Genomic DNA, 144,179 nt, shown 5'->3' on the forward strand with positions numbered 1-144,179 from the left:
CAAATTGAAAAGTTTTTGTACAAACAAAACTAATGCAGACAAGATTAGAAGGGAAGCAATAAACTGAGAAAAAATTTTTACAGTTAAAGGTTCTGATTTCCAAAATATATAGATAATTGACTCTAATTTATAAGAAATCAAGCCATTCTCCAATTGATAAATAAATGATCAAAGGATATGAACAGACAATTCGCAAAGAAATTGAAACTATTTCTAGCCATATGAAAAGATGCTCCAAGTCATTATTAATCAGAGAAATGCAAATTAAGACAACTCTGAGATAACATTACACACCTGTCAGACTGGCTACAATGACAGGGAAAGATAATGCAGAATGTTGGAGGGGATGTGGGAAAACAGGATACATTGTTGGTGGAATTGTGAACACATCCAGCCGTTCTGGAGAGCAATTTGGAACTGTGCTCAAAAAGTTATCAAACTGTGCATATCCTTTGATCTAGCAGTGTTACTACTGGGCTTATACCCCAAAGAGATACTAAAGAAGGGAAAGGGACCTGTATGTGCCAAAATGTTTGTGGCAGCCCTGTTTGTAGTGGCTAGAAGCTGGAAACTAAATGGATGCCTATCAATTGGAGAATGGTTGGGTAAATTGTGGTATATGAATGTTATGGAATATTATTATTCTGTAAGAAATGACCAGCAGAATGAATACAGAAAGGTTTGGAGAGACTTACATGAACTGATGCTAAGTGAAATGAGCAGAACCAAGAGATCATTATATACTTCAACAACGATACTATATGAGGATGTATTCTGACAAAAGTGGATTTCTCCAACAAAAAGATCTAACTCAGTTTCAATTGATCAATGATGGACAGAAGCAGCTACACCCAAAGAAACAACATTGGGAAATGAATGTAAACTGTTTACATTTTGTTTTTTCTTCCCGGATTATTTTTACCTTCTAAATCCAATTCTTCCTGTGCAACAAGAGAACTGTTTGGTTCTGCACACATATATTGTATCTAGGATATACTGTGACATATTTAACATGTATAGGACTGCTTGCCATCTGGGGCAAGGGGTGGAGGGAGAGAGAGGAAAAGTCGGAACAGAAGTAAGTACAAAGGATAATGTTTGTAAAAAATTATCCAGGCATTAGTTCTGTCAATAAAAAGTTATAATTATGAAAAAAAAAAGAATTTAATTCAGAGTCAGAAGGCCTGAATTTGAATCCACTTTGCAACTTGGGACAAGTTATTTGAGGCCTCCATTTTCTCATCTGTAATTTGAAGGGTCTGAATTAGATGATCTCTTTCTAAGATCTAGTTCCTGTGATTCTTCCTGAACACAGTTGTGGCATTGTCCTTAAGTTTCTCTTCTCCAGGATAAAGATCTAATCAATCAGTTAATCAATAAACATTTATCAATCACCTACTCTATGCCTGACATTGTGCTAAATACAGGGGATACAAAAAGAGGAAAAAAATGGTCTCTACTCTTAAGATCCCATATTATTCTGGCCATCCTTTTCTGGACATGTTCAGTCACTTTTGGACAATATGCCTCTTTTACTTGGGGCAGCTAGTGGCACAATGGATAGAGAAAAGCTTCTTAAACTATGGGTCATATCTCCACATGGCGTCAAGTAGCTGAATGAGGGTAACAAAAATTTAGCAACAATAACATGTATCAAATATTCTGATTTAATTATTTATGAAAAATAAACAAGCACATCCATTTCATTAGTATGCAAATTTGCTTTCATCTTTAATAAGTGGTAAAATTATATGTATACCAAATAATTGTTCTAAAATAAATTTCTTTATGACTTATCAGTAAATATTTCTTTTGTATACCAATTTTACATAACTATGTATCTGGGTTGTGTTAAAATTTCTAGGGTGAAAAGGGATCACAAGTGGAAAAAGTTTAATAAGCCTTGGGATAGAGCACTGACCCTTGATAACTACCTAGCTGTGTGACTATATGATTATGGGTTAGTCATCAATCATTGTCTGCTTCAGTTTTCTATTCTGCAAAATGGAGATCATAATAGCACCTATGTTCTAACATTGTTGTGAGGATGAGATAAGACAGTATTTGCAAAGCATTTTGCTAATCTTCATAATCTATATAAATGTTATAGCACTTTCATTAATGGAAGATAAAACTGCATTAAATTCCTAGGTGATATAGTGGATAAAGCACTGCACTTGGAAATAGGAAGACTCCTTTTCCTGAGTTCTCATCTGGCCTTAGTTATGTGCTAGCTGTGAGCCTGAGCAATTCACTTAATCCTATTTGCCTCAGTTGTCTTGATTGTCAAATGAGTGGGAAAAGGAAATAGCAAAAAAAAAAAAAAAAAAATTCCTGTATCTTAGCCAAGAAAATCTCAAATGGGATCACAGAAAATCAGACATAACTGAACAACAACAAAAAAATTATATTATCTTGTTTGCTGTGTCATACTGTTGAGCTTAGGGTCCTTAAGAACAAGGTTTCTTAAACTTTTTCCATCTGTGATCCCTTTTCACCCTAGAAATTTTTAAGCAACCCCAGGAATATAGGTATATAAAATAGGTATACAAATAAAACATTTATTGATAATAAACCATAATTTTGTGACCCCCCCACATTCAGTTGGGTTGTGATCCATAGTTTAAGAAAGTTTTGCTTACCCATACTTGATTTTTTTTTTCCACATGAACTATATTGCCAATCCTTGCCTCTATTATCCTGTCCTTGTGGATTCTGCTAAAGTGTTGAACTTTAAACAAGGAAACTTGAGTTCAAATCCTGCCTCATTTTTTATTAGTTATATAATTTCAGGCAAGCTACTTGATTTCTCTCAGTCTTAATTTTCTCCTCTGTAAAATGACAATGGCAATAGCACTCAACTAATTCCAGGATTAATAACATATATAAAGCCCTTGGAAAATTGTAAAGCATTCTGTAAATGATGGTTATTATTTCTGGGGGATCTTTATGAACTTTTACTTTATCATACAGCCTATGATTCTAGATTGTCATCAATCTTTCTGAATCCTACTTCCATTGTCTAATATATTAGCTATCCCTCTCAGCTTTGCATCATCTACCTAATTTTATCCATGGCATTGATAAGATATTCAAGAATCCATGGCCAACGGCACAACCCTAGTTACTTGTACAATTTTTGTCTGGAAGGGATAATAGAGGTCAGCTAGGCCAACTTCCTCATTTTATAGTTGAGGAACTGAGGAGGCTTGCCAAAAGCCGTGAGCTGTACTGAAGTACTGAGCCAGAATTCAAAAACTGTCTTTTCCTTTTACTACTCTGCTTCTCCTTCCCCCCCCCCCCTCCCCCGCAACCTCCAAGCAGTCTTGACTACAGACTTTTTGGTAATGTACTTCAATCCCTAGTTGAATCCCCTAACAATATGATCATCTCTCCAACTTTTCTTCAAATATATAATGAGAAGTTTAACCTTGTATGACCTGTTGACCAATAATGTAATAAATTAACATTTATTAAGCATCTCCTATATGCTAAGTACTACACAGGGAACTGGGCTACAAATGCAAAAAGTTCCTGTCTCCAAGAAATTTACATTCTACTGAGATTACAACACACTCACAGATAAGTAAATAAAACATTTATATCAAATGAAAACCAAGTATTTTCTGCAAAAGATAGGATAATTTCTGACAATTGGAATAATCAAGAAAGACTTCCTGAAGAAGGGAACACTTATTTTGATGCTAACAGAGTTCCAAAAGACATGGCTAAAGAGGGAGAACATTCTAGCCATGGGGGACAAACAGCTTGGACAAAGGCATGGTGATGAAAGATGAAATGTATCATGGGAAACTGTATGTGGGCCAGTTTGGCTAGAGTGTGTAATGAGAAGGAACAATCTTCTTCTGGAAGAAGACAGGTCAAAGCAAAATTGTAAAGGACTTTGAAGGCCAAACAAAAGAGTTGGTATTTTATCTTATAGGCAAGGGAAGGACACTGAAGCTTCTTGAGGAAAGTCATATGATGAGTGATTTGATGAAGTCATATTAGTTCTTAATGACTACTTTCCTTTCTAAATGCTCTAAAGTAAGGTAGGTGTCCCTAAATGGTCAGTCTTGAATCTAGTGTCCAAGCACTTCACTACTGACATGTGTTCTTTGCCATTATTCATTAGAAGATACAGTTAGAAGGCCAACCTCCCTAATAATTCACTCCCCCTTTATGGTGCCCAGGAAACTTGTACTTTCATTACAAAGACACATATACCACAGACATGATGAAATCAAGAAATACATTTTGGATTGATAGGTTTTTCTGATTCCAAGACCCTTTCTGAAAGGGCAGCATAAAACAAAGAGGACTACTTATAATCTGAACCAACAAATGGGAAATTATAATAATATAATCAATATAATAACATATGCTAACCTCTAATGTAACTAGAATATTCACTATCCCACTAATAGGAAGGAACAAATTATCTCTGAAAAGAATTAATTTTAGACATGGTGGGAATGTAAATTTTTGCACTTTGATCTTTTTCCTGTTTTATGGGATCCCAGAGTAGAATATAGTTAGAAATAATTATTTTGGAAGTCAAATGATATAGCAGAAAAGGCCCTGGATTTATGGTCAAAAGATCTGTATTTGAATCATGGTTTTGTCAGCAATTAAACCATCTCTTCTTTAAGGCTGAGTTGATTTTGTAAAACAAGTTTGTTAGAATGGGCATTCACCCATCAATTGGGGAATGGCTGAACTAGGTGTAGTATATGATTGTAATGGAATATTATTGTGTTATTAGAAATGACAAGCAGAATGATTTCAGAAAAATCTAGAAAAATTTAATAAACTAATATAAAGTGAAACAGAACTAAAAGAACACTGTGCACAATAACAGCAATACTGTATGATGAAAAATTGTAAATGACTTAGCCACTCAGCATTACAATGATTCAAGACAATCCCAAAAGATTTACAATGAAAAACACTATCCACTTCCACAAAAAGAATTGATGTTATTTGAATAAACTAAAAAATATTCTTTTTCTTTCCTTTCTTCTCCTTTTTATCTCTTCATTTTCCTTCCTTTCTTTTTGCACAAAATGACTAAGATGGAAATGTTGTACAAGACTGCACATATATATAACCCATACCAGATTGCTTACCATCTCAGGGAAGGAAGGAGAAATAGAATTTGGAAATCAAAATTAAAAAAAAAGCAAAACACAACTAACTTTATAGCCACAAGGACTTTTCCCTTTTCCCCTATAGTTAAATCAAACTAGACTGATCACCAAACATACCTTGGATTTTCCTGACTCTGTTATGGATTAGATTGTGAAGAAATTGAGTTTGGATGTAATTTGGTAGTAATGCATAGCTAGAGAGGCAGAGTGGAAGATTGGGTATAAAGTTCAGAATTCCTCTCCCCAAAAAACAGGGGTTCTGTCCCAACCAATGGACAAACTAATTGTAAGGTCGGAATTCCCCAATCAAGGGAACTCTTGAGTCTCCTCCCCAACCAAGGACAAGCTTCATACCAAAGAAAAAGGCTGGGAGCTCCATGTTGATTAGAAAAGTCTTTTCTGGGGCTCTCTGGGGTGGCAGCCAGATGTTTTAATGGGTTTGTATCCGTGCCATTGTTAGGTCCAGAACTCTCCATACAAGGGAAGTCTAAGCTACCCACAAACAAGAGGCAAATTTGCATTCTGAGGCAATGACCACACTATTCAGTGGATCCTGCAAAGACCCTGAAAAGAATCTCACAATATTATAGAAATCAGACAAAGGAAGGATGGACTTATAAAGCATCATGCCTACATTAATATAGTTCAGCTAATGTTTTGATTTACTACTTGGGAACTGGGCTTGATTCCCAGGACCTGGGCATCTGGCCAGTACTGGTAGTTATATGTCCAGACACTCAAGGCCATGTACTGATCAGTTTGAATATGTTCCTAAACACCCACAAGGTTAGAGCTGGACGTTGTCTTTGTAATGGCTTTCACTCCCTTGCTATAGTTTTCACCAATTGGTTTCCCACACACCCCAACAGAGACTGATCCATATTCCATCCCTGAAGCCCTGAAGCTAAATGGAGTCAGGAAGACTGGGGTCAAATCCAGCCTCTGGCATATTCTGACTACCAAGTGTTCTGGGCAACTCTTTATAAATTAAAGAAGTATTTCGAATCTGCTTTGTTTCTTCACCTTGTTGCAATTATAGATTTAAAAAATATGAAGTCACCAAAAGGTTTGAAGAGAGGAGGGAACATAATTAGAGCTATATTGAAGGAAGCCTAATTTGGTGGTATCCTATAGAATGAAAGTAGAGAACTAGTGGATTAAGGAATAAAAGGAGATATATTTGTAATGTACTATATAAATGCTAAATATCATTATTAAATCCCTAAGGTGTGGGATGGGTGGGGTGCAAGATCCCCTTCCCAATCCAATTAACTAATCAGAGATATCATCAGGTACAAAGAGAAAACATTTATTTAATTCCTGCAGAGAGAGGCCCAGACACACACCTGAGAGCTATCCCCTGCTCCCACCATGTGCTCCTGAACCTGACCTGCTTCTGGCTTGTCTAGGGTTTAAAAGGCAAAGGACTTGAGCCTTCTCACTGGAGAGACTAAAAGGACATAACATTACATCCTTGACCAATGATCACTAATGCTAGCTGCCTCCCATAGGTCATGTCACTTCCTGTATCTCAGGTTCAAAGTTCATTCCTCCAGAGAGTAAATGACTTCTCCAAGTCATTCCAGTTCCCTGGAAACAGGGAACATGTGACTCAACACTGAGAAACACTTCATCCAATTAGTCCCATTCACTAAGCTATTAGAATTGGGAGGGACTGAACAGAGTGGTACTTGTAGATTAGAAATGAGGAGATAGATATGAAACATTTTAAAGCCCTTATAACTATAGCAATCTTTTTTTTTTTAATAGGTTGAGCCAGATATTAAGAAAAGAGAGTTTTTGTATTGTTGATGACAAATGTGGATAGTGGATAGTTAGCCTGGCAACCAGGAACATTTGTCTTCAAGTCCTGCCTTTGACATGTGCTGGCTGTATGATCTTGGGTATCTTGTGACTTGGATATCTGAGTACCTACTCAGCTGTTGTCCCTGATAAATCTTTAAGCCTGTTAGACTGAAAAACATTCAGGACAAAGAATTTTCCCAGCAGCAGGGCTTAATATAGCACCTGGAACACAGTAGGTGCTTAATAAATGCTTGTCAAAAAATTAGAAGACCAAAGTGGAAAATGATAGATCCAATGCAAAAAACCAAATATGATTGTTGCTCTTACACAAACTCCCTCTCTTCCAACTCTGGGCATTTTCCCTGACTGTTCCCCCATATTAGAACCTTCTCCCTCTTCATTTGTCTCCTAGCTTTCAAGTCATGTCTAAAATACCACTTTCTACCAGTTGTCTTTCCCAGTCCTAATCTTAGTGATTTCCCTCTAAAAAGACTCCAAATTGATAGGTCTAACTTGCTTATATAGAATTGTTTTCTCCACTTGAGAGCGGCTTCTTTGAGACTCAAGGACTGTCTCCCCCAGCTTTCTCTGTATTCCCAGGGCTAAGATTCCTGCCTAAACACAGAAGGTGCTTAATGTTGTCTTCCCCCATTAGATTGTGAGTTTCACGTGAGCTGGGATTTTTTTTTTCCTTTGGCTTTTCTCAATATCCCCAGCGCTTGGCACACAATAGCAGGTTAATTAATGTGCATGCTCTCTCATTAGAGTGAGGTCCTGGAGAACGGGCCTTCTTTGTCCTTTGTCTTTCTCGGGATCCCCCGACGCTGGGCACAGGGTAAGCGCTTGAAGACGCTAGGAGACCAGCCAGATCTCTTCCCTTCTTCCCTCCCTCTCCTCCTCCCCGCTACATTTCCAAGAAAGAGCCACACAAACACGTGCTTACGTGAGCCCGGTTGCTCGTGAGCAGCTCTTCCGGGGCGGGGCAGATCCCTAGGCAGGTAGCCGAGGGCGGCCAGGGGTTCGCTGAGAAAGGGAGGGGATACACGCAAGCCTGATATGGGCGGGGCCTATAAGAGCTCGGACTCCTCCTCTTTCCCTGCTTCTACCCCATGGGCCGAGCTCCTCCTCTTTCGCTGTCCCTTTCCTACCTCTTCCGTCTCGGGCTCCGTCCCTCCCCGCCCCTTGCCGGTTTTTTTTCTTTCCCTCCCTAATCAGCTCGCCTGAAGCTGCGGCTCGAGCTCCGCCCAGCCCCTCCCTGCTGAGCTCCTCCTTCTTCCCCCACCTCCTTCTACATTCTCCGGTCAGACTGAGGCTCCGGCTCCGCCCCGCCCCCCGCCGGGCTCCTCCTCCGGTTCGACAGAGGCTCCAGCTCTGGCTCCGCCCCACCCCACCCCGCCCCCCGCCGACCCCTCCTCCTCCCTCCTCGAGCTCGGTAGAGGCTCGGCTCCGCGGCGGCCGCGGCGGCAGCGCGGAGCTCGTGTAGCCCTAGTGGCAGCAGCATGGCGGCCGTGGAAAGCCGGGTGTGCGAGACGGCGGGCTGCAGCAGCGAGGCTAAGCTGCAGTGCCCCACCTGTATCAAGCTGGGCATCCAGGGCTCCTACTTCTGTTCTCAGGTCAGCTCCGCGCGCGCCGGCCCCGGCCTCGCAGCCCCGCGCGCGAGCTCCCGGATTCCGGCCCCAGAGAAGGCGGGAGGGCGGCCCAGGACCCTGGCCCGAGGCGAGGACAGGGAAGAGAGGGGCGTGTGGTAGGGAGCGCGCGCGTGTCCCGGACGAGGGGGGCGTGCGCGCGCCGCAGCCGCAGACCATGTGGAATGGGGCCCTCTTTCCCCCAACTCCTCTGGGAAGGGGTTCGCGGAGCCGGGTCCCTCTGGCGCCCCCGCCCCCGCTTCGGGTCACGTGGCTGCCGGCTCCAGGGCAGGCAGGGGGCTGGAGCTTGGGCGGACGGGCCTGCTTGGGGTTGCTGGAGGGAGGGAAGGAGAGAAGGAAGAAGAAAGGGAAGCGAAGCGAAGCAATTCTTCGCTATGGCAGCTGGGCTAACCTGACTTTTGGGCCGAACGGGCGGGGGCAGGGTGGCCCTCGGTCCCTGCTCCGGTTAAAGTTAGCGGCGGGCCGCAGGCCGGGCTGCCGGGAAGTGCGAATAGAAATTCTTGCCCAACCTTTTTCGTCCAAGGCGAGAGCTCCAGACTCACCTTTCCCCCCCTTCCCCGACCCTCCGCACAGAGCCACATACGATCGCTCGTACATATATACACATACACATTTTACTGAGTCGGCCAGGGGTGGCAGATCCTGCCCCTGACTAAAAACCCAGCACTCTTTTCTTTTAAGTCTTTGAACCTGGATCAACTTTTTAAAAAATGGGGGTAGGGGGGCACGGTGTGTAGCCTTGTCTTTAATGCAAAAGCTGTGAATTTCAATGTAAGAAAGATGTGATTGAGTCATCTTGCTTTGTCATAAGAGTTTCCTGTAGCTTCTCCGACCGAGGATGGGCTGGTCAGGGGTTATATAATGGGTACCGGTATATTTTAGTAAGTTGTGCCTCTGTGGAGATTCCAACACCCAGTGGTGTCATTCTGCCCGACTCCTTGCACTTGTGCGCCTGTTTTTTTTTGTCTAAGAATTCTACACCTAATGATAACACTTTTTTTAATTGGTTGAGTGATTTCTCGAGCTCAGGGAATTCCTTGTGAGGAAATACCTTTTCCCTAATGCAGATAGAATACTGTTCAAGCTGGGAGGCTCATGGTTAAATGTCCTTTGTTATACAATTAATGTCAGAGGAAAGACTGGAACCTAGGTCTTTTTGACTTCGAGGTTGGTTCTCAGCTACCACACTATTTTTTAATTCTTGCTTGAGACCCAAAATATTGATAAAATTTCTAACTTCCAATTTTGATTACAATTGAGGTTTAGCCAGGAGATAAACTCCTGTCCTTAACTATTGACTTAGGGTTACCCAAGATAGACAGGCATAGCAGAAAGTTCTGACAAAAAGTGATCCACTGGAGAAGAAAATGGCAAACCAAATACAGTATATGTGCCAGGAAAATCCCAGATAGTCTCATCATGGAGGACAGAAGGGCCTGATATGCTATGCTCCATGGGGTCACAAGGAGTCAGACAACTGAGCAACCAGGAAGTTCTAAAGGATTGGATTTGAAGCCTGGCAAATCTCTGTTTAATGCCAGGGCTGATACTTGGCAGCTATGACCCTCATTCAGCTCCTTTGGGATTTCTTTTTCATATTTGTGAAATTAGAGGATTTCATGATCCTTTTCAACTCTGAACCTATAAGACTCATCACACACAAACACAACCTGGCACACTTTAAAAACATAGACCCCCTAAAAGCTCTCTCGTATTCAAGATAGGTTCTTATAAGTTCCTTTTTAGCTTTAATCTATGGTATTGTGATCATTTTATATATACATGTGTGTATATATATATATTACGCAAACACATGAATGTGGTATACATTTGTGAATAATAATAGTATCATGCAGATACTATGCGTGTTGCCTGACACTCCTCAGAGCAGAACTGCCAAGGTGTATTTTCTAAGGTTCTTTCTAGCAGGATTTCTTAAACTTTTTCTACTCATGCCCTCTTTTTTGCCTGAGGAATTTTTATGTGGCCTTGGGTTTGCAGGTGTATAACATATATACAACATATATATATGTATATATATATATTATATATACATACATACATATATGTGTGTGTATGTATATATATATATATCAAACATTTACTGATAATAAGTCATAATTTTTTGATTCCCCACATTGAGTTATGACACCCCCATGTAGATCATAAACCACAGTTTAGGAAGCTGGGCTTCCAGATCTATTGGTGATTCTATGATATAAATAAGCAGTTAATAATTGAGAACTATGGAAATATATTTAAAATGTTTGGAAAAAGTTTTTTTCTAAGATTGATTTGAAATTGAGGGGACTTTCACATTTGATTCTTTTAGTGCTTTTTTGATTCTGGTATTGATACCAACTTCCTAATCATTTAGAATCCACTGGTTTATAAGGGTTTATTGAATTAAATTGTAACTATCCTTGTTTTCATACATTTTTAACACTCTCTGTTTCTGGTTTTTCTTCTCTCTGGTGGTCTGCACACAGCAACCGGTTGAATCATCTTAAAGCTTAGAGATCTAATAAGTATCACTTAAGTCTTTCAGTTCCTCCTCACTGCCAATGGATTAAAAAGTCTAAACATATCTTTTATGCTTTTATTTATTCTCTTCCCTAAAATCCTCTTCCTATCATAAAATCATAACCCATTTATTTAGGTGATATTGTAAGATTATAAGCTCTTGAATTGAAAAGGACGTTAGAGATCATTTAGTGCAGTACTCAAAATATAGTATTGGGATGTTTTCTTTTTGCTTGTTTTATTAAAGCTTTTTATTTTCAAAATATATACATAGATAATTTTCAACATTAATCCTTGCAAAACCTTGTGTTCCAAAATTTTTTTCCCTTCCTTACCCCTCCCCCTTCCCTAGATGGCAAGTGTTCCAATATATATTAAATATATGCACTTCTTCTGTAAATATTTACACAATTATCATGCTGCATATCATATATCAAGAATCAAATCAAATCAAAATCAAATCAAAAAGGGGAAAAAATGAGAAAGAAAACAAAATGCAAGCAAACAATAAAAAAGGTGAAAATACTATGTTGTGATCCACACTTAGTCCTCTCTGGGTGCAAATGACTTTCTCCATCACAAATATATTGGAACTGGCCTGAATTAGTTTGCTATTGAAAAGAGCCTCATCCATCAGAATTGATCATCTTATAATCTTACTGTTGCTATGTATAATGTTCTCCTGATTATACTCATTTCACTAAGCATAAATTTATGTAAATCTCTCCAGGCCTCTCTAAAATCATCCTGCTGAACGTTTCTTATAGAACAATAATATTCCATAACATTCATGTACTATAACTTATTTAGCCGTTCTCCAATTGATGGGCACCCTCTCAACTTCCAGTTCTTTGCCACTACAAAAAAGGGCTGCTACAAACATTTTTGCACACATAGGTCGTTTTCCCTTTTTGATGATCTCTTTGGGATACAGGCCCAATAAAGACACTGCTGGATCACTGTTTGATAGCCCTTTGGGTATAGTTCCAGATTGCTGAACAGAATTATTGGATTAGTTCACAACTCCACCAACAATGTATTCATGTCCCAGTTTTCCCACAACCCCTCCAATATTTGTTATCTTGTCCTGTCATTTTAGCCAGTCTGAGAAGTGAGAACCTCAGAGTTGTCTTAATTTGCATTTCTCAGATGAATAATAATTTAGAGTATTTTCATATGACTAGAAATTGTTTTAATTTTTTCTGAAAATTGTTCTTATCGTTTGACCATTTATCAATTGGAGAATGGCTTGAATTCTTATAAATTTGAGTCAGTTCTCTATGTATTTTAGAAGTGAGGCCTTTATCAGAAATATTGGATATAAAAACATTTTTCCCAGCTTTCTGCTTCCCTCCTAATCTTAGCTGCATTGGTTTTGTTTGTACTAAAGCTTTTTAACTTAATATAATCAAAATTATTCATTTTGCATTCCATAATGTACTTTGACCACAAATTCTTTCCTACAGATCTGAGAGGTAAACTATCCTTTGTTCCAATAATTTGCTTATAGTATCACTTTCTGTGTCCAAATCATGAACCTATATTGATCTTATCTTGGTATAGGGTATTAGATGTGGGTCAATGCCTAGTTTCAGCCATATTAATTTCTAATTTTTCCAACAATTTTTATCAAATAATGAATTTTTATCCCAGAAGCTGGGGTCTTTGGGTTTATCAAACACTAGATTACTATAGCCATTGACTATTTATTGTGTCTTGTGAACCTAACCTATTCCACTGATCAACTACTTTGTTTCCTAGCCAGTACCAAATAGTTTTGATGACCGCTGTTTTATAATACAGTTTTAGGTCTAGTACAGCTAGGCCACTTTAATTTGCATTTTTCTTTTTCATTAATTCCCTTGAAATTCTTAACTTTTTGTTCTTCCAGGTGAATTTTATTATTTTTTTCTAGTTCTATAAAATAATTTCTTGGGAATTTGACATGGCACTGAATAAATGAGTAGATTAATTTAGGTAGTATTGTCATTTTTATTATATTAGCTAGGCTACCCACAAGCACTTGATATTTTTTCAGTTGATTAAATCTGACTTTGTTTTGTAATTTGTGACTCCCAAATACTTTATATTATCTAGGTATGGGAATTTCTAAGATCTAGGTGTTCTTGAGATTAAAGCTTTTCATAATACCCAGATGGTTTTTAATATGGTAACTTGGTAGAACTGATGACTTATCTAAGGTCACATTGAGTAGTAAGGAGCACAGCCAAGATTAGGAGCCGGAATTTGTGAATCCAACCTTTTATCCATTAGAACACTCCGTATACAGAGCTTTCTTTAAAATGCCTATTTTGATAATCCTAGATGATATGCAGTCTTTTCTCACACCTCTCTTCTCCCCCTCTTTTCCCTTCTTCTATAGTACTTAATACAGTATCCCTGTACTTATCTGGAATTCAATTATAGGGTAACCTCACTTATACTGAGTATAAATAAACTAAGTGAAAAATTTCTTTGGATAGCCAGAATAGATATTTTTCCCCTCTCCTTATCCTATCACTAGAGTGAGAATTTGGAGATAGGGGGAGGGAGGCAAATTAAATAGGTAATGGGATGTCTGTGTGTTTTTAGAATGTCTTACAAAGCTAGTCTCTAAATCTGGTGAATTTCTCTTTGGCTGTGAATGAATGGGGATGGAAGTAGTTTATACTGTTAAAATTGTTCTGAAAAAATTTTAACACAAACAGATCTAGGCCAGTTGTTTGAGTTTTTTTTTTTTTTTTTTTTAAACATTTATCATTCTGTTGTACACTTAGATATTTTCATTGCCAGTGGGACAGAGTAACATCTATTTAGCCGAAACACTAGCATATAACTGATAGGAGACTTGAACCCAAGTCTTCCTGATTCAGAGCAGCTCTTATCCATACTGCTTCTCAGTGAGGAATTCTTGATAACAAAAAGCACACTCCTTTATGATTCATTTAAATGCTAATAAGAATGTGTTATTATTCTTTTTTTCTTAAACTTTTAAAAAATTAATTAATTTATTTACAAAGCATATGCATGGGTAATTTTTCTAACATTGACCCTTGCAAAACCTTTTGTTCCAAATTTTCCCCACTTCCCCCCTTCCCCTCCCGTGCTGGTAGATAGTCCAATACATGTTAAATATGTTGAAATACATGTCAAATCTAATATATGTATACATATTTATACAGTTATCTTGCTGCATAAGAAAAATTAGATCAAGAAGGAAAGTAAAGACAAGCAGAGATAAAACAAAATGCAAGCAAATAACAGAAAGAGTGAGAATGCTATATTGTGGTCTATACTCTGTTCCCACTATTCTTTCTCTGGGTGTAGATTTTCTCTTCATTACTGAATAAGTGGAATTGGTTTGAATCCTCTTGTTGTTGAAGAGAGCCACATCCATCAGAATTGGTCTTCATATAGTTTTGTTGTTGCCATGTATAATGATCTCCTGGTTCTGCTCATTTCACTTAGCATCAGTTAATGTAGGCCTCTCCAAGCCTCTCTGAAATCATCCCAGTGGTCTTTTCTTACAGAACAATAATATTCCATAATGTATAAGAATGCATTATTGAGAATTCAGTCAGTTTCAGCTTCATATTCTTACACATGAATAGCATTTATTAATCAGAAAGTTTTATTTTAGAATGGAATGTAAAGCAAACAAAAACAAAAAAAACTCAACTCCTTTCTTATGAATCTTGTCTCTTCTCTCCTCTTTCTGGTTCTCCTGTATAATAAGGAGAAATATTCTTGTTCATCTTAGTAGATAGGGTCCCGGGCTCTACAATTACTAATCTTTTTATTCTCTTCTTTTTTTTTCTATAGAACGTGCCCTGTGTTTAAGCATCATGCTATACTCCACTAAGCTAGACATTTCCCCCTAAGGTATTAATTTGGCAATATCATCTAAACTCTTCTCAGAACAACTTTTATTGAAAAGCTGTTTCCTTGTTATAAGTAATAAATGCATTCATATAGATCTCTCATTCTTGGATGGGGGCAGGAGGAGATTGACAGCATTTAATAAGTACCTACCACAACAGGCATATAGGTACTAGGGATACAGAAAGGTGTGAGAGATAGGGCTTGTTATTAAGTTTAGCAGAATGTATACATAATAACAAGTCAGGGTACACATATAATAGCAATAGTGTATATTTGTATATTTATGGTTTACAAAGTGCTTGCATCTACCTCCTGGTGTACGCGATGCCATTATTTTTGTTGTTATTATTCCCATTTTACAGATGAAGAGATTGAGGTCAAGTTAGCCAGCACAGATGAGTTATCCTTTTTTGAGTTATACCTACTTTTGTGGTAGATTTATACATAAGATTTTGAATTTGCTTTTCAGTCACTTTCGTTGTGTCCAATTCTTTGTGACCCTACTTAGGGTTTTCTTGGCAAAGATACTGAAATGATTTGCCATTTCCTTTTCCAGCTTATTTTACAGATGAGAAAATTGAGGCAAACAGGGTTAAGTGACCTGCCAAAGATCACATAGCTAGTAAGAATCTGAGGCTGGATTTGAACTCAGATGTTCCTGACTCCAGGCCTGGCTCTATCCACTCTGAACCCAGCTGTTCAAGATTTTGAAGATGAGGTTTGTAGGTGGCAGTGTTTGTCCTCATTCTCAAAGGGACTGTGACATCAGGGAGGAAAGGTGCCTTGACATGCAAGTAAATCCGATTTAAGTGAGGGAGGGCTGGGCAAGTTCACCTGCTCTTTCTCCTCCAGAGTCATACAGGTCCAGTGATAAGGTATAGGTGAGGGCAGCTGAAGATGGCTTTTATATATATGTACATATGTACTAATGGAGAGAAGGAAAGAAGATATTTGCCTTGAAAGGATTGATATGTTTAAAGCATGAAGATGTGAAGCAACATGTATGTATTTCATCTGTGTAGGGAGATTCCCCATAGAGCAACAGCTGTTTTGTAGAATAGCAATTCATGTGACTAATAAAACGCCTGGCTTTGATGACAATGAGGCAAAGATCAGTTAAAAAAAAGACAAAAAAAAAAACCAACTGTGCCTGTTAGTGAATAGTTGATATATTTATATTTACTGTAATAGGAAGTGGTAGTGCATACTGTAATTTCTTTAAGGAGAGGACATGGAGGGAAAAGACAGATAACATGGAAGGACTGGAGCAGCAAGAGACTAATTAGAGACAAAAATGGCAAGGTCCTAAAATCAGGCAGGGGCTAGTAAGAGAGATTTCCTTGGAGGACTTTGAAAGTCCAGGAGAGAATTAGAAGCAAGGAGAGAAGTGAATATAAGAGAATTAACAAGGGGAAAAAAAAAGCCTGATATCCTTATCAAAATTTCAGTATAAGAAGAGATGTTAGAGGACATCTAATCCAACCTGCCTCTGAGAGGAAATCCTGGCTCATAATGTTCCTGATTGTGGATGGGACATCCAGCTTGAAGACTTTCCCCCTGTGGCATCCTCTGCCATCTTGGACTAGTTTTCATTATTAAGTAAGTTTTTTCCTTATATCAAAGGCTAAATTTGCCTCTCTGTTATTATGTAGAATCATAACATCTTAGATCTTATAATCCTAGATTGAAAACTAGAAGGGTCATCCATATTGGTATCAAATTCAAATAGAAATGATTCCTGCTAGTTGCATATTGATTAGAACATCACAAATGTAATATAATATGTTAATTTTGTTAAACATTCCGATTATATTTTAGTCTGGTTAGAGTTGGAGACCATTAATTTGAAAACCTCTGATTTAATCCAACTGACAGATCATTTTTCAGATGAGGTAACTCATCTAGTGTGTTAAGATTTTTTTCTTTAGAAAGATGAAGTGCTCTAAAGTCACACAGATAGCAAGGATCAAGAGCAAGCATTCAAACCTGGTCTCCCCTGTCCCAGATCTACCACTTTTCCTGCTAAGTCATGCTGTTCTCTTGAACCAATTAAAAAAATTCTAATGTCTCCTTGCACAGCCTTTTAAGTACTTGAAGGCAGTGATTTCTACCCTAAAACTGTTTCTAAGCCATTTACCTACCTTTGATTTCTGTACCAGATTTTTCCAGAGCATGTCTCATCTCTTTAGTCTTTGTTATCCTTCTTTGAAATGTATGCCCATTCCTTGCTCTATAGATAAAACTCATTCTACAAAAACTTAATAACATAGAATTCTATAATGAATGGGGAAAATAGTGAAGTAACTTGCTGGAAAATGGTGGAACTAGATTTTGCACTGAATAAAGCTCACTTGAGCAAAAAGTTAGTGTTAATTGGTTTTGTTTCTCTTACCTCAAAGATTTGGTGGAAAATTTTCTCTAAAAACCTAATGATGTTATTATGCTGGTCTTATGATATTGGGACACTTCCCCCTTTCCCCAATGCTCATCAGTTTATAAAGAAGCAACTTGGGGGCATAGTGAAGTTAGGGTTGAACTTGGAATCAGGAAAACCTGAATTCAAATTGTGCCCCATCTGTGTGTCCCTAGGCAAGTTATTTAACCTCTATCAGCCTTATTTTTATTATCTACAGAATGGACATGATAATTCCTACTTAACCAAGTTGATGGGAGGACCAAATGAGATGTGTAAAATGCTTTGCAAACTTTAAAGACTATATATATATAGCTATTATAAAAGTATTCCTTTGTCATCAGATATAATAAAATAACACATTCCTTAAAATCAATAAACATAATAAATAAAAATCATAAATATAACTATTTACCAAAAGAAGAAAACAATGATGTGAGTATTGGAAAGGCAGTCTGCTGCCAAAGATGAAGGAAAAAGCAAAAAAGCAGAATGAGTATCTAGATACAGCAAAAAGGCTTTGTCTTTTTAGAGTGTATGCGATAAACTTGTTATCAGCAGACTGAATAGTGGAAATACTTAATAAGTGTTATTTTCTACTACATTGTGCATTGTATCTATTCCTCTATGTATGTATATATCTGTTATATGGAGGAATTTGTCTGTTATGATGAAAATAAGTCCATATAATGAAAAATAGGCAAATGTCAATGTTTATTAAAACGAAAATTCATAACAGTGAGGGATGGATATGCCAATATCCTTCTAGCTTAAGTTTTCTAAACTAATTTTAACTGAATTTCCCAGACCTATTGTGACTAATGATTATTTAGCACCCTATGAGACCAGGACAGAATAGAAATGGGTACACTTAAGATTGAATTATGCTTTTACAAGGAAGAGGTGAATCTTCTTTCCCTTTGAATTGAACCATTAGACAGGGATTTATGACATTCCCATTTAGTCTGGCAGAATTCTGTGAAGTTGAAAATAATGAGAATAAATCATCATTTTGCTGCTTGGATCCTGGAAACCAGAATTCAGTGCTATAGGGTGAAGAAGGAATTTGCCTTTTGGATAAGGTAATGTGATCTGGAGCTCCAACAATGATTCTAGAATATTTGCATACTGCAAAGGACATGAAAAATTATCCAGTCTGTTCAACTGATGGGTCATTGGCATTACTTTAGTTCTGCAAGAACTTTTAGGGGTTTTGATGAACTAATTAAATATAATCAAGCTTTTGATGTTGAGATGTCTTCTAGACTGTTGAAAAGATGGCAGAAGAGAAATAATGAAGGGCATTCAGAACTTATTTTATTCCTATTATTATACTAATAGATATACTATATGTGCATGTGTATATATTCCATTATATATATTTTATAGAAGAATTTTCAAAAAGTGTAAGGTCTTTTAGTGACTTAGAATGATAAAAAACTTTTTTTTTCCTTTGAGTATAGGATAGCCTTTATTTATTTTCAAATCAACAATCATTTATTTAGAGTCTACTGTGTGTTAAGTGCTAGACATACAAAAAAAGGCAAAATACAGACTCTTTTCTCAAGGAGCTCACAGTCTTAATTGGGGAGACAACACAATGATATACAAAAAAAGATATTAATCTTAAACATTTATTAAGGGCCTTATATGTGTTAGATACTGCTGAGGATACCAAAACAAAGGATATTCCCTGTCTTTAGGGACATTACAATCAAATGGGCAAGGAGATCATAGAAGAAGAAGTTGAAAAGGAGGTGAGGAAGCTCATGCAGCTGATGAGAAATGACTATATTGAGCCACCTCTTTAAATGGAGGTTTTTGGAGCCTAGGACTGCTCTCCAATCAGAAAGGTGAGGATGTTGATAAAATGTGGGTACAAAGGATGTTTCAGTCTTAGGATGATGGGATTTTTCAGTGATGAGCATTCTGGAACATGAGGGAGAAGGCCACATTTTTATATCCAGTATAAATTGCAGAGAATCAAAGAGGATAGGCACTGGTATTAAAGGGGATTGGGAAAGCCTTCTTGGTATAATATTTTAGCTGGAACTTGAGAGAAGGTAAGGAGGTGGAGATGAGGAAGGAGAAAATTTCGGGCATGGGGAAGGGGGACAATCAATATGTATAGAATTGTGAGATGGAGTCTTTTCTTCAAAAATGTCATGGAGACTAGTGTCACTATATTGAAGAGTCTATGGAAGGTACTAAGGTACAAGAAGACTTGAAAGGTAGAAGGAAACCAGGTTATGAAGAATTTTTGAAGTCAAACAGATGATTTTGTATAAGAAGCCCATGAAATATTTACTGAGAAAGTGGCATAGTCAAATCTGTGCTTTAGGAAGATCAATAAGATTAATGACATATAAAGCCTGTCACGTTTTCTCAGAATTTGGTTTGCTATATAGGCATCCCTTTGATGGTGAAGTGAATTCCACTTTCTCACAGAGTTGAATGGAATTCCCTAAATTTTAGAAATCTTAACCTTCCTTGAGATTGTCAGCATATTTGGGTAACCCTGAACAATAGTTTTTTCGAACTTCCACTGTCTGAATAACAGTAATGATAGGAGGTAGTAAGGTATAGATAGGACATTTACCCCAACCATGACTTGACCTTCTTCATCTATAGTGGTCAAGTGTTGATCCTCTTTGTTCTTTGATATTTTTTGCTTTTCAATATCCACTTCAAAAAACTTTTCCAGACCAAAAGAACCTAAAATATAATCTCCCCTTTTTGAATTTCTATAGCAAAAACTATTTAAAATTTCTAACCCCATTGTATATATTGTGTACATTGTATAGATGAGAAAATTGATGCTCATAGAACTTAAATGACTTATCCATAGTTATGCCAGTGGAAGATGACAGAGCTAAGATTCAAAGAACACAAATTTTTTGATGACAGATTTTGTATTTTTCACACTGGATCCTTTTGCAAGGCCAAGTGGAACAAGAAATGGGCTTTTTGGGGACCTAAAAAACTTAAGTGTTTTTTTAATCATTATTTTAATGTTAACCAAAAATATAACCAAATCTCCAAATTTAAATAATGATTCTTTTAACCTTTTACAAATATTGTTTGTCTGGAACACATGATATCTATACTGTAGTTTTACACCAATTAACATTTGTTTCTTAGTATTTATTGAAATTTAGGAGGCATCTCATGATTTAGGAACCTGTTTTAACCTTAGAAATTCTCTGTGTGTGCTCACCTTCATATCAATTAAACTTAAATATAAAATTGTTTTCAGTTTTCTGTCCCCACTCCAACATATTCTTTTATAATTCATTCAGAAATCACCTTCTTTGTAAAGATAATTTGCTCTTTTCTCTTGAAGGATTACTTATTGGGGCACTAGATGGTTGTATAAATAGAGCCCTGAACCTGGAGTCAGGAATACCAGAATTCATATTCTATGGTAAACACAAACTAACTGTATGACCTTGGGTTAATCACTTAACTCTGTTTGTCTCAGTTTTCTCATCTGTAAGATAATCTGGAAAAGGAAATGGAAAATCACTTCACTGTCTTTGCCAAGAAAACCTCAAATGGGATCACTAAGAATCAAACATGATTGAACAACAGCAATAATGCACTGAACATGGAACCCTATTTATTTTGTTTTGTTTTTTTTTATTAAAGCTAAAACATATGCACGGATAATTCTTCAACATTAACCCCCCCTACAAAATCTTGTGTTCCAATCCTATCTCTTCTTTCCCCTCCTCCCCCTCCTTTACCCTATCCCCTCCCTTAGATGGCAGGTAATCTATTATATGTTAAACATATGCAAGTCTTCTATACATATTTCCACAAATATGCTGCATAAGAAAGATCAAAAAGGAAAAAATGAGAAAGAAAATAAAATGCAAGCAAACAACAATATATGGAACTATATTTTATAGACATATTAAAAAAAGATTCTTTTTCTTTTAATTAAAGCCAAAAATATATATTCCCCTTGTTGTAGTGACTGAATTATATGAAGGAAAAATTCAAATGCGTATTTGAAAACTAGATTTTTAGGAAATTTTTTTCAAGTCACAAACATTAGTTTCTCTCTCTTTACAGAAAATGTTTTCTTACATCCAGTCTACAAGCATTTATTAAGTGCCAACTGTGTGCTAAGGAAGTTGACTATAAAGTGAATTTATGCATATTAAATTATATTTTTCCCATTGATGTCCATTTAAAAGTTAAAAATGTGTTCCTATAGAAAAAAAGTGTTGATTTTCATGTCATATTTCCCTATTTGTCATGTTGTATTAAAAAAAATTAGACCAAAAAGAAAAAAAATCATCATGAGAAAGAAAAAAGCAAACAAAAAGGTGAGTAGTACTATGCTTCCATCTAAATTGTTTCATAGTTCTCTCTGTGTATGTGATAGGCATTTTTCATCCCAAATCTATTGGAATTGCCTTGAATCACTACATTGTTAAGAGCTAAGTCCATCACAATTGATCATCACATAATCTTTTTTGTTATTGTGTGCAATGTTCTCTTGGTTCTGCAAACTTCACTTGGCATCATCCAGATTTTTCTGAAATCAGCCTGTTTATCATTTCTTACAGAAAAATAATATTCCATTGCATTCATATATAACCTATTCAACCATTCCCCAATTGATGGGCATTTGCTCAGTTTCCAGTTTTTTATCACCACAAAAAGGGCAGCTACAAACATTTTTTGCCTATGTGGGTCCTTTTCCCCTCTTTCATGATCTCTTTCCGATAGTGTCCCAGTAGAGAGACTGCTGGGTCAAAGTGTATGTGCAATTTTATAGCCTTCTCAGCAGAGTTGAACAAACTTTCTTATTTTCATTTAATACCTTCATTGAAGGTACACTCCATTTATGTCCACATTATCATAAAACCATCATACAGATGAGGAAGTAGGCATATATAGATGAGTGATCTTTGGGTCACTTTTTTTGGTAGATTTTTTTTCCCATTATGCCTTTAATATTTTCTTCACTTATACCTTGAGTTTCCCTCAATGCCTTTACAGTTGTGCTATCTGATGCACAGATTTTGTAAATTGTTGGTCTATTCTAGCTATTGTTTTCTTTAGCATCATTAGATTGCCTCTTTAAAAACATCTGAAACTTATATAAAAATGTAAATATGGTATCTCTACCGCCCTTTGATGGTGAAAAAGTTATAGAAATTTTTATAGATCTTTTCTGTCCTTTTTTCTCTTTTTAGTTTTCTTTCAAAGTTAGAAACTTCAGAGCTAATCCTTAAGTATTCTCTAGTGATGACAACTTGTATAGATGTCTTCTCACGCTTTATTTAGATTTGCTTTGCACTTTTTTTTTTTTTTTTTATCTTTTACATTTTATTTTTCTTGCTGAATCAAAAAATATGCCAGGTTTTATAATCCTTTGGGTACAATTCTAAACTGCTCTACAGAATGGTTATATCAGTTCATAACTCCACCAACAATTACTATGCACTTTGTTAAATGCTTTACAAATATTTCATTTGATCCTTACAATAAATCACGTAACTATTTCAGCCACAAGCCATTTCTTTTTATTTTCATAGCTTTGTATTTTGAAATTTAACAAGTTGCTATGTACACCGTATATTAGTATACATTTCTTAAGTAATTGGTCATTTCCTGACCATTAAGATGTCAATTAAGTAATGCATATTTATTATTGCATTTTGTGCCGAACTTTGTGTTGGACATTTTATTCATGACAGAACTGAAACATCACTTGCTTTCCTTAGTGGGGAAAATTACTTGCTCTCCTAAAAGTAGTTAAGAAATGTATGTTACGTAAATATTAAGGCAATTCAGTTATTGTAGTGAGATGATAGTAGTTGGAGGATCAATCAAGTGCTTATATTGTGGATGAACTTAGCTTTAAAAAAAACCTCCAGATTCTTTAAGGCCCAGATGAGGAAAGAGCTACTTCCATGCAAGGAGGAGAAATGTGCAAAACTATAGACGGGTGTGAAAGAACAAATGAAACATTTATTAACTTCTTTTCTATGGGCAAAGCAGTGTGCTAACTAGATAATTGCTGCTCTCACAAAGCTTATATTCTAGTGGGGAAGACAACACATACAAAAAGGTTTGAAGTCAAATGAAAAAGCCCTGTGTGTGTGCCTTCTGCCCCAGGGGCAAAGAAGATGTTAATGCTTCTTATATACCATTTCTATTAATAAAATGATATCAGCTTCTGATATTGAAGCATTTGATAGTGCCAAGGATTTTCAGTAGATGTGGCTATAGCACTTGGCAGGTGTAGTGGCCAGGATTCATCCCCAGTAGAGTTGTTTCCAGGATGATGTCTTGGGCCCTGAGCTGGAAACATTGTTATTTTCCAGGCTCATGGAGATCTTAGGAGAGATGGTGGTCAAGGGAGGTGATAGTAGCTTGACTTGACTGGTATATTCTGTCTTCTGTCTCTTTTTCAAGGTGTACCTAGTTTCTCATCTTACCTGGCTTGTGAAGTAAATTACCATATTTTGAGGAATCCCCCAAAGCATGTCATTTTGGCTCTGCAGTACACTGTGGGAAGGAGAACAATACAATAATCCTGGAAAGTCAGGTTGGCATCACGTTGTGAAGTACATTAAATGCCAGAGAATATTTAATCCCTGAGGGAGCCACTGCAGTTCATTTTACCAGAAGAACGCTTTAGGAAAATTATTTGAGTAGCTGTAAGAGGTCAGGAAGATTGATTAGGAAATATGAAATAATTCATGAAAGAAATAATAAAGTGATAAAGGCCAGAACTAGGATAGTAGTTGTATGGAAAGAAAGAAAACTTTATTCCTATAAATCCAGCCTATATGATAGCTAAATTTTTATTGTGAACATTATACCTCTGAAGATGACAACTATGACAAATCAGGGCTTTAGACTTAACAAGGTAATTGAGATATTAATGCAGATTAAATCTAAAAATGTGTTGATAGTTCTTTGGGCCCCCTCCTCCTCTTCCTTCCCTCCTCCTGACCCAATTGTTAAACATTCATCTTTTACTCTTGGAAGTGATAGTGGTTGTTAGAGTTTGAATAATATAATTTAGTAACTGATTGGGTTTGTGAAGAGTTTAGGATCAACCTAGGAATCTAGGTTGCAAACCTGAGTGATTGGAAGGCTGATGTCTATGGGACTTCCTGCTGAAATATCCAATAGTGAGATTGGACTGAAGCTCAGGAAAGATACTAGTGCTAGGTATATAGATATGAGAATCATCATTTAGAAGTGATAGTCGAATCCATGAGAGTTGATGAGGTCACTGAGAGTATGGAGAGAGAAAAGACCCGGGACAAAATCCTAGGGTATATCTACATATATATGACATTTGTTGCTGCAATAAAATTTATAGATATAGAAAGGAAAAGATGAGGCAGTCCCTGGTCACAAGAAATTTACATCCCATTGGGGAAAGAAAATAGGGATGTAAAAAATGTATTTTATTTCTCTTCTATTTTTCTCTTATTTTGTTTTGGTTTGGTTTGATTTTTTTTGCTGAGGCAATTGGGGTCAAGTGATTTGCCCAGGGTCACACAGCTACGAAGTGTTAAATGTCTGAGGTCTCAGGTCTTCTTGACTTCAGGGCTGGTGCTCTATCCACTGTGCCACCTAGCTAGCTGCCCCTTCTCTTCTATTTTAAAAAATATCTTTTAAAAATACTTTTTAGTTTTTGTAGTAAGCTTTCTGATTTTTTTCTTCTTTTCTTCTCTCCACTCCTCCCAACATATGAACTTCCCCTTGTAATGGAAGAAAAGCAGTTAAGGAAAAACAACCAAAGAGTAAATATGTGCCATTCTGCCTCTAACTTTCTTGCTTTTAGGAGGAGTATGTGCTTCATTATCTCGATTAATATATTTGAGAAACATTCTTTCATGATCCAAAGGATTAATTTTTTGTTTGCTTTTAATTAATTTTTTTTTTCAAATTTTTAGGTAAATTTAAAATATTAAAAAATAAACTGAAGTTTAGAGGAATATTTTTGTCTCTATTAAGACATGGTGTTATAATTGAAAGGATGAAGCATGTTTGACTTTTGTTGGGAACATAATATGAATGTTGTGTTGAAGAGCCATTCATTCTTCAGTTTTTATTTTTTAAGGACTTAAGGACTGACAATGAAAGGAGGTTTGGGATGATGTCTTGTATCATTTTCAAAAACCTCTCCTTCTAGATTTCCAATATGGCTTCGATGGAATTTAGTAGTAAGTCTTTACTACTTTAAAGAAGCTTCATGGTCCTACCACTTAATTTAATCAGACATAATTTTATTAACATTGTAATTATAGTTAAATCAATCATTTCAAAGTATTAGTCATTACATGAAATGATTTAATTTTGAAAATCTTTAATCTCATATCCTTTTTTCATCTGATTTTTCCTGGTTGGTGTCCATTTTCTGACAATTCTATTTAAATCAAATAATGACTAAAGTTATGAAAATACCATGTGGTAATTATGATCTTTAGCAGCAGTTGTTTGGACAATTCAGGATGCAGGTAAATCTCCTAAACTTTTAATCAGATCCAATGAGTCCTTCCCCCATCTTTCAAAGAAGAATCTAATATTAGATATGAATAAGACTGGATATCTAGAGTTCAGAACTTGTAATCTTAAAAGGAGATTTTAAAGTTATTTTTTATGATATTTTGACAGTATTTGACCCTGATTATTATTGTTTTCCCTTCTTTCCCCTTTATCCTACAAAGGGACAATTAATAGAACTGCCTCTCTTTTTCTTTTCTTTTCTTTTTTTTTTGGTAACTGATATTGGATATATTAATATCTAACCCCTCAACTTCTTTGTTTATTAGAGAGTCTTAGAGATTTAGCTGTGGAGTTACAGGTAATATCAGAAGTGCTGTCTGTACCCAGATCCTCAGGAATTCAAGTCATTGTCTTTGGCCTCCATCCTCTGGAATTTGGTCTCTTTCCCCAAGCTCTGAGATCTAATGGGGAACTTTCATCTTTATTTTGGCCTGAAGCAGGCGTATCTTCACTACCAACCATTTACCAGTTGTGGTTTATTAATACCTTCCCTCCCCTTTTTTTTTTAGTTTTTCTTTATGTTTTGTCTTTCCTTATTAGAATGTAAGCTTTTTAAAGGCAAAGACTATCTTGTTAGCTTTTGTTTGTGTCCTTAGACTGTACATAGCACCTGACACACAGAAAGTGTTTAATAAAAATGCTTTTTCTTTAGTTCTTTCATTCGTTCAGGTTTAGGAGACTCTACTGCACTGTTTTGTCCATCAAATATAATGAATGGATATTATAATAATGCTTAGGGAGTCTTTGTAAATCCTTTTCTCTCCTCATACAGACCTGTAATTTCATTACTGCTCAATTGTAGTTTGGGCAATTAAATGGCACAGTGAATGAGCATTGGGCTTAGAATAAGGAAGAATGAGTTCAGATCTAGCCTTAAATACTATCTGTGTGATCTTGGGTAAGTCATTTATTCCTGCTTGTTTCAATTCCTCATCTGTAAATGGACTGGAGGAAAGAAATGGCAAACCAGTCCAGTATCTTTGTCATGAAAACCCCAAGTGGAGTCATGAAGATTTGAATACAACTGAAAAATGACTGAAATCAGTATAGATTGTCAACACTTATAATTTTTGTTTTAGATTATTTCCTGCTATACAACAGTGTGGACTTTTGTCATCAAATGAAATAATTTACTTAAATAATGCTTTGTAAAACCTTTTTTTTTTTTTTTTAATAGTTCTTTCACATAAAGTAAAATAAAAATAAATCCATAGACTAAAGTAAATAAAACAAATCACTACTATGCAATTCAATTAAACAACTTTAAAATTTAATTAAAAAATTAAAAAAGTATCTGCTATGTATAAAGGCTGTGCTGGGTGGTAGTCATACAGAGAGAAAGTAGACAACTGTCTCTGTCCTCAGGGAACTTATATTCCCCCAAGAAATGAGTGTAGAAGTAGCAGATAGGTGTTCAGATAGGTAAATGCAAGATAATGGGAAGGGGGTAGAAGAATAACTGTTGAAGACACCAAGAAAGACTTTTATGAGGAATGGCCTGAGCTGAACTTGAAAGTAAGAAATTTGAAGTGTGTGTGTTATGTGTGTAAAAGCACTAGAGAAAAGGGCACAAGATAGTGACTAGGAAAACCTCTTAGAGTTGGGTTACACACAGAAACACACACACATTCTTGTTACTTGCCACACACATTAGAATGTAAGCTCACTAATAAACTGGGAAAATATTTTTATAATCAAAGGCTCTGATAAAGGCCTGATTTTTAAAATATGTTGAGAAATGACTCAAATTTATAAGAAATCAAGCCATTCTTAAAATGATAAATGGTCCAAGAATATGAACAGGCAATTTTCAGATGAAGAAATTAAAACTATTTCTAGTCATATGAAAAGGTGCTCTAAATTACTGTTGATCAGAGAAATACAAATTAAGACAGTTCTGGGATACCATTACATATCTCTCAGATTGGCTAAGATGACAGGAAAAGATAATGATGAATGTTGTAGGGGATGTGGAAAACCTGGGACACTGATACATTGTTGGTGGAATTGTGAATGGATCCCACCATTCTGGAGAACAATTTGGAACTATGCTCAAAAAGTAATCAAACTGCATACCCTTTGACCCAGCAATGTTTCTACTGTGCTTATATCCCAAAGAGATCTTAAAGGAGAGATAGGGACCCACATGTGCAAAAATGATTGGGCAGCCCTTTTTGTAGTGGCAAGAAATTGGAAACCGAATAGATACCCATCAATTGGAGAATGGCTGAATAAGTTGCAGTGTATGAATGTTATAGAATATTATTGTCCTATAAGAAACAATCAGCAAAATGATTTTAGAGAGGCCTGAGGAGACTTACATGAATTGATGCTAAGTGAAATGAACACTACCAGGAGATCATTATACATGGCAACATGATTATATGATGATCAATTTTGATGGACATGCCTCTCATCAACAATGAGATGATTCAAACCAGTTCCAATTATTCAGTGATGAAGAGAACCATCTACACCCAGAGAGAGAACTATAGGAACTAAGTATGGACCACAACATAGCATTTTCACTCTTTCTGTTGTTCGCTTGCATTTTGTTTTCGTTCTTGGGTTTTTCATTATTCTTTGCTGTAGTTTGACTATCCTGTGGGTAAAGTTTTTTCTTTCTTTCTGTCCTTGTAATCTCAGTGGTGTTTGGGAACCTTTTTCTATTGATGTTATCTGTAACTTGAGAGAACTCCAGAGTTGCAAAGAGGAGAGGGAGGCACTGAGAGAATGAATGGTAATTTATGTGGTCACATAGCTAGCCAGTGTGGGAGGGAGGATTTGAACCTATGCCCAAACCATGCCCTGCCCTCATGGAACAAGATGTTTTAAACAAACAGTATTTGACTATATACTTTCAAAATTAATTCAATTAGAGCTTGATTATCCCTTTAGAATTCTTTAAGTAATATGCTCCCTGCAGACATTAAAAAATAAAATTATGGTGACTAGAAGTTCAAATGACATTTTTCCAGTCAGTATTTGTTTGGTAAAAGAGTATCAGTATAGCTCTATGGTGAAAACCCCTTGTATATTTTGCTTTTAAGGCATGATTTATTTTACTTCTTGAATACCTTATCATAATAGTAAGAATAACTAACATCTTTATTGCTGTGATAGGAGTTAAGAAATTGGCACGTCCCTTTTAGAATAATAGGTTTTTTAAAAGGACAAATCCTGGGGTGCAAAAGGTACCGTGTGTGTGTGTGTGTGTGTGTGTGTGTGTGTGTGTGTGTGTGTAAACATATATATGTATTTTGTGTTTAAAAAAATAAAAAATTATAATGATTATTTTCCAGAAGATTCGTGTTAATTTTAAGTTAATTATTGTTCAACTATATATACATACTACCATATAGTAATATATAATGTTTTCACTGAAGCCCAAGTTCTTTAATGATTGGGTTTCAGAGGGAAAAGCCTCTTTATAGTAATTAGTTTTACATTATTCCAGTTCATTGGAAACCAGAAGATAAGTAGTGTCATTATCCCCATTTACATTTTTTACAGGTGAGGAAGCTGAGACAGACAGGTAGAAAACCTTGTCCAAGGGCACACAACTAATAGGTATATGACTCCAGATTTGTACTTTGGTCTTCTTTGCTCCAGACCCTGTGGACCAAGTTTCTGCCTATTATCAGTGAGTGAATTGTTAATAAAGATTTATCTAGAATCATACTCAGTCACTTCTCTAATGAGAAGTCACAAATCTACAATATAATCCCATATAGCTAATAATAGGTACACAGTTATTTCCAGCCTAAGTCTGATAGAACACCAGCCCCATGGTATTTTAAAGCATACAAAGTAGCAACAGTTTTGGAAATTTGTCTGGACCAAAAAATGTTGCAATAACACAGAGTGAATTAATAACAACATCTGAGAGATGATTGAGTAAAAACCATATTTACAGCATTTAAAAATTAGGTTTATTTATATTCTTGAAATATTCAAAGGTTTCCTTTAAACTATATTGATGTCCAATAATAAATTGTTACAGAAATTATTCCTTGTTTTGAAAATATTATGATTTTGAGGTTTATCTATTCATAATGAATACTTGCTTAGAATTTAAATCTCTTAACTATTGTTAGGATGAACCTTAAAAGGGGCAGCTGGATGGTGGATAGAATACCTATGCTAAAGGCAGGGGAACCTGAGTTGAAATTCGGCTTTAGCCACTTTACATTTTAACATTTACCCACTAACAGTGTAACCCCAGAAAAGTCATTTAACCCCAATTGCCTCACAGAAAAAGAAAAAGAAAGAAATAACTTTATTACTGTAAGTATTGGAATTTTTACAAATTGTTAAGTCATTAGAGTTGATGGAGACACTAATTATCTAATTTAGCATGGGTCAGTATCATTGATCTAATCCTACAAGGAGATGTTTTGAGCCAGAGCCTGAAACAAGGTACTAATTGATACAATGCTTGTGTTCACACCTTTACTCATTGGAGTTCTCACATTTGGGAGATTTCAGGGTTTAGTATGAGATATTCAAATTCACACCTCCCTTGAAGCTCTTGGGGCCAGAGAGCACTATGGGAGAAAACCCATAATCCTTTTCTCTGATACATCAGAAGAAGAAAGCAGAGGCCCAGTTAGGAGAGTTCAGCAAAATTAGATTGGAGAGGAGCACACTGGGACAGATGCAGAGCACTCTGGGAGATTGAGAGCCAGAAGCCCTCTCAGAGGCAAGAGAGATTCATTCCATTTTCCACTTGGCTGGCTGGTGGCTGAAGAAAGCAGAGGCAGAAGCAAAGGACAATCTGCAAGAGCTCTTAGAATCAAGCAGAGAGATAGGCCTCAACTAACAGGGCTATTTTGGAAGGAGAAAATAAACGTTTGCATTTTTACCAGCTGTCTGCATTTTGAGGTCATTATTACTTTCAACTGCAACTAAGGCTGCCTCCAAATAACCTCCCCAAGAAACCTGCTCTCCCCCAGAGAAAACCATTATTATATTTTAAAGAAGAAAAACACCACAAGTAAGGAATAGACTATACTACTGTAGCCTCCTGAAGAACTGTACATAAAATATTGTCTCTAATTCTACCCTGTATATAAAAGCACTGGTTCTGTGCTCTATGAACAAAGCAGAATTGATTTAGTTCAAAGGAAACATGAGATGTGCAGAATTAGAGAAGCTATCCCAAATGTTCATAGGGGCTATTTGTGTCCAACCTGTGGTGATCAGCCACACTATAAGTCAACTCAAATATATTGATGACATTTTGGTTCTCTTCAAATATGAACGACAACCACCAGCTAGTTTGTATTTAAAAGAACACATGACAAGAATCCAAACACCCCAAGAATAAGACAACAGTTTTTCAGTGCAAAATAAAAATTCAAAAAAGCACAGTAAATATGAAACTGAACTGCATTTCTTTTGTTTGTTAGGATTATAATTTTAATTACATCTCCATATACAAAAATGTTCATATAATAAGGGAACAGTTACTAACACCTGGTATATTGGTATAGCATTGGATGAAGGTTATTGTTTATTGAAAACTCCCCTTTCCCTACCCAGAAATGAAGGAAACAGTGAAATAACAGGAACATTAGAGATGATCCCAGATTTTTTGTTGGATTCTTGGTGCCTTCCATGTTTTGACCTGAGCCTTTTTTTCTTTTAGCTTTATTTGTCATTAGTTTACCTTCAACAATCTTTCCCTACTGCCAAACTGTTCAACTACATCTTTTTTCTTTCTTTTGTTATTTTCATGGACAACATTTTGAGACAACTTCACTAAAACACCCAAAATCTGCAACCCCACCCACCCATCCCCACCCCACACACATGCACATTCCCTCCTCATCTTGTTTCTGCCACCTGTTTTGTCCTATTCTCTCCACTCACTTGACACTAATCATAAGTTGCATTGAATCAATACTTGAATTTTTGTATTCTTATTCCACCTTGCATGAATCTGTCTTTTCTTTGTCTAGATTTTAAGCCTTTTGATAAAAACAAGGATTTTGCTTCTCACTTTTTTTTTATATTTTCCTAAACATATAGCCCAATACTAAGCATAGCAGATATTCAGGTATTTGTTAAATATATCTAAATGTAGCTAGTGACTTGGCTCACAACAATATACTATTGTACAATAAGTACATAAGCTTAATTGTATAGATAAAAATACTGGTAGAATAGTTTTTGATAATGGACTAGAACAAGTAGAATGCCAGTGACATAAGGAATCATTTATTCTTTATGACCTAATTAAATTGATTACAGAATGCCTAGCATAATCTAATAGAGCAGATTTTTAGAAATTCTCATTGTTTTTCCCATACCCCCAGATCTAAGACAGTATGGAGTTTTAAGAGCTGGAAAGAGTTTAATTTAATCCCTTCCTTTTTTGAATTGCAAACTTAGGCTCAGGGAGGCTAAATAATTTTTCTTGATTTCTGTAGAAAAGACAACATGGCAGAATGGATCATGCTCTAATCTTAGAGCCAGAAGACAGATTCTTTACTTGCTGGCTGCTATGCTTTCCTTATGAACAAGTCACTTCATCTTATAATGTAAGGCAGAGGCTTACCAAGTGTGGACGGTACAAAGATCATTAAGAGTCCACCAAGTCAAAACTGTTTACATGATCATTTTAAGATGTTTTTCTTTCTCATAATCTACATAAATAAAAGTACTTGGTGGGGAAAGAGTCCTTGTTAATTAAGTGTGTAGAGGATCCCTGAAATCACAGTTTTAGTCATAGTTCTAAGTTGAAGAAAAGATACATTGTTAGAGAGTAGAATTCCTCATTCAGGATTTCCCTTACTCAGATCTTTCTCTGATCTAGAATGGCTCATCTTACTCTCCATATTAAATTCCTACCCATTTTTTTAAAACTCCAGTCCTGCCTTATCTATAAAACCTTCTCTGATTCTACCCAAACTTTAATGCCTATCTCTTTTCTCTAGTCCCAGATACCCTTTTTTTTTTTTTTCCACTTCTCATCCAATGGTTAATTTTGTGTTAAAAGAGTTAATTTAGGGCCATAACATTCCCCCTGGGATCCTTGAATGCACTCCATGTTCTTGATCCCCTTCCCCCTGTTTAGATTGTAAAAGGCATTTGAGCAGTTCTAGTGTTTTAACTTGACTTTATATCTCCATTGAGCACATAGCATATTGCCTCTGTCTACTACAGATAGATAGTAGATAAACTGACATAGCCAGTGTGCATGCATTGCTTACTAATCTGGCTTTCCTACAAGTGAGATACTCTGTTTCTCCACTCCAGGCATTCTCTGTTTGTTACTCATGCTGTCTCTCATGCCTGGAATGCTCTCCCTCCTCCATTTCAACTACTAATTTTCCTGGCATCAATTATAATCCTACTTCCTAAAAAGATTTCTCAAACCCTTCTGTTAGTTCCCTCTGTTAATTATTTCCTATTTATCCTGTATATAACTTGCTTTGTATGTATTTATTTGCATGTTTTCTCCTCTGTGAAAGAAGAGCTCCATGAGAGTGCTGTCTTTTATATCTTTTTGTTCCTAGTGTGCTTAGCACAATGCCTAGCATGAAGTTGTAGGTACTTAATAAATGTTTATTGAATTTAATTATTAAGTACTTAATTGTGTGCTGGAGCACTGTGCTAAACCTGGGGATTCAAGTAATCCAAACAAAGCTAGTAATCCCGGGGTGGAGAGGAGATCTCAGGTGGAAGGGAGATGATCCAAGTATAGATAGTATGGTATGAAGTTATCTGGGAAGAGTTTAATAAGTGTTTAATTTTGATCATTTGTAGGTAGAATAGCTTAAATTAGAAAATCTCAGGGAACTGCTTATGATTTTTGAAAATGCATTTAATTTTCCCCAATAATTTAGTCAGCTCTCCTTTTTCTTTTTAGGTCTGGTCCTAGCTTATTTATTTGCTAATACTTAACTCAGCTACATATGCTAATTCATCCATCTAACTTTCTTTTATAATCTACAAAACCTACCATCCTTTAATTTTCATGTTTTTTTTTTTTTTTTCTGTATTTATTAGCTCATCTCTTTTTGAATGGTTATCTTTTTGAAGAGACTTTGGAATGTTTCAGAGACCCTTCTTTTGCATCACTCCATTTTATCCTTCTGTAGGACATTTTTCCATGTCATTGGGATATATATTTTTCACAAGTCTGGTTGGAGTCTGTATTCTTTGATAATTGTTAATGAAAAGACAGTTGAACAAGGTAATACCCATTGTTGTGTCTTTCAGATAAATTGCATGTTTTTTTGGTACATGGAAGACACTTGGTTGCAGAAAAGCCTTTAAACCTGTATTTTGCTCTGTTGAATCAGGTGCCTTTGGTAGAGGAGAGGGAGGAGTGACTGATAAGCACAATGGAATCTACACATTCATCATTAGTGTGATATGAAGTTGTAGCTTGCTGTAGAAAATTATCTGTGAAAGTGTTTCCTTCATATTTTTAACAAGGTTACCTTTGGGGTGTGTGTGTGTGTGTGTGTGTGTGTGTGTGTGTATTTGTGTGTAGACGACTTTCCTCATAATTTTGTAGAAATGTGAAAATAGGCATATGAAATAGTGTTTTAGTGACAGATTCTCACATTTTTGGTAGGGAGAGGAGAAACTGAGTTACTTCCTCCTTCCAAGGACCTAATTCTACTGAATTTAATTACTGAATTTTAATTCTAATTCTACTGAATAAGAAAAATGTCAGCAGGACCACAAGTTGGGTGAAGCAAGGAATATTGCCACATAAGATGGATGGGCTTCTCCATAATTTGGGCAGGAAGAAATGGTATAAGCCATTATAGTCAATGACCTAAGTGGTATTAAGATAGTCATCTGGTCCTATTGGACAAGTGATTAGTCCAGAGGTACAAAATTTCTTTTCTTTTGTGAGGCAATTGAGGGTAAGTAACTTGCCAAGTGTTTGACAGCTAGGAAATGTTAAATGTCTGAGGCCAGATTTGAACTCAGGTCTTCCTGACTCCAGGGCTTGTGCTCTATCCATTCTACCATTTAGCTGCCCATAAAATATTTTGGGGGGCATTCTGTATAATTGTCACTTCTGCCAAACTGGTCTTGGCCATAATTATAAGGCAAAACAAGGGTAGAAGGCCTTTAGCTAACTTCTTACAGTTAAGCAAGTGAACTTAGAATCTGTACCTCATAGCTTTGGGGCCATATATACAGAACTTTGATATGATTTTATCAAATTGATTAATCTTGATTGAAATAGAGTAGGGGTCCAAAATGAATTATTTCTCTAAATGCTATTCAAGAATTTCACCATTCTTTTGAAATCCTTCTTTTTAAGAAAAGCGATCCCTGACGTTTATGATTTTATTGCTTCCACTGTAGATTTCTTTTTGTCCTACTTTGTTAGGGCCACTGTCAGTCTTAATTTCCCCTTAAAAGCCATTTTCAATTAAGAAGTATGGTATGGAGTTCAAATATAATTGTTACACTGCCATTGATCATGGCTACAAAAAATGCTGGCAAATCATTTCCAACAACAATGAGCAACAACATTTGATAACTTTAATTTTTGCAAACTCTTTCCCTCTCAACTACCATGTAAGTGGGTAGGACATTTTATGGATGATGAAACTGGTTGCTCAAGTTTGACTGCATTGCCTATCTAAAAATACCAAACTCAAATCCAACCCTGAGCCATTGCTCTGTCTCCTGGGTCACATTGCCTGTCTTTGTGACTTTAATCTTCATCCAGTTTCTCCCCCCTATATATTCTAGGCATGACTTGGCTTAGATTTAACAAGAGTCTCTTTGGCACACCTTTTCACACTCCTGATTTTTGCAGGACAAGACTAGGGATAAGACTTGCAGTTTTGTTGATAAGGAGGGAATCTCCTTGGTCAACATGTTAATGGTCAACAAATATGAATCTGCATGTTCTCAATAATTTTTTATATCTGGAGCAATGATTTGGTCAATCACACAGCCTATGTGTATCACAAGTGGGACCTGAATCTAGTTCTACCTAGTAATGAAGCCTAAAATGCCTCTAACAGGGAGCCACAGTAATAAGAAAAACCTAAGTGTTCAGAGCAGCTTTCAGCTCTGAACCGCACATCTTGATGTCTTTTGATCTCTTCAAGAATCATACATATGATACAAAGCCATGTCACTGCTTGTTGCCTCCCTTTGATCCTTTTTACCCCTTCTCTTGGACAGATCTCTATCTTGGATGAAATACGTTCTTTTACTTCACAATCACCCCTTTACAGAATGTATGTTGTTTCTTTAAGCCTGGGAACTGCAAAACTCCCTAGTTTGGCTCTGGGCAACACAGACTGGAGATAATCTTTTGTCAGATCACTTCTGTAAGACCTAATTTTTTTTTTTTTTTTTTTTTAATTTTTTATTGACAGAACCCATGCTAGGGTAATTTTTTACAGCATTATCCCTTGCACTCACTTCTGTTCCGATTTTTTCCCTCCTTCCTTCCACCCCTCCCTCAGATGGCAAGCAGTCCTTTAATGTTGAATAGGTTACAGTATATCCTAGATACAATATATGTGTGCAGAACCTCTTGTTGCACAGGGAGAATTGGATTCAGAAGGTATAAATAAGCCGGGAAGAAAAAGAAAAATGCAAGCAGTTTATATTCATTTCCCAGTGTTCTTTCTTTGGGTGTAGCTGCTTCTATCCATCCTTGATTAGTTGAAACTGAATTAGCTCTCTTTATCGAAGAGATCCACTTCCATCAGAATACATCCTCAAACAGTATCATTGTTGAGGTATATAATGATCTCCTGGTTCTGCTCATTTCACTTAGTATCAGTTCACGTAAGTCTCACCAGGGTAAGACCTAATCTTACAGGCCAAACCAACTTTAGCCAAACTTTAGGTTGGCCCCTTGGGCAGTATAAGACCAGTCCAAGCCAGCTCCTCACTCATCCAGATTCCAATGCTGTCTAATTGGCTTCAAATCTATTCAGAGAGCCAGAACAGATGCCAAGCTTGGCTTTTTTCTGATTTCCTTTGAAACCAAAGAAGATGCAGAGAACAGTTCTCAAAATGACTTTGGAAGTCTAGAACAGAAAAGAGCTCATCCAGCCTTGCCCCAGCCCGTGCACAGGCTCCTCAACAAAGCAATTGAATCTTACATTCTTAGCTAATTCTCTGGATTGCTTCCTATTTCAGTTTCTTCACAACTGCAATTTCTTTTTTTTTTTTTTTCCTCATCTTCCAGTGCCTTAAAGCAATCTCAGAGTCTGACTGACCTTTGATCTGAGGCAAAATTCATGAAATCCCCAAACATTTAATTTGATTTGCCATTTTATGAATTATAACCTCATAAATATGCAGCTGGGGGATGTAGTTAATTGAGCACTTTGTCTTTAGTAAAGAAGACCTGAGTTCAAATGTGTCCTCAAACACTTGCTAGTGTCTTTGAGCAAGTGACGAACTTCTGCTGTGATATAAGGTCTGGCTGCTTCAGTTTCCTCATCTATAAAATAGGGGCCATAATAGCACCCACATCATAGGTTATTAAATAATATTTGTAAAGTGTGTCTCAATATAAACTTGTTAATTTGTTGAGGAACCACACTGCCCTGCAGCCACAGCCATTGCTTTGCACTCAAGAAATTTCCTCTTTGTCTGTTCATTAGAGACTAACCAATAAAATGTAATCTTTAGATCTGTGCTTTTTTCCATTCTGCTTCCCAGTGACAGTGACTGATGACTAAGAGATAATGCTAAGAATCAGTTTTGAGATTATCAATAAATAACTATTGACTGTTCATGAAGTTTAAAATAGTTAAGGACCATTAACATGTTAAAGGACCAGCTCAAGATCCAAAGTGATCTTAACAGGCTAGAACATTGGACAACATAAAATAAGATAAAGATTTAATAGAAGTATAAAGTCTTATATTTGGCTTAAAAATAGAACAGCATAGGCATTAGACGTGATCTGTGTATGCTCAGATTTCAGTTTTCCTATCTGTCTTTTAGTGGACTACTCAATATGAGTTAACTTATATTGTTAGTGTGTTTTAAGAACACTAGAAAAAAGAAGCAAAGCAGTTATAAAGGAAGTTAATAGTCCTGAATTCTGCCTAGATCAAATCCAGTCTAGAGCATAGTCTTCTATTTTGATTGGTCATTTTAGTAAGGATATTTATGTGCTGAAAGAGCATTAGAAAGGGATGGCAAAATGCTTCAAGATTATGTCATATTTATCAGTGCTTTCTGATTTATTTTTCAAGAAATAGCTGAGAAAGTTGTTGACAAATGTATTAAATCAAAATTCCTTTTAAGTACAGTGTGATTTTTGTAGATTTAATCAAGGTAACATATTTTATATAAATAATGTTTTAGGAAAAGTTTAATGTAAATAACAATCACAACTATGGACTATCTATTAAGCTTTTCCTGTTATGCCCTCTGAGGTTTTTCCCAGTTTATCTGTGTATGTTTTCTTTGTATATAGTTGTCTGCAGGTTATCTCCGCCCAGTAGACGGGAGCTCCTGAAGCTCACACTATACAGATCTATATCATATTTTCCTTTTTTGCTATCCTTAGCACTTGGCACAGAACACGGTAGATGTTTAATACATTCTTCTTGATTTGACTATTAGGGCCAAATCTTATGGCATTCCCAGTGGCCTATTATTAGAATATTTAGGAATATTAAAAATATATACAATCTTTTATGTAGGAGCACTCCATTTCTGTTTTGAGTAGTGTACATGGAAGGAGACTTGTAAAATATATTTTGAATCATAAGAAAAGGAATTGGACCTGTGATTGCATTGGCATAAGGAATTCCCAATTCCCTTTACCAAAGCCTTCTCTACAATTTCTAAGACTGTTGCCTGAGGCCCTGAGGTTTGAAAAACTTGCACCATCATAGTCACTGGATGGCATATATTGTGTGTGAATCCATATCTCCTCTTTTCAGGGTCACTATGTAGAAACTGCCTCTGTCTAATTCATAGTAGCAAAATTTGAATTATAAAGTGAAAGAATGCTTGCATCCTTTTTGTCCCCAATTCATTCATTGTAAATTACGAAGTTGAAAAAGCAGGGAAAACTTGATTTTCTTTCAAATTCATGAAGAACTAGAAAAAGGAAGATGAGAACTGAGAACTGCATAACTTTATTTTAACCTGCTTAAAATAGTATTTTCCATTTTTGTTAACAAATCCCTCACTTACAAAATGTTCAAATAGAGATAAAAGAGAAAAGTAGTTGGAAAGAGGGGAAGAAAAAGAGAATTTATTATAAATAAAAAAAATCCAGATTATATAACTTGCTTAAATGCACTGGCTTACGTATGTTGTTTTTGGTTTTGCATGAATGGTTTTTTTAATTACTTTTTATATTTTTATTTCCTGGGAATAGCAATGGATTTGGTCATATTAAAAATCTGCTAGTATTTTTAAAAGTATCTTTATCAAAGTTATAGACTCTTAGAACTGGAAGGGTATCTAGAAGTAAGTCATTGATCTAGCTCAACCTTTCCCCGTATATGGGGTCTCTTGCACAAATATTTCTGAGAATGACCACTTCACCAAAATAGCCAATGTATTTGCCTTTTTCATTTTTTCTTTTCTCGATTTTTGTTAAATTTGAAATTGTGGTGACAATAAAAGCAAATAAGAAATTTGTGCTATAAAAACTCCATGTAGGGAATGGCATTCTTAAGTTTTGTATCTTTATTTGCCCAAGAAATAATATGGCATATTGGACAGAAGTCAGGCCTTGAAGTATAAAGATTTGAATTCAAATTGATACAAACTGACTTTGTGAAGATGGGCTAGCCACTTGACTTCTCAATGCCCCACGCAGCTTTCTTAACACATTAAGTTAAAGTGATATTGCTAATAGCTATTCATAGTAGGAGTTTATTATACATCATTGTTTCATACAGATGAAATCATAGTTGTGAAACTCCAGTGCCCAAAAGAAACTTATTTCCTAGCAGAATGCATTCCATATAGTAGGTATTTAATAAATATTTGTTGAACTGAAATAATATTAAAATAACATGTTATAATTTTTTATAATTATTTTCAAAATATATACATAGATTTATTTTTATTTTTTGTTTAGGCATTTGGGGTTAAGTGACTTTCCCAGGGGCACACAGCTAAGCAGTGTTTAAGTGTCTGAAGCCAGATTTGAACTCAGGTCGTCCTGACTTTAGGACTGGTGCTCTATCCACTACACCAGTTAGCTGTCCCCATAGATAATTTTCGACATTCACCTCTACAAAACCCTAGTGTTCTAGTTTTTTTCCCCTCCCTTCATCTACCCCTTCCCCTAGTCAGGAAATAATCCAATATATGTTGAACATGTGCGATTCCTCTTTATATATTTCCATAAATATCGTGTTGCTCCAGAAAAATCAGATCAAAAAGGGAAACAAAAATGAGAAAAAAAACAAAATGCAAGCAAACAACAAAAAGAGTGAAAAATACTATGTTGTGATCTACATTCAGTTCCCACTGTCTTCTCACTGCAGATAGCTTTCTTCATCACAAGACCATTGGAACTGGTCTGAATCACCTCATTCATGCTATAATTTTCAATTTGGTTTAATTATATCATTTCACATTACATAGTTTGATTCTCGAAATAATACTGTGAGTTCTTAGAGCAAGTGATATCTTAGCTTTACAAATAAGAAAGAAAACTTGAGATCCTGACAAATCAAGGGACTTATCTACCCTCACACAGCTAATTAGTAAAAGAGAAAGCCAGGTCTAGAGTGGAGTTTCCTGTTAATTGCCCTTATGATATTTTGATACAGTTAGGTTGAATGTTAATTAAGTAATGTGATGATCATCTTATAGAGTTCATCTTTCCTGTTTCTCTTGTTTTCTGTTTATTTTCCATGTCTTTATTTATGTCTGCTATAAGCTGTCATTCCTTGAGAGGCCATTTTCATTTTTGACTTGGTATGCCCAGAACTGTGCAGTGTTGCATATATAACAGGCATGTGGCAGATGCTTACTAATGACACATTTGGTGACTGAGTTGCCTTTCCTTTTATCTTTATGTGAAAGCTCTTGCCTTAATACAATGTGAGTTATTTGTTTATTATCTTGAACTCATTGAAGGAAAGTCCATTGAAAAATATAGTGAAATAAACTGTTAACCACTTGTCTTTTCATTTTAAATGCACATTTCACAATTCACCTATTTCTCTTTAGTGTTGCTTAAAATTGTTGTTATAATGAATTGATGCTAAGTGAAATGAGCAGAACCCAGGAAATTATATATCTCAACAACTATACTGTTTGAGGATGTATTCTGATGGAAGTGGATCTCTTCGATAAAGAGAGCTAATTCATTTCAATTGATCAAGGATGGACAGAAGCAGCTACACCCAAAGAAAAAACACTGGGAAATGAAAAAAAAAATTTGTTGTTATAATTTGACAGGTGACCATACTTAAAATAAAGAGAAGTGAAAGGATGAAACTATACTAACAATTATTCGATAAATATGACTTAGAATTCTTTGAACATTGTTATTATTACCAGCAGCTTAAGCTTATTTTAATTGCTTTTTGACGTGAATATTTGAACAGAGATCATGAATTTTTGTTTTTTCCCTAAAATTTTACCAAGAGAAGCCACAAATATTTATAGTCTTTTCGGCCATGTAAGCAATCAGAGTTCTTCTCTTTCCTCAAAATATCAACATATTTCTACTAAGGAAGGCACAACACTAACTTGTATAATATTTGCAATTTTAGGAGTGTTTTAAGGGAAGCTGGGCCACTCACAAGTTACTACACAAGAAAGCAAGTAAGTAAAATCGTATCTCTCTTCTACTATCATAAGTATTCTATTCAAATTTCACTCCCCTAGAGTGTAAGCTCCTTGAGGACAGATGCTTTTTATTTTCATTTTGTCTTTGTATTTCCATTGCCTAGAAGAATGAGTGATGTAGGTGCTTTTGTGGTAGTGTGAATCGGGTTGGATTTTTACTCCGTTGGAAAAAAATCTTTTGCTTTGCTAAAAGAAATATATTTGATATAATTTTCATAATATTTCTGAACTTAAGATTTGTACAATTTTTTGCTCTTTATTTAAATCACTTAATATATACATAGTGCTTTGCAAATCTCATAATTCAGTATCGAGAATTCTTAAAACTTTGTGTTATAGACCTCTTTGGTAGTCCAGGGAATCACTTCAGTGGACCCCAATAGTTGCCCAGCTACATCACACAAATGTCTCTATGGACAAGAAAACTGTGACCAATCACATTACCAGTCTAATGACCTCAGTAATTCCAAAGTGATGAACATAGACAATGTCTTAAGATACCTATATCTGTATCTCTGTAATATAATGTGATGTAAAACAATTTGTGGTTTCTATTGGTGACAAAATCACAGGTCTTTTAATACTATTATGGCTTGTCACCTACATTTATAATTGAAGGACATGTTCTATTTCAGTGATTTTCAATCGTAATTCAGAGATTTTGTGAAAATAAAAGTGTCTTTTTTCCCCCATCCAAGTAGTTGGACATTCTTTATTAAATACTATTTGTGTATACTTATATATACAAATGAAGATGGATTGTTTTTCTCCCCCATTTTTTTCAATCTTGCAGCTCATTTTTAAAAACAAATATCTTTTTCGAATTCTTGTTATTTCAACACAGAAATACAGCTAAACAAAATACTGTTTGCCAGTGTCTGTCTCATTCCTCACCCATAGTCTGCTACTTCTGTGTAAGAGATATGTGTCCCATGTAAGATCAGTCTTGTGAAGTCAAGATTTCAGTGTCTTGGAATTTTTAGGATTGTTCTCCTCATGTTGTGGTGGTCAATGTATACATTGTTTTGCTTCTCTCCTATCCGTCAGTCTATACAAGTTTCCCTAGGTTTCTCTGAATTTTGTATATTTCTTTCTATGGTACAGTTATATTTCTTTTATATGCCATGAAGCAATTTGTTCAAACATTCCTCAAGCAGTGAATACCTACTTTGGATATCCACTCAACTTTGATATGGTGGCCACATTTGTTATTCCTCCCATGGATGGGTATAGCCCATTGGGTAATAGCATAGTAATACTCCACTTTTTTGTACCGTTTTTTTTCTTTTCTACTGAAATAACATGTAGCCAAAGTGTACTAAAAAGCAGATGTCATTAGGCAGCCTTATTACATTTGTTTTTCATCTGAACTTATCCATTGTTAACATTGTTTAACATCCTCACAGGACACTGTGACACCAAGTTACAGAGAAGCTGACTCCACAGCCATCAGTACAGACTGGACTTGCTCTAGCTTTCTGAGGTGCAATGTCAAGTTGTTCCAAGGAGATGTAGTTAAAAAGGAATGGGGGGAAGATTGAGATCGGCTCATGATCACTTTTGGAAAAGCACTTCAATCCATGATGGTATCATAATTCACATAGGGAAGACTGCCATAATTGACAGTTGTGATGGTTGCATTGAGGTCTTCATGTCATCTCTGGCTACATCTTTTCACATCTGTTAGTTAAAATACCATCTGTTCCATGATCACTTTTGAAAAAGTTGGCTGATTCTGACCAAGTTCAGTATGATGCTCACATATAACCTTAACTTCCATTTGTGAATTACAAAGCCCATGACTAACTGAATATAATTAAATATTGATAGATGCATGGTGGTAGACCTGTGTAGGAAGCTAGGTGGTAGATAGAGTAGGTAGAATGCTGGGAATCTAGCCTCAGGCGCTTTCTAGCTGTATGACTGAGCAAATCATTTAACTATTGCTTGCCTCATTTATAATATAGGAATAGTAATAGGACTCACCTGTCTCCCTGGGTGGTTGTGAGGGAAAAATGAGATGGTATTTGTAAAGCATTTGCAAACCAAGAAAGTATTATATGAATAGCAGCTTCATCATCATCATTCATTTCATTCCCTTTGCGGTAGTGTTGTAAGGCAGTATCTCATTTTCAGTCCACTAGAAGTAAAACTCTAAATTTCAAAACCACAGTCTTTTTTTTTTTTTTTAAACAATGCAGTTAAGCCATTGGCATTATTTACTCTTAAAATTCAGAGAGGAAGTACTGGATGAATTTTTAAAAAAACTATTCAAAACTGTCATTAAACATGTAAAACATTTTTTAGTTCTTTAACAATCTTTCTTCTTTACTTCCAACTATTTCTCCCTCTTCACACCATCCTGTATATGGTAGCTCATCTTAACAGTGTCTTTAACATCAGAGGATCCCAGTAAAATCTCATCTCCATCATTTACTATTTATGTGGCTTTGAGCAAGTCATTTAACTGCTAGTCCTCAGTTTCCTTATCTGTAAAATTAAAAGTATTAGACCAGATGATCTTTGCATGCTTTCTAACTCCATAGCTAGAATCTTGTGTTTCCCAACAATAAAAATATTTGATAGGATGAAGTCTTTCCCTGAAGGCTGCTGCTTCATTTTGTTCCATTTTAATGTCGGGAAATGACTTCAAATGTTGTTAAGGAAAATCCAGGCTAACTGGGCTAAATCCATACAGACTTGTTAAAAAGGAAAATCAGAATCTAGATTTTGATGTGATTTGGGCCCTTTTCTTTGCTAAAGACTCATGGATTTAGCCCACTGTTAGTAGCTTCATAAAATCTTTGACTCTTAATTTGGAGAAGGTGTAAGTGTGCACATTTTTTTTAAGACAAGCCATGACACTGGCCCATAACCCCAATATACTTTTGGGATAATACTGCCTGTATCCCAATAATTCGTGGGTAGCTCCATCATTTGGTAACCCTGTACACAGAGAATCTGACTGCGTCTTGTAATCTCAACATAAGAAATGGCCAATTTTTGTGCCTCTCAAGTAAATTTAACCTCAGTGAGGATTCTTATTTAGTATCATATTTGAAAAATACTTCTCAGTTATTTTATAAGCTTTTAAATCTCTTTTTGTCATTTAGTTATTTCATCGTATCCAACTCTTAGTAACCCCATCTGGGGTTTTCTTGGCAGAGATACTGGAATGGTTTGCTGTTTCCTTCTCTAGCACATTTTACAAATGAGGAAACTGAGGTTAAGTGACTTGCCTAGGATCACACAGTTAATGAAAGTCCTCATTAGATCAGATTTGAATTCAGGAAGATAAGTCGTCCTGACAATCGATCCACTGTACCACCTAGCTTCCATTAAGTATCTCCTCTGTATAAAGACACAAATGGTAACTAGCATTCTTATAGATAGTACTTTGTGATTTGCAAAGTACTTGTATGCTCACAACTTGGGAGGTAGCATTACTGCTCTCTTTTTTTTTTTTCTAGAAGAGGAAATTGAGGCAGAGAAAGGTTAAGTAACTTACCTAGATTTACATGGCCAGATGTCTGAAGCATTTTTTTTTTTGTACTAAGTTTTCCTGACTCCAAGGTAAAGGCTTTATTCTCTATGTCTACCTATCTACTTTTTGAACCCACTGATTTCATCTGGTTAATTTGGTTTCTCCCTCCTCTCCCCTCCACCCCACATTCAGTCCATTGAAGGACCTATTTTGGTGGGGTTACTTAAGTCCACTATCTCCAATTTCTGTTTAGATTTATCAGTATAGGCCATTTGTTTTTATTTTTGAGGATACCAAATAAATGAGCTAAAAAATCTGTTTGCTTGTTGTCCTGGAATGCCTTCTTACACACAAACCTTATAACCAAACACATTTGAACCATCAATCTCCAAGTGTGAATAATGATCCAATAAATTGAATAGAATCTGTTATATCTTAGTCTTGCCTTATACAGATTACTTTTGATTACTTCATTTTTTTTCATAAGCATGTTTATAATTCTTTGAAAATGGACTTGAAGGGGAACAGATTGTGGAAAATTCAGGACCAGCTGGAAGCCCAAGAATCTTTTACACTTTTTTTTAAACTCAGTGATATATTAAAAGCAAAAAGTACATATCCTATTGTTGTTCTGTCTTTATTTTCAGTTGAAAAAATTACTTTTGAGGCTCATGTTTTAGAATAGAATTGTTTCTTGCTATTTACAGTTGCAGTAGACATTCAATTTATCTGCATTTTGATCTGTTTTTCCTCTCTATTTTGGCCCTGATGGTAGTAGATATTGTTCAAAGCTCATCTTTGGGGGCGAAATAACAGTTTGTCACTTAATATTTATTGGTACTGTCTTCAATACTTAGAAAGGAAAAAGTTCAGAAATTGAATAGTATAATGCAATTTAATAATGAGCTTTCTGCTTTTAGCTTTATGCTTGGCTTTTATTTAACTGTTCTGAACTCAAAATATAGCCTCTGGAACTTGTCAACCCAAGGTAGACTTTGATAAAGTGAAAATGGCACAGGACTGGTACTTGAGATTTGAATCCCAATCCCAGCTTTGTTACAAGTTAATTGGGTTATGTTGGCAAGTCCTTTTACTTCTAGCCTCAAGATTTTCACATATGAAAATGTATGAGATAATGTTTCAATTCTACAATTCTGCTCTTTATCTTCTATACTAACTTATAGTGTATCAGTTGATAGAAAAAGTGAGCTTTAACAAGTATTTACTTTTTTGTTGCTCTTCAGTTTAAAAGAAAATAAAAGCAAAATCTTTGTAACAAGCATAGTCAAATAAGGTAAATTTCTACATTGCCCATGTTTGAAAAAAATTACATGTCTCATTCTGCATCTTGAATCAGTTCTTAACTTTCTTTTCTTTCTTTTTTTTTTTTAATTATAACTTTTTATTAACAGAACATATGCCTGGGTAATTTTTAAAAACATTATCCTTTGCACTCACTTCTATTCTGACTTTTCCCTTCTCTCCCTCCACCTCCTCCCCTAGATGGCAAGCAGTCTTATACATGTTAAATGTTATAGTATATCCTAAATACAGTAAATTTGGGCAGAACTGAACAGTTCTCTTGTTGCACAGGAAGAATTAGATTCAGAAGTTAAAAATAACCTAGGAAGAAAAACAAAAATGCAAACAGTTTACACTCATTTCCCAGTATTCCTTTTCTGGGAAATGAGTGTAAACTGTTTGCATTTTTGTTTTTCTTCCTAGGTTATTTTTCCTTTTCTGGTTGTAGCTGCTTCTGTTCATCATTGATCAGTTGGAACTGAGTTAGATCTTGTCTTTGTTGAAGATAGCCACTTCCATCAGAATACATCCTCATACAGTATTGTTGTTGAAGTGCATAATGATCTCCTGGTTCTGCTCATTTCATTCGGCATCAGTTCATGTAAGTCTTTCCAAGCCTCTCTGTATTCAACCTGCTGGTCATTTCTTACAGAACAATAACATTCATATTCTATAACATTCATATACCACAATTTACCCAACCATTCTCCAGTTGATGGGCATCCATTCATTTTCCAGTTTCTAGCCACCACAAAAAGGGTTGCCACAAACATTTTGGCACATACAGGTCCTTTTCCCTTCTTTAGTATCTCTTTGGGATATGAGTCCAGTAGAAACACTGCTGGATCAAAGGGTATGCACACATTGATAACTTTGGGGGCATAATTCCAGATTGCTCTCCAGAATGGTTGGATTAGTTCACAACTCCACCAACAATACATCAATGTCCCAGTTTTCCCGCATCCCCTCCAACATTCATCATTATTTTTTCCTGTCATCTTAGCCAATCTGAGAGGTGTGTAGTGGTATCTCAGAGTTGTCTTAATTTGCATTTCTCTGATCAATAGTGATTTGAAACACTTTCATATGAGTGGAAATAGTTTCAATTTCATCATCTGAAAATTGTTTGTTCATATCCTTTGACCATTTATCAATTGGAGAATGGCTTGATTTCTTATGAATTAGAGTCAATTCTCTATATATTTTGGAAATGAGGCCTTTATCAGAACCTTTAACTGTAAAAATGTTTTTCCTGTTTGTTGCTTCCCTTCTAATTTTGTTTGCATTAGTTTTGTTTGTACAAAGGCTTTTTAATTTGTTATAATCAAAATTTTCTATTTTGTGATCAATAATGATCCTCTAGTTCTTCTTTGGTCACAAACTCCTTCCTCCTCCACAAGTCTTAGAGGTAAACTGTCCTATGTTCCTCTAATTTATTTAAGATCTCATTCTTTATGCCTAAATCATGGACCCATTTTGATCTTATCTTATATGGTGTTAAAGTGTAGGTCCATGCCTAATTTCTGCCATACTAATTTCCAGTTTTCCCAGCAGTTTTTATCAAATAATGAATTCTTATCCCAAAAGTTGGGATCTTTGGGTTTATCAAATCCTACATTGCTATAGTTATTGATTATTTTATCCTGTGAACCTAACCTATTCCACTGATCAATTAATCTATTTCTTAGCCAATACCAAATGGTTTTGGTGACTGCTGCTTTATAATATAGTTTTAGATCAGGTACAGCTAGGCCACCTTCATTTGATTTTTTTTTTTTTTTTATTTATTCCCTTGAGATTCACGACCTTTTGTTCTTCCATATGAATTTTGTTGTTATTTTTTCTAGATCATTAAAATAGTTTCTTGGGAGTCTGATTGGTATAGCACTAAATAAATAGATTAGTTTAGGGAGTATTGTCATCTTTATTTTATTCGCCCAGCCTATCCAAGAGCACTTAACATTTTTCCATTTGTGTGGAAAGTATTTTGTAATTTTGCTCATATAATTCCTGACTTTCCTTTGGTAGATAGATTCCCAAATATTTTATGCTATCGACAGTTATTTTGAATGGAATTTCTCTTTGTATCTCTTGCAGTTCTTAACTTTCTAAATATACATTGACCTGAGTAGCTTGAGCAGTCCAGGAATAGAAAGCTGTTTCCCTAATGGGAGAGGAAAGAAGATAGTTCTTTGGTCATTCTGAGGTGGGAGAAGGGATCTTGTGCTATTTTCATAAGCATACTATCCAAATGACTCCCATATTCTCTTTGGTTAGATGATTGATTTTGACACTGCTGTAGACTTTGCTGTAGTTCCAAATATGTACTTCTTGAGAGACTGAGTGTTATGACATATTGGTACGTACTAAATATTTTGAATTAATAGCTAACACCTATAATATTTAACTGTTAGGTGTTTGGGGGTGGGGATGTGGGGAGGAGTATTTTTAGCTGATGCCCCTTGGTTTCAGTCCATATTTCAGTTGTTAAAGTTTCTGTACATTAATTAAATTAATACTAATGGCCCCCAGTTAGGTTCAGGATCAAATATAACATCTTCTGTTTAGATTTTTAAATGTCTTTATAACTTGACCACTTCCCACATTTCCTATATTCCCCACCTTTTTTCCTACCTTCTTTTGTGACATGTTTTCTTTAGATTGTAAATTCCTTGAGAATAGGGACTATCTTTCTTTTTATTAATTGTATCACCAGTACTTAGCACTGTGCTTAACACATAGTAGATGGTTAATAAAAATGTTTCAAATTAGATTGGATTTCCATACCTTTTACTTCCTCCACCTTTTCATATAATCTGTAATCCAGCGAAATGGTCTCTTCACTATCCTCAAGTCACATAAAATCCTACTTCCTTAAAAAATCAATTTTATTTTATCTTCCATTCCATGTTTTCTTCCTTCCTTTCTGTTTCATTTAAGAAAAGAAAAACAAAACCCATTATATATATGTGTATATATATATATGTATATATGGTTGTGCAAAATTAATTTCCACTTTAGTCAAAAAACAGGCAAGAAAAAGAAAGAGAAGAAATACGCTTCCATCTATATGCTGAATACATCAACTTTCTGGAAGTGGTTGGCATGTTTCAACATAAGCTCTTTGCAATGGTGGCAGAACATTGTGTTGATCAGAGTTAATAAGTCTTTCAGAGTTGATTACTTCTGCAAGATTGCTGTTACTTGTATCAGTTCTGATTCTGCTCACTTCAATTTGTATCAGTTCACATAAGGCTTCCCAAGTTTTTCTGAAATCATCCTCTTGGTCATTTTTAAAAACAATAATATTCCATCACATTCATATACCCTAACTTGTGCAGCCATTCCCAATTTGATAGACATTCCTTTAGTTTCCAATTCTTTGCCACTATAAAAAGGGCTGCTATTTTTTGTACACAATTATTCTTGCGTGGTCTCTCTGCCATTAAACCGTGTGCTCCTTGAGGGCAAGGACTCTTTTTTTTGGTTGCATTTAGCAACTGTTTCAAAAATGCTTACTTGTCTGTGTTTTTCTATTTGTTCTATGTGTATGAATTTGAACAGTCTATTCTGAAAGTAAGACCTAATAGTAATAGCTAGATGGTATTTTCAGTATTTCAGGTATACTGAAAGTCATTTGGATAAATCTAGGACAGATTTCCAGTTTTGTTTTTGGAGAAATCTGGCCTTTTAATTAGTCCAGAATTCATGGTAAATCATTGCTACATCTAATGTTTAGAAAAGTTTTGCTTTATAATCTGAATCTTTAAAATAAGCTTGTATGTGTCTTTTATTTGGTACCTTTTGCTTTTACATCGTGTTTATTTTCCACACCTATCCCTGAGGTTGAACTATTCTCACTTACAACATGAAATATCCAATATAAAACTCATATCTATTAGTGAGCGAGTATATCAGTATTCTGCCCTATTGAAACCCTGACCTTTCTTCTGGGATAGAGAGAAGGTATGTTTTGATGTACTTCAAACTTAGTTATACATTTTTCCATTACTCACAGCTCAACTTCATCATTATAAAATGTTGATCTTAGTTTTACTTACTTTGCTTTGCATCCTCACCCATCATTTCTTGGTACCCAATAACATTCTAAAAAAGCTTACTCTAAATTGAGATCAAAGAAGCAAATGTATGTGGTACTCATGCATGACAATAAAATACATGGCCATGATAAGACATTATTGAAAAGTGGTTACATTCAAACCATTGAGGAGAAAATATCATTTTCAGAAGTTTGCTTGAGATTAGAAGCTGTTACACTAGCTCAGGGGAGGAATACTGAAATCTAGCAATGTAGTAGACAGATTTGCTCTGTTTTTCTTGTTTGTGTCTATTAGTACATAGAATATGTGGAATAGAGAGCTAAGGTGTACATAAGAAATAAATAATAAATAAAATAAATAGCATTTCATGTATTTTAAATACACAAAATATAAATGTTTCTTTTTCTTCGAATGTTTTAATTTCTTTAAAAAATCTTTAAATATTTCTTTTTCTAGAAGATGAAAAAGCAAAACATGAAGTTTCTTCTTGGACTGTGGAAGGTGATATTAATACAGATCCTTGGGCAGGTTATCGATATACTGGTAAACTTAGACCACATTATCCATTGGTGAGTAAATAAAGTAACAATTACCTGTTTAAGTGAGAAATTTTAGAGCTATATTTTAAAGATTGAAATCACTTCCTATACTTGTGCTCCACTCCAGATTTTTTTAAGGGAATTTGTCTAATTGTCTTAGCACTTTAAAATATCTTTTTTTTTTTTTTTTTTTTTACATGATTTGATTTTCCCTTTGTATCCTTCTTTCTCTTTCAGAGGGCTTTCCCTTATTAACAAAGTGTTGGTTGTTGTTGTTGTTTTTCCTTAAAAAGTTTGAAAGAAGAGAAACAATAAGTGGTTGACTTCTTATTTTCTTAAAATAACTTACTGATCTTTTTAACTCTTACATTTCTAATTGTGTCTTTCCTGCTCCCTCTCCCTGAAAACCGATCCAATAATTCTAAGTTTTTAAGCATTAAAAATAAAGACAAAAGTTCATGTCATTTTAATAATTTTGTATTATTTTAAAATACTTTTCCCCCTAGATAATAGTTAAATGTGCTAGAGCTTTGAGATCAAATATTAGCATTTCCATTTTTATTCAGTTTTTTTCAAGTGATTCCATTTTCTGTGATAGATCACATGATTATTGAAATAGTTGTTTTAAATGACTTGAGGATTTATCTTTGGTCCTCTCTTGTTTGCAAGCATAGTAGAATAATAAGCAATTTAAAAAGCACTGAATAGCTAATTCCCAAAGAAAATGCATTTTTTGGGAGCAGCTAGGTGGCGCACCAGCCCTGAAGTCAGGAGGATCTGAGTTCAAATTTGGCCTCAGACACTTATTGCTGTGTGACTGGGCAAGTCACTTAATCCCAATTGCCTCTGCAAAAAGAAAGAAAGAAAGAAAGTAGATTTTTTCCTTATTCTTGAAAGAACAAAAGACAGAATTTTTGCATCTGTTGCATTGAATAGTACTGTTTATGCTTTTGTGTGTATTGATACTGATTCTTGGCAGCATGGAGAACTAACTGGACTTTTGAGTCGGGTACCAAGATCCTAATTCTGCCTCAGATTCTTGCTAGTGGTGTGAGCAAGGGCAAGTCCCTCAACCTTTGAAGTCAGAGCCATATTAGCTTATTCATCTGTAAAATGGGAATGATAAGACTAGTAAAGTTTTTATGAGCAAAATGATTTGTAATGGACAAGCAGGACAGTAGTGTATGGAATTTACTATTTACTTTTTTTTAAAAAGGAAGCAATCATGAAAAAGAGTTTCACATAGAATCCTCTTTTGATTTTTTGGTATGTGTTTAGGTATATTTTTCTTTTTTTGATTATTCTGGAAAAAAAAATTCTTTTTGTTTCCAAAGTGTTTTGTGACCTGTAAACATAATATAAAGAATTGTTATTGCTACTGCTATTATTATTATTATTACTAAATTCCCTTTTCCTCTACAGTTTAAATTATTAGTATCATAACCAAGTAATGATGTGTTAAATAACATTTTAGAATGAACAGGTTTATTTTTTCTTCAGTAATGACTAATTCAAATAATAAATACTCATTATACTTTAAACTTGTTTTTATTCTACACTTTGATGTTTTTTAGATGCCAACAAGACCAGTGCCAAGTTATATTCAGAGACCTGATTATGCTGATCATCCTTTAGGTAATTTCAATTATTTATCTTATTATTTATTTAGTCTCTGTATTTGGTGACTGCCACTAACAACAGGAGTTTATTTTGCTCATGGTTTCTTATGTACTAATTTAAAAATACACAAATTTCATTGCCTAATAAGTTCACTATTTCATTTTAAAAACTTTTTATCTCTATAGTGTGAATTTTTATTTTTGCTTTGCAAGTTGTGCTTGGTGGGGGAGATTAGGTGTTATAGATTTTGGGGTTTTGTTTTCTTAAGTCTGTCTTTAATGGATTGTTTAATTCATTTACATTTAAAGTTAATGTATGTTAAGCTTATATTTTCTTCCATTTGTGTTTTTTAAATTTTTTTCCAATTGGGAATTTTTTATGTCCCTTTTTTTCAGGCAATACTTTTTCCTTACAATTATTTTGTTACTCTCTTTTAATATAATTCCATTTTCACAAGAACATTTTAATTTAGAATTAGGAATTAAAAATCAGCATTTTCTGATTTCTTTGATCCACCTTGATCTCCTTGCCCCCCTCAATAATTTCCATTACAGGATCTGGGAAAAATCTTTCTGTTTAAAAATTTGATTGTACAACTATTATATTTGTTCCTAGCATCATAGAGCAGGCTGTGGGATATAAATGAAAACACTGGATGTTGGTGTTGATGATTGAGTGATCTTTATATCAGAGGTTCTTAATCTGAAGCTGTGGCCTTTAAAAAAATACAACAACTGTATTTCAACATAATTGTTTCCTTTGATATCCTATGTATTATATTTTTAAAAGAACATTATAATGAGGAGTCCATAAGTTTTGCCAGTCTGCCAGAGAGGTCCATGTTGCCAAAAAAAAGAAAGAAAGAAAAAAAAGTTAAGAACATTCCCTTGAAAGTGACTTCAATTTTTAGACTCTATAAACCTCTACTGTGTTTTGTATTATTTCAAATTCTAGATTATTGTCAGTTAGCAAATAGCCAATAAATACTTATTAAGCTTCTACATGTGTTAGGCAGTGGGTTGAGTTCTAGGGATACAAAGAAAGCCCTTTCCCCAAAACAAACCAAAAAACCAATTCCTGCTCTCAAGGAGCTTATAGTCTTGTTTAGCCTTTAAACTATGATTATTCCATCCATATTATGACTTTACTCATCATGGTGTCAATATGTTGTGGGTGGACACAAAAAATTAAATGGGGAGTTTTATGGAAATTATGATGACATGCAGATAGCACAGTTTATGGCTTTAATCCAAATTTTATTATTATTATTAAAGTTTTTTATTTACAAAACATATGCATAGCTAATTTTTCAACATTGACTCTTATAAAACCTTCTGTTCCAAATTTTCCCCTCCTAAACCCCCATCCCTTCCCCTAGATGGCAGGTAGTCCAATACATATTAAGTTTGAACTTAACCCAAATTTTACAGTAAGGTACAATAAACTCCTATAAAAGAAAAAAATATTTAGAACACAAGAATGCTGAGCCCTTAACTACCATAATATGGAAGAGATAACTGTTAACTATTTCCAGAGAATAAGGATCACCTTGTAAATAAAAAGAGATGTGATTTTTTTTTTTAATGCTTTTAAGAATGACTATCAGATAAATAGTTTGTTTTACTATACATAGTATGATCTTCAAATAAGATTCGTCCCACCAAGGAAAGGTGAGAACCAAGGGGTTGATTTAAACAGAAATAAATAGCAATTGAATAGGATTGAATTAAAGAGATTTGTGGCATTTGTTACACTGTGACATGGGGGGAGTGGCAAAGTGACCACATCCGAAGAGTCAAAGATAAGTGCTGTGAGCCCAATTAGGTCAAATTGAGAATGTAAGGAAACCAGAAAAGTTAAACAAATCAGCGCTAGCAACTCTGATAAATGAAGGGGATTTTTCTGTTCTCAGGGCAGGTGTTGCTTTCTGTTATTTTTGTATTCATTGAAAGGCTTAGAAATTGTGCTGGTATTTGAAGAGAAGCAGAACCCTTTGAAATCTTAGGAAGTCCCAATTAAAGTAGGAGAGACTATGTGGATAGAGCACCAGCCCTGAAGTCAGGGGGACCTGAGTTCAAATGTGGCCTCAGACACTTATCTCTTCCTAACTGTGTGACCCTGGGCAAGTCACTTAACCCCAATTGCCTAAGCAAAAAAAAAAAAAATAATAAAAAATAAAGTAGGAGTTCTTTCATAGTTTCTAGGAGATTGAACCTAAATGTTTAATGACAGGATTTTTTTCTACACTTTTCAGTTTTTTTGAAAACATGATGGATGGCATTTAAATTGATTGGACAGTCTTTATAAATACATTTTGCTAAGAAAGAATAAGATGTTATTCTTTATTTTTCTAGGTAGAATATTGATTTTTCTCTGGAAAAGTTAAAAATAATTTCACATTATTTTAATAGAATTGAATTTTTACAAATGGATGAATGTGGAATACCATTGCTACCACAATAAGAATTAGAAATGTGATGTTGCGTTAATTTTTACATTGTAGCCATATCATTTAAGACTTTGGGTAGATTGTGTGCTGAGTGCAAACTTAAAAAAAAAAGAATTACTATGTACTGGTATGAGTATAAATGTCAAGAAGATTACTTACATGAAGTCATCAGAGATGGCTTTAAAACAGCAAGATTTTACAAGTTAGATTAGTTAAAATACTGCTAAAGAGAGTTGTTTTGTTTTTATGACAATAACTTGAACTAAAGCTTGTGGGATGATAATTGGGGATAATCAATACCTAAAAATGTGTTGACTTATTAGTTATTTCTAGCTTTAATACCAATTAGATAATTAATTTGCTGAGAGGAGCTCATTTTTTCATGGTGCAAAGATGAAAAATTTGGCTTCTCACAAAATTGTAGCATCTAAATGAATGAGATTTTATTGTCACTATTGGCATTGCTATGTCAATCACTACATGTCTGCTCTCCTTTCCGTACTGTATTGGTTTTATGTTTCTTTTTAGGAATGTCTGAATCTGAACAGGCTCTCAAAGGTACTTCTCAAATAAAAATACTTTCCTCTGAAGATTTAGAAGGCATGCGGTTAGTGTGTAGGGTAAGATTTTTTCCCCTTCTTTATTGGTTTTGTTCTGTTGAAGCAATCATGTAGGAAGTCAACTGTTTTGTAATTTTTTGAAGAATCAAGAGTTGCTTTGTAAGATTGTGGCTCCTTATGCAATAAGACATAAGATCTTAATTGAGAATATTATATAATGGTTTAATACATCTGTTATGTATCCTAGCTTATTTAGATAGCTTGTTATTTTAAAACATAAATAACAGGTAATCTGCCATGGTTCATTTTCCTTCAGTTCTTCATGTTTTGAAATAATAGATAAAATTTTAATGGTATCTCACCTTTTTAAGTAAGCATAACAAAAATAACAAGGCTTTTGTGTTTGAAGGAACTTTTCTAATTTGATTTCAGATTTGCTCTTTCCAAAGTTATCAATGTTTTTTTAATTACTAAACCTGGTAGCTTTTTCTCAGTCCTTTTTGACTTCTCTGTATCTTTTGGTACTATTGACCACCTTCTTTCTGAGTGTTCTCCATTTCTTTTTTACAACACTGCTCTTCTTTGACTGCTACTTTTACTGCACCCTCATCTCCTGTCTCCTAATCAGGGGTATCTCCCAAGGTTTTTTTCTGGGTCTTTTTCACTTTTGTCTGTTACTTGTTAATCTTATCAGTTTTTATCAGACTTGATCTTACTGAGCTCTAGTCTGACAAAATCATCTGGCTGCTGGCTTAAGATGTTACTGAATTTTTAGGTGTCTCAGAGCCAACACGTTCAAAGTGAAACTTAGTTTTTTACTCTTACAACTTTCTCCTTCTTAGCTCCCTGTTATTTTTGAGGATTCAACTGTCCTTTCAATCACCCATATTTTCAGCCTCTTCTTTAACTTATGCCCCATATTTAATCAAGTGCTATCTTTTCAATTCTGCCTTCTCATCTCGTTCCATTTGTCATTAATCAAAAAGCTATCTATATAATTTACCCTCATTATGTCTCATCATCTATCCAAAGTCCAGATCTAACTATTTTACTCACTTGCCTAACAATGTTCTATGGGTCCCTGTTGCCTTTGGAGTAAAATATAAGTCCTTAACCCTGGTCTTAAAAGTCCTTCAGAGTTTGATTATTTTTCTCTCTCTGAACTTATTTTCATATTATTCTCTTTATATTCCATCCATAGCAGTCTGCTTCAGTTGTCCCCTCATACCTGGAGTGAACTCCTTCCTGACTTTAGCCTCTTAAAATTCTTAGCTAGCTATTAGGCTCATCTCTTGTATTATTTTTCCCAAGAAGTATTTGCTGATCTTCTAGTTATTATTAATCAATTGCTCCCTTCTCAAAGTAAATTTACATATTTATATAAATGTAGTATTCATCCTATTAGATTGTAAATTCCTTGAAGGCAGGGAAAATTTTTTCCTTTTTTCTTTGTATCTCTAACACAGTGCCTTGTTAACAGGTCATATGCACTTGATAAATATTTGTTGAATTTAATTGTTAAGGGATATAAATCACATTTGGAGTTGAATATATTGCATCATATCATCTATTCTCATAGTAGAATATTGTATACTTAGTGTGCCATACTAGGAGAATTCACATATTGTATTCATGCTTTCTTAGATAATTCCTGTTTAGATTATGTATTTATCTTTCAAAGAATTTTGTAAAAATTTGATTACTCCCTTTACAGTGATCTGTTAATGTTTTGGGAGGGTTCAGACACATACAAACACACACACACACCCCCCCTCCAGTAATTAAAAATTAAAATGTCATTTATCTTTTAGAAGGACTTGAATTAGCATTAGATAGTTTAATGAGCTTATTTAAAAATTAAATCTTAATACTTCCTTATGAAGATAAAAATTAGTTTTCCCTTTTCTTTACAAAATCTAAGGCAGAGTGAAGAAAATGTATTTTTGTTGTTTCTGCTGCATTATTTTAACTATGCATTTACTGACACTTTTACAGCTTGCGAGAGAAGTGTTGGATGTTGCGGCGATGATGATTAAACCAGGTGTAACTACTGAAGAAATAGACCATTCTGTCCATTTAGTAAGTTAGCTCTACTTTTATACTTTGAAGTTTGTCATCTCTTTTCTACATCCTAAATTAGATATAACATGAAAATTAAATGGTCTTTAAGAAACTGCGGAGCTGAACTATTTCAAAATAGATTTTGACTATGGATTAAGTACCTGTGAGTCCTACTGTTCAGTAAAATGATTAGTCTTTCACATTTGGAAGTTTTGGAGTCTTAAAAGTCATCTCTTTATCACTATTTTAAATAAAGAATGTTATAATTAATTACAAAAAATGTAGGATATTCTCAAATAAGAATACAGCTGCCCATAATATACACATATAGCAGAAGAGAGTTCTTTATTTTAAGGAACATTATAGAAACTGCTAAAATGCTGTAAATATAAAATGTAAAATACTTCCATGTCATGGAAAAGTTTGTTGTAATTTTTTTTTTTAAGATGTGTGCTTAGTTCTAGTTTTGAAGTTTTTAGTTAAATAAAAGTTGGGTGGGCAAATTAACTCCCTCATTCTTTTCATATGGAAGATTTTGTGGGTTAAGCCCTGAGTTTGAATCCCATTAAATGACTCTGTGATCTTGGATTTCAGTTTCCTTATGTGTACAATGAGGAAGTCAGACTTTGGCATCTCTAAGCTCATCCTTTCCAGATCTAGAGCTATGATGTTAAAATATTACAAAGATGAGACTTAATGTTTTAAATAACAGTAATATAATAACTATCATCTTCTGGTGCTTTTAAGGTTTGCAAAGTACTCTACAAATATTATGTCATTTGATCATTACCATAATTCTGTGAGGTAGGTATATTATCATTGTCCCCATTTTACAAATGAGGAAATTGAGGCTGAGAAGTTCACTGACTTGCCCAGAGTCATGTGGCTAACAAGTGTATTTCTCTATAAATAAATAATTCAACACAGCTAATGCTTCTATTTATCTGAAGTGAAGAGATATATCTTCCATTTGCATGGTTAAATAACTTAACCCAACTATTTCCACTTAGAGAGAAACTCAGTAAGTACATGACAAATGTGATCTGATTGACAGATACTATAAATATTACTCTAGCCTGAAAATTACTGTAGTTATCTTCTTCCCAATGACTTCTTCCATTTTGATTCTGACATTCTGAATTGATTACATTTAGATAGATAGTTAGATAGATAGATGGATTTTAATGTTTTTAGTATTGCCTGTGTTTCCAATATATTCTTCCCCTTCTGCTCCCAGAACCATCTTATGGTAACAGTTACAAGAGAAGAAAAAAATAAAGTTCTACTGAACTAACCAACAAATGGACCAACCCCAACATTATATGTAGCCTTATATACCAATACCTGTCCAGCTTTACAAAAAAGCAGGCGTGGGACAGCTAGATGGCTCCGTGGATAAAGCACCAGCCCTGAAGTCAGGAAGACTTGAGTTCAAATCTGATCTCAGATGCTTAACACTTCCTAGCTGGGTAACTCTGGGCAACTGTGCCTCACCAAAAAAAACAAAATAGCAAAGAAGCAGGAAGGCATCCTCTTATCTTTTTATAAGATGTAGTCTCTTCATATATAGTCTTTCTTTATAAGATAAGTCTCTTCTTTGGGACTCACAATTTCACAGTGTTAAGTTTTAGTTATATTGTTGTTTGCAATTTAAGTTGTATTTTTGGTTGTTTCCCTGGCTTTGTTCTATCTTTAACATCAGGTTATAAAAGTCCTCTCAAGCTTTTCTGTCAATTTTTAAAAATGTAAATTAGATTTTTGTTGTATTTTTGTTTTCAGAATAGGAGTTTGTTTTGGTTTGGTTATTCTGAACTTGACAAATGTTTTTTTCTTATGTATTCCACCTTGTCTTTGGCTTCCTTTAAATTCCAACTACATTTCCATCGTTTTGCTGGAAGCCTTCCTCAACATTTCTTAATTTTAGTGTCTTCCCTCTGTTAATTATTTTCTATTTATCCTGGATGCAGCTTGCTTTTTATGTTTGTCTCCCCCATTAGATAGTAAGCTATTTGAAGGCAGGATCTGTCTTTTGCTTCTTTTTGTGTACCCAGTGCTTGGTGTATAATAGATACCTAATAAATATTCATTGACTAATTTACAGATATCAGCAAACACTGGGTAAAAGGGCAAATGGCATTTTAGTCACTTCTATAACATAATCCAGATTATGGAATGGTTAGATTATGAATGCATGGCATCATAAAGCCTTTTCTGTTTTCTATTAATCACGGGCAACTTTGCAAGAATAGAGAAATGCCACAACACCATTGGAAAGAGTATTGCATGTGGAGTCAGAGAATCCTGGCTTCAAAACCCAGGTTTTCTATTTTCTGCTTATGTGACATAGGACAGGTGGCAGAACCTCTCTAGACTTGAATTTCCTAATTCGTGAAATGAAAGGATTGAACTATGTTAGTCTCTTCCAGCTTTAAACTTCGAATCTTATGAATTTGAGTGAGCTTAAGGCACAAAAGTATTGGAACAGTGGCAGTTACCACTGAAGGAATTCAGACAATATTGCTGAATAATTACTGATTATGTGTCTTGTCTTTTTTCACGTTCTAAATTATTTTCCTTTCAATATTTTAAAATGTTATAGGCATGCATTTCAAGGAATTGCTACCCTTCTCCACTGAATTATTATAATTTTCCTAAGTCATGTTGTACTTCAGTGAATGAAGTGATCTGCCATGGAATTCCAGATAGGAGACCCTTGCAAGATGGTGATATTGTTAATGGTAAGGAGTATGAAATTATGACTTCTCTGCAGGAAAACTCACTGACAAAATGAGATCTTATCAGGAGTAGAAGAGGAGTGTGGAGTGTATGGTCAGTGCATAATATTACAGATGGAAGTTGTTCCCATGACTTTTTCTCTTTACCTTTAGTTTTAATGCTGTTCCATTAAAAAAAATTGGGGGGTGGTAAAAGAACTCCTTTTAAAAATGATTTTGTGATGGTTTCTTATGTGTTGCTTGCTTCTTAGCTTATCTTCAGGAAACCCTTGTTATTCAGTGAATTCATAATTTGTGTTTTTAAATATTCTTGATATTTTGTTTTTGAGTTCCTAGGGTACTTTTACATTCCTTATTCTTAAACTGTGATCTTAGTCATGGCTACCCAAGTAAAACAAGTAATCATGCAGTGCCAAAAAGGGGGGTAGGATTTCATTAAAGATGCAGGATAGGTAGCATTTTATATCTGTCAGCAGCTTTAGAACATGTTCTCTCATATATCAGAAAGAAGAGTGTCTGTGTGGGGGTAATCTCTGGATGAAAGGGGATAGATATTTTAGTCACTTCCTTTATGTAATTCTGAATATACAGGATGGTTAAATCATGTACTTAAAAGCTTCTTATATAGAAAGATAACTTCAATATTACAGTGTGGTTATTCTCTCTTAGTCTAGTCCTAACTTTTTAAGATTAAAATTTTCATACAATGAAAATGATTCTCCCCTTTTTGAAATGCGAACTAGTCAATATCATGGCCAAATTAGTTCACCTAGCATGACTTTTTCTTTTTACATTTGATATTGTTGCCTTGGAACTGAGAATTTTATGTTAAAAGGTAACTTTTTTATTTTCAGTATTTGGAAATAGAGATTTTTCTTTTTAACTGTGGATTTTTTCTTCCTAGTGGATATCACTATTTATCGAAATGGTTATCATGGAGACCTGAATGAGACATTTTTTGTTGGAGAAGTGGATGAGAGTGCAAGAAAACTGGTACAGACAACTTATGAGTGTCTCATGCAAGCAATAGATGCAGGTGAGGCCCTGTGACAACAACCCTGAGGAGAGGTGCTGTCTCCTAACTTGTTCCTTATTCCGACATTCTCAGCCTGTAATTTCTACTTGAAGGCTTGTGTTGGGGAGCCCATCGCCTTTTTGAACACAAGAACTCTGTTTCCCTCTGACTTAGACCTCATTATGCTGTGCAGAAAAACACATTCTCTTTCTGTTTCATAAAACAGCACTTGAAAAATTTGGAGTTAGTTGTCATGTCCAGTGAAAGTCTTCATATTGAATAAGACTAGTTTTCTCAACAAGTCTTCTCATCCTTCTGTTCATTTTCTTTAAGACATGCTGTGGTTTTAAGTATCCACCTTAAATGGTAATGCCCAGAATTAGGCAGAATATTCCAGGCATTTTCTGCTACTGCATAGACTCTAATTTAGAATTCTTGATTTCATTGAACTAAAGAATTTTCATGGCAGATTCATACCTATTCTTCATTATGTATTCTTAAAGAGTTGTTTGAGGGCACTTAGTACTACTTTGTAAAATAGCCAATATGTGTCAGAAACAGGATTCCAATCCAGATCCTCTTTATTTTCTGAAATCTCTTATCTGTTTACATTTGACATATGCACATTTACATGCAAAAACTTCCCTTACAATAAAGAACTTAAATAAATCCAACTGATATGGCATTGTTTCCAATCTTCAATACATTTTTAAGTGCCTATTATGCTAGGGGGCACTTAGGTGGTACAGTAGATAGAGCACTGGGCCAGAATTAAAAAAACAAAAACAAAACATATTCCTAATCCAGATCTGGCCTCAGACACTTAATAGCTATGTGTCCCTGGGCAAGTCACTTAACCTTTTTGCCTTAGTTCCTAGTCTGAATAAGGTGAAGAAGGAAATGGCAAATCACTTCCAATATTTCTGCCAAGAAGATCCCACGTGGAGTCACTAAGAGTTAGACATAATTGAAATAACTGAACAACAGTAAAATAGCTGTACTAGAATAAAGGATAATTATGAACAATTTAGAACAGCACAGAAAACCTTAAGAACTGATGCAAAATTTATTGAACACAATCTTATCCTCAATAACTATAATGTATAATGTAAGTGAGAAGGGCACAAGAGAAGGCCATGTGATTTTAGTGATGTAGCTTGTTCCTGAAGAGATAAGAGAATGTACACTGGCTAGAAAATGGGAAGTCTGAAGAAATTGGAAGTGATGTAAAAACAAAATAACAACATATATATACATATTTTAAATTTTTAATAGCTTTTTATTTACAAGTTATATGCAGGGGTAATTTTACAGCATTGACAATTGCCAAACCTTTTGTTCCAATTTTTCCCCTCCTAACCCCTACCCTCTCCCCTAGATGGCAGGATGACCAACACATGTTAAATATGTTAAAGTATAAATTAAATACAAAATAAGAATACATTTCCAAACCATTATTTTGCTGTACAAAAAGAATCAGACTCTGAAATAGTGTACAATTAGCCTGTGAAGGAAATCAAAAATGCAGGCGGGCAAGAATATAGGTATTGGGAATTCTATGTAATGGTACTTAGTCATCTTTCTCACTGGGCATAGCTGGTTCAGTTCATTACTGCTCCATTGGAACTGATTTGGTTCATCTTATTGCTGAAGATGGCCAGGTCCATCAGAATTGATCATCATATAGTATTGTTATTGAAATATATAATGATTTCCTGATCCTGCTCATTTCACTCAGCATCAGTTCATGTAAGTCTCTCCACACCTTTCTGAAATCATCCTGCTGGTCATTTCTTACCGAACAATAATATTCCATAATATTCATATACCACAATTTATTCAGCCATTCTCCAATTGATGGGCATCCACTCAGTTTCCAGTTTCTGGCCACTACAAACAGGGCTGCCACAAACATTTTGGCACATACAGGTCCCTTTCCCTTCTTTAGTATCTCTTTGGGGTATAAGCCCAGTAGAAACACTGCTGGATCAAAGGGTATGCACAGTTTGATAGCTTTTTGAGCATAGTTCCAAATTGCTCTCCAGAATGGCTGGATGTGTTCACAATTCCACCAACAATGTATCAGTGTCCCAGTTTTCCCACATCCCCTGCAAACATTCCGCATTATCTTTCCCTGTCATTCTAGCCAATCTGACAATCTGACAGGTGTGTAATGGTATCTCAGAGTTGTCTTAATTTGCATTTCTCTGGTTAATAATGACTTGGAGCATCTTTTCATATGGCTAGAAATAGTTTCAATTTCTTCGTCTGAGAATTCCTTTGACCATTTATCAATTGGAGAATCATTTGATTTCTTATAAATTAGAGTCAATTCTCTATATATTTTGGAAATGAGAACCTTTGATTGTAAAAAGCAACATATATTTTTTAAAGGTGCTAATGGGTAGTTTGTTTATTATATTCCAATTTGTCCCAGATGTCATCTAGGATACTACAATCAATGTCAGGAAATCTGGCTTCTGCCTTTTATGTGTTAAGAGTAGCAATTCTCGAAGTGTGACACTTTCCACATCCCCAATCATGCCCAAGACCCTTTTAGGGGGTATTTGATGTCAAAACTATTTGCATAATATTAAGATGTTTTCTTTGCTAATATAATTAGGTATAACCAACAAAGCAAGAGTTCTTTGCAGACATCCTGAATAATTTTTAATCATGTAAGAATGTGAAGAGATCAATGGAAGAAAAAGCTAGAGTCATTGATGTAGTATATTTGCTGCTAATGAATGGACTGAAAAATATCCTCCTTCAGGATGCTGAAGAGTCTCACTTTAAACCCATCAGTATTGGGAATAGGTGGGCTTTGATAGTTTGGCATGGGGGTATCTGATAGCTTCTTGGACTTTCCTATAGACTTAGAGCTTAAGCATTCTGTTCTTATAAGATATTAAGTTTCTGCCTTTAATTTTGACCCTATTCAAACAAAATTAATGCAGACAAGATTAGAAGGGAAGCATTTATTGCTGGGAAAACTGGGAAAACATTTTTATAGTCAAAGGTTCTGATAAAGGCCTCTTTATCAGAGGCCTTCTCCAGCAATGAGATGAACCAAATCAGTTCCAATAGAACAATATTGAACTGAATCAGCTACATCCAGTGAAAGAACTAGGGGAAATAAATGTGAACCACTACATAGCATTCCTAATCCCTCTATTTTTGTCCGCCTGTATTTTTCATTTCATTCCCAGGTTAATTGTACACTATTGCAAAGTCTGGTTCTTTTTGTGCAGCAAAATAACTGGACATGTATACATATATCATATTTAACATATATGTTAACATATTTAACATGTATTGGTCTACCTGCCATCTGGGGGAGGGGGTGAGGGGAAGGAGGGGAAAAAATTGGAACAAATGGTTTTCCAACTGTCAATGCTGAAAAATTAGCCATGTTAATAAAAAAGCTATAATAAAAGAAAAAAAATAATTTTGACCCTGTTGCTTGCTGTTGTGAGTTTTTTCTTAGTAAAATGTCATTTCTTTTACAGTGAAACCTGGAGTTCGATATAGAGAGCTGGGAAACATTATTCAGAAGCATGCCCAAGCGAATGGTTTTTCTGTTGTCCGGAGCTACTGTGGACATGGAATCCATAAACTTTTCCATACAGCCCCCAATGTACCACATTATGCCAGTGAGTACCATCTGTTAGCTTGAGATGTTAGGTATTAGATCAATGAGTTTTGAGTGGCTTACCATGAATGAATTAATTTATTAATCACTTATTCTGTACTAAGCATTGTGCGAAGCATCAAGGTTACAAATAAAAAAGTTCTTAAGGAATTTTCTGGTTCCTAATAGGTTGTTTGTTGTATACTGGGTGAAAATCACTAGTAGACTATAGACTGGAATTTAGAACAAAAACTTCATTGTTCTTACTTTCTACTGCCAGAGACAAAAAGTCAATGTATACAAGCTCCATTGGTTTTTTGGTACTTAATATTCTTCAAGCATCAGCATGAGTTGGTAGCACTTAGGGCATATTGAGCACAAACTACACACTTATACACCTATGGGATTAGAATAATTCCTTTCTAGTTTAAGAGTCCAGCGTCATTTTGATTCATAGATATCTTTTTTTAGCTATAATAAGGTTGAACCTTTTGGAATTTAGCAAGGTGGCCCTTGAATGACAGAAATGCAAGAGCAATGCTGAGCCCAATCTCTCCAGCTTTTGCAACTAACCTTTTTTTGCTTTACTATGGTAGCCTTTAAGAACCAAACTTCTCCCTCACCCAGCCACCACTACGTACATAGTTACAGTGAGGTATTAAGAAGCAGACTTAAATTGGATCTCTTTCACCCTCATACAGTTCCCTGGCAATTAGTTGACTTAAGAGAATTTACATCTTATATTAAAATAAACTTTTCGAAGTTCATCCTGTATAAGCATAATTTTTCATGAGGGTGGGGAACCCTTTAATAAGTTTATTGGATCCCTGTGGTTTGAATGCAAAAAACAAACAAAAAACAATTCAGTTTGAACATGAATGGCCATGGTTGTTCCATTTGGTTGATGTTAGAGCACATGGTCTTCTTTTGCCTTCGGAGATGTGGAACAGAATGTTGCATGTGTTGTCAAGCCCAGCTACATTGTACAGGTTTTTATAATCTCTTTTCTCTTTGTTTTAGGAAGCATATTTTGAAGAGTGAAGAGGGTATAGTTTATTGGAAAATGATTAAAGCAAAAAAGTGGAATATAAACTTTTAAAAATATGCATATTTTTATACTTATAAAAGAACTAGTAAAAATGCTGTGTAAAACTTATTTTTTTTTTTAAATTTTATTTTATTTAATAATAACTTTGTATTGACAGAATCCATGCCAGGATAATTTTTACACGACATTATCCCTTGCAATCACTTATGTTTCGTTTTTTTCCCCCCTCTCCTTCCTCCCCCCCCCCCCCCCCCCCCCCAAGATGGCAAGCAGTCCTATATATGTTAAATATGTTGCAGTATATCCTAGATACAATACATATTTGCAGAACCGAACAGTTCTCCCGCTGCACAGGGAGAATTGGATTCAGAAGGTAAAAATAACTCGGGAAGAAAATCAAAAATGCAAATAGTTCACATTCATTTCCCAGTATTCCTTCTTTGGGTGTAGCTGTTTCTGTCCATCATTTCTCCAATGAAACTCAGTTAAGTCTCTTTGTCAGAGAAATCCACTTCCATCAGAATACATCCTCATACAATATCGTTGTCGAAGTGTATAATGATCTCCTGGTTCTGCTCATCTCACTTAGCATCAGTCCATGTAGGTCTCTCCAAGCCTCTCTGTATTCATCCTGCTGGTCATTCCTTACAGAGCAATAATATTCCATAACATTCATATACCACAATTTGCCCAGCCATTCTCCAATTGATGGGCATCCATTCATTTTCCAGTTTCTAGCCACTACAAACAGGGCTGCTACAAACATTTTAGCACATACAGGTCCCCTTCCCTTTTTTAGTATCTCTTTGGGGTATAAGCCCAATAGAAACACTGCTGGATCAAAGGGTATGCACAGTTTGATAACTTTTTGGGCATAATTCCAGATCGCTCTCCAGAATGGCTGGATTCGTTCACAACTCCACCAACAATGCATCAGTGTCCCCGTTTTCCCGCATCCCCTCCAACATTCATCATTATTTTTTCCTGTCATCTTAGCCAATCTGACAGGTGTGTAGTGATATCTCAGAGTTCTCTTGATTTGCATTTCTCTGATCAATAGTGATTTGGATGTGTAAAACTTATAATAACTGAATAGTATAATATAAGCTATTAAAATATAGCTGGGGATATACTCTTAACAGGAGGAAAAGGTATATCATCAGATTACTTAGGTTCCCTAGGCCTCTTGTTCTTCATCTGTAAGAGGAGTAATTTGGACAAGGGAAATTTCATCTAAAGTCCCTACCATTTAGATTTCTGATTTTATTGTTATCCTCTGTAAGAAGTTAGATAACTGATCATTGGAGTCAGAAAATAGGTTGGGAAGCTTTAGAAAGAATGAAGTTTGAGCCCTGAAGGATATTAGGATTTGTGATAGAGGATGGGGCAAATGGGAAAAAGTACATGTTCAAACACTTAGAATTGGATAAGTCATAATTATGGACCTGTTTCCTTACCCATAAGGGTTTAGGGTTGGACTTGATAATCCTGTGGATTTTTGCAATGCTTAAGAAAAATGTAATCAAAGAACATTTATTGAGTGCTTAACTGTATTCATTGTGTCTAGCATCTGCTGGAAATACAAAGAAAAAGCAAAAACAGTCCCTACCCTTGAAAAAACTTACACTTGTTTATTGAAAACAATTTAGTATATACAAAATAATTAGAGAGTAGATAGAAAGTAAGCTTAAAGGATCTAAGAAAGTAACCTTAGAATTGTGCTTGGTGGCTCTCTTTGCAGGGTAAAGAATTGGAAATTGAGGGGATGCCAAATAATTGGCAAATGGCTGGATAAATTGTGGTGTATGACTGTCATGGAAATATTGTTCTTCTATGGGAAGTAATAAGTAGAATGGTCTTGAAAGAAAAAAACCTGGAAGGTGTTCCATGAAGTCAAGCAAAGTAAAATGTGCTGTATACAAAGTAATAACAATGTTCTAGGATGACCAGCTATAAATGACTTTGCTATTCTCAGCAGTACAATGATTCACAACTACTCTGAAGGACTTATGATGGATGAAAAATCCTATCCATATCCCAGAGAAAGAACTAATTGTGTCTGAATATAGACTGAAGCACTCTCTCTCTCTCTCTCTCTCTCTCACTCACTCTCTTAAACTTTGTTTTTCTTAAGTTTTTTTTTAATTAAGATGGAAGATCTGTTTTCTTGCACAAAATAACTTTTATGGAAATGTTTTGCACTTAAAAAAAAAAAAATTGTGCTTGCTGGTAGCTGAGGGGCCAGAAAAGATTTCCTGGAAGATGTGGTGGATCTAGGGATTCTGAAATTTGGAGGCTGGGAAAGAGAGTGTTCCAGGCTTGTGGTTGGATTGTAGAGTACTTGAAAGGAAGTATAATGTAAGAAACTGAAGATGAAGGAAGTGGTTAGGAAAAGCTTTAAATGCAAGTGATAGGTAAAGTTTATATGGAGTACCTTAATTGTGGATGCAACCCATGCTTTAGGAAAATGACTTTGCAGAGACTTGAGACAGGAAGATCAAATAAGAGACTCTGTCAGGAGTGGTAGGGTTGTGGCTGTGTGAACAGAAAGAAGGGATATGGAACATGACAGAACACAATACAACTGATTGGATATGTTGGGTGAATGAGAGAGAAAGGAGTCAGACCTTGATAATTGGAAAGATGGACATGGGCTCTATAATCATACAGAACTTTAAAAAGGAGAAAATGTGAGAGGGGAAAGAGAAAGAGTTCTGTTTTTGGACATAATAATAACAACTAACAATACCTACTGTGTGCTATGCATTGTACTAAGTAGTTGCTATTATCTCTCCCATTTTACAGTTGAGGAAACTGAGACAAACAAGTTAAGTGATTTGCCCAAGGTCACACACCTAGGGAGTATCAAAGGCCAGATTTGAAATAGGTCATCTTGCTGTACCCACTACACCACCTAGTTGCCTCTGGGCTGAAGTCGAGATGCCTCTGCCTTCTCTCATTAGAATGACCAAAGTCTGTTGGTAATATAGGACTGGTAGTGAGGAAAGAGAATAGTACGGGGTAAATAGATATGTGGGAATCAATTGGAGAATGGTGATAACTAAGCTCATACCTGCCATTGAATCACTGAATGAGAGCATACAGAGAAAGAGAGAAGCAGACCTAGGAATCATGGATGAAAATCCAACAGAGGAAATTGAGAGAAATCTGACAGGAGAAAAACAGAAGACTGGTCACCCTCACAAAAACCTCTAGAGGAGAGTGGCCAGGAGGAGAAGGGGAGGTTAAGTGTCAGAGTTGAGAGTAAGGATCCAGAAGAAGCTTTTCTGTCAAGTCAGAGATGTTTTGTTGTCTCTGGAAATAGAAGTTTCAGTTAAATGATTAAATCAGAAGCACATAAGCAGATGATTATGAAAAGAGATGAAAGAACTTTGGCAGTGTGGTCATTGTAGTTTGCAGTGGAAGATGGGGTAGGATGGCAAGGATGAGAGACTTCATGATCAGAGATGAGTGTGAAGGGAGGAGCTGAATAGGGTATGTGAGATGAGGCAGAGTCCCAGTGAATAGAATAAATCTTGAGACTTGGAGCAGCTTCTGTATGAGTTGGATAGGGGATTAATTAGGGAAGGGTCATAGGGTTATTTTGTGGCAGTTAGGGCTTAGTTGAGACTAAGTAGAAGAAATGTGTGATGGAACATAATTCTGTGATTTCAATCATTTTCCTTCGGTTGCACATGAATAAGAGGGAAGGAGGCATATGGTAAGTATAATCCAGTGTTGGGACTTTTGACGAGATGTGATTGGTTTATAAAGGAAGGGAAAAAGAAAATTCAAGAGTAGAGAATAGTGAGAGTTGAAATGGTTCAACAAGGGATAAACATTGGGGAGAGGGGAGAATGTAGCTATAGCAAGGGTTGTATGAGAGATGGTGGAAGTGGGGGATGCCATTGAGGGGAATGAATAGATTTAAAAGAAGTAAAGTCTAGAGAGAGATGGAAAGATAACATGTTATGAGAAGATAAAGGAATTTCTTGAATATGGAATTGTAACACTTGTGGTTAATGGCAAAGTCAAGGATATCATCATTCTTATGTCTAGCTGAGTTAAAGTAGAAAAGCAGGTCATGAGAGTTCAGTTGATTAAAGAACTGGGAATTTAGAATTTATGAAGTAATACCATCGCATATCTGGAAGTCCCCTAAAAGGAGAGATGAGTTGGGACAAAATGGAAGACTTAAGCCAGTAAGGAATTCATTTAGAAAGAAGAGAGAATATCTAAGAGGTCAGAGTATTCCTGCCACCCAACTCTGGATTGTGTGATAAAATTGGATTGAGGGAACCTCAGGGGAACAGAGGTCTTGAATCATGATAGTGGGGGGAAGAGTCTGAGAGTTGAACTAGGGAGAACAATATATTCTCCCAATAGGATGACTGTATTTTAAATGGAAGTGCTCCTAGGCTTTGAAAGGGTGGCCAGAGAAACAGCAATGTCAAAAGGGAGTCTGAAGGTGGCTGGAACAAGAGATGAAATGGTATTAGGAGGAAGTTGCACGAGTCCTAAAATAATAATGCATTTCTAGACCAGGATTTTATTGGATTAGGGTTGAGAGAAATGGGAATTAAGGAAGCAGACAGATTTGATTAAGGAGAAAAATTTGTCTTCTCTATATTCAGTATTACAAGGGTTAGGTAAGTAGGAAACTAACCATTGGGAAATGATACTAGATGGAGTAAAAGGTCCACTGCCTAATCTTCCATATTGCTGGGATCTAGCAGCCTATCTAATGGTAGGTGTGAACATTTAGCAAGGAGACTGAATATGACTTAACCTTTCCTCTCTAACCCTACTCCCATCTCTAGCAGGATATAGCTTTCATTTTGCTTTCTGTCAGGAGGCATGAAACCTATCAGTAGCAAGATTCTTGATTCCTAAGTATTTGGTGAGGCTTATTTGTGTGTTTTACCATAACAAAATCAACCAACTTCTCAACATTTCTAGGCGTAATTTCTAATGATGCAATAGGAATTTTCAGTCGTCTGTAGTGACTAATTTTTAAAGATATGGCCATAAAAGGAAAATTGTATACTTAATAAGTGTTGCTTTACTAGTGGCTCACAGACAATTCCTTATCTAAGCAGAGAAAGGAGATATGTAGTGTGCATAATTTCCCCTCCAATGGTCTTGCTTTCTTTTTTCTTTTTTTCCCTCCCTCCCTCCCTCTTTTATTTCATCCCTCCTTTCCCTCTCTGCTCCCTCTCTCCTTGCCTCCTTTTCTCCCCCTCCTCTTCTTATTTTCCTTTCCTCCCTCCTCCTTCTTTCCTTTCTTCCTTCTTTCTTCCTCCTTTTCTCTTTCTTTCCTTTCTCTTTTCCCTCCCTCCCTTCCTCTTTCTATTTTTTCCTCCCTCTCAGACCTACTCTAGGTGAGGAATTCCCTCTCTACCAGTGGAGATCAGCATGTGCTCTACAAACTTCATATTCTTGAGATTTTCACATCTGAAAAATTGTGACTTGCTTGGGGTTGCATAGCCAGGATGTATAAGAGGTTTCAACTCCCTGCCTCCATTAGTCCCTAAGTTCTGCTTCTTCTAATTCTTATCTTCCCAGTCATAGTATTTCTGTAAAGCAAAAATGAATGCTCCCTGTTTGAAGTTAGATTATATATGTTTCCTTTTTTAGCCTTCCTCCTCTGATGAAGTCAGAGGTGGGAGGTAATAATAATAGTATCTCATATTTGCTTGACCACTTGATAGTTTTCAAAAGGCTTTTACAAAATACATACTTGAAGACTAGGGAAGCTGAAAAATAGAAGCCTGATAGCTTGTCCAAGGACACAGAGCAAAACAAGAGTAGAACTAAGCCTGGAACCCAGGTTGCCTGATTTTTTTACTGCTCTCACATATTTGATTTGCCACTTTCTAGGCTGACTACTGAATAGTTTCTTTTTCTTTTTTTCCCCCCTACTCCATGACTTTCAGAATGTTCTGAAATTTCCTACATATTCACATAACCAAGAGAAATTTATTGTAAAAATCCAGAAAATCTAGTCTTATTTAGAGGGCTATTATTAAGCAACTGAGAGAAAAGACGCAATAGAGGAAATCATTGCCTTTATCTTTGGGAGTTTTGAAGAAATATGAGCTATTCTTCTGTTCCTATTCTTCAGCTGTCTTTTGGCAATACTTTAGAAAATATGTTTTTTAAAATAATATTTTATCTTTTAATTAAAATTTGAAATCAAGAAACACAATACCATTAACACATGCAGAATAAAATAATATTCCAGTAGGAATAGTGTTCATTTCATTTCATTGCTTTCTTCCAGAGCAAACACCATTCTCCTCTTTTCCCCTTTAAAAAAAACCCAAGAACTACCCAAACAAAACCAGAAACAAAGGCTATTTACTTTCCCAAAGTGGAAGACAAGGATAATTTGTTGGTATGAATATTTGTTCCATTTCGAGCTTTTATTGCTGGAACTTCTTTCCCATAATACACTCAAGCTCTTGTTTCTCACAGATGAGCAGTAATGCTATTTCTCCTCCCCCTTTCTCCCCCTTCCCCTGAAGCTTTGCCATTTGGAAAGTGCAATTTTAAGTAGTGAAATGTATTTGTAGAAAAACTTATATGTAAAAGATGGAATGAGACATTAATTTAAGTATCATTGATAGAAATAAAAAGTGTTCATCTTAATTCTTTTTTCTAATTGTCTACTTCATAAGCTAAAACATGAAGAAGATTTTGGGGGGATGGGGAGTGGGAAGGGACAAGAAGATGGGAAATGCTGCATTTTGAGATTCATTCATTTTTATTTCAGAAAATAAAGCTGTTGGAGTGATGAAGCCTGGTCATGTATTTACAATTGAACCCATGATCTGTGAAGGTAAGAGAGCAAACAAACATATAATAGTTCTCAATTAAAGGACAACTCCTTAATTGTTAAATTACAAGCAGGTTTCCACTGGCCTCTTTGTTTTGATTTCCTGCCCTCCACTCTTAATCTCGCTCTTCAATTTTATTTAAATAAACAAATGAGAAGAAGGATTTGGTTAGAAAGAAGTCACTGCTTACATGTTAATGTCTAGGTGAGAGAATATATTCTTGTTGAAATCACCCCAAGAATTGCTAGAATTCAGACGTGTGCAGATTCATTAAGAGATCATAGTAGGTAGGAAAACTCATGTCAGAGTTTTGTGTGTGAATGATGCATCTTGAACAACATCCAGCAGGAGCCAGCAACTTTTGTGATGTCTTCAGGGGCTGGGGTCTTCGGAATGAAATGTAGCTGCCCTCTAGAAAGTCAGTGAAGGATTTGCCCTTTCTTTTGCTCCCTTCTGTTTGTAGATAGTAATAACAAGGTCAATACTATTTTCCTTGGTCTATCCATGAGGGAGTCAGAGCTGGCCTAGCTGCCTCCCTGTCATTTTGTGTTCTGAACTCCAGAGGGACTAGTTGATCCATTCCAGCATATCTGAAACCATCAGTTGTTTGGAAGAGATTGGGGAAAGAGAAGAGCCGTGAACCATAGCCTGGAAAGATAATTCCACATGGGACTTTCAAAACTGTCCAACTTGTTTGTGATTCTTTCTGAACTTCACTCTTCTCTTCCATACCACATTTAACAAAAAAGGTCAGCAGGCCCCAAAGGGAACATTTATTTTGGCAGAGCGTTCTGGTTCACATCGCTATTGTCTGGTCCCTCTTGGTAGGACCTAACTTAGAGGTAATCAGCCCCTAAGTTCCCAAACTTATTAAGCCCAATGTGATTGGATCTGGCAGTAAAACTATTAGTAGTTGCTTATTTGCTGCTTGTTTGGAAGATACCATCTCTTTATTAAAATTAGAAAACAGAATATTCTGGAGTATCTTTCCAAAGATTAGTGGCATAGCGCTGAAGCTATTCTATAGTTGGACTTAGTTGAAGGCCACTTGGGTCACATAAAAATAGCAGCCTTTATCCAGGAAAAATTGTCTCTTTTTCTTTTTTGACATCTTCAACATAATTCACTCAGGCAAGACTGGTTGACGGCATTAAATAAAGAACTCTCACTACTTATTCTGGTTGTCTCATTTGATTGTTTTTGCTTTGTGATCTTAGGAACTGACAGGAGAGGCACATGTTGTGATTTTTTTTTTTTTTCAGCCTGCTGAAGACTGGACAGAGAAATTAGAAAATAGGCATTTTTTACCCTTATTTAAAAGTGTTGGTGTAGAACAAAAAGTCACTTGATTGACCTAAGACTTTATTACTAGTTTTAAAATTAATTATCTCTGTTGTGATTATAGATTTCATTGGGAGACTTGGCTTTTCTGATTACAGTAAAAGTTAAATATGTATATAGAACTGAGGGTAAATCACAAAGGTTTTAGGAAGTAAATACTTACCTTGGGATAGTCACTAAGGCCTAACAAAAGCTATTTACCTACAAAAAGGAAACAATAGTTTTTAACAAATATTCATAAAATGCCTAGCTATATGCAGGTACTTCCTGCTCTCAAGGAGCTTCAGTCTAATGATAGGCCATGTAGAAGTTATTTAGAGCAGACTTACAACCAAGAGTCAGATACAAGTTTTTAAGCTATTGTCTTTTAGAGATTTTGAGTGGGAGTCTGGAGACCTTAATTTCAGCGGCACCATTAGGCTTTTGCCTGACACCCCAGTCTTTTGCTCTCTCTATATGGTATCTGAGCACTGTGCCTTTATCAAAAAGGTAATAGTTCATAAGAATAAGCAATCAATTTGCTAATCTTGGTTTGGGAGATTTAGATGATCACAAAATAAAAGTCTCTTGTGATGTAGCATAACTTTATTAAAACCCATGTGTTCAGTAGTAAAGGGCTTGTATTTATAGAGGTAATCCTAGACAAGTAGTTAAATACTTATTTTTATTTTTTATATATTCTATTTTATCACACTATAGATAAACAGAATCATCTCAGATTTTTCTGGGGAAAAGTTATTAATTGAAAAAGCCAGCTGTTCTGTCATTTAGATGTTTATCAGAGTATGAATTACTTTGTCTTTGGTCTCTCCATAGTTTCTTTTTCTAAATATTTATTTAAAACTAAATTCAAAAATAAAAAACAAATTCAAAAAAAAAAAAAGAAAAGGAAAATACAAAACATTGTTATGTGCCCAGAAAAACATCGGGGGGAGGGGGGAATTCAAAACATGCAATAATTTTCCATTTAAAAAATATATAACAATAGAAAACATTATATTCATGACTGCCCATCTTTGCTTCCTTCTAAACTATTCTTTTGTTTGCTGCTGTGCACTTTTTACTTCATTCTTTTTTTTTCCCCCTTTCATCCTCCCCACATCCTCAGAGAAGGCTACCATTAAGCATGGATATATTTATAAATACACACACACACACACACACACACACATTCACACTCACACACACACACACACACATTCACCACTACCACCCCCAGATACATATATCTATTTGCACACATACACAATCTACAAGTGTACATAAATACACACATATGTATATATGTATATACACATATGTAGACATGCATCTAAAACAATATTAATATGACTGGCATATAATATAGATTTCTCTCTTGGTTGAATCTTTAAGTTTGACTTTGAGATCAGTGATTATTGGCCCTACTTTTTTTTTTTTTTAAATAAATTCTACTCCTGATTCTTCTTATTGTGTTATTCCTGCTACTTTAATTTTACTCCTTAACTTACCTTGATATTACTTAACCTCCTTCCACCCATAAATTCCTCCTTTATATTCCTTTTAGAATCCTTACAAACTATTGAGTCATTAGAGTTGATAGAGACAATAATTATCTAATTTAGCATGGTTCAGTATGATTGATCTGATCTTACAAGGAGATGTTATGGGCCAGAACTTGAAACAAGGTACTAAGTGGAACTGATAGAAACAATGCTTGTGTTCACACCTTTAAGAGAGCTCATATAAGCAAGAAGCTCTTAGGGCCAAAGAGCACTCTGGGAGATTGAGAGCCAGAAGCCCACTCTCGGAGGCACAGACACATTCATTCTTTCACCTTTGTGCTGGCTGGAGGCTAAAGGGAGCAGAGGCAAAGGACTAGCGGCAAGAGCTCTTGGAACCAAGAAGAGAGAAGGCCTCCAGTAAATTAACTGAGCCCCAAGTGAAGGAGATAAGATTTTGGAAGAGACATAAAAGACTGTACTTTAATCCCTGGCTGCATTTGGGGTGATTATTGAGCTGAACTGATACTAGAGCTACCTCCCCAAGAAACCTGCTCCCAGAGAGAAACTTCATATTATTTAAAAAAAAAAAAAAGAGAGAGAATACCACATCTCCCTATCTTTTCCCTCCCTCATTATCCCATTCACATTAATCTATATACCTTATCCCATTTCCATTCATCTGAACACCCCATATTATCCTATTCCCTTCCCTTATTTTTTATGGATTTTGGAGATGCTATACCCTTCAAAGTGTGTGTGTGTGTGTGTGTGTGTGTGTTTTCCTATTTAACCCATTCCCAATGTGAGTAGGTTTTCAGAACTACCAGTCATCCTCTCCCTTCTAATGCCTCTGTGTCAGTTCTTCCTCTGCACCTCATCTATGTAGCATTATTACTATTTTGCCTTTTCCTAGACAGTTTTGCTTTTTAGAGTCAAATCATACTGAGCTCTGCCCCAATTTTTCTTTTGAACTACCCAATTACTGATGTCAATATTAAACGTATAGTTTACATTTCCACGTGTAAAACATAAGCAGGTTATTTTTGTGGAATTCCTTAAAATGAGTCTTTCATGTTGAACGTTCTTATATGTTAAATTTTCTATTGGATTCAGGTTTGGTTGGGACAAAATCCTGAACATCTATCTGCAAATTGGTTGAATGTCCTTTTTGTTTGTTTGTTTATTTTGCTGGCTATAATATTTTTGGCTGCAGATCTAATTCTTTTGATTGTAGGTATATGATATTCTAGTACCTGCAGTTTCTTATTGTAGCTGCTGATAACTGATAAATCTTGTACAGTTCTAATTGTGTCTTCATATTTGAATTTTTTTGTTTATTATAAAATTTTCTCTTTGATCTGGGGGTTTCAAAACTTAACAATAATGTTCCTACATGTTTTCATGTAAGATCTTTTTGAGGTGGTGATTGGTAAACTTCTGTTTTTATTTTCCCTTTGTGTCTTATCACTTCAGAACAATTTCTTTTTGATTATTTCTTGAATTATTGTATCACGGTTCTTTTTTTGGGGGGGAGGGGGTCACAGCTTTCAGATCATCCAGTTATTCTTGTTTTCTCTTATTGATCTGTTCTCCAGATTTGTTATTTTTCTTATAAGACATTTCACATTTTGTTCTATTTTTTCATTCTTTATATTTTGTTTTGTTATTTCTTGGATTTTTATAGCTTCATTGGCTTCCCCTTGCCCAGTTCCTATTTTCAAAGAATTATTTTCTTTAAATATTGTTATCTCCCTTTTTTAGTTAGTTGATTTTCTTTTCATAATCTTGTTTTTCTTGAATGATTTTTTCTTTCTTTTTTTTTTTTAAAAGTTTTTTCTCAACCTCTCTCATTTGGTATTTAAAGTTATTTGAGTTCTACAAATTCTTTCTGAGCAGGTAGCCATTTAACATTTCTCTTTGGGGTAGGAGAAGTATTTTTCACTTTACTGTTTTCCTTTGAAGATGAATCCTGGTCTTCCCTATTCCTATATAGTAAGTTTCTGAAGTTAAGTTCTTTGTCCTTTGTTCATTTTTTTAATGAGAATTAATTAATGTAAGCATCTCTAATTCTGAGGTGGAGGGGATGATGGTGCCTTTTGCTTTCCTCTCTAATCTAGAACCCCAAACCAAGAACTCTACCCTTCTGTAATTCCCTGCAGCCAGCAGCTTCCCTGCCCCACTACTTCTGCTGTCAATGGACACATGCTGGTTCCATCTTGCTCAGGGTTATATCTCAGCGGCATAGCTGGGCCTGGTATTCTTTATCAGCAGAGGTTCCCTCAGTGTTCCAGGATTCCTCAGGCTGTCCAGGAGGTAAAAGATCCTGTGGTTCTGGCTGAAACTACTTCTAATCACTCTGCCAACTCAGAATTCTCTCCCTCTGTATTTTGAACCGAGAATGCAATTTGATAGAAGAATACTATTTCATCTGTTTTTACAGGTTTTTTAATCTTTGTGAAACTTAGAAATGTTTCACCTGTGACTTGTTCAGAATGAATAATGTATACATTTTTAACGACAACTTTTATAAAGGAAATTACTTTATAAATACAGATTATTATACCACATATCTATTTCTACAGATTTTTTTCCTGAATCTTCTTGTTCATTCTGTGTATCTGTCCCATTATCCTGCATTGCCTTTATTTTCCCCTTTCTTTTGTTTCTCTCCAAGCTATTTCTTTTGCCTTTTTATTTCCTTTATTCTCTTCTTTTTCTCTCTTTATCCCATTTTGTTTTCTTATCTCCTTTTCCTTGCTTTTCTCTTTTCTGTACTTGACAGTCAGCTATCTTTTCCTCTGCCCTTTCCTATATGCCTTCCTTCCTTATTTCCTCACATGTCTCTTCTTCCCCTTTAGAAGTATGGTTTTGAATGGTACTAGATTTAGGCTCTCATCAAATATTCTATGGTCACCTTCCATTTTCTTAATAGGTTAAAATATCTAGTAGCAATTCTTAGTTATTTTTCCTAAACATTTAATAATAAATCTTTGCCCTACTTGACTTTTACATGCCCTATGTAGTTTAGTTAAAGAGAAGGCAGAGGGCTTGAAAACTCCCCCACATCCCCTTCGTCCTTTAAGAAATGGCAGAGGTGATTCTGCCCAGTCACATGAAGCTGACTAACAAGAACAGCTACTATTAAGTATTTCATGTGCTGGAAACTGGCTATAAATGTAGATGGAACCAATCTGATGAAGCCTATAACTGTATTCCTAAGCCTACGTAGGCTAAAGTAGCCTTGCAACCTTATTGGGGGACCTACTTAACTAGTAAAAGTTAGTGGCAAGGAATATCAAATAGGTCTGAAATATCAAATGTGTTAAAAGAAAAAGCCACAAGGCAAAAACAGACAGATCAGCAGGGAAAATCCTGACACTACAAGAAAGAAAAGTTTTAAAATCCCCAAAGAATATAAAGCTCTGATAACAAATATCATAATAAAAGGGAAAGTGAACGAATAATATATGATTAAAGAATCCTATAAATTCTAAGAATACATAGTACAATCTGAAACTGTGGAGTAATTCAAAAGAACACATAAAATCCATTTTAAATGAATGTCAGAAATCTAGAATTCCTGCAGAATTAAAAAAAATTGAGTTGGCTGATTTAGAAAAGTGAATAAGAGTAACAAATTTGGAATGCACAAATTCTGGGAGAAAAAACTTAGCAAAAGAAAATCAAAAGGCAACAGTGTTTTTAAAAGAGAAGGGATTAGAAAAGGAGGGAACACAAATTCCATTCAGGCCAAAGTTACTGACTTTGAAGACAGAATGTGCAGTGATAACTTCAGGATCATCAGTCTTCTAAAAGAACATGATAAGCTAAATAACCTAAATAAGAAAACCCTCCAGATAACTGTCAGAGTTTGAGAGCTTATACAAATTTTAACCAGGAGAGAAAAAGGAGCCTACACTAAACTCAGGTGAAAGTTCAGCAAATGTTTCATTTTATCCAACACTATATAACCATTTAATTTCTCTTGGAATAATTCCTGTAAGAATTATACTATCCAGTAATCAAAGGTGAACTGAAGAGGTACTTCTATAAACTGAATTGATCATTCTGATCATTCCCTAATCCAGTGAACAGCAAAGGAAAAAGAAGACTTACTCTATTAAAAATGATCTATTTAGGGCCCTTTCTGGCCACTTTCTAGTTCTATCTAAAGGGAGAACAGTTCCCTCTAGGCTTTCCCAGGTATCCCTCAAATTATGTGATTAGCCAACCCTTTGTTAAAGGAAGGAAAACTCAATGGAGAGCACTACTTTGGAAATGATAGTTGAATAAGATTGATGAGGATTTCTCATTCAGGAGACATATAGATCTTATAAGTATTGTTGTAATATTATTTTGTAACTATGTAAAGAGGGGCAAGTTCTCAACATGATTCCACAAAATATATATTCCACATAAATACATTGATCCAGAAGATTTATGCATGCCAAGTTACAAATACTTCTTTGTTTTTCAATTTGTACTATATTTTTTACTTTTTAAGGTGGATGGCAAGATGAGACCTGGCCAGATGGTTGGACAGCAGTGACAAGAGATGGGAAACGATCTGCTCAATTTGAGCATACCTTGCTAGTCACAGACACTGGCTGTGAAATCTTAACCCGGCCACTGGATAGTGTGCGTCCTCACTTCATGTCCCAGTTTTAAGTTCTCCTAAGATGACATCTAAATAATATCTTTTGACTGTGCTATGCATTTTCTTGAGAGTACAGGATAGAGGAGGGTATTTTATCATTTGTTTTGTTTTCATGTCTATAGCTAAAAGAAGAATACAGCATTGGGCGTGTGTACTTCAAGAACTTGTTGTGGGTCTGAAAAAGCCGTGAAGAATAAAAAAAATTTTCTCTACTCCTTTCTTCTCTCCCAATACCCTTCATTCCCTGCTTCTCATTTGTCTTTTATTCATCTTACCTTCAACAAGCTTATAGTTACTTCTGTCACTGCTGTGACAGGCCACTCAGTGCCATCTGTTTTCCAACTGAATGTTGTTTGTAAATGAGAATTCTTGACACTTCAGCCAGATTTTTTGCACCAGATTTTTAAAAAAGATACACCACACACAGACACACACGTGTATGTATATGCATGTATGTATATAGACACATGAACATACATATAGATATGTGTGTGTGTTTTTAAATTTCCAGAAACTCACATGCTTGCTAATACTTTGGACTGTGACTGACTTTGATTCTGGTCTAAGGGTTATGAGGGAAAGGATGATATAAGAAATAGGCCCATTGTCTATATGATACATGATGTAATTTTCAATTAGATAATTTTTTCTTCTTTCCCCCCATTTTTCCTCATGCTTTCCTCAGCTTCTGTTGTAACTGTGTTTGAGGAAACTTTCAATCCATGAGACTTATTTCCAGCCTAGAGATTCTTAAGACATCCCAATGAGGGCAACAAGTCTACTTAGGGAAGTGATTATCCTTTTCCCAGCTTAAGACAAAATTCCATTAATAGTGGCTAACTCTGTTGGACCTAATGGAGGAATGCAATATACTGCTATGGCAAACCTTCCTTATATTGAAATTTAAACCAAAAAAGGATTTATAGATGCCTGTCTCCTTTTTATTTTATTTCTTTTGCCTATTTAGGGGGATAGTCTTAGGGTACAGATTGCCCTAGGAGAGAAGATGTGAAAAGGCAGGTTTTTTACACATATCTAGCTTGTATGAGGAAGAAAAATAAAATGCCTTTTGGATGTCTGATGTAAAATTGAATAGACCTAATATTAGTATGAAACAAACGATTGTAACCTACCAGGACATTGAGATTGCCCTTAATAGTGGGGAGAAGCTTTCCCCCTATCTCTGGTAATGCCCTTCAATTGGGAAACATACCTTTTGGGTTAAATAGGTTACCAAATTGGAACCTTCAGCCTTGGGTAGGCAGTAATAGTAACAATAATAAACTACTGTTGTTCCTTAAACTGTGAGAGTAATCTCAGCTACCACTTTAGATTTGATATCCTTCGAAATTCTTGAGGTTAACCCCCAATAAATAAAGTTGAACATAAATAAAGCAAAACATAAAATCATATCACTGATGGACACATTCTTGAGCATCTGAAGACAACTTGTGTTGTAATTGGTACCACTAGAAGCATTAGCTTTACAAGAAAATGTCTTTTCCAGAGTGTTTCAGACCTTTTCACAAAAGTTGTGATTGCAGTTTCTTGTCTTTTATTGTTTTTATGATTTAGCAAAATGACCTGTTGGTACTAGATGGGTTTGGGGAGGATTGAGAATAAAGCATGTATAAAGATTTTCATTACGCAGAAGGCAGTACTTGTGAGTGTAACGTATAGCATTATAAATGGTCATACAGTGTTTGCTGGGAATTAAAAAAAGAAAAACTGAATGGTCCTACTACATGATCAATCATCTGGTTCATTATGGTTGTTTGGGAAAGGGGGAAACTACTTTTCAATCTAAATAAAAATCACTAGCATTGTTTAATGACAAGACATTTCTTGGTTGCTGTAGATTACAATTCAGACGGTTGGGTGTTATTAACTTTAAATGAAAATTATCAGCTTTGGAGAGATTGTCTAGATTAAAAGACAGGCAGCTACCTTATTTTCATCACCAAAAGAGCAAGCCCCCAAAATGGAGACTCTTGGAGGAAGGAGCAGCAGGTGGCCATCTTAAAACTATTTTTTTATTGAGAGGTTTGATTTTCATATCACCTTGGTTTTTCATTTTTCCCTTTTCCCTCAACAAGAAATAGGACTTTGTTTTAATGACCTTTTTTCTTAATCTCTGGATAATTTTTTTTTCTTAATGTGTCAAACCATAGATACTGCATGGATTATACCCTAAGTTTTTACCTCTTATTAAGATTTGGAAAAGGTGTAACTTTGGGATAAGGAAAATTACCAGTAATTTCCAAAACAGATTTCCCATGTTAATTTTTTAAGAATCTCATGTCTATTTTGATGAGCTCATGTGCCTCTGGTGAAAGACTTGGGCCCTTGATTATCTATCCCTACTAATAACTGTATAGGCATGATTTTATCTTACTCTTTTTAATGTCTGTCTTTAAAGGCTTATATGTTACAAATCACTATTTGCTACTGTCACAATGATTTACCAAATAAGACTTCATCTAGTTTTCTCATTTAATTTTTTCTGTGATTCTTATTTTCTTTTAAATGTATTTTATTAAATGACTGGGCAATCAAAAATGAATCTTTAGTTTTGACTGGCTTTGTTTAAATTGAAGGAATGTTCTAGAATTTGAAGAAAAATGTACCTTTTTAGGAGTCAAATATCTGGCTGCTCAAAAAATTCCTTAATTGAATATTGAAGCCACAATACCCTTTGAAAAGTATGTATTGTGGGTGGTAGACTCTTAGAGTAGGGGTTCTTAACCTTTTTTTGTTTGTTTTTGTATCTTGGCTTTCTGTTAAAATCTATGGAACCTTACTCATTGTTCCTTACATTCATAATTGGAAGAAATTCTAAATTTTGGTTAAAGGTTAATGAAAATAAAATTGCAGTTTCTTCTTCATCTCGGACACCTTCTCTACCCCCACACCCAAAATGTTCATAGGACCCAGGTTAAGAATCCTTGCTTTAGAGATTTAGGAGAAAATCTTTTGAGAAAGAATGTCATATTATGTGTCATAATTTACCTGTAATGGTTCACTGACCACATTTGACTTTTCTTTGAAAGGAGCCTACCAAGTTTGCTCCATGAATGGACTGAGATGAAATGCCACTAAGAAAAATACTTGACCAATCTAGATTTGCTGCCTCCTTTTTCTTTCCACAAGAGTGAAAGGAAACATCTGGATTTAAATACTTGGAGCAACAGGACTAATGTGCCAGTATCAATATTAACAGTTGTGTATGCTTTCAAAAGCATACCCCCTTCAATTCTCTGAGGAAAGCATATCTTTTTATACATAGAACTTGTGCTGTTAATTCTGGCTGAACTGTGTTTGAGCTCTTTGAGAGGCAAGGAACTCTTGGCTGCTGTGGCTCTAGTTGCTCAACCTGTGTGACCTCCCTACTTCACCTTTCAAGAGGGGCAATCAAGATTTTGCCAGAAGAAAACTGGAATACCTTGTAAGGGTTTCTACCCTTCCCTGAATCCTTGTGATATACTTGTTGGTCTATTGCCTTTCAAAAGTGTCCTACCAAATTCTTCTGATAGTCTGATATACTGTTGACTTGGGGGACTACGGGTGAGCAATAGGACTATTTATATGTGGTAATTTTATGAGTATTTATAAATGTGCATACTAACTTATCATTATGTTGTTTTTCTGAAACGTGCCAAAAACCATCCCAAAGAGGGCTTCCTGGTGACTTTTTCTCCTATCACTGTAGGTCTTTGTGGTTTCAGTAACAATGTGATTGCAAATTGGCTTCAAAATGTATCTTTAAAAGCTTTAGTTGGAGGAAAAGTCAACATTTCAGAAATGATCTAGAGATATCAATAAGCCTAAAAAAGCAAGAAAGAACCTATTTAGCTTCCAGGTTTTTTGTTTTCTTAGAATAGTACTCCAGTTTTTCTTTTTTAGTTTGTTTTTGGGCAATTTGAGATCTTTTTTTTTCTGCAACTATTACAAAAAAAAATTACAAATTATTCCAAAGTTTCTTTTAAAAACAATGGTTCGTAGTAGTAGAATTAGTCATCAAATATGTGGATTTTAGTTGCACCGTTGCCATTGTGTGACTGAATCACTTAGCTTCTGTGCCTCTGTTTCCTAATTTCAGGACTAGATCAGAGGTCAAATGGGCAGTCCAGAAACTGCCAGAAGTAGATTAAAATGTAATTTGGAAATAACTAAAAAGACAATAGACCACACAGTGTTTGTGTGTGGTTTTCTAAGTCAAGGGGACATCAGTATGTATCATTGCATATGATTTATTGACCTCATTTCTTTTGGGGTTTGACATCACTTGTCTAGATCTCTAAATCTCCAAATCTTTAGATTTCTTTGAGGTTAGAAACAGTGAGTTGGTTTTAGTTTAGTTAGAAGTACTTAATATGAAATTTTTATCATGGCCTGTACATCTATTAAGATGTCAAAATCACCTTTTATGTTTTCCTGTCTCTCATTTTGCTATATAAAATATCTCCTTCACTGGAAAAGTGTATGTTGATTGTTTGAAATTCATTTCACTTAATTATCTGTCTTCAATGATATTTTCTTTCTGAGGACTTTTTCCTGCAAGAAATTTTGAGTCTTGTGCACATTGAGAACCACTCTTTCAGATACACAACCTAGACATAAACTCAGTGCTCCATTATGAGCACATAGCAAATAATGACTGCGGCTATTTTTGCATAACAAATTTAAATTTTGTTTTTTATTCCTAGAAATTTTTATATGTTAAAATTTTTTACATAAATGGTCATGAGAATGCTTCCATAATCATTTAAAACTGGGAATTTTATTTTCTCAGTGAGCTACTATGTTCAACTAAGTGGCTCTGACTAAAATCAAAAGATGTTCCGTTCTAGAATTAAAAAAATCTTTGGATAGGAAATGGCCTTTTAGTCCTGAGACTTATTTGAAAAAGTGATAAGTTTGTATCACAAGAAGACCTTGCAACCTTCCTGGTCAGTTGGCTTAGTCTGTTCCAACTATACACTTAACTTCCTTAATAACTAGCATTTGTTACTGTAATATCAAAACAGCCAAGAAATTGATTTTCAACTTAATTTTGTGATGTTAACCTGGTTTAATTATAATTTTATATGCTCATCTATGCATAAGGTAGTTTTTATTTTTATAAAATGAAATCAGATGAAAAAAATAAATGCATTGGTTGGACTCTATGACTAGAGGGAAAAGAGGCTAAATGGGTATAAAAAAGAAAACTTTCTCAAATGTAGAGAATTGAGGATTGACAGGTTCTTTTTTTAAGCAAGATTTTGCCTTAATAACTCATGCAACAAATCTTAATATTGTTATGGTTGAGGATTGAGCAGTATGTTTGACATAAATTGGAGATGTTCTACCAATTTATGATACCAGTCCTGCATAAACAGCTTTTTATATGTATAGATACATGTATATATTGTGTGTGTATATGTATATATGCACAGATACATGTAGATTCTTTTTTCAACAAATATCATCAATTTTTATAAAAAAATGAGCATTTCCGTGTCCATCCTGACAGATGGCCCATAAAAACAAATCTTTGCTGATAGTTATAGCAAATTCCATTGGACATGAATTCTTATGTGACAGACAGATGTCACTTGTTCAGGTAGCTGAAGTTATTCAATTGGGATGTCCATTCTGATATTTGTGTATGTTGGTTATCAATGTTCTGTACATTGTTAAATACTAAATAAAATTTGATGTGTTTTTCAAAATGTGTTTGGTGATTGGGATTGTTATGCAAAATAATAGGTCTGAAGAGAATTCAGACACTCTAATCTGTTTCCCATCCCTTTCCTCCTTATAGATGAAACAATTGAAGTCCAGTGAAGTTTTGTTGCCCAAGATGGCAGTTCAATTTTTGAAGCCAGATTTACACATGTATATGTTTCTTTACAATATTGTCAAATTACTCATAATGCTTTGCTTTGATGGAATTAACATTTGGTGATGGGAAATTAACATCTTAATTTGACCAAGATTATCAGCTAAACAGTGTGTGAATACTGACCCAAAGGAGGATCCCCTTTTGCCATAAATATTATCCATTACAAGGTATTTAGGATTTCAGGAGAGTAGAGAGTACCTTCTTGGGAGAAGAATGGGTTTAGAGATTTAAGGCAAAATCAATTATTTTGCAGACTATATCAATTGAGTTTGAAATATAGTGAATTGAATCAAAATATGGTATTTTTCAACTTTTACATTTTAGAAGCCAGGATTTGGGCATCTCTTCCCCTCTTATCAACACTCTCATGATATGTAATGTGTGTTGGAATATGTATATACATATTCCCTCTCCAAATCAAATTGTTTTGAAAAACATATCAATCTGAGGATTTAAAGATCATTATAAAAAATGGAGACATGGTATTTTGGAAAGATACAACATATATATGAAATGTTGGCAAATTTATGAACAGTATATAACCTATAGACTTTAGTGCTAGTAGTATTAAAGTTAGTGATGCAATGGGTTTCCCTCCTCCCTAAAATAGGATAATGTATACTGTATGGTAGCAACCTATTTACAGAAAGACACCAGTCTTCAACTATAAAAGCTATTTCCCTTCTTGCAAAGATAGGAAACTGTGGGCCTGCAGTGTTATGTATGCTGTCAGGCTATTGATTAGTTTTTCAGAATTGTTTTTTTTCCCTTCATTTTCTTGATTAGAAATACAAATATATTTTTACAATAAATATTCAAATATACCCTTACTTGTATTTATTGCTATTCGGGAACAGCTGATGAGGTGAGGAAAAGATGTATTCAGAAATGAAAGTAATAGGGAATTGTGGAAAAAAATTGTAGTGGGCTAGAATCCAGAAATAGCTCCACTTCATCAAACTTAGACCCCACTCTACTAGGCCATAAAAAGAATTATCTCGACTTCCCTACCCAACCCAATAATCTATAGAGGAATACCTAGAGTCCTGTAGGAATTCTGGGATAGACAATCCCAAGCAGGTCGAGAACAAAACACCACTTATAGGCTGCTTCTGAATTCCATAGTCCCTAAACCCAGCCGATCTTAACCTTTCTCAAGATCTGTAGCAGCAGGAAATCTACTTTGGGACATTTTGTTCAGTCCAGGGAACCCTCTCCAATCAAAGCCAAATCACACGAGTTCAGGGAGAGTCTTCCCCAAATCTTTGGCTGGCTGCCTGGCTCAGGAAGGATCAGACTTCAGTTGTTCTGGACAGATCTATCACTTCTGGAAAGAGCCTGAGGCTAGTCTTGTCCTTCTGGGGCTACCTTCAAATATAACAGAAAACAGCCACAGGCCATTTCTGCAAGATCCTGGAGAGCCCCAGTAAAATCTGCTAATTATAACCTTAACATTTACAAACCACCGTGTTAAGTACTTTATAATTATTTCATTTTGTTCTCACATCAACCCCAGGAGTTAAGTGCTATTTATTATTATTATTATCCTTTTACAGATGGGGAAACTAAATCAAGTTTTTGCCTAACTTGTCCACTTCACACAGCTAGTGTTTTGAGATCAACTTTGAACTTGGGTCCCCTAGACTCCAGGCCAGCATTCTGTCTACTCAGCACCTTGCTCCCCAAGGTCTGGGCCAAATCTAGCTTGAGCAGTGCCTGAAGCCTGTAATGAGAACAGCACAGGAACGATCTCTGAGTCCAATAGCAGAGGGGATGAACCTGAGGCAAAACCTAAAGCAAGGAGAAATCCAAGAACCCAGTAACAAGCAGAAGTTTGTAGAAAGAGGAGTTGATTAAAGAGGAAACCTACTCTGGCTCTTTGTTCTCAGGACTTACAGGCAATGAGAGTACACCAAACCCACACTGTAATTGTGGAATTTGACATCCTTTCTCTATGAGCAAAACAAGAAAACCTATGACTACTACAATGAAATGCTATGGTTTTGAGAGATGCTCCAAATAGGATAGGAATCCCACAGTAAATCCAGGTAACTCTTCAAAGGAAAAAAAAAAAACTGGTCAGGAACTGCAGGAATACTTGGAGAAAATCGAACAAGAGATTTCAGAATGAAAAAGTTAGGTAAGAAAGAATTCCAAGGAAAATTGACATCTTAGAACATTTGATAGAAAACTTTACTCAAGAACTAAATGCTCTAAAATTAGAAGAGGCTGGTGAGAAAAAAAAATCAATTATATAAGAAATATCAAAACAAGATCAAAACTTTGAAAATAAAAAAAAAATTAAAAAAATAAGTGATTTGGAAAACAAGTCAAGTACCCTTTAAAATTATAATCAGGAAAATGTCTGGATATTTCCTTATTTCAGGAAATTATAAGAATTTTCCAGTACTTCTAGAAAAATAGAACCTACAGGTCATCTCTAGAAGGAAATACCATAATGAAAGCTCCCAGAAGCAGTAGAACCTCCAGCTAAAAGAAAAAATACACTATGCAGAAAAAAGGAGATCAAAATGGAAGAACCACAGTAAAACTTATACAAGACTTAGCAGCTGCTACTAAAAAAAAAAAAAAAAAAAAAAAAAAAGAGGTGAGCTTGGAATATGCTATTCTAATGATGAAATCTAGATTTCAGGGTTCTTGGTCAGGGAACCAAATGATGAGCTCTAGATTTCGGGGTTCCCAGTTTGGGAACCAAATGATAAGATTAGTGTTCCTGGTGGTTAGGGTTAGTGGCAGGTTCAGGATTTAGAGAACCAAATGAGGTTTAGCTCCCTTAAATCCCCTTAGGATTTGACACAGGGTAGGGAGTTATGGGAATCCCCTTCTGGTGGCGCAGAGGTCCTTCATAAAGGAATTTACAAGCCCAAAAAGCTAGACTGGCAAAAGAAGTTTATTATTGGCATTGGGAAGTCAGCCTTTGCCATGCATGAATAGAAAGGCTGAATTCCTTGGTGGCAAGGTAAATTTTCTAGTGGAGGAGTCCTGGCAGAGAGATAAGAGAATTTCTAGCAGAGAAATCCCGACATAGAGGTATAAAGTCTTGTTAGGGAAATAGTGAGGAAGATAAAGAGAGGGTAATGCTGAAACAGAATATCATTTCAGCGGGCAGAGGTTGCTGCTATGCCAGGAAGAGGTTCCTTGGCATATTAGGTCCTCTGCAAGGACTGAGCCCCAAGTTGGCTCATTTTATCTACAAGCTGGGGTTTGCTCTAGATGGGGGCTGGTCAGCAAAGCTTGAGCTGAAATTAGAATAGAATCTTAGAATTGAATGAGTGTCTCAAGGCTGATCTTTAATTCAATGGGAAGCTTAATCAGTAATAAGTGTTATCAATGGGGGTGGTACCTGTCTCTTAGGATAAGGGAATGAGATTGTTTATCCTGTTTCCCGTCAGCGGGGTCTTTTACAGAGTCAGGGTTCAAGGAGAATCTCTCCTTCAAGGAGCTTTCCAAGTGCTCCACCTCATGGCTTACCCAGAAGTCAGAGAGAGAAAGAGTTTCAGGGCTCTCCTCATCATTAAAATGTTAACCATAAAGGTTTATAACTTTGAAAACAAAGATAATCTATCTGGCTAAAATACGTATAAATCCTATGGAAGGATTTTTTCAGGGGAGGCAATCAGGGTTATGTGACTTGCCCAGGATCATCTAGTAAGTGTCTGATACCTAATTTGATTTCTTAATTCCAGGGCCAGTACTGTATTCACTCTATCCTCTATCCAATAATTTTTTTGTTTGATTTCATTTATTCTTTGTGACTTTTTCATTGACATTTAAAATTTTTTTGTTACTTTTTATTTTTGTAAATTATCTTCTTTATTTCTTGTGTTTGCTTAAATTATAACCATTCTTTAATGAATATTATATAATTCATTTTATCTTTTCTTCCATTTCTTTTGTTAATTATATTATTAATTCTATATAAAATTAATTTTAATAATTGATCAATAATTTTGCATATTAATTTTGTCTCAGTTCTTTGTTTTAGGATTTTTAAATTGACTTGGGAGTTTTTCTTTGACATGTTCATAATATATTAGATGAATTCCACTTTCCTCTTTGCTGGTTTTATGTTTTTTTCTTTCTCTTTAACATCTGGAGGCAAGTGATGTTGGATTTAAGAGGAGATTCCCTCCTTCATAGTAGATTAATTTGGCTTTTTCCTATCTTCCTAATCTTCTGGCTTTTTATTCTTCTTTAAATAATCTGTGGTCTCATGACACAGGCCTTCTTGCTGTTTCTTACAAAGGTTATTCCATCTATTTACTCTGTATTTTCACCAGCTGCTCCCCATGCTTGGACCTCTTTCCCTCTTTCTTTGGGCTTTCTAGCTTCCCTGATTTCTTTTAAGTCTCAAAAAAAATCTCCCCACCTGCAAGAAGCCTTTCCCTTTGGTTATCTCCAAATGATCTTGAATGTATTTTGTTTGTTCATATGCTTCCTCCCTGCATTAGCCTGTGAGGTCTTCAAGATGAGGAATTGTATTTGCCTTTTTTTGTATCCCCAGTACTTAGCAGAGTGCCTGGCATATTTTCTGGCCTATTCTAGAAGTTACTGTCATTTAGGGGAGAACATAGTAATAGTGACTCCATTATCTTTTCCTATTGATCCCTCTCTTAACCTAGCTCCCAAGGGATATTGAGATGATTACTCTTGGAACAATGACAGTTTCAGGTTCCCTCTTTGCCCCTCTGGCCAGGGAACCATGATGGAGAAAAACATGAAGGAAAAAGCAATGCAGAGATGAGGTGCCTTCTTCTTGTCTCTCTTTGACCAGGCTCAGGAAGAAAAAAACTGCAGCTTTTGCTGTCTGATTCTGGTCAATTATTATATAATTCTTTGGTTTTTCTTTGCAGGATATTTATTGGAATATTCAGGAAGGCCACTATAATGGCCCTGAGTATTATGTCTCACTACTGAATTGGCTTCAGATGGTTATAAAAGAAAAAGCCATTTCTTGGCAGAACTTTTCTGAAGAATTGGTTTATACATGTTTGAGATAATGTGAAGGCACAGTTCATTAATAGCTCTAGACTCACTTCAAATGTTAACCAGGGACAAAAGAAATTAAGTCTAAAAAAGCTATGGAACTTGGCAGTACACAATCTACTATATGTCTCCACAAAGACATTCATCCCCTTTCAGCAGAACTTTTTTTTATTGTGATAGAATGTATTTATTTGTAAATAGTATTTTTTTCCAATCATACATTAAGGTAGTTTTTACCATTCTTTTTTATAAGGTTTTAAATTCCAAATTTTTCTTCTTCCCTTCCTCTACTCTTCCGCCCCCCTCCCAAAGACAGCAAGCAATTTGATATAGGTTATAAATGTGCAATTGTGTTGAACATTCCCACAGTAGTCATGTTGTGAAAGAAGAAAAAAAAACAAAGGAAAAAATCACAAGGCAAAAAAAGAAACAAAACCCCAAATAAAACAATGGGTCAATCTGCATTCAGACTCCATCATTCTTTCACTATAGGTGGATAGTATTTTCCATTATAAGTCTTCTGGAATTATCTTGGATCATTTTTTTGCTGAGAAGAGCTAAGTCTGTCATAGTTGATCATTGCATAATATTCAGCAGAAAATTATTATTGGTCCTTGAAGAAAACATGTAACTAAACTATGGGAGAATTTGCGTGATGTGATGCAGAGTGAAGTGAGCAGAACCAGAACAATTTATACAAAGACAATAATGTAAAGTCAAATGACTTTGAAAGACTTAGGCTGATGATTAAAATGACTAACCATCTTCATTCAAGATGAAATAGGCTATCTATTTCTGGATAGAGAAGTGATGAACTCAAAATAGAGAATGAGACATTTTTTGGATATGACCAATATGGGAATTTATTGGGCAGGGTTGGGAAGAGGTAAGAGGGGAAAGAAGGTAGATTTTTGAAGAAAAAATTAATTACAAAGATAAAAAGACATTTAATGGCATTATATTAGCGAGTAACATGTTTGTAGGGACAAAACACAAAGTATGCTTCTATTTTAATATTGGAAAATGATGGTAACATCAACCAGTCAATAAACATTTATTAAGCATCAACTATTTGCCAGGCACTGCCCTGAGCACTGTAATAAATGCAAAGTCCAAGAGACATAATTTCTGGGTAATTAACAATAAATTTATTAATTATGGCTAGTAAATAATTAATAGATTGAGATCAGTGGTTTTCTTTCATAAACCAATGATAACCCTGAGGGAGAGGGAAAGACACTGAAGATTTAAATATTCTTGGAGACTGAGTGTTCCTGACAGCAATGAATTCTGGTTAACAATTAATGAAAGAATGAATATTATAATGAAGTGGGATTATTCTAATGAGGGGTAAGGGGAATCTTGACTTTGCTTATGTCACTTTTGTATAGACTTATTTCCACATTCAGCGCTCTGTATGAACAATCTCTACAAAAGCATCTATTCTCCATCCATACCACTTTGGCAGTTGAACAATGGGCCAGAATTCCCTAAGATGGTTTTTACCCTTTAATCAGAACTAAGCTTTTCCATTTGGATGGGGTCTTGCCCAAGATTTAATCCAATCTCATCATCAGCCTGTCCTTCAGAGGTTGCTTTGACTTAGTAATTAAATGAGGAAATCGAAAAGGAGAACCTGGATCTCCTCCAATATTAACTGATTAATCATTTCTCTCAGCTCTAGGGATATAAAGAACAGAGGAAAATAGTCCCTCTTCTCAAAGAACTCTAATGGGGGAGGCAAGAGTACAAATAATTTTGTATAAACAGGCTATATATAGTCTAAATTGGAAATAACCAACTAATGAGTAATGATACTTGAATTGAGATCACAAAAGACTTCCTAGAGAAATTGGGATTTTATATGGGACTTGAAGGAAGCTATGGAAGTCCAGGAGGTGGAGATAAGGAGGGAGAACATGTAGGTGGGTAAAGGGGGACAGCCAATGAAAACTCTGAGTCTGAAAAAGGAGTATCTTAAGAAATAGAAAGGAAATCTCAGGATTCACAGGGGTTTAAGTTAAGAGGTAAGAAGACTGGAAAGGTGCGAAGAGCACCTCATAAAAGACTTTGTCAAAAATCAGGATTTTATATATTTTATTCCTGAAGGTGATTGGATACTACTTGGATTGTGTGTTTGTGTGTGTGTGTGAGTATGAAGTGAGGAGAGAGTTGAGGCAAGTTGACACACTAGCACCCTATTGCAGTGGCTCAGGTTATGGGAACCTGCATCAAGGCAGAAGGAAGAAGATACTTTTGAGAAATGTTAATAAAGTATAAATTGACAGCCCTTGGTGTGGGGGGTGAGAGTGAGGATCCAGAATCACATCTGGATGACTGGGAAGTTGGTGGTATATCTGAAGTTTGGGAAAAAATTATAAAACTGAAACAGAAGACAATTTGGAGGCACTAGTTACTATATTATTGCAAATAATATAATAAAGCAGTCTATGACTGCTTCTTATTTAGGGGTATTTTGTGTGTGTATGGATTTTTCTGTCTTGAAGAGCTCCATGTTCCCTCGTAACCTTATTCTTTCTCAAGGCAGCTTTCTTTGAGTTCCTCACAAACCAGTCAATTTCCCATCTCCATACCTTTGTACTGGTCATTCCCAAATGCACAATGCATTCCCTAGAATGAATCTCCTTGTTATCTCTGACTGGCAGAATCTCTTTTCTCTTCCAAGGTGCATTCTAGTACTAACTTGTACCTAAAGCTATCCTGATCCCCCAGCTCTTAGCATTCTTTTGCCCTAAATTTATTCCATATATACTTATATATGTATGCTTTCTCCCCAATAGAACAAAAGCTTCTTAAGAATAGGAATTATTTATCTTTGTATCTTCAGTATCTAGGAAAGCCTAACATATACAAAGTACTTTTTTCATTGCTTGATCTTGAAACGTGGGCTAGGCAGGAGACTTAGATTCTTATAGCTCTCTGCTCAACCAAGAGATTCAATTTTAGCCAAACTAGTCTAACAGGACTTTGGGAAGTGTTTTTTTTTTTTTTTTTTTTAAAGTTATTGGTCCATCGTGTGTTTATTTTAGCCTTCTCATAAACTTTAGCCCTGGGCATATGTAAATACATTTTAAATATATTTTTATATATTTAATAAATTTTAAAGTTTATTATCTTTTATTTTTGTCAGAAATTGTTGAATCAAACTTCTTAATAAAATATAATGATCTGAATGAGCTAATTTTTATTTTCATGAATGATTTGCATATTTGCCTTTGAATTAACACTCCTCCCATAGAACCAACATTTGTTTTAATTCAGCATAACTGAAAAATTCTTCTATTTTGAGAGAACGGCTTGCAAGTATACCAGCTATTGAGTACCATCTGCATCCTTACAAATTCTTAATTAAAAAAAAAAAAGCCAAATCAAGTTTGTGAGCCTTGGGAAACATATATCAAAGGAACACAGTCACCAGGAATATTTTTAATGAGTCTAGTAGAAAATGCCTTCATATATTTTAAAAGAAGAGTCTTGCTAAGGACTTGAGAAGGCCCTTTTTCACCAATCTTAGGAAAGTCAGACTAGGAAAAGAAGTTCTCTGCTATTGATCTTGGGGGACCATATCTCAAAAGCTGGTATGGTCCCATGTTGGTAGTGGTTAGGTCACTTGGATACCTTCATTAACTTAAGTGGTAACTTTAGTCCCTGCTATAAGCTGTTGTTGTGACTTGGAAGTTAAAAATGCCTGGATTCAAATGCCAATTCAGATCCTTAATACCCATGGGAACATTAATCTCACTGTGTCTTAGTTTCCTCACATGTAAAAGGTGGCAGTTGGAATTGATGGCCTTCAAGGTCCCTTTCAGCTCTCTCATTTTTATTGGGGCTATCTTGGTCACTTTGCTCCCTTGACTTCACCCAATTTAAAAATTAAACTCATCAAAAGATCATATAATTATAAAGGGACCTTAGAGGTTATCTAGTCTAGCCCTGACATGACTTATCCAAGGTTAATAGCAAATACACTGGCAGAGGTGGGATTTGAACCCAGAATCTCCAACTCCATTGTGCCACTTTTGTATCTTCATTTGTAAAGAGATCAGAATTGGGCTAGATAATTTCTATGGCCCTTTCTAAATTTCTAAATAAGCAGGTGGTTCCATAGTGCATAGGGTGCCAGATTTGGAATTAGGAGGCCATCAAATACGGCCATACTTACTAGCTGTATATCCCTGGGTAAGTCACTTAACCTGTCTGCCTTAGTTTCCTAACTTACTTCTCAGGTTGTTGTGAGGATCAAATAAGATTATTTGTTAAGTGGCCTGTAAATTTTAAACTGCTACATAAATGCTAGTTATTACCACCATCATTATTATTATTTGTAATTTATAATCAAAGAATCGCTGGAAACACTGTCAGCAGCAAAATTTCCAACTTTTAAGGCTGCCTCTCTATACACTAGACTACAATGTCTCCTTTAGCAAAATATGAGAAAAAAAACAAAGCTTTTATAAAAACAGCAGTGGAGAAATCATTTTATCTCAAGGCAACCTATAATTAGATCAATAAAAATCCCTGTAGAGATTAGAAAATAGATCTGTGATCCTACTGACATTCAACAGTAATATCATGAATTATATAAAATTATTATTCACAAGATCAGATAACTAAAGCAGGAGGAAATGCTGGTCAGTCTTTAGCTTTATGTCTATTAATATAGAGAGGCTCAAGTAGCTTAGAGATGATCACATTCTGCTCTCAACATTTACATCTTCAACACACTTCGAATGCTAGAAAAAAGAAACAATTCAGCATTATTGATCACAAATAAAAAAACATATTTCCCCTTCTCCCACACACTGAACTATTGAAATTGTCTTTAAAAGTGTTTGGTATTATAGTTCATAAACTACTGAAGATGAGAAATGTTATTTCCCTCCCCCAAATAATGAAGAGAAGGGCATGGAATAGAAGGCATTTTTGTTGCATAAAAAGAAAAGATGTAGCTGATGTAGAAATTTTGTCAGGTCAGTAATTTCTACAGACTAAAGCATCATCAATTTGGCCAAGTGATGTCTGTGGGTGCTTACTGGGAAGGGGAGGAGAGGGCAGACAGAAGGTGACAAAGGGGACAAAATTTTTAAAGGAATAAGAGAGCAAAGCACTTTCCTTAGGGGTCACCCGGGAGTAGGTATCCATGCTTAGTTTATCTACTCCTGTTTTATGCTCTTTCCATGTGGAGGATAAAAGATAGCAAGTTGTGATTTCCTCAGCTTATAGAAATGCCAGTAAAATATGACCCCCAAATTCTTAATCAATTACTTTTTTTTTAATGTAGGAAAGATTTATTTTACATTATTGCAAGAATGAGTGCTAGGCATTTTTGAAACTTCAAAGACATTATTTTATTTCCTATCCTGAACCTCAAGTCCCTCCCCTGACTCCCCATTAATTACTATATTTTGTGACTCAGCCACGGGGAACATTTACCTCTTTCCTGTGTGCATCAACTCAAAGGCTTCATTAATTTGTTCAAAAGGCAGGTTGTGAGTCACAAATTCATCAACTTTAATCTTCTTTGACATGTATTCCGACACCAATTTTGGAACACTTTCTACACTTTTCCATCCTAATAGTAACCAAAAGAGAAATGAAATGATTGAATTCAAGTGAACTCTGGATAGGGAAAGATGGTTTGTGTATACAGGCAGTAGGAAACAGACCATTGGCTAGCAGAACAAATCTTTTCCTTTAATGGACTTCAAAATTTACCAAAATGTCTTAACATTTCAAAGAATTCTAAAACCTCAGAGGCAAACAGACAAACCCACATCTGAACAAAACCTCTCTGTAACACTAATAATCAACAAGTGGTCAGCCATTGTCCACATTAAGACTTTTCTGATTTTAAAACACTGTCTCCTGAGACATAGTTCTAATTTTCTTATTGACCTAAAATCTGCCTCTCCCTGTTGGCTTTTTACCATTTGGAAATAGCAAAATAAGAAATCTGGATTCCATGTTACAACTTTGGATGCAATCTCCAAACAACCTTTCTCTACCCCGAGTTTTTTCTTCTGCAAGTTTTTCTTATGCTTTAAGAAAAACAGGATTCCCCATTCACTGAGGGCTTTCAGAGACTACTTCTAGGAGATGAGGAAAAAAGGATTATTTTCTGAGAATGGATTTGATTAGTTTGACCAGTTTTTTTTTTTCTATTTAAGTCTTCCTACTTCTGAATTTCTGGGTTTCTCATCAAGGCTGAACACCCTCAGTTCCTTCAACTGATCCTCTTTTGACAAAATTCCAAGTCCCTTCACCATTATTAGAATGTCAACTCCTTGAGTGTAGGGATTGCTTCTTTTTTGTCATTGTTATCACCAGCTTCTAGAACAGTGTGCCTTGTAAATAAGCAGCCTTTAACAAAAAATGGCTGGATTAATAACTCTCTTCTCAATAGCATACTTTAAATATGGTCTGCTTAGGACAAAACATAGCTGGATTATCGCCTTGCTCCTATGGGACACTATGCCATATCAAGAAAACATTAGCATTTTTGACTGCCACAAATAAAAGAAGTAGTTGATGAAAAGGGAGAATGATCTGAGATTTTTATTCAACTGATGTCTGGATAGCCTGAGAGGATTCTTAAATAATCTAAGGGGTGTGTGTGTGTGTGTGTGTGGAATTTAAGGGGGGGGGCAATTAAAATAATGAAATGGAGGGAAAAGGACTTAAAACTTAGTGGATGTCCATTATCTGAGATTAAATGAACAAATTATGGTATTATGAAGATAAATGAAATTATTGTAGTAAGAAATGATGAAATAAATAGTTTTGGAGTAACCTTGTCAGATTTGTAGACACTGATAACAGAGTGAATTTCAGGAAGCAGAAGAACAATTCGTACAGTAACCACAGCACTGTAAAAATGATTTTGAATAATTTAAAATATCTCAAAAATAGTTCTGAAAGATTTGAGAACTCTGATCAACATAACAATCTGCCACGACTCCAGATGACCAAGGCATGCTTGCTTCTTAATAATGCGATGATAGATTGTCAGTCAGCCTGAATTTTATTAAAGTACCTACTTTGTGTGTCAAACATTGTGTGCTAAGAGCTGCAGATACATAGAAAAGCAAAAGCTCTACTCTCAAGGAGCTCTCAGTCTAATGGATGAGACAATGTACAAACAAATAAGTCCAAACAAGACACAGAAAGGATAAATTGGAGGTAGTCTCAGAGGGAAGGCACTAGGTCTAAGGAGAGGTGGGGAAGTCTTTTTGTAGAAGGTGGGACTTTGGCTGAGACTTGTGAGAAGTCAGGGAAGGTAAGTGGGGCAGTGATGTCCAGAGCTAAGAAACAGAGTTGTTTGTAGAACTGCCAGGAGTTAGGATTACATGGAGGAGAGTAAGGTAAAAACTACTAGAAAGGTAGATTGGGGGGGGGGGGGGTAAATTACAAAAAAGCTCTGATTATAAAACAGAAAAGATATTTGATCCTGGAGGTGTTAGGGAGGCAACGGCGTTTTGGAGTTTACTGCCATCAGCAAAGTGATGGCTATTTCTGAAGCCAGCAGGCCTTAGACATAGTCACAATCATGACCAAAATCAGTTGACTTCTTCCATTTTTACCTTTTCTGCAAAGAACCTGAAAGGGCAGCTAGACAGTGCAGTGAACAGAGTGCTGGGAGTGGAGTCAGTTAATACTCATCTTCTTGAGTTCAAATCTGGCCTCAAACACTGTGACTCAGTTTCCTGATCTGTGAAATTAGCTGAAGGAGGAAATGGCAAACCATTCCATTATCTTTGCCAAGAAAACCCCAAATGGAGTCCCAAAGAGTTGGATACACTAAAAGAAGCATGGTCGCAGAAGTTAGAAATGGCATGTAAATCTAATTACTGTGTAAGAGGTAGGTAGTCTCCTTTTGCAAAGGAACAAACTTTGCTTATAGAAGAAACTTGAGCAAAGTCTCACAAGTAGTAATTGTCAGAATCAAAAACTGCAACTTGACAGAAGAACATTTTGTAACAAAACTATCTTCATAATAATATCAAAATATTTACCATTTAAGTATGGTAAATATCAGTATATATAACCAACTCAACCAAGGTGGGTCCTAAATAATTGTGTGAAGGAGTCCTGAAACCAAAAAGTTGGAAACCAATAATCTAGACAACCTAAGATTATAAACTAGAAAGAAGGTACCAACCTCTATTGGCATAGGGAGTTTCTTCAACCAATGAATTCAGAGCTCTAGTCCCTTAGCCCTATTCTCCTAGTTTTTGAAATTATATATAATACAATTATGAAAATCTTTGAACTGATTTATGGTAACATTTTCAGGATATATTTCCACAACAGAACTAGTAGTTCAAAGGGTAGGATTATCTTGGCAATTTTTATTATTATTGCCATACTTTGCAAAAAGATTTGACAAGTTCGTAAATCCACCAAAATGATGAGTAAATCTGTTCCTCTATAATCCCCTTAGTACTGAGTTTCACTACATTTAAGTATTTTTTGCTGATACATTTCAAGATGGTTTTAATATATAACTCTTGATTATTGGGGAAGTTGGGAATTTTTCAAGTGATTATTAACAATTTATTTTTTCTTTTTTGAAAGCTGTTCATACCCTTTGACCATTTATTCACCAAGGCTTGGTGAATTTTTTAACATTATTATTGTAGATGTCAAAGTCTATCATTTACCACCAATTTTCCTTTTTTTTTTTTGCTGAGGCAATTGGGGTTAAGTGACTTGTCCCAGGGTCTGAGATTACATTTGAACTCAGGTCCTCTTGACTTTAGGGCTGGTGCTCTATCCACTGCGCCACCTAGCTGCCCCCTATTTAAAAAAAAAATTTGTTTTTATTCTGAGTAGCCAAATATTTCTTTTTTCCTTAATAAGGCTCCCTATTTTTGAATCAAAAAATGTTTCCCCATGACTGAGATGCTGTAGCAGTCTATTTTCTTCTACATTTTTAATAATTTTTGTTTAAATCTATTATCAAGCTGGTCTTTAATAAGGCAACTTATTCTTGACAATCCTTTTCCCAGATTTTATTTTCTAAAGGATTATCTATCAGGCACTAACCATTTATGATATATTTGTTTGGATGCTGGCTTTATCTATTCTAATCAGTTGATGTTTTGGCCCAGCACTAAATAGTTTTTTTTAATTATAACTTTTTATTTACAAATCATATGCATGGGTAATTTTACAGCATCGACAATTGCCAAACCTTTTGTTCCAATTTTTCCCCTCCTTCCTCCCATCCCCTCCCCCAGATAGTAAGTTGACCAATACATGTAAAATATGCTAAAGTATAAATTAAATACAATATAAGTATACATGTCCAAACAGTTATTTCAGCACCATATAGTTCTGAGGTTTAAAATTCTATAATATGCTTTAAGTGAGGAATTCAAGACCGTTTTAAACAGCTTTTCCTTCAATGTTTCTTTTCTTTTTTTTTTTTTTAAAGGGCATATATTTTAAAAAATTCATTGGATACAAGTATTTCCATAACATAGCATAATAAAAAAGATGACTGCACATGAAAATGAAGATCTGTTATATGTACAACTCTTTTTAACATAATTATATATTATATATAAAATTCCTTTTAAATATACAGCAATTATCATATAAATGTATCTTTTTCATTCTCCCTCTTTCTTCCCCTCCCCACTCTAGAAATAGTTACTATTAGACACAAATAGGTACATGTGTATATACATAATATGTAAGTATGCATGCATGCAAGTATATATAAATATGAATGTGATTATTCTATATTTCTAATTACCAGTTCTTTCTCTAGATACAAATAACATCTTTCTCCACACGTCCTTTACAGTTAATTTGGCTACTTATAATAGTCAAAATGTCTTATTTGGTCAAAGTCATTCTTAAAAAATATTTTTGCTTGATTTTCCATATAAACTTCATTATGCTTTTGTGTAGTTTTACAAAGTGAATGTTTGGTATTTTCATTGATATTGCATTAAATTAAAAAAAAAAAAGATTTAGTGTGTTTAGGCTGGTGTTAAATTTGCACATATAAAGTGAGAGTGGGGAAAGGTGATTTCTAAAGCATGCTTGTTAATGGATGTAAACGATTCTGGGATTAAATTTTGATATGGCAAGTACTCAAAATGGGTTCATAGAAATGGATTACCTCCAAAGGCTGTCCCTTTCCAAGTACGGCCCGTTACCAGCTGAAATGGACGAGTGGAGATCTCCTGACCTGAAGCAGCTACGCCAACCACCACACTGACTCCCCATCCTTTGTGGCAAGCTTCCAAGGCTGCTCTCTGGAGATCCAGAAGTAGAGACGCAAAGTAGAGTAGGAAATGAAGTGATATACACAGTGAGGAATTTCAGAAACTTGCAGGAGTTATATGTTATGGGATGGGGTAAGGAGGACCTCTATTGAAGAAGATAAGTCTTTTTTTTTTTTTTAAATTAAAAAAAAAAAAAACCCTTAAAACATGTTTTAAAAAAACAAACAGCCCTTCAAAACCCATTAGATATTCATTACTTTAAAATATAATTTCTTAATTCAAATGAAGTAGTCTAGCACTGATTCACAACCTATAATACTGAAGTTTTACTGCGTGTTAAAAATGATTTTAAAAAGACAAAAAACAGCAAAAAACCACCCTGAAAAACTCAACCTCACTTCTCTTCTACCTTTCTCATTTAAAAATTTTACCTTGAATCCCTAAAAGCTTGTCACTTATTTAACAAGTATGTTAGAGCACTGAGTTAAGCAAGGGTTAGTTGACTATTCCTAGTTAGTTTGTTTTTAAGTTTGTTTCAATCTTGGTCTACCATATATGTGCACATATTTATACATATATGCACATATTTCTATGTACTTTATACACATATACAATACTTAATATTTATATATTTATTATATCATATTATATACTATTATCTTAAAGTTGTTTGAGTCATTTTAGGTACAAGGAAATATTTTCTTTAACTATTCTTTCTTACTTCTTTATCATTAACTACAGTGACTCAAATCATTAAAAGTCTATTTAATTGTAATATGGGATTATCTTCTTATATATATATATATTATATATATTTGTAATATATCAATATAATCCAACATCTTACAGCATGTCTGGCACATAGTAGATTTATGCTTATTGATAAATAGATCAATAACAACTAGCATTTAAATAACATCTTAAAGTATGGAAAATATTTTATAAACATTGTCTCAATTGAGCCTGAGAGACAGGTACCATGGGTATGTATGTCTCCATTTTATCAATGAAGGTTAAAAAATTAAATGACTTGCCCAAGATTTATGAAAAATATTGGGGGTGGGATGTAGCTTATTTGAAGTCTGACACTCTAATCTCACTATCTGAATTATTAAGGAAGCAATATAAAAACAAACAAAAACTTCACTACCATATAACAAGAGAAAATGAAGATAAACACACTTACCATGACTCCAACATTACCAATACATTCAAAAGAAAAATCAACTCCACCATCAGTCATTTCTACCAGCACTTCCTGGATTGGCTTCTTAAAATCTTGAGGGTTAATACATTCGGTGGCTCCAAACTCCTTAGCCTTTGCAAATTTGTCTTTGTTGATATCTATCCCAATGATGCGGGAAGCCCCTGCCACCTTGCAGCCCATGATCACAGCCAAGCCAACACCTCCCAGGCCAAAGATGGCACACGTAGAGCCAGGCTCCACCTGGATGAACAAGAGATCTCGTGAGAGCCCATATAAATTTAAACCACCAGCTTTCAAAACAAGTCAAGCCAGCTTTATCTTTATTGATAGGCACAGTAATGTCCCCAGTGGGATATATCTCTTTTAAAATGCTGGGCATGGCACAAAATTGACCAGGCTAAAAGGCAACATTTTTTTTTTTTGGATGAGAAATTAAGACGGACCATCCTCTTACCTTGGCAGTGTTGATAGCAGCACCATAACCAGTTGAAATGCCACAACCCAGCAGGCAAACTTTATCCAGAGGTGCCAAAGGATCAATTTTAGCCACAGAAATATCAGCCACCACTGTGTATTCAGAAAATGTGCTGGTCCCCATGAAATGAAAAATTTGCTTCCCTTTACAGGTAAACCGGCTTGTATTATCAGGCATCAATCCTTTCCCTTGGGTAACTCTAAAGAAAAGAAAAAGGAAAATAAAGGATAAAGCAAGATTTCATAAAATCCTTGAGAGATCAGGGAAAACATTTTAAAGAAGCCATAGAATCGTTAGATCTAGAAGAAAACTTGTCATCTGGTCCATTGTCTTCATTTTAAAGAGAAGAAAACAGGCCAAAAAAAGTAAAAGTGATTGTAGGATCTCAGATCTACTTAGTGACTGAAGTGGGACTAGAATCTAAGTTTTTGACTTGTTGAATCTGGACTTGTCCTAAGAACAACATGACTGAGGCCAATTTTCCAAAATATTAACAAATCTTAATTTACTACACAGGGGATCATAATCATGCAATGTACCATGCACTAAAGAAAACCTAGGGAAAAAATATAGAATTCTACACTTCAACATTTACTGATCATCTGTTATGTACTGGGCATTGTCTTAGTTGCTGGGCAAAGATAAAAAAAGACAATCTCCATCCCTTGCTCTCAAGGTGGGAGATGAAATAATGATTTTTTTTTTTTAAATTAAAGCTTTTTATTTTCAAAATATATACATGGATAATTTTCAAGATTCATCCTTACAAAACTTTGTGTTCTAATTTTTTTCCCCTGCTTTCTCCTCACCCTTACCCCTAGACCACAATATATGTTTAACATGTGCAATTCTTCCTTACATAGAGATGAAATAGTATGTATGAGGAATAACAAAGTTGTTCAGTTTGGCTAGAATGCAGAGTGTATAAAGGGCAGCCACTGTTACTATTAAACAAAGATCAAACCCCAAGGAGCCCATTAATAGATTTAAGAGAGACCTGGATGGGGGAAAAAATTACTATTTTCATTTCAATATAAATGATTTGCTTTTGTAATTTTATGTATCTTTTTTTTTTTTGGGGGGGGAGGAGATTAAGTGACTTGCTTAAGGTCATGTATGTGTTTGAAGCTGAATTTGAACTCAGTCCTCATGACTCCAGGGCTGATGGTTTATTTATTGTGCCACCTAGTCATTTATGCATCTTATTTTATGCATATAAATACATTATTTTGAGAAGGGGTCCATAGGGCTTCCTGAAGTTCCAGAAGGTTTATGGCATAAAAAAAGTTAAGAACCTATAAGTAGCTCAGAGCAGGTGCCGATCAGCATTGGTAGTAGCTTTCTCATAAGGTAGTCTCTGTTTCCTATGCTGATGAAATGATAGCTTTTGAACATAAAAGGTAATCAATAAAATCGATTGATCTAAATTTCTAAATTTTCAATGGACAAAAAGCCTAATGAGACAAATTTCAGTTCAAATAAATCTTAGAACAAAATTATCATAATACATTAAACAGTCATAAGAGTTAAACAGAAAATTAATTTTATTACTATTTAGAAGCAACCAAATGGTTCCTTGTTGGGGATTTTTTGTGTGCATTCATTAAAAATATACATAAACTGTAATGATACCAACCTTATCTTCTGGCAAAGGTTTGTTTTAGGATTCCTACAAAATTTGCATTCTCCACACTGTGGGATATAAAGTGGGATGACAGTGTCACCTGGGAAACAGATGGAAACAATAAGCATTTTTAATGGAGAGATTCTATTTCCTAATAAAAAATGTTGCAGCATTTATTAAAGTTTAAAGAAAAAAAACATTACTGTCTCAATATTTCATTTAATTTTGGCTGGACTGAAAAAAAGAAAAGGATTTGAGAAAAGAAGTCAAAACCAACAATGTTAAGTGCTTGATATGCATCATAACCTTCCTCTTCTTTCTCCTTTTCCTCCCATGTACTAAATGTGCTGTTTTTTTATCTCTGTAATAATCTCAGGACAGAGACTTCAGAACACTGACAATAAAAAAGTTAATTTTGGTAAAGCATCTTTTTTTTTTTTAAGTCAGCTATTAATAAGTTTTTAAACAAGAACAACAAAGCTGGTTTAGGGTCTTCAAACGATTTCAGAGAAGCAGTGGTCTATGAAATCAGAGAACAAAAAGCCTTGTATTTGCCAAATGAAGAGTGAGATCAATTTTGACAAGTCACTGAGCAGGCAATCTCTTGTTCAATGAATGGTGTAAGCAGCTGATTGTAGAAGTGATTTTCTTATAGCAACAAGCCAAGGAATTCAAGTATCTAATCACGAGTCTACCTGGTTGGAGCTTAGTTACTCCTTCACCAACACTCTCCACGATTCCAGCTCCTTCGTGTCCCAAAATCACTGGAAAACACCCTTCTGGATCTGCCCCACTCAGAGTATAAGCATCAGTATGGCAAACAGCAGTGGCAAGAATCTATCAGGATATTCAGAGAAACAGAATGTGGATAAGTCTATGCATGTGTGTAGGCAACTCAGAATACATATAAAGAAAGATGTTGCCTTGATTTTTATCATATTCTTAGGGCCAAAGAGGCCTTTAAAGACTATTAAATCTAGCATCTTCATTTTACAGGTGAGAAAATGGAGATGTGGAGTCGTCAAGGTTTCACAAATATTAAGTAACTGGTTCCTCTGGAATTATTGCTCTACTTCCTTTTTTTTTTTTTTTTTTTTTTTTTTTTTAACAGTATGTAAGTCCCTTCAGAGCAGGAATTATTTCATTTTTTTCCCTTTATTTCTCCAGCTCTATCCATGTGCTACTCAGCTGCCCCAACCCATGCTCTTTTAAAATGAAAGAAAAATCTTTTATTTGGCAATTCTCATGAGAAACAAGTGTGTCCACTGGTGAGACACCCATAGAATACTGAGGTGGGAGTAAGCTTTCTACATTAGTTCTGTTCCTTACCCCTCCCTTCAAAGTGTGGAGGGGTTGGATTTACAATCTAAGTTAGTTACATTTGCTTGGATTTATAAACTTCTTTATTAGCCCATTCCACATGTCAAAAAGGCTTGTGACTGTCACTGTCCTTAGCTGGTTTGGAACTATTTAGGCTGGATCTCTCTCAAGGATTGTGTTGTTTAGCCAGTTCTTTGACTTACATAGTGATTGGCTGGAGATACCTTAACAAGATATTTCAATTCTCTCTTCATCCTGTTTTGATTATATCTGTAGAAATCTAACTTTTCATACTCCTCACATACACTATAATATTGAGAGAAGTGATTATTTTTCTATTTTATTAATAACCAATTATTAAATCAGGATTAAGAAAAACCTTTCTATTTCCTCATTCAAGGACTGATTAGTAGGTCATTCAGATAGTCTCAGAAGGACAAGGCTGATGATAGGTGAGATTGGCCTAGTTTTCAGGGTGTATGTTCCATGATCTTGGGTGGATCCCACCTAATTAGGGGTCCTTATTTTTGTTTATAGTGTAAACGGAATTTAATCTAGAGATTAGTCCCAAAGAACTGAGCCTATGGCCTTGTGTCTCTCCACAGTAGTCTAGAAGAACTCAGTTTACAAAAGAGAAAACCAATTAGAGTGGCCTGGATAGAGATGGATTCTCCTGTCCAGATTGCTGGAGGCAGCCCAGGCTCATGATCAAGCCATGTTTTCAGCAGGAGGAGCTGAAGGTGGGAGGTTTTAGCTCACATCCTCATTTGGAAGTCCATCCCTTCATTAATTGTTCACCAATTAGGGTTGATTTTTTACCTGTCAGGGTAACAGAAAATAAACCTTCCCCTTCTAAAAGTACTTCAGCATTTAGGGATCTCTATGGTTTTGTCTTTGATTACTGAGAGAGATCACTAATCATCAATTTATAACCAACTAGCCTAATTAGCAAATTGATTATTTATTACCCAGAAACTGCCTGGGGCTTTTAAATCACTCAACATGTATGTTATGTTTTTTATATAAATATATGTAAATACCAAGGGCAGCAGATTGGGCCAATGATAGCACAGAAGATGATTTTGAATATTGTAGTAAAAGATAAAGACACTTGTGCCTTGGATAGGGCCTAGCTTGTTCCCTCCTCTGGCTGTCTGCTCTGACTCCAGAGAGTAAATTTTTCTTACAACCACCACAAGAAATAAATAAGCTGTAGGAAGTCAGTATTCCATGTGGGCAGATCTAATTAGCAGCCCTATAGGAAGAGAAAAGGGAAAAAAACAAATGTTTTGTTGATCCCCAAGATAAACTACTTTCCTTGTTTTATCTCCCAATTCTGTCCTCTGAAGAGCTCTCAACTCAATCACTTATCCAGAAAACTTGGGCCAAGGACCAAACTTTGCCAGTGACTTAGATATGTAATTACCTTAATTCGAACTTCATGAGCTCTTGGTGGTGCAACTTCGATTTCCTCTATAGAAAGAGGTTTGCCAGCTTCCCAGGCCACAGCAGCCTTGCATTTTATAACCTAGAATAAGGAAGAAAGGGAAAGCTTTTATTCTCTTGAACAACGGAGGGCCTAGAGAAGACAAAAAAAGTTTCACTTGCCTTCCAGAGAAGTGAGAGGCTACTAAGATAGAACTGTTGTTTGTCCTTCGTTCTGGAAGAGAACCAGTGACATCAGGAAGGTGACATGCAAGTGAAGTGGATTTAAGTCAAATAGGGGTATGCAAAGTCACCAGCCAAATATCTCCTCTGGAGGCAAGATATAGATGAAGATGACTAGGGATGGCCCTGATGGAGTGAGACCATCATCTTCATAAGCTAGGGGTCCTCAAACTTTTTAAATAGGGGGCCAGTTCACTGTCCCTCAGACTGTTGGAGGGCCGGACTATAGTAAAAACAAAAACTTTGTTTTGTGGTCCTTTAAATAAAGAAATTTCATAGCCCTAGGTGAGGGGGATAATCGTCCTCAGCTGCTGCATCTGGCCCGCGGGCCGTAGTTTAAGGACCCCTGATAAGGTCTTTCCCAGTTTTCAGTTTTTCTGAGACAATATCCATTTAAGGCTAGGTAGGAAATAAGGCAAAAGAGAACCGCTTTTGCTGTATATGGCATCAGAAAAGATTTATGTATTGATGTTTTTCTTTACAAAAGAGGGCTTAATATGGTAGGAAATTATTTTGATGTAAAGACAAAAGGCCTCAATAAAATACAAATCAAAACTGTGATGAATTTGGAAATTACTGATAATTGTCTATGAACACTAATCCTTAGAAAATAAACCACAGATTCACAAGTAACTTGGATATCACTGAATAAATAAAGAATAAAGAAAAAGGAAATAAGCTTGTGGTCAGCTTATCAGCAAACAAAAACATCTTTTAACGAAATTTTCATTAAAAACAAAGTATTAAATCTGACAGGTTTTGAATATCTATGCTAGGGTTCTTTGTCATTTCAGAAGGATGTATGCTCCAAAGGAAAATCCCAGAGGAGGATTCCTGAATGCCTGCCTAAAAACAACTGTGTCTGGGGATAAGCATAATGGCACACACAAACATGCTTCAGAAACATAACACATATTATTTACTGCATATCTAAAGCAAAAACAATGTCCCAAACTGGAAACTCAAAGCTACAAAGTCTATATGGTATTTATGCTCTACTCCCTTCCCAACCAAATTAATGCTACATTTTCCTTGGAAGTGGCTGTCTATCGACTTCCCTAAGGTTGCACTTACTCTCTCAGTGATTTCCCAGATTTATAGTCCTTTCTCTGGTTACCACTATTTAATATGTAAGTTGTTTCCTTCTACTTAATAAAACATAAACTCCTAAGGGGTAGGGAATGTTTCACTTTACAATTTGTATTCCTGGCACTTAACACAGCGCCAGTATGTAGTAAGTGATGGGATGGATGGATCCTAGCAAAATATTATGTCTCTGTAACCCAGTATCTAAGTGTGTCCCAGTGAGGAGCAAGCTGACCCTGTAGAATTATCTTGTACTGACATTATTATGTACAGAAAGAGCTATCCTGTAGTGATGCCCACCATTATCTCATACAATTTGGAGGTTAAGCTAGAGTTGTCAGCTTCCCTGAGGCTATTTTGAATAAATAGGAAGACCACAACCACCAGTGGATTTACTAACATACACAATTAGCATACTTTCCTAATATAAGGACCCACAACTAGCTCCTGATTAATTTTGAGTTCATTAGGAACTTTACTTGCTTTATGGTATTATAATAAAGCTTTGCCCCTTAATCTAGAAATAGCCTGAGCCTGTGAATTCATCCTGGATGACTCCCCACTTTCATTACTTGTATTTTTGTGACCGATTGGACCTCATTAGTGAGCACTTATTAAATGCTTTCTCATTCATTTATTTAGTTCAATGATTTTGCATTCAACTTAGGTTGTGGTTATCAGTATGATTGAATATAAGTATAAGGCTTTCCCTTGGCTGACAGTGCATCATATAGTAATTGGTAGAAACCTAATCTTAGGAAGACTGTGACTTTCTCCTCCATTGTCCAGGAGTTTCCAAAACTTTAGAACAAATAATAACAGCAGCAAGAAAAAGTGAATTTCAAAATCAGGTACTTTTGGGTATTTTCCTTCCTAGAAAATAGTCACTGCCTTACATGGTTTAGGAATTCACTCACAGAAACCTAAAAATTAGCACAGAATTTAGAGTTTACTTGTTACCTTTGCCTAAAATTTAAGTTTTTTTGAGTTATTTCAAAAAGGCTTCATTTTCCCCCTCTCAATGATGATAGTTTTAGGAAAATAAACATACTGTCTTAAGTCTGTAAGGTCTGTTAAGAATGTTCAGCCCTTCAAAAATTTATGATACCACACTCAGCTACAAGTCAAGTTAGTACACCTTCCCTCCCTAGTCATTTTAGAGTTGGTCAATTCACTTAAAAATGTCCTTTCCCATTGATTCATTTGCCCCTTTGTCTTATCCTGGCTCATGTTCTGTTATATTTGATCCCTGAATTATCCCAATCATGTGCTTTCTTGGTACCTTATAGCTGAACATAACTGGAGGTCACATGATCTGAGTGGGTCCCCTACAAATTTGTCACTACGTACATTGGTAATGTACAAATATTTTGTACTTATTTGTATACCCATTATATAATGCTTCAGTAGAATGTAATTTTATCAATTAAAGACTACCTTTATATCCCCATGTCTGGCACATGGTAGGTATTTTATAAACTTTCGCAGAATTAATTAAAAGAGGAATGGATGCCAGCTTATAAAGTTAAAAAAATTTTTTTTGAGTGACTTTTTTTCAAAACAGAACTCATCTACCTGAACCTCTAAACCTACCCCCCTTTTAAATTTCCATCTTTCTTTTTTCCAGCTTTAATTCTTTTTTTTTGTTTGTTTGTTTATTTTTCCCAATTAAATGTAGAGATAGTTTTGGATATTAATTTTTAAAAATGATTTTGAAAACTTTCCTTTTTCTGAAGAAATCACTTCTCACCTACCAAGTTCATGACCTTACTTTCTTGCTCTCATTGACCTCACACATCCAGTGTGTTGTCACATCCTGCTGTATCTGATGCTTTGTCTCTATTCCCAGAACTATTATTCTGGTATAAGACCTCATTCCCTCTCTTCTACAGACTGTTGTAAAAGCCAGTCCTAATGCTCTAACAAGATGATTTTTTTTTTTTCTCTCTTAAGCACAGCTCTGACTATGGTCATTCTGGTACTCAAACTCCAGTGATTACCTATATACTACCTATATATTACCTATATATACTATATATACCTATATTTTATTAACTAATTCCTATATTTGAAATTGCATTTTTTTTTTTTTTTAACCACCTGCATCCAAACTGCTTTCCAGCTTCATTATACATGACACTTTCTGCACTTTCTGGTCCAAATAAATTGGTCTTCTGGATCTCTCATGTTCCATTTCTCTCCCTGTCTTTAAACTGGATGTCCTCTTCTCCTCTCAATCCCTCCTTTCATCTGCTTTAAAGAATTCCTCTCTTTTTTTCAAGATATGCTCATGCATTATTTTTTCATGAAGCCTTTCCTGATCCCAACTGTTAATGGCCTCCCTCCCAAATATGCTTCTCTGTGTTTAAGCTATTTAACAGTAACTAAGAGTTATTTCATTCTTTTGTTGAGTGTTTAAAACACAAAAAGCCTTATTGAGTTCTCAATGATTATTTATGGAATATTTTGGAAAATTAGCAACTTGAGAGATGCAATGCAGATTTTTAATATTTTAATTACCATACTCTTGTCTTTTTCTGCATGACCATCACAAAATAGATGGGTTTTGGATATCTGGATAAACTCTTTGTTTCTAAAAGGAATCCCAGTAGGCTTGTCCCAAAATTTAGTCACTGGTGCCACCATTTGAAATGAATTCAATTTAGCATTTAAAGATACTCTTAGGTACTGACTGAACAAAATTCCAAAAAAAATTGAAATTGGCCCTACCCTAAAGGAACATCTGATCAGATAAATCCCAGGTTTGATGCACATATACTAGTTCTCCTAGTATTAGTCTTTAGAGTCATAGAATTTCTGGCCCTTTAAGGGAATATGAGAACAGAGTATCTCTCATTTTATGGAAAATGAAGTCCTAAAATAGGATGATCTATCCAAAATCATACAACTGGTTAATGACAGACTTTAACTAAAGCCCACTTACACTTACTCCTAATTCAGACCATGAAACTTTTAAGTTGTCTGAGACCACACGAGGGTTCAGGCAAAAGTCCTTTCCCTATGGATGCCTAGCACTGTTTGGATGTTATTGACTTGAGTTCAAGTCCCATCCAGTGCTGTATGGTAAGCAAAATCACTTAACCAGTTTCTTCCTTTGCTATATGGCTCAAAGACTCATTAAGAACTGAAAGGGATCTGAGGCTGTCTACCTAGAAGAGATTGGAAAGAATGCCCAAGGTAGGCTTTGAAGACAGATGCTTTGATGCCAAATCTGGTGATTTTTCTAACAAACTATTCACAGGACCATAATTTTGGAGTTGAAAAATTAGAGATTTGTAACACCTTTCAGGATAGTAAGATATACTCCAGGGCTTAAACTTTTTCCACTCTCAATCCCTTTTCACCAGAGAAATTTTTATCTGACCCTAAACATATAGGTATATAAAATAGGTATACAAATCAAACATATACGGATAATTTCAGGACTCCCATATTCAGTTAAGAGATGGGACCCATAATTTGAATAGCTTTGCTATACCTTACCTGTCCCACGAGAGTTATTGTGAAAGGTCTTTATAAATTATAAAGTCCCATAGAAATCCCAGCTATTACTATTAGTGATAAACTAATAAAGTCCTTTGGAATTTAAAGCCCTACTCCATCAGGCAACACAAGATTTAGAGCTGGAAGGAACCTTCTGCATCACCTAGTTCTGGGGCCCCATGTTTCAGATGAAGAAACTGAGGTTCAGAGGATAGGTTAAATTACTTGCCCAAGGCACATAGATTTTGAATCTGGGTCCGAGGACTTCAAAATCTGGACCATTTCTACTATGCAATGTAATTTATTACACATGATTCCCTTTCTGACAAAGTGGGAGGCTAGCTTTTTTCTTCAAATACAGGTTATCCCCATGCATGGGATATTCTTTTTTCACAACTGCCCCTCGGTCATTAGACCTTTTCAAAGCTCCCGGATAGAGTTACAATCCCTTTGGATATTTCCTTACATGCCTATTTGCTATTTTTACTTCCCTTCATAAGCTCTTAGAAAACAAAGAGTGCCTGTACCATATCGCCAAAGCTTAAAAAATGTTTGTGGACTGACACACAGTAAGCGCTTAGTGAATGCTCAATCTCTCCAGCTATTGTTCCATCTTGTTTCTCGGAAAAGCAGAAACTATGTAGCAGCTGCTCCAGAGCATCTCAAGCGCCCCGAGGCGCATGGCTCCCTAAAATCGGGGGCTGGAAGCCTTAGTCGGGGAAACGCTCCTGCCTCTTCTCCGCTGCCTCTTCCCTTCAGCCCCGCGGCCTCTTCCTTCACGCACCGCGAGCATCCAGGCCAAAGGCGAGGGGACGCCTGTAGCCGCTTCCCCTACTGCCCCGCTCGCTCGCGCACGCGACGGCCTCCCGGGAACCTTCCACAGGTCCTTGGCCCTAGCAGCACCGCGCACCTGTCGAACAAATTACCTGGCCAGCCATGTCTTCCTGTGTTCCACGCCGCAGAGCCGAGAGGTGCCCGGGAGTAGCGGCCGAATTCAGCTGGGCAGAGGCCGTGCGTACCCGGCCGCAGCGCCGCCCCTTGCGCAGCGTGGAGGCCGCCTCTCTCCTCCCCTTCCTACAGCTCCTGGGAGGGGGTGAATAGATCTATGGGTTGTTTCCTCTGCCTCTTCTGGGAGGAGGAAGAGGAACGTGAAATTTTATCTGCAGTATTGGGGACACCCGTCTGATTATTTTATAATTGTGCAACGAAGACCGGGTGAAATGCGTAACATTTCCATCAGTTTTGGGCTTCGGCCAGTAAATTATCAGATGAGTGCCCCAAATTCTTTTCTGCAAAAGCCAGCCTGTTTCCGGGGGGAGGGATTTACTCATTTACGGCTTGTGGAATTTTGATTGGTTTTGGGGTAATTTCGCCAAATTCTAAAGGTGATGTCTTTTGTCCTCTGGTCCAAAGGTGACCGCTGATGCAATAGGGTAATTGTCCACCCGCTCCTCAATTTACGGATCAAGATTAGGAGAAAATATTTATCGTAGGAGAAAGTTTCCAAACTTTCTGAAACGAAACCCTACCAATTTTTTTTTTTTTAAGAGCCATCTCCTTTTTGTAAAAGTTTATGCAAATAATTTTATTTATTCCAAGGAAATTATGAATTTTTTACATTTTATGATATAAAAGAATGGGGAGACATTAAACATACTCCCCCAGAGCTACATAGCCCTTTCAGGGTTTTTATTCTGATGTGCTATCCCCAGTAATTAGTGCTCTGGTTCCATTTAATCAATTAATATCAATTAGCTTTCTTAAAAGGATATTACAGAAGTACGAATGAATAAAAATGCTATTTGTCAGGAACAAGAGGTTTATAGGTTCTCTAACTCTTTTACATTTGAAGAAACTGAGACTGAGAGGCTGAGAATCTTGCCCAAGGTCACCTGCTTAATAGGACAGAGCCAAGATTAAACACCAACCGTCTTGACTCTAAAGCCAGCCCAGTTTGTAGTCTGGCTCTACCACAGGGTACACACAGGCACAAATAGTCTATATGAACATTTGGAGTGGAGATGTCTATAAGTTTATGCATCTCATATTTCTTTTGAGCTACTACAATTCTGTTCCATTCAAAGAGCATACTGCCCTCAAAGAGCAAAGACATTCTATGCTGAGTAATCCTGTGCCAGTGTCTCCCATGTTATGTAGTGGGTCTTCAGAGAGACCCGGAGAGTGTCCTTATATCACGTCTGACCATCATGTGAGTATTTTCCTTGTGTGAGTTTCTTGGACTGGTGCTGGTGTACTGTCCATGCATACAACAATAAGGACAGCTCAATGGTTTTGTCAGCCTTCACTTTGGTAGGCAAGGTTATATTTCTTCTCCCTCAGTTTGGAGCTGCCCAAACACTGAGCTAGCTCTGGCAATGTGTTTATCAACCTCATTATTAATGTGTATATCCCTGGAAAGTATACTGCGGAAGTAAGTGAATTTATCCACAGAATTTCTCCATTTGCTCTAACTCATGGTAGTGATTTTGGCTGGTGAAGAACCTGTGTTTTCTTGCTGTTAATTGTTAGGCCAAAATTAGCACAGGCACCAGATTCATACTGTGTTGCATCACACTTCAGAGTATAATTGAGATGATTATCTGTGAACAAAAAAATCATGCACCAATTCTCCTTCCATTTTAATCTTGGCTTGTAGCCTTTTCAAATTAAATAATTTACCATCAGTTCAGTAGCTGACCTTGAAGCTGTGTTCATCTTCACTAAAGATATCTGACAACATTGCTGAAAACATCATGTTCAAAAAGCATGGAAGCTAAAACCATTCTATGCAAACAATTGGAAAAATAAAAAGTGCTCCTGAATAGGTTGAGCGAATATAATAAAGATGTCAATACTACCTAAACTAATCTATTTATTTAGTGCTATACCAATCAGACTACCAAGAAACTAGTTTAATGGCCTAGAAAAAATAATAAAATTCATATGGAAGAACAAAAAGTCAAGAATTTCAAGGGAACTAATGAAAAAAAAAATCAAATGAATGTGGCTTAGCTGTACTTGATCTAAAACTATATTATAAAACAATGGTCACCAAAACCATTTAGTATTGGCTAACAAATAGACTAGTTGATCAGTGGAATAGGTTAGGTTCACAGGACAAAATAGTTAATAACTATAGTTATTGTTTGACAAACCCAAAGACCCCAGCTTTTGGGATAAGAATTCATTATTTGACAAAAATTGCAGGGAAAATTGAAAATTAGTATGGCAAAAACTAGGCATTGACCCATACTTAATACTGTACACCAAAATAAGATCAAAATGGGTCCATGATCTAGGCATAAAGAATGAGATTATAAATAAATTAGAAGGAGGAGGAAGGAATTTGTGACCAAAGAAGAATTAGAGGTCATTATTGATCACAAAATAGAAAATTTCGATTATATTAAATTAAAAAGCTTTTGTATAAATAAAACTAATGCAGACAGGATTAGAAGGGAAGCAATAAACCGGGAAAACATTTTTACAGCTAAAGGTTCTGATAAAGGCCTCATCTCCAAATATACAGAGAATTGACTCAAATTTATAAGAAATCAAGCCATTCTCCAATTGATAAATGGTCAAAGGATATGAACAGACAATTTTCAGATGAAGAAATTGAAACTGTAGTCATATGAAAAGGTGTTCCAAATCATTATTAATCAGAGAAATTCAAATTAAGACAATTTTGAGATACCACTACACACCTGTCAGATTGGCTAAGATGACAGGAAAAGATAATGATGAATGGAGGGAATGTGGGAAAACTGGGACACTGATGCAATTGTTAGTGGAGTTGTGAATGGATCCAACCATTCTGGAGAGCAATTTGGAACTATACTCAAAAAGTTATCAAACTGTGCATACCCTTTGACCCAGCAGTGTTACTACTGGGCTTATATCCCCAAGAGATATTAAAGAAGGGAAAGGGACCCACATGTGCAAAAATGTTTGTGGCAGCCTTTTTTCGTAGTAGCCAGAAACTGGAAATTGAATGGATGCCCATCAATTGGAGAATGGCTGAATAAATTGTGGTATGGAATATTATTGTTCTGTAAGAAATGACCAGCAGGATGAATACAGAAAGGCCTGGAGAGACTTGCATGAACTGATGCTGAGTGAAACGAGCAGGGCCAGGAGATCATTATATACTTCAACAACAATAGTATATGATGATCAATTCTGATGGATGTGGCCCTCTTCAACAATGAGAGGATCTAAATCAATTCCAATTGATTTGTAATGAACAGAACCAGCTACATCCCGAGAAAGAACACTGGGAAATGAGTATGGACCACAACATAATATTTCCACTCTTTCTGTTATCATTTGCTTGCATTTTTGTTTTTTCTTCTTAGATTATTTTTACCCTCTTTCTAAATCCAATCTTTCTCGTGTAATAAGATAACTGCATGGACACGTATACATATATTGTATTTAACATATACTTTAACATATTTAACATGAATGGGACTATCTGCCACCTAGGGGAGAAGGTGGAGGGAAGGAGGGGAAAAGTTGAAACAGAAGGTTTTGCAAGGGTCAATGTGGAAAAATTACCCATGCATATGCTTTGTATGTAAAAAGCTATAATGAAAAAATAAAAAATTAAAAAACATGGAAGCAACGATGGTCTTGCTTTATTCTATCCATATAGTGACTGGAAAAGTGCCAGAACATCTTCCATTATGCAGAATCGGGGCAAGCATTCCTTCATAAAACAGATGTACAATTCTAATAAATTTCTCTGGGCAACTAAATTTTGGCATAATTTTCCCTAACTCTGCATGTCTGATAGTATCAAAGACCTTAGATTGCTCAACATTTGGTGACTTTATTATAAATGACTAAGTTTAGAAGAAATTGTTTTAGATATCTAAAATAAGGTAGACTCTTTTGATCTATTTTCATTAAAGTTTTCTTAAAATGCATTTATATTCCAAAGAATGCTACATTGGTTACATATAAAAATAGATACAAATTATATGCAGAATAATACAAAGTAATTTGTGAGATTACAGGAGGAGGGAACAATAGCATGGGAAAGGGAGGGAAGGCTTTTAGCCACTGTGGGAACCAGAAAAGAATTCCATAGCATTGAACTATTGAGCATTGAAGAAAGCTAGGGAATGAGGTAAAGAAGAAAGGTTCCTTAAGGCTATCTATCCCACATCCTATTCTAATTCTGTATGCTCTTTTCTAGAATTCTCTGCATTCTTTCCTTCACTTTGCACCTCTTTACATGGTTTCCCCCCTTATCTTTCGATTCTCACAGAAAACTGCCTTCCCCCAGAAGATACCGACTGCATTTCTGGCCATCTCTAATACTGGCTGCATCTTCTCCCATGCTCAGCCGAATCATGCTCTGGTCCTAGATATGCAGTTGGAATATTTTGTGCTACCCAATGCCACTTCTACACTTACCTTTGCCTTTAGGGCATTGTGGCCTATTCACTGTTTTTCACATACAAGTACCTCATTTTCCATCTTGGTACTTTTGAACTCCATGTGTAAAATGTTCTTTCTCTGACTCTTAGAATTCCTTGTGTCACCTTCTGCCAGAGGGTTGTTCCAGTCCTCTTCAGCTGCCAGTTTCTCCTTCAAAGTTATATTGTTATATTAATTAACATGAATGTCAATAATATTTAACATTAATATAGTTAATAATATTAATATATCTACCTATTTGTACACGTTTTCTCCCCTATCCCCTAGTATTTAGCATAGTACCTGACACCCTTTATAAATACTTACTATTTGACTAATTGGTTGATTCTCAAGTTGCTTCTAGTCTCCTGTTCTGATGTTATTTTCCTCCTTTCACAATCTTGACTCTTTAGGTAATGAGTCATATACTACGTCACTCTCTACTCCGACTTTCTTGCTCTGTGCTCCTATCACTGCTTGTATCTTGCCAAACTCCAGTTCTGGATCATTCTTATCATTTGCTGCCTCCACTCCTCTTCACATGCTGTTGAACAAAGATGGAAGAAGCTTCATTTGTGCCTTTCCTGGACACATACATAGTCGAGGTAACTAATTTCAAATGGACCCTAATTGTAATATGAAATTTTCTTTGCTTTCCCATAAACCATTATCACTTACATTCCTCACAGTTCTACATTTTCTCTCCTAACCTTGTCTCCCAAACTGTAGCTCTACCTCCATCTTCTCAGTTGAGAACCTTGCCTCATAATTTATAGAGAAAATAAAGGCCATTTGTAGTGAACTTTTGCTTCTGTCCTTCTCTTATTCGCAAAAAGGATAAACTGCTGGATTTGGACTCAGGAAAGATTTGATTCCCGTGTTTGAATTCTACCTCATATACTTACTCAATAGATGGTGCTGGGTAAATAATTTAACTTCTGCCTGCCTCAGTGTCCTTATTTATAAAATGGGAACAATAATTACTGCTCTATTAGAAGTTTGTTGTGAGGATCAAATAAGACAACATGTAAAGCACTTTGCTAACCTCAGCACTATATGAATGCTAATTATTGTTATTAAAATTCCTTGTCATCATTTCCCATTCTTTCTTCCTTTATTCCACCCTTCAGTGAAGAAATGGCCCCTCTCTTTGCCAAGATTACTCTTCTACTTGTATAATTGATTCTACTTTCTGATATTTCTTCCAATACATCTCACACCAATCATTTCCTTTTTCATTCCAATACTCAGTCTAAACTTTTCTGCTGATTATTTCCCATTTACACATATATATTTCCAGGTGTGCTCCATCTTTTTTTTTATTATTAAAGCTTTTTATTTTCAAAACATATACATGGACAATTTTTCAACACTGACCCTTGCAAAATCTTGTGTTCCAAATTTCTCCCTTCTCATCACCCCCTCCCTTAGATGTCAAGTAATCCAGTATATGTTAAACATGTTAAAACATATGTTAAATCTAATATGTATATACATATTTATACAATTATCTTGCTGCACAAGGATAAACAGATCAAAAAGGAAAAAAACTGAGAAAGAAAATAAAATGCAAGCAAACAACAACAAAAAGAGTGAAAATGCTATGTTGTGATCCACACTCAATTCCTACAGTCCTCTCTCTGGGTGTAGATGGCTCTCTTTACCACAAGATCAATGGAACTGGCCTCAATAATCTCATTGTTGGAAAGAGTCCTGCACATCAGAATTGATCATTGTATAATCTTGTTGTTGCTGTGTACTATTGAACTCTTTGTTCTGCTCATTCCACTTTGTATCAGTTCATGTAAATCTCTCGAAGCCTGTCTAAAATCATCCTGCTGATCGTTTCTTACAGAACAATAATATTCCATGACATTCATATACCATAAATTATTCAGCCAGTCTCCAACTGATGGGCATCCACTCAGTTTCCAGTTTCTGGCCACTACAAAGAGACTTGCCACAAACATTTTTGGACATCCGGGTCCCTTTCCCTCCTTTAAGATCTCTTTAGTATATAAGCCCAGTAGTAACACTGCTGGGTCAAAGAGTATGCACAGTTTGATAACTTTTTGAGCATAGTTCCAAATCTCTCTCCAGAATGGCTGGATGTATTCACAATTCCACCAACAATGTATCAGTGTCCCAGTTTTCCTGCATCCCCTCCGACATTCATCATTATTTTTTTCCTGTCATCTTAGCCAATCGGAGAGAGTGATATCTCAGAGCTGTCTTAATTTGCATTTCTCTGATCATTAGTGATTTAGGGCACCTTTTCATTTGACTGGAAATAGTTTTAATTTCTTCATCTGAAAATTATCTGTTCATATCCTTTGACCATTTATCAATTGGAGAGTGGCCTGAATTCTTACAAATTTCAGTCAATTCTTTATATATTTTAAAAAAGAGGCCGTTCTCAGAACCCTTGAATTGTGCTCCATCCTTAATGTAAGTGACAGAGGCCTTTTGTTGGCCAAAATATAGTTCCAGGCTCAGTAGAGCAATATACCCAAAAGTGATTCCTTTTTAAATTAGGAACAAGGGTACAACCAGTATAATATCTCCAGAGGTAATCCTGTAACATTGAAGTGTGTTTTCCTTTCAACATGTATTCCACATTTGGGCCCTTCACATAGAATTCTTATGCATGCTCACTCTTACCACTATAATGGGTATATTTATAGGAAAATAAGGTGGGAATTTTTTTTTTGTTTAAAAAAATAAAATTTTATTAATATTTATTTTATATAATTGTTTCTAATATATGTATTCTCTTTCCCCTCATATAACAAAGGATAAAAAAGAAAAATTCTGAAAATCAAAGAAAGAATAACTTTTAAAATCTCATTGAATTGCTAAAATTGGGAGTTAGTGTTTTTGGGAACAATTACATGAATAATTGGAGAGTTTGTTTCTGATTGGATCATGCCAATACAATAAAAATGACAATATTACTTAAGTTAATCTATAGATTTGGTGCTATGCTAATCAATCTAGTAAAGGATTGTTTTATAGAACTAAAAAAATGATAATAAAACTCATCTAGAGAAACAAAAAATCAAGAAGCAAAAGGAAAACAGTGAAAAAAAGTGTAAAATGAAGACCAGATTTCAAATTATATTACAAAGAAGTAATCATAGAATCTATCTGGTTCTGATTAAAAAAGAGAAATGGAACAGATTAGGTACACAAGTCTCAAGACTCAGAAATTGAATATAATAATCTAGTAGTTAACAAATCCAAGTACTTCTGGGGAGGAGCATGCCACAAAAATTGCTGAGAAATCTGGAAAGGTTTATGTAACAGAAAATAAATTTAGACTAAGATCTTATACCATATCACAATTAGTCCCAAATGAATATGACTTGTTGGGTTGGGATGACATAAGCCATCTCAGGAGTAAATAACCAGAAAAATCTACGGTCATATTCTCTTAGCATTATATACTATTATATAATGCTCATATGCTCAAGTTTTAAATTACACTAGTTCTATTATTGTATGCTGAAACTGTCCCAGAAGCTTGGTAAAAAGACATAGTTACAATTCCATCTTTCTTATTTTGAGTAAAGCTTTCCTGTTTATTTTTTTTAGAAACAATCTTTTTACTTGACCATGCTACTTGACCCATTGCCCCATCAGTAATGTGACAAATGCCATAGCAGACTTAGTCTTTGTCTGAAAACTTCATTTAAGTCCCAGGATCTCTGGGCTTTCAAAATGAAGATTGAATATGATCATTTGTCTGAGCCAAGACCCATGTTGCTTTTAGTTATGATTGGGGAAAAGAAGGCCTTTCATGTCCCACTTTATTTCTAATTGAATTGTTATATCCTGCAATGCCACATTTGCCTGGAAGAATCAATAAGACCCCCAGTATAGTTATGTATCATTTATCCAAACACTGCTCTAGATTTTCATGACAAATATGCCACAAAAATTGCTTAGAAATCTAGAAAGCAGCATGACAGAAATTAGATTTATACTAACTCCTTATGCCATATATCTGAATAAACATCAGACCTGTGTCATGGTCTAGGCTTGATCCAAGTGGTTCCCTGATATTTAACTTTGATAGTAGACAAAATGAAACAATTAAAAGTCATTCAACAGTTAGCAAAAGGAAGTTTACTTACCTATTAAAACAGAAAAAAGACTCAATAAGGATATAGCACTTATGGGGCTTCTTGCTGAAGTAGATGCCTTAACTTGAGGGAGTTGTGTTGGTATATCTGTTAAGTTTGAATGACCTTGCAGGTCTTTTAGGTCTTTAGGTAGCAAATCAGATTAACATGGCGTGAAGCTACTAGGAAACTTTCCACATTTAGTTTTTTGGTCTCTCAAATCTTTGAAAACATTTTTGTTTTTTAGGGAATTAAATAGTCTAGCCCATATGAGGAAGAAGGAGATAGTGGTAGATAATGAGTCTACCAAAACTAAGATATAAAAGAGCACATCATAAATGAGTCAGAGGAAAAGAGGCAGAGGTATCACACATAGTTATGGATATGGGATAATTCTTCATTAAATAAGGAGTAGAAAGTATCATAAAAGATAAAATATGCAATTTTGATTATGTAAAATTATAAAAAATGGAATTTTTTCTAAAACAAAAGTAATATAGCTAGCATTAGAAAAGAAACAACTAGGGGGAAGCTTTGCAGTAAATATCTCTAAGGGAAAGATATTCAAAATATATAAGGAGTTATTATTCTCTCAACTTGCATTACAGGGCTGGTTGCCCTGAAAACAAGGCTTGCCATCTCCTCTCAGGGTTTTGGGGGTAACCATGAGAGGCTGAGGATTATCTTCCCAATAGAATGAACCCAGTTAACATTAATTTCAAAGTATGATAACATCCCTAATCAGGAGCATATTCTTCTCTATTATCTCAGACCTTTGGAATGGAGGGTCTAAGCAAAGTGGTTGCTTCAAAATATTTTCTCCACCAATTAATTTCTCTTTTGATTGTGACTTAGTTAATGCATAAATTTTCTCTCATTTGTAGGACATGATTTCTCAGCTGTTAGATTGACTGCTGGTTTGGATTAAACATGTCACTTTTCAAGACTGGTATTTCCATCACTTAATACAGTAGCTGTTATATAATAGATGCTCATTAAATGTTTGTTGGCTGATTGACTGAGTCATCCTCACTGAGATGTTATCTTCACTTTTATACATCTTTAGCCAGACATCAAGCTTTGTCAATTTTATCTTCGTAGTATTTCTCTGAATATTTCTTCTTTTCCCTATTTAAAAAACTATTATTATAGTTAAAACCGATTACAAAAAAGACTCTTGTGTATTGTAGACCACATGGGTGTGATATAGGCATCAGAGTATGCTGTAGCCATAAACAACTATCTTTTCCCTCTTGAAATGGGTCCCAGTCCTTTCTTGTTGAGCCTGAGGCTTCTCCTAAAAGTAGATGCCTGTGTCACAGAGGCAGACACTTGGTTCAAATGTGCAATCACTCAATTGGGGAGAAGCTGAGGAAGGGTCTCCCCCTTGTTCCCTACTGCCAGTATCTGAGTCTACTCTGGTAGCCCAAAAGTGCATACTCCCTTTCTGCTTCCCCATCCCCTCCAGCTGAAATTAATTTCCTGTTAATTTTCATTTTGAAATTAGTTTTCATTAAGTGCTCCACATCATTATCGATCAGAGAAATACAAATCAAGAATTCTGAGACAGCACTTCATGCCTGTCAGATTGGCTAAAATGACAGGGAAAGATAATGATGAATATTGGAGGGGATGTTGGAAAACTGGTACATTGATGCATTGTTGATGGAGTTGTGAACGAAATCCAACCATTCTGGAGAGCAATTTAGAACTATGCTCAAAAAGTTACCAAACTGTGCATACCCTTTGACCCAGCAATGTTATTACTGGGCTTATACCCCAAAGAGATCTTGAAGAAGGGAAAGGGACCTGTATGTGCCAAAATGTTTGTGGCAGGTCTTTTTGTAATGGCAAGAAACTGGAAACTGAATGGTTGCCCATCAATTGGAGAATGGCTGAATAAGTTATAGTATATGAATGTTATGGAATATTATTGTTCTATAAGAAATGACCAACAGGATGATTTCAGAAAGGCCTGGAGAGACTTACATGAACTGATGCTGAATGAAATGAGCAAAATCAAGAGATCATTATATACTTCAACAAGAATACTATATGATGATCAATTCTGATGGATGTGGCCCTCTTCAACAATGAAATGAACCAAATCAGTTGGAACTGTTCAGTAATGAAGAGAATCAGCTACACCCACAGAGAGAGAACTATGGGAACTATGGACAACAACATAGCATTTCCACTCTTTCTGTTATTGTTTGCTTGCATTTTTGTTTTCCTTCTCAGGATTTTTTTTACCTTCTTTTTAGATCCGATTTTTCTTGTGCAGCAAAATAACTGTATAAATATGTATACATATATTGTATTTAACATATACTTTAACATATTTAACATGTATTGGATGTAATATGTACCTGCCATCTAGGGGAGGAGGTGGGTGAAAGGAGGGGAAAAGTTGGAACAGAAGGTTTTGCAAGGGCCAATGTTGAAAAATTTCCCATGCATATGTTTTGTAAATAAAAAGCTATAATAATAATAATAAAAATGAAATTTGTTTTCATTGAACTTTGTGTTCAATTTTAAAAGTGGATGTACTTGTTTAGAAGTTGTATTTAAGACTATGACCAATTAAGCCAAATAAGTAACCCTCATGATTGGCCAGGGGTATGCTGGAGTCAGCTCATACTGGCTCATAAGAACTGATTGTTAAGTTTTCAATTTGAGCATTTATACCTCAGACATTAACAAAGGTTACAAATCAGAGCTTGATTAATTATTTTCTTGATTGCTTAGATTTAAAAAATTGGAGAAGAAAATGCCAATAGTTTAGATTAAACTTCAAGTGTATCCTGCATAGATTTTTCCCTCCAGAGAACTAGTTGTTAAACACTTACTAACAAACTTCTGGTCAGTGGTATAATGGAGAGTCTTGGTTCTGTAGTTAGAAATCCTGGATTCTAATCCTAATTGATGTTTACTATTTATGTGATCTTTGACAAGTAACCTAAATATTCAATCTCTGTCTATCTGTCTGTCTGTCTGTCTGTCTCTGTCTCTCTTTCTCTGTCTGTCTCTGGCTCTGTCTGTCTGTTTCTCTGTCTGTCCCTCTCTGTCGGTCTCTCTGTTTCTCTTGTTGTTTCTTCCTTCCTTACCTTCTTATCTCCCTCTCTTCCTTCCTTCCTTCCTTGCTTGCTTGCTTTCTTTTGTTTTACTTTGATTTACTTTGTTTTAAACTTAATTTATTTTTTGTCATATTTTAAGTTCTAAACTTTCTCTCTTCCACCCCACTCTAGAGAAGGCCAGTATTTGACATACTATGTATATGTACATAAATATGCATATACAGAAGGGCAGCTAAGTGGCACAGTGGATAGAACACCAGCCCTGAAGTGAGGAAGATTTTCTAAATCATCCTGCTGGTCATTTCTTACAGAACAATAATATTCCATAACATTCATATACTATAACTTATACTATAACTTATTCAGCCATTCTCCAACTAATGGGCATCCATTCAGTTTCCAATTTCTTGCTACTACAAAAAGGGCTGCCACAAAGATTTGCACATGTGGGTCCCTTTCTTTCCTTTAAGAACTCTTTGGGATAAAAGCCCGGTAGAAATACTGCTGGATCAGAGACTTTGCAGTTTGATTACTTTTTGAGCATAGTTCCAAATTGCTCTCCAAAATAGCTGGATCCTTTCATAATTCCACCAACAATGTATCAGTGTCCCAGTTTTCCCACATTCCTCCAACATTCATCATTATCTTTTCCTGTCATCTTAGCCAATCTGACAAGTGTGTTGCAGAATTGTCTTAATTTGCATTTTTCTGATCAATAGTGATTTAGAACATCTTTTAATATGACTAGAAATAGTTTAAAATTCTTTATCTGAGAATTGTTTGTTCATATTCTTTTACCACTTATTAATTGGAGAATGGCTTGAATTCTTATAAATTTGAGTCAATCTCTATATGTTTTAGAAATGAAGCCTTTATCAGCACCCTTAAATGTAAAAATGTTTTCCCAATTTATTGTTTCCCTTCTAATCTTGTCTCCATTAGTTTTGTTGGCACAAAAACTTTTAAACAATATAATTATCTATTTTGTGTTCAATAATGAGGTCCAGTTCTTCTTTGGTCGCAAATTCTTTTCTTCTCCACAGATCTGAGAGGTAAATATCCTATATTCTTCTAATTTGTTTATAATATCACTCTATATCTAAACCATGGGCCCATTTTGACTTTATCTTGGAATACAGTGTTAAGTGTGGGTCAATGCCTAGTTTCTGCAATACTCGTTTCCAATTTTCCAGCAGTTTTTGTCTAATAGTGAGTTCTTATCCCAAAAGTTAGGGTCTTTGGGTTTGTCAAACACTAGATTGCCATAGTCATTGACTGTTTTGTCCTGTAGCACAGCTTCTAATGACAGGAAACTGACTCTTCTGGAGGTAGTGTATTCCACTTATGGATTGCTCTTATTGTTAAGCATTAATTGACTTCTTTGGAACTTTCGTCTGGGATGAGGCCAAACAAGTCTGATCTCTCTGCTCTAGGACAGCTATCTAGTGGCCTCTAAGCTCTAGCTGTGTCTGTCCAGGCTAAACAACTCCAGTTCCTTCAGCTGATTTTGATGTCATTACAAATTGAGGATATTACATTATTTTCAGTATAGATACCATAATCCCACACTATAATCATTTTTCAAAGTCCCAGGTGTTCTCGTTTGTGAAATGATGTGATTGAATTAAGTGATACTCAAACTAATTTCTAGCTTTAAAATCCCATGAACTATGATCCTAGCCAGGGACTTGAGATAGTCGGTGCCTTAGTTTTCTGACTTGTGAAATGGGGAGAGTAACACATGCCCTGTTTACTTTGTAGGCTTTTTGTGAGGGTCAGATGAGGTAATTTATGTGAAAATATTGAAAATATAAGTTGGCAAATAAGTATAAATGTGTTTTCTCCTATGGAATTATTTTTTTTTCTTTAGAATAAACTTAAACATTAAAAATATTAAAAGAACACTAGAGGGCACTGCAGTCACACAGGAAAAGGAACTTAATTCACCATAGGCAAAGTAATATTTTCCCTCATTATTCACGATTACATTCAGTATTAAAGTCTATTTAATACTGATTGACTCTAAATTATTTCATCATTCTTTATAAAATTGAAAATTTGTATGGTCTCGCCATGTTTTAGAAACTGCTTTCAAAAAAAGAGCATCATTTAAATCGTTCCCCTCCTCCTTTTTGCAATAGCATCATTTTTTTTTCTCAGGTTCTAGTTGGAGGGATTTTCAATAACATCCATTTCTCTTTTTCTCTTCTTTCCCTTTTATCATTCTACTATTTTTCTCCATCTCTCTTTCTCCTCTTCTTTCCTTCCTTCTCTCTTTCCTCTTTCCCTTTTCTTTTCTTTTCTTCCTATTTATTAAAGCTTAACACATGTAAAGTAATGTACTAGGTTCTGAGATCAAAGATAGGTAACAATGTAGTTCTTCTCCCCAAAGACCTTATGATCTAGAGAAGAATATCTAAACACACAGATGGCTTTGTGATCTCATGGAGTTGGATATTTTCTTCAGTGATGCAAATTTCTACATATCTTTCCCTATCCATCTTGGGTAATGCTTGTCTATGTCCTTCCATAAATTCACCATGAGGAATCCAGTTAGCCTGCTGATGGGGGGCTTCCTTCATTTCTCCTAATATATGGAGAATGCCAGCAGAGCTTGGGACAGTTACCATGTTACCTTGTGCTCTGAATACATGATCAGCTCATCTTCTTTATCATTTATATATTTTCCTAATAACATTCTTTACTCCATTCTGTAGCTTTTATTTGCTGCAGCTTGCTAAACCCTGATTCTCCCATATTCCTCTTCATTGTCTTTTGTAATATTCATTTTTAATTCTTCAGAAATTTGTTTTCCATGAGCAACTCATAGATTGTTAGTATTAAAAAGATGGAATTTTGTTTCAGGGACAAGTTTGGGGTCATTAATATAATCTGTTTTCTACTTCTTTTAATTAGTCTGTATTATCGTCCCAAATACACATGATGTAATGGGTGATGATATTTTTGTTTAGACATTCATTAAATATAGATAGGCAACTCATCTTTTAGTCAAGGGGGTTATCTGTGGCACTGAGAATTTGAGTGACATGCTCGTGACCCCTAACATCCTGATATTCTGGGTCAGTTCTTCCTGACTTTAACTTTGGTCTAATAGTTACTATTCCATGCTGCTTCTTAATAATGCCTAATAATTAAAAAAAATGCACTTTATGATTACAGAGTGCTCTCAAACACATCATCTTATTTTATCCTCATAACAATCATTCGATGTAAATACTTTAAGTATTATTCTCCTTATTGGGTACACCTAGAATTAGAGAAGGACCTTAATCAGCTATAAGGATCAGGTGTTATTAATCAAGTGCTCATCCCTTCTGCTTTGCACTATTGACCAGGAGAGGGCACTCTCTGTAATTGCCATATTCTCTGTGACTCGGAGATAAGGCTCTCTTTTCCCTTTCACACTACCATTTTATGAGTGATATATTCTCTTCTTTTTGATCTCGGGTTTATATGTATGGATTAGAAAATCAGATCTTAGTGCAAATGGTCCTCATTCTGTTAAAATCTTACTATATTAATACATTTAAAAATTGTCTTAAGTAAAAAAAGAAGAAACTAATTCTATGCAGCAGAAGAATTTCAGGAATAATGACTAATTTAATTATCTTTTTGCCTAAGCTAGGTTGGAGCTTTTTTCTTGTGAGCTTTGAGTTTAAAAGAAACACAGTTTAAAATGCTTAATGCATATGTCCAAATTGCTGATATAGGAAGGGGACAACCACCAGATATTTATGAAATCCTGAGGCTAGATGGTGGATATTCTTTCTGGCTTTTATCCTTCCCTGAAGTGCCTCCCAATTTTCTTCTTTGAGGAGCTCACCAACATGTAGGGAGGTTGATCCTGCCTGTCCATCTTCCCTAGCTCCTTCTACTGCTTCTAACAGAATTCATTTCAATGGAGATATAGAATCTTCATTGCTTCTTTATATTTGCAGGTTCAGGTATGGGGAGAGACTCTTCCTGTACCATTCATTCTCCATCTCTCTTTTGAAAATTCCAGGTATATCATTATCTCTGTGTTGCACACTCTTCTTATGTCTGTTTAACCACCTTCTGTCATCTGTTGGGGAAGCATAGCCATCATATGCTGAGGAAAACGCTAGTTTGAAATTTCCTAAGATCCCACAATAGGATCAGAGATCAGCTTGATAGAGTTCAGTTTTTAGGAGAATTGTTGCAATAATACTGAGGCTCCCTGACCCTAAGGTCAGTGCTGTTAGAACAATCTATTTGTCAATAATCCTAAAGTCTCCTGGCTTTAGGAATAATATAGTAATATAGTTATATATTTCTTTCCCTAAAGAAGGGAAGACTTAGCTTTTAGGGACGATATAACAGTAATTCTGAGGCCCCCTGACTTTAGAAGTGCTATTCTAACAATCTGTCAATAATCCTAAAGTCTCATGGCCTTAGGAATACTATAATATAATACTACAAACATTGCCAATTGCCAGATAAACAATCTGTTGGTCAATGATAACAAAGTTCCTGAGACAATAGTGAATAGACCACCTCTCAAACTTATCTGTAAACCATAAAACCAACAAATGAATAACATGAAACTCCTGATCTTTCTAACTTTTTCCTATAAATTTATCTTCTTGTGTCTGGTTCTTTGCTAAATTCTTTTGGAATTTATCTCACTTCACTTGCTGTTATAATTACAATAAACTTTGTCTCTTTTGGGGATGGGTTCAAGCCTGCAAATTCTTTTGAGACACCTTGCAACATTGGTCTGAAACTCCAACTTTTTGGGGTGCCCTTTGAACCTTAATAAGCCTACTAATATTCTTACTACTCATTAATCCCTTATAAAAATGTTTTGGCATCTCGATTTTTTTTACTTTGCTTTTTCTACTTTAATTACAGAGTTACTGAATTCCAGAATTTTTTTCATGTCTTAAACAGAATCAATTTCCACATAGTCAAACTTCTTTGTAGTGCCAATTTGAACATCCACAACTTCAAAGTCATTTTTTGCAAAGTTGTCAGTTATACCAATTTTTAGCTCAAAAACAGTTTTGTTGAAGTTCAGGTTCCCAAGAACTAAGAAGAGAATGTCAACTTTCGATGTCTATTTTTTGGCTTGGTAAAGTTTCTATTTGTTCATTTTCTTTTTCCATTTTCCTCCCAGTTGTTTATTTGACAGGAACTTCCTCTTTTTCCCCTTCCTCCTCCTCCTTCTCCCCTGATTTCTTATCTTTAGCAAGGGCAGCTTTTAAAGAAGCTATCTTTCCTTTGGTGGGTGTACTATACATAGTTTCTTTTGTTCTCTTCCTCTTTATTTTCTTCCTCAGTTTTGTTTGGCTGGAGTGGATCCCATTTTCATCACTTTGGATGATTCAAATTCTCCATCTCCTCATCTTCAATATTACTCTCTTTGTCATATTCTTTAACTTCTTTGGCATTCTATTCCCCTTGTCTGGGGAGACTGCTGCTTTAGTGAGAATGGCTGCTGCTTTAGCTGGGGTGTCCCCCTCTTGCCTTGTTTGACAATACTTTGACAGGAGTATCCACTTTCTTGGCAGGAGAGTCTGCTGTCTTCTTGATAGGCATCATGACTGTTTTTTTGGCAGGTGGATGACACCAGGCTTTTTAGTTGATGGAATAGCCACAGTCTTCTTGCCTTTCTTCTGAAAGACAACAAGAGAGAGAGAAAGAGAGAGCTGTCCTCAGGAACTGTTCATAGAAATCACTAGCTCTCTCAGCTACCACAATTGTCATTTTATCGATTGAATATCTCTACTCTGAGGTCACTAGCAGCCACCATGAAAAAACTAAAGAAGGCTGTTAAAAAGCAAAATGAACAAAAGAAAACAGTTTCTCCCTCAAAGAAGATGGAACAAAGTGAAGATAAAGACCTTCCATGTTTTTAGAAGAGCAGGATTGCCCCAATGATATAAATAACAAGAATAATAGTAATTGCACTCAAGTGCATGAAGATTTTCTTTTTTCATTTGTTAAATGATTTGCATATTACAGACCTGGTTTTTCCTTTCTCTTCATCTTCTTTTGTGTATGACTTAATACCCTACATGTATTATAGGATCATGAATTCTGCTGATGATTTAGGGGGTCCCAAAGGTCTTAGTGTTCTTTAAAGCTTTAATTTGCTTAAATTGTAGAATATAAGTCTTGCCCCCAAAAGGATCCAAGTGTCTTTTTAGATTATTCCCTAATGAAGTATTATAGTAGAAAAAATATTGTATTTGGCATCAAAGGGTTTGGGTTTAAATCTCACTCACCCAATACCTTTGTGTTTTTGGGCAAACTACTTAACCTTGAATTAAGTTGAGGCTTCAGTTTCTTCATTTGTAAAGTGCGAGGCTTGGACAATCAGATTATTATGTTTCAAGGAAAACGCATTGAAGAGAGGGAGAAGAGGAGGGGGAGAGCTAAAAGGAAATTAAGAGAGAAAAGGGGACACTGAGAGGAAGTACTAATCCCCTTTGGAAAATAGGCCTTACAGAGAAGAGAAGGAGTGAGAGGGAGGGGTGAACATCCAGTCTCATTATAAGTAATCCATTTGAATGTCCATTATCAGTACAATCTATCTCATGGCTCAGATGTCTACTGAAGTCATCTGGTTTTATGTTGTTATATTTTAGAAATTCAAATAATTACTGAGAAATCAGAACCTAAACATTTGAAAATGCCCAGTTTTTGCAGAGAATGAACTGAATCTATAACATTATGAAATTAATTTTTAGAACTTACTATCAGAACATGTTCAAGGCCTGTGTATCCTATTAGAATAATTTATATTTGACATATATAATCATTTGTTCTTGTTGCTTTCTCAAAAATTATCTCCCCAGTAATTCATTGTCAGCTAACCAGTCTTTCTAAACATTGCCCTTAGGGTGATATGAGAAGTAACCAAATGTGACATAGAGACATGATGTGAGTACAAACTGTTGGGAAATTGGTGTCAATAGACTTGCTCAATACAAGGTTGTCACAAACCTTCAATTTGTTTTTAAAAAATATTACAATATCTGTAAAACATAATAAAATGAGTTAGTTCTGTAACCTGAATCAAAAAAGCATATCTGCTGAGAGAAATTGCTCTGAAAATAGGCCCATTCCAGAATACTCAAAGGGAGAGGTGTTTAGAAACCAGATGATTGTTTCAAGAGATCTCTATTGAGACTAGATGAAACCCTATATATAAAACCCTAAAATATAACAACATGACAATTTGCTAACATATCAAAAGGCAATTATAAGTAATAAAATGGAAGTTTTCCCCTTTGTGGGGCTTGTGTCTGAGGTGAAGAATGGAATAAAGGGACTCCAGTATTAGCAAGTTAAATGATAGTCAATACCAATTAAAAAATCCCCAAGAAACCAACCTCCTCCTCATAGCTTACATGTCACTTTGATAAGAAAGAAATCCTTAACTAGAAGGGCTCCAGTTAACTACCAAGTCATATCCTAATTGTTTCTTTTTGAAAAGATACTTCCTTCAGTCTGTTGTTGACAGTGCCTAAATCAAGTACTGGGTTTGGGTAAAGATATAAACAGCAAGAAGAATGTAAAACTTTGTAAATTCTCCAAAGTTTCAAGTGAAATATGGGCTAATAGGGTTAGAGCCAGAAGGTTTGAGCTAGTTGTTACCATATAACATAATTGTTGACAAAACAGAAATTTAATGATTATATTAAATTGTATTAAAATCTGTTTTGCAAAGGATTTTAACAATGCTAATCCCTCTGTACAAGTGTAGTCATACCTTGGAGATACTGTAACTTTGGTTCCAGATGATCACAAAGTGAATATTGCAATAAAAATAGTCACATAAACTTTTTGGTTTCCCAGAGCACATTAAAGTTATGTTTATATAATACAGTAGTCTATAAAATGTGCAGTAATATTATGTTTAAAAAACAATATATACATTTTAATTAAAATAATGCTAATCATCATCTATTCTAAGCCTTCAAGAAGTTGTAATTTTTTTCTGTTGAGGGATTAGCATATTGCTCCTTTTTATCTCTCCCTATGCAGTTAAAAATTTTTAGAATCACTTAAACTACTGAAATGATGACAATCACCTCTAGTTCTGGGGTATGGGGAATAGTGCCTTTGGTCTCAGAACTTCTTCAGTTCTCCCCTCTGGCCTGGAACATGCATTAAGAACTCCAGCTTCCTGTAAGTGCTAGCAGCCAATAGCTTTCCTGTCCCAGTGCTTCTGCACTCATGGAAGTGTGCTGGTTTCTTCTCACAAAGAACTGTATCTTGGTGTCCCTTATCAACAGAGCTTCCCTCAATCTTCCTGGACTCAGACACCCAACACTCCACACTGTCCTGGACATAACAATTCCTGTGGCTCATACTTTGTTGTTTTAGTGGAACTAACCTGCAGTTGTTTACACTTCAAACAGGTCAAACCTCCATTCTGAGATCTTTCTTTAGATCTTCTCCAGTTCTAGGACTGTTCTGCCCTAACTCTTGTTTATTTTCACTGCTTTAGTTTGCTCTGAGGCTTTATTTTGTCTTGTTTGTGAAGGAAATATGGAAAGCTTGGACTTTTCTTATTTACTTTGCCATCTTCTCAGAATTCTCTTTGGAAATTTTTAACAAAATAAATAAAAATATAATACAACATATAACGTTAATTTGTGGTTTTCTAAGTCAATATTCAGGTTTCAGGCATCCATTTCTATTTGACTTTGATACCACCTTGATACACACCAAGAGTGTCCACTTTTATTGTATGATGTTTTATCTTCACCTTCAGCAAGGGATATAACATTTATAAGTTTTACATGATTTACATTTTTGTAAATATTTTATTCCATGGCTCCCCTTCCTCACCTCCACTCCTGTTCTCTCTCTTACTCTCTCTTTCCTTCTGTTCCTCTTTTTTCTCTCCTTTATTTTTTCTGTTTCCTTATTCCTTACTTTTTCTCTCTTTTCTCTCTCTGTCTCTTGTAATGATCGTGTATTTAAAATCAGCCGGAGTCAGGAACTCAGGTTAAGGGAAAAATCTTCAGTCTTTATTGAAGTGAAGAGGTGAAAAAGGATTGCGATAGCAATATGGGAAGCTGCAACAGGAAGCCAGCTAGCAGAGCAAGTGGGGCCTGAGCTCTCCTCCCCTTCCTTTTTCACTCCCCTGCCTCCACCCACCAGAATCGTCATTTCCTATACAACACATCAGGACTTTGCACAAAGAGTGGGTGGGGGCCATTCTTTCTCCAAGCTTATATATTAATAGAGTATGGTCCAATTACTATTTAGCCTCATGTGCTTGGGACCTCAGTGCATCAACTCAAGCCTCAGCCCATTACAGTCTCTGACTTTTCTCTTCTTTCTTCTCTTGCTCCATCTTTCTCTGCTGTCTTTGCCACCCTTTTCTGTTTCTCTTTTTTCTTTGTCTCTCTCTGTCTCCTTCTCTCATCTTTGTCTCTTCTCTTTCTTCTTTCTTAAAGTCTCTCTTCTCTTTGTCTCTGTCTCTCATTCTCTGACTATTTTTTTCTCTTTATATACACAGAACCAGAAATGAACTGAAAAGTCTGTCCATGAAATCTCCTTATCTTATACTTCGTGAAACTTAGTGAAACTGAGTTCTAGGATGTTTGAGTTATTTGTTCTAGGTTCCACAGGCAGTAACTATGTAGACAGGTTTTCTGACTCTAAAACAGGTTTTTTTTTTCTGTGATAAAATATTACCTCTTTGGGCTTTACTTCTTTTGTCCTACTTAAACTATTATCACATATTATTATTATTATCATTCACACAAAGCATATAAATATAAAATTGCCATTTATATTAAGTTTAAGAAAGACAAAGAAAACAGAGGTCAGAGAACAAATTCTTGATTAGCCAGGATCTCCGCTTACTAGTTCCAAACTAGTAAGCTATTTCTCTTTAATTAGCCTTATCATTATTAAGTCCAGAAACTGACAACCCCTAAAGGATGCTGTTAATCCTCTGGTGATCAGAGAGTTCTGCATTAAATAGGCCAATTACTGTTTAAATAGCAAAATTATTTAGGAATGATTTGAAGTGTAATGGCTGCCTGTATAATGATTTTAATTTATGAGAGGGGAGAAAAGAGGGACAGAGTGAGAGGGAGAAAAAGAGAGAGAGAGAGAGAGAGAGAGAGAGAGAGAGAGAGAAGGAGGGAGGGAAGGAGGAAGGGAAGGAAGGAGGGAGAGAAATTTTGGGGCAGAGGCAGGCCTGATATCAAATAGCTGTTCCTTCTTTGCTGGAGAAGCCAAGTGAAAAAGCCTGCCGTGCTTCTAGCCTATAGTTTAGTGCCCCTGATCTCTTGGATAGAGAAAACTGGTTGCTGACATTACTTTTCCTTTTTGGGGAGGATCTCTAGATTTGAATAATTTTTGGTACTGATTAGTATTTTAAAACATTTTTTTCTTTTTTTTTTTTTTGGTCTCTGAATTGGGGAATCTGCCCCCACTAAGTTTTTCCATGGGGTGTTCAGCCCAGTTAGTCTCAGGTTGGGCCACCAGTGTTCTTGCACTGACCAAAAAAGTGAATTTTTGACTAGACTCATTGTCATATCCCCCTTTCCCCAAATAATAACAACAATAGCAATAACAATAACAAAAACAAAAATTCTTCTCTTCTGAACTTCCCTATTATTGTTGGGAGCACTGTAATTTTCCTGGTCACCCAAACTCATAACCTAGGTGTCAGTCTTAACACTTCACTCTCACTCACCCCATGTATTCAACCTGTTGATGTTTTGTATTTTCTGCCTTCAGAGCATCTCTCGTATATACTCTTTTCTCACATGGTTGTCACTCTGTTACAGACCCTCACTACTTCATGCCTGGACTATTGCAATAGCATTCTGGTTAGCCTACTTGTCTCAAGTGTCTTTCTATATCAACCCATCTTCCACTCAGCTAATCCATGCCCTTTTCTTGCCCCTTCTCCCAATAAACTCCAATGGCTTCCTTTTCCCTTTAAGATGAAATATAAAATCCTGTGTTTGTTTTTTTAAGTCCTTTCATAACCTGGACCCTTTCTACCTTACCAGCATTCTAATACTTTATTCCTTTCTATGTACTGTGTGACATAAGAACATTGGTTTAACTTTTGTTTCTCCAACATACCACTCCACTTCCCAGCTTTCATTGTCTGTTTCCCATGCTGCATTTATTTTCCTTCTTCTCTGCCTTTTCCTTGCCTTCCTGACTTTAAATCTCAATTCAAATCTTACCTTCTACAAGAAGCTTCCTCAATCTAGTGCCTTTCTTCTGAGATTATCCTCTAATTTAATGTTTATATCTTTCCTATATATATATTTTTGCATATTGTCTTTTTTTTAACCATACTTTACAATAGACCTAACTTATTTTACATTGTGTTTCTATTTTTAGTGTTTTATTCCCCCCACAATACATGTAAAAACAATTTTGACATTAGTTTGTTAAAGTTTTAAGTTCCAAATTCCATTCCCTTATTTCTCTTTCTCCTCCTCCCCTCCTTCCCCTCCCTTACTCCCTGAGATAATAAGCAATTTGTTATAGCTTATACATGTACAAGGATGTGAAACATTTTTATATTAGTCATTTTGTGGAAGAAAACTTGAATGGGGGGGGGGAGGAAGAAAGAATGCTTCAGGGTTTATTCAGACATCATCAGGTCTTTCTCTGGAGGTGGATAGCATTTTTCATCATGAGTCTTTTGGGATTATCTTGGATCATTGCAGTACTAAGAAGAGCTAAGTCATTCACAGTTATTCATTGTACAAAATTGCTGTTATTATGTGTTGGAGTCCAGCTCTAGTGAATATCGAGAATGTGAGGGTGATTTGAATATGCATGAGCCAGGAGGAAAAATGTCTTGGCAATTTTTCGTTTATTAATCTGAGAGCTAGAGTTTATATACTCTTTAAGCTAGTGTTGTATTTATACCAACTCCCTCCAGGTGGCACTACGTACTTTCCAGGGTTAATGTATAGCCCACACTTAGACATTTCAGTATGACTAACTAGCAATAACAAAGTATCTGTCATAAAAAGATCATAAATAACAGTAACTATTAATAACAAGCTATTTGTCAAGACAGAGTAGTAAATAGCATAGTTGTGCTGCCTTGTTTCTGTCATATGCATTCTTCATTAAGATTATGCTAAATTTATATGGAGTATATGTCTTTCATTCCTTGTTGGGGGGAGGAGGGGATAGTGAGCCAATACTTTGAATTGATCACTCTTACAGAGAGCAGGTCTCAAGTAATACCTGGACCGAACTCTTTCTGTACATGGACTTATTCAATACTGGCCCTCTACAACTACGTACAATGTTCTTGTTCTACTCACTTCACTCTGCATCAGTTCATGTAACTCTAGGGTTTTTTTTTTTTTTTTTTGAAAGCATTTCACTCTTATATCACAATAATATACCATTACAATTGTATATCACAATTTGTTCAGCTATTCCCTTATTCTTTGACACCACAAAAGAGCTGCTATAAATATTTTTGTACATATAGGTCCTTCCTCTCCCCCACCTCTCGTTCCCTTTTTTTGGATCTTTTTGGGATATAGATCTAATAGTAGTATTTCTGGGTCAAAGTGTATGTACAATTTTATAGCTCTTTGGCTTTAGTTCTGAATTGTTCTCCAGAATGCTTGGATCAGTTCACAATTTCATCAAAAGTGTGTTAGTGTTCTACTGTTCCTACATCTCCTCCAATATTTATGATTTTCCTTTTTGGTCATATTAGCTAATATTATAGGTGTAAGGTAGTATGTCAAAAGTTGTTTTAATGTGCATTTATTTAATTAATATTTACAGCATTTTAAAATATGATTCTCGATAGCCTTGAATTCTTTGTCTGAAAACTACCTTTGACCATTTATCAACTGGAGAATGACTTGTATTCTTATTTATCTAACTCAGTTTTCCATACATTGTATGTTGACTTTTGCATTAAAATGTGAGCCCTCTGAGTCCTTACTCTGGGGTTTTCCAACCAAGCTGCCCCTTTGCACTTGTTGCCTCTGAAAGGAAAGCCTTGTGTCTGTCTGCCTCTTTTAGCTACAAGAGACTCTCCCTATTCCCTTTGCCCACAGGCTTCTGGTTGTTTTTTTTTTTTTTTTTTTTTTGGATATGTCTGGATTGAAAAGTCACTGACTGTAGTTTCTTACTGGGTATCTTAATCATTATTCAGTCTGGTTTGAAGTTCAGGGTTTTGATGGAATAGATATGCGAGTTAGGCAATCTGTTTCCTATTCAGGCCTTCATCTTGTGCAGATGTCTTACCAGATAGATATTTATGATGATAGAATTTAAAGCAGGAAGAAAACTGATCCCTCTTCAATTTCATTTTCTTACAAATGCAGCATGTGATCAAAGATTATCTCTATTTAAAGTCATAACACTACTAAGTGGAAAAGCAAAGATTTGAACCCAGGTACTTTAATTAAAAATCTAGGGGTGTTTCCATTTCATCACACAACTAACATATTCTTTATGCTAGCATCTATGTTAGCAGATTTGCTAGGATAGATTTGCCCTTTCTACATGTGCAACCTTCAGAATGCTGGGTTATTTCTGCACAGGGTTGTGCTGAGTTACTCCAACAGAGAGCCACTTGTTAAATTCTTAGTCTAAGAATGAACTTCTTGGAAATCAGCAAATGCTACAAATCAAGGCTTTGATTGTTATGTTAATTGTCTAGACATAAAAAAGGAATGGAGGAAATGTTAATAAATGCAGATTAAATGTAAAAGTATGCAGCACAAATCCCTCCTCCTTTCCCTCATCCAATTATTAAACAATTCCTTAATATCTCTTCTGCATCACACTGAGGCACTAGTATAGGGACCAAAAAGAAAAAAAATCCCAACATTTTATTGATGCCTTTTGCTTTTGAATTACATTCATTTCTGAATGTGTCTTTCTAATCCATCAAACATTCTCTTGTAACAAGGATTCAAAGAGCAAAATGGTCCCAAAAAAGTAATCAACACATGTAACATTTCTCACCCATAGTAATTCAACTTTTATGTGAAAGGAAGACAGAACATTTTTCTTTTTCTTTTCTCTTCTGGGTTCATGCTAGGTTTTTAATGTTTAGTTAACAGTTTTTAATGTTTAATTTCATTTTATTAGCCTTTGCTTCTACTTTGTTGTAGTCATACTATGTATTTTTTTTTTTTTTTTGGCTTCACAGTGCATCTCTACATATAAAAGTAGTTGAGTTTATATGGTGCTTTATAATTTGCAAAGTACATTACATCAGTTTTCTTATTTGATTTTCTCAACAAGTCCTGAGGTAGACAGAGCAGGAATTAGTATTATCATTTTATATTATCCTTATTTTACAGGCTAGGAAATGATACTTAGGCATTGTTGGAGCTGTCCAAATTCCCACAAGTAATCAGATAATTATAAGGTCAATAGGAATTAAAGTATCCACAAGGTTAGAGAGAAAACCTGTGGAAAATTAGTACCAGACAGAGCCAGATTTCAAAATCCAACATCCCCCAATTCTAGGGGTGATATATGGTTCATATAATGTTTTTTGAAGTGCTCAATCTTCTGATTAGCCTTTGTTCTCAGTTTTTTTTTTTTTTTTTTTTACCCGCTTTTCAATGAATTCCCTAGAATGGGTTATGTACTTATGCACACATATTTATGTTTACCAAAACAGAGGAAACTGGAGATTTACATTGCTCATTGGCACTGGAAAAATACTTATGATGAATCCTTAACGTGTTAGAGGCTCTTCCAAGAATAAAATTCATAATATCATAGACTTGGAGTTGAAAGGAATATTAAAAGGGCATTGAGACCTTTCTTCTCATTTTATAGATGGAAAAAACCAAGGCACATAGTGTTTAAGTGAATTGCCTACGGCCACAAAGCTGATTCAAAATCAAAATCTAATTTTGGATCCTAGGATTCCAATTCAACTGGATTCCAAATCCAGAACTCTAGTCATCAAATCACCTAGCTGTCTCTAGGAGAGCTAGAGAAACAAAGCACTAATACTGAAACATTATGACTGCCAATATGCTTTTGTGGTTGATTGTGGTTGTGACAATCTAACTTCAAGGGTAAATGACATTAAGCCAAAAAATGGCTTCTCCACAAGCTATCAAGGCAAGGTAAAATGCATTTTTTTAAAGCACTTATTATCTGGGTGGGTATTGTGCTAAATATTGGGCATAAAAAAGTTAGAAAAAGAAAGATAGTCATTGCTCTCAAGAAGCTTATGCTCTACTGGGGAATACAGCACACAAGAAGGAATTGAGAAGCTGGGAAGGTTAATGGGGAAAGCCTCACTGAGGCATGGTGTAGAAATCTGGAACATCAGAGGCAAAATAGGATGAATGGCATGAAATGAAAGATGGCTGGTTTGGGCATCTCCTCAAAGTGGAGAGACTTAAAAGGAACTCTGGAGCTTGGGATGCTTTTGTATTATACACTGCAAGGGAGACATTTGATTTCTGAATAAAGGGAGAATACTGTGCATAATCCTTCATATCTTTGAGAGAGATATGGTGGTTTGATTCCAGATATGCTTTGGAGATACATACTCGATAGAGAATGTTTTAGGTAGATGGTGGAGAGAAAGAAAGACTTAGAAATGGCAGATATGTATGGGAAGCTGACTCTATCACATCCTTGGGTATTTTAGAAAATTCTAAAGAGAGGCAGCTAGGTAGAGCAGGGGATAGAGCACCAGCCCTGAAGTCAGGAGGACTTGAGTTCAAATATGACCTTAGACACTTAACACTTCCTAGCTGTGTGACCCGAGGGCAAGTCACTTAATCCCAATTGCCTCAGGAAAAAAAAAAGAGAGAGAGAAAATTCTAAAGAATGCTAAGAACAGATCTCTTCTGGGTGAAATTGTTCTCTCTACGTTTGAGCTGAAATCACATTTCATCTATTCTTGTATATCCTTTATTATTTTCAAATCAGAATAAAACATCAAATTTTTCCATTTGCTATTTTGTTTGCATAGATGGATTTACTTCATTTTTGCTATTTGTGATATTTTTTTTCTAGCCATTATTGGTTGGTTGGTTGATTGTTATACTTTGTTCTTGAAGAAGACCAAAATGACATCACTGTTAGAGTCTAATTGCAGTGTGTCCAACTGTGGCTGATGAGACTCAGATGATGATAAGCTCAGAGTGCTTTGCCACAGGTTGGATACAGATAGTTCAAATGAACATTTGGGGTAGCTTCTCTAAGTTTGTGCTTATCACTTTTTTTTGGAATAATTCAATTCTGCTTTGCTCATAGAGTACAGCATCTTCTCTGTTTAAGACATGCCATGCTGAGCGGTCCTGTGCCAGTGTCTCCCATGTCATACAATTGATTCTCAAGTTCTTAAGAGATACCTTGAAAGTGTCCTTGTATTGCTTTTTCTGACCATCTTGTGAGTACTTGCCTTGTGTGAGTTTTCCATAAAATAATTTTTTTGGCAAGCATACATTTGTTATTTGAATAATTTGACCAGCCCAATGGAGTTGTGCTCTCTGCAGTAGAGTTGAAATGCTTGGAAGTTTAGTTCAAGAAAAGATGTCAGTGTCTGGTATCTCTTCTTGCCAGGTAATCTCCAGAATCTTCCTAACACAATCCAAATGGAAGTGATTCTGTTTCCTGGCATGGTATATTGTCCAGGCTTTTCACAGGTGTACAACAATGAGGTCAGCACGATGACTCTGTAGACCTTCAGTTTGGTAGTCAGTCTAATATCTTTCCTCTTCCACACTTTCATTTAGAATATCCCAACACTAAGCTAGCTCTGACAGTGTGTGTTTCAATTCTATTATCAATGTGAACATTACAAGAAAGTATACTACCAAGGTGAGAGAACTTATCCACAACATTCAAAACTTTACCATTTACTGTAACTGATGGTTCCATATATGGATGATGTGATGCTAACTGATGGAAGACCTGTATTTTCTTGGTGTTCATTTTTAGGTCAAAATTAGCCCAAGCAGCAGAGAATTGATCCATGCTTTGTTGTGTCTCAGCTTCAAAGGCTGCATTGAATGCACAATCATCAGCAAACAAAATCATGTACCAACACTCTCCACTTTAGCTTGTAGCCTTTTCAAATTGAAGAATTTGCCATCAGTGAGTTAGCTGACTTTCCATGTTTGTCCTCATCGAAGAATTTGACAATATGGCTGAAAACATCATGCTAAAAAGCATTAGAGCTTTTGAGGTTTACAGGGAAGAGCTCATACAAAAACTATTTGAAATTTTCTAGTTTATATGGTAAGAGAAAATTATGCTCTAGGAGTTTCACTACATTGGTAACTGGGAAAGCATGCCATCATGAAACTGATGTACTATACTGATGAACTTCTCTGGGTAAACAAATTTGACATTATTTTCTATAAGCTCTCATGACTGACAGTATCAAAGGTTTGGTCAGATCTACAAGTGTTGTATACAGATCTCTGTTCTGCTCCTAGAATTTTTCCTGGAGTTGTTGGGCAGTAAACATCACATTGACTGTTCCTTGGGTCCTTGGTCACTGACTCTCAGGTAGATGACCTTTTTCTAGGTGTAGGGTCAATCTATTAAGGCTGATTCTGGCAAGAATCTTGCCAGCAATGACTAAGAGACCCCCTCTGTGATTGTCAGAGGACAATCTATTCTCTTTACCTTTACAAAGATGGATAATAGAGGCATCCTTGAACTCCTAGAGCATAATTTTCTCTTACCATATAAACTAGAAAATTTCAAATAGTTTTTGTATGAGCTCTTCCCTATAAACCTCAGATAGAATAGAATCAGCACTTGGTGCTTTAGCATATGAAAGTAGCTTAATGACATTCAAAATTTCTTCAGTTGGAACTTCAGTTATGGAGTGATTAATTTCAACTTGAGGTAAATGTTCAATAACTTCAGCGTTGATTGATGATAGTTTGTTGGAAACACCATGGAAATGTTCAGGTCATCTCTCTAGGATCATGTCCTTATCACTAATCAGTGTGGCACCATCAGCCCTGAATTGTTGAGATGCACTACAAGTGTTTGGCACAAAAGTAGTCTTCAATATATTATAAAAATTATTTGGATTGTTGCTATCACCATAAAACTGAATTTTATTTGCCTTTTTACTGTGATCAAAGAATCCTGCATCTAAGTTTTAATCATACTTTTGATGGAATCAATTTCTTGGAGATAGATGAACTATACTGCTGATATACCCTGTAGAGTTCTCATTTTTCATTTATCAGCTTCTGAATTTCCCTATCATTTTCATCAAACCAGATTTGATGTTTGTGAGTGTTCTGACTCAGATGAGCAAATGCAGTGCTGTATACCAAATCTCTGAAAGCTGCTTATTGCCTTTCTGATCTATTGTTATCAACTGTGTGTTGGCTCAATTTATCCTTTTTTTTAAAAAATAACTTTTTATTGACAGAACCCATGCCAGAGTAATTTTTTACAGCATTATCCCTTGCGCTCACTTCTGCTCCGATTTTTTCACTCCCTCCCTCCATCTCCTCCCCCAGATGGCAAGCAGTCCTTTACATGTTAAGTAGTCAACTTACTCTCCAAGTTGGCAACAAACTGTTCCCTCTCAGAGAAGCATTCTAATCTCTTGATATTAATTTTTCTAATAGTCTTTTTGCCTTGGGGTTGCCACTTTTGTTGAATGCGAATATTCAGCTTATAGCAGGGGTCCTCAAACTTTTTAAATAGGTGGCCAGTTCACTGTCCCTCAGACTGTTGGAGGGCCAGGCTATAGTAAAAACAAAAACTTTGTTTTGTGGGCCTTTAAATAAAGAAACTTCATAGCCCTGGGTGAGGGGGATAATCGTCCTCAGCTGCTGCATCTGGCCCCGGGCCGTAGTTTGAGGACCCCTGTAATATAGAAGATAAATCTATGATCAGTCCAGCACTCTGTACCACACATTGCCTTGCTCACTCTCACATCTGATCTG

At 35.5% G+C, this 144,179-nt stretch overlaps 2 protein-coding genes across 6 annotated transcripts; one reads left to right on the forward strand and one right to left on the reverse strand.

Moving 5' to 3' along the window:
- The first annotated feature begins 8,389 nt into the window (after nucleotides 1-8,389).
- METAP1 (methionyl aminopeptidase 1) lies at nucleotides 8,390-86,299 on the forward strand. 5 transcript variants are annotated; one of them, XM_051966479.1, is made up of 12 exons: nucleotides 19,190-19,273; nucleotides 21,706-21,754; nucleotides 41,684-41,735; nucleotides 51,063-51,175; nucleotides 52,720-52,780; nucleotides 55,743-55,834; nucleotides 57,770-57,853; nucleotides 60,435-60,573; nucleotides 61,475-61,606; nucleotides 65,095-65,238; nucleotides 73,040-73,105; nucleotides 80,433-86,299. In XM_051966479.1, the coding sequence occupies exons 1-12, from the start codon at nucleotides 19,206-19,208 to the stop codon at nucleotides 80,594-80,596; spliced, it is 1,164 nt and encodes a 387-aa protein (XP_051822439.1). In that variant the 5' UTR covers nucleotides 19,190-19,205; the 3' UTR covers nucleotides 80,597-86,299. The 5 variants fall into 5 exon arrangements, with proteins under 5 accessions (XP_051822441.1, XP_051822440.1, XP_051822439.1 ...); XM_051966481.1 differs by lacking the exons at nucleotides 19,190-19,273; nucleotides 21,706-21,754 and adding an exon at nucleotides 8,390-8,569 and having other exon boundaries at nucleotides 51,066-51,175; XM_051966480.1 differs by lacking the exons at nucleotides 19,190-19,273; nucleotides 21,706-21,754 and adding an exon at nucleotides 8,391-8,569.
- A 6,305-nt stretch (nucleotides 86,300-92,604) lies between these two features.
- On the reverse strand, nucleotides 92,605-113,880 carry LOC127541245 (alcohol dehydrogenase class-3). Its single transcript, XM_051966484.1, has 9 exons — nucleotides 113,549-113,880; nucleotides 107,791-107,892; nucleotides 105,740-105,881; nucleotides 105,057-105,144; nucleotides 103,400-103,619; nucleotides 102,925-103,185; nucleotides 101,633-101,768; nucleotides 96,934-97,072; nucleotides 92,605-96,233 (listed from the first exon to the last, which is right to left on the reverse strand). The coding sequence occupies exons 1-9, from the start codon at nucleotides 113,558-113,560 to the stop codon at nucleotides 96,209-96,211; spliced, it is 1,125 nt and encodes a 374-aa protein (XP_051822444.1). The 5' UTR covers nucleotides 113,561-113,880; the 3' UTR covers nucleotides 92,605-96,208.
- Between the last annotated feature and the right edge of the window lie 30,299 nt (nucleotides 113,881-144,179).

This window comes from Antechinus flavipes, chromosome 6 (assembly GCF_016432865.1).
Source record: "Antechinus flavipes isolate AdamAnt ecotype Samford, QLD, Australia chromosome 6, AdamAnt_v2, whole genome shotgun sequence".
Taxonomy (NCBI): Eukaryota; Metazoa; Chordata; class Mammalia; order Dasyuromorphia; family Dasyuridae; genus Antechinus; species Antechinus flavipes.

What these genes read in the sequence shown, in the direction of transcription:
- METAP1 (XM_051966476.1), top strand. Translation starts at nt 21,629, where the DNA reads ATGTGTTCCTATAGAAAAAAAGTGTTGATTTTCATGTCATATTTCCCT. An exon ending in CATGCAAGCAATAGATGCAG is followed by an intron (nt 61,607 to 65,094) that starts GTGAGGCCCTGT and finishes TTTCTTTTACAG; the next exon opens with TGAAACCTGGAGTTCGATAT. An exon ending in TGAACCCATGATCTGTGAAG is followed by an intron (nt 73,106 to 80,432) that starts GTAAGAGAGCAA and finishes TTACTTTTTAAG; the next exon opens with GTGGATGGCAAGATGAGACC.
- LOC127541245 (XM_051966484.1), bottom strand. An exon ending in AGTAACTAAGCTCCAACCAG is followed by an intron (nt 105,145 to 105,739) that starts GTAGACTCGTGA and finishes TCTGTTTCCCAG; the next exon opens with GTGACACTGTCATCCCACTT. An exon ending in TTGATGCACACAGGAAAGAG is followed by an intron (nt 96,234 to 96,933) that starts GTAAATGTTCCC and finishes TCTTTTTTCTAG; the next exon opens with CATTCGAAGTGTGTTGAAGA.